Source organism: Lutra lutra, chromosome 11, assembly GCF_902655055.1.
Source record: "Lutra lutra chromosome 11, mLutLut1.2, whole genome shotgun sequence".
NCBI classification, from domain to species: Eukaryota; Metazoa; Chordata; class Mammalia; order Carnivora; family Mustelidae; genus Lutra; species Lutra lutra.
In genome coordinates, this window is record NC_062288.1 from 66,738,674 (window position 1) to 66,881,605 (window position 142,932).

At 45.9% G+C, this 142,932-nt stretch overlaps 1 protein-coding gene across 3 annotated transcripts; it reads left to right on the forward strand.

Moving 5' to 3' along the window:
• Positions 1 to 7,410: 7,410 nt before the first annotated feature.
• EEPD1 (endonuclease/exonuclease/phosphatase family domain containing 1) lies at positions 7,411 to 118,184 on the forward strand. Of its 3 annotated transcripts, none has more exons than XM_047694900.1 (8): positions 7,411 to 7,908; positions 8,317 to 9,384; positions 78,847 to 78,898; positions 104,694 to 104,804; positions 108,286 to 108,420; positions 110,729 to 110,867; positions 115,499 to 115,693; positions 117,479 to 118,184. In XM_047694900.1, the coding sequence occupies exons 2-8, from the start codon at positions 8,507 to 8,509 to the stop codon at positions 117,676 to 117,678; spliced, it is 1,710 nt and encodes a 569-aa protein (XP_047550856.1). In that variant the 5' UTR covers positions 7,411 to 7,908; positions 8,317 to 8,506; the 3' UTR covers positions 117,679 to 118,184. The 3 variants fall into 3 exon arrangements, with proteins under 3 accessions (XP_047550856.1, XP_047550858.1, XP_047550857.1); XM_047694902.1 differs by having other exon boundaries at positions 7,411 to 7,896; XM_047694901.1 differs by having other exon boundaries at positions 7,411 to 7,842.
• The last annotated feature ends 24,748 nt before the right edge of the window (positions 118,185 to 142,932 follow it).

Sequence of the window (142,932 nt, forward strand, 5' to 3'; positions counted from 1 at the left end):
GGTTTGCATGTAAAATTGATTGGAAACTGTCTCCTCCAGTGTCCATGGAGCGAACGGGAAGAAATACGTGCCTCTATTGTGTTGGCAGTCAGGGAGGTGGTGGCAAATATATCAGCAAACAGACCCATGGAACCTCAACGGGGAAACTTTTTTTCACTCTCTTTTTTAGTTTACTGTCATGGAAATGTTTGTATTAATTCTCCCTAAAAACTTCATTTTGGAAAAAAGAAAAAGAAAAAGCTTACACAGAAGTCTGAATAAGCCTCTACGCATTAAAGAAGAATCAGTATTCATTACCCGCCAAAACAAGATCACCAGCCCCCGATGGATTCATGGGTGAGTTGTACTGAATATTTAAGGAAGAAATGATATCAATTTTCTATAGTTTCTTCCAGAGGATAGAAGTGGAAAGGACACTCCTTTAACTGATTCTAAGAGAGCAGCTTTGTCCTCATACTAAAACCAGACAAAAAATTACATTGCTTTATTCAAAGGAACACTTCTGTAGAGTCTTATGATGTCAGTTAAATTGGAGCATTATTTTGAGACCAACCAATCAGAGCTTAATGATAAAAAGAATCGAGTATTTCAAGTGTTGAACTGAAAATTTTTTATGATTTTTCAAACCAGAGTGGAAAAGCCACTGAAGCATCCTACAGGTTTTAGTTCCTAATAAGGCAAATACCTATTGCTATAATCCACATAAACAAAAGCCTTTTTTTTTTTTTTTAAATGGTAAAGTGTTCTTGAGACAAAAAGTTAGAAAGCCACTGTGGAGTATCCCTGGCTGTGATAGGTCCATCTCTTGCTATGACTTCATAAGGAGTCATTGTTATGGAATTCCACGCACCTATATAAGTCCCTGGCTCAGCCTAGATTTTTGGTCCTTCTAGCTTAGGAAGCTGGCTTTTGGTCACCTGAGGGACTTTCACCAAAATTAAGTATTTTCCTTTTTGACTTTTTGTCTATTTTGCTTATTTAAATTTTTTCCTTTTTTTATCTTTCTTATTTTTTTAATCCCTCTAGTTATAATTTTGTAATTTATATTTTTTTCTGTTGCATTTCCCCCTTTCTTCTTCCTGTTTTCTTATTTTTCTTAACCTTTTACTTTTCCCAATTACCTTTATTGTCTTTTTCTCCTTTTTAAATTTCATTTTTATGAGTTTTTCTTTATTCTGTTCCATCTTTCTCATTTTAAAATTCTCTTTTCTTTTTCTAATTTTTCTTTCTATTTATTTATTTACTTATTTGACAGACAGAGATCACAAGTAGGCAGAGAGGCAGGCAGAGAGCCCGATGTGGGGCTCGATCCCAGGACCCTGGGATCATGACCTGAGCCGAAGGCAGAGGCTTTAACCCACTGAGCTACCCAGGCGCCCCTCTAACTTCTTTTCTTTATTGTGAGAATGCATATTGAGCAGAATGTACAATGTTTCCTTCTACATGTCCACAGAATGTGAAAACCTCAAGAAACTCTTTGTCCTCGGTCCCATCAAGGAAGATAGAGGTGATCATGAAGGTTCTGTGGGTGGACATGGACCACGAGAAGGAACTAATGCTTTACATAGAACCACTCTCTAACCACAAGGAGCCTGGGTGACGGAGTTGATGGTGTCCATGGGCTACATGTGGGAAAGGAACAAGGACTCACGGATGGGTCAGAAGTATGATGAAGTGATGGTAATCTCTGTGCTCAGTCCTGTAAGTGATCTGAACCAGATGGCCACCCCATCAGGCTGAAGCCCCACCCTTGAGCTGGTCTTGCCCACAGCTACCATTTATACTCATCCTGCAAGATACGGCATCATGCCCGAAGCAGTGGAATTTCAGTGAGCCTGCCATTTCCACCTCTACCTTCCAGTCTGAGAAGAGGCAGGGCAGCAAGACAAAAGAATTGTGGCTTGAGGAAGACCAGGAGTTAGGACAGAAGGCCAGCAGCTCAGCCAAAGCGTCTGCTAGTCCCCTACCTGGCGGAGAAAGGAAGACCATCCCAGCAGAGTCCCCAACATGGTCCTGTAGCCTCCCCAGCACCCACACACCAGAAGCAGTGATGAGTGCCAAATGGAACCAGCTCCCTCTCCCCTGCCATTGTATCCCCCAAAGGAAATGCCACGCCTTCCACACCAGCAATTGAGACAGGTGCCTGACCACCAGAATTTGCCTGATGGTGTGACCCCATCCTCTCCCTCTGGCCACAGCCAAGGCCTGCAGGGGGTCACTGGGAAGGGAAAGGTCCTTCACCTTCATCCACACCTGTGTTGGAGGTCAGCCAGAAAGACCTGGCATGCAGTTGAGCCTGGAGACGTCCAGACCTCAGGTAGCCAGAGCAGTGACAGAAACAAGAAGACATGCTGGGAGGGCAGGCGTGCTCCCTGCACTTCCCACGGAGCATGAAGATCATGAGCTCCATGGAGCCTGTCAAGAGAGTGTGGGAGAGAGGCCAGGTACTGGACACAGGCAGCGCCGGCAGGAACTGAGCAGGACGTAACTGATGCCATGCATTCACAGCCCGCCGCGAGAGGACTTCGCGCATCCAAAGAGAGAGGGGCCTACGTGCCCTGCCTTTGCTCACAGGGTTCAGACAAGAGGATGGCTGACACCTCCACAGCCTTCACAGGCAGTCTCCACTTTATAAGAGAATGGCCCTGAATGGTTCGAAATTCTCTTGTGATCCAGCTGAAAAAAAGCCTTCAAACCACTTTCTTTGAGGGAAATCAAAGCCTGGTGAGATCACTCTAAGAATGGGACAGATGTCAATGAATTGTAAAGGGGACTACATTCAGGACTATGACATTGGCTTTTCTTTCTGGAAAAACAAGGTGTGAGGATCACATCTATCTGATCGATATTGCTGGGAGACAACCTTTTCAATATTTATAAACCTCTAACAATGTGTTCTCTCTCATAGTCCTGTAGAGTTGGCTGGGCTCAGCTAGGTGGCTTTCTCTGCTCCTTGTGGTCTCTCCTGGGCTCGCTCCTGTGGGTTCATCCAGCTGGTGGCTGGGCTAGGCTAGAAGGTCCAAAAAAGGTCTCTTTCAGCCATGTGAGGCCTTAGCGCTGATTGTGAGCTGGGGTGCCCCTTCCCACAGCAGGAAAGCCAGAACTTCCCTCTAGCATGGCAGTTGGAATCTAAGAGGAAACATTCCACAGTGACAAGATCTAATGGGAAAGTGCTTATCAAATCCTTGCTTGCCTTATGTTAGTGTCCCACTGGTCCTAGCAAATCACATGGCCAAGCCCAGTCAACATGGGAAGGGATCACACAGGGATGAGAGTACTGGGAAACATGACTCACAGGGGACCATCAATGTCACAGTCTACCCCGTACTGCTGTATAGCAGAGCAACAGGCTCATTTAGAGAACCCAGTGAAAATGGTCCTAATGGTGAGTTTCACAGCTGAGGGTCTGCACACAGAGCAGCAGAAGAAATGTGAAGGCTGACAGTATATCCATTGTCACTGTCCATGGGGTCCATCCGTAGTCATTCTGGGCCATCAAAAGCCATGACTCCCAGGGAGGCAGGGTCTGATATAGAAAGTTCAAGTGTACTGCCAATGGCTGTGTTTCATCATTTTGGGAGCACAGAAGCTGGCTGCAGTGGAGAGTGACAAAACTACTGTTGATGTCAAACGAATATTCAGGACAGAATCTAGTGCGGTCATTGCCCAAGGGTTGGTGCCATCATAGATGTCAGTAGCCTGGCCAAACCCCTTGCTGACTGAGAAAACGGGGCCTCTCTGCAAGGACTGAGGTTTTGGGGGTTGGGGCATCTTTCCTTATCCATCTGTCAGGTGTCATTCTTGTCTCCCAAGGAAGTCCCCTACACTCAGTTATTTTTAATGTACAGCTGTATCCTCTTCCCCTTTCCTTTATTCTAACATATTCTGCTCTTGCTGATTTAATATCTGCATTCTGCTGGCCTCGCAGCCCTGGGAATAGAGAGATCATGTGTTTTCCTCATCACTGTATCTCCAGAGCCATGGATGTTGAAGCTGAACATCGGAAACCGCTTTCCCTTCTTTCCTTCCAGCACCTCTCCCTTCCCCCGAATCACTGTTTACCTCTGAAACCACCAACTAAGAAGCAGGACAGCGACCCCCACCACTCTGTCCCTCTGACCAAGGCCCCAGGCAATATCTCTGTTGGAAGGAGCAGGGGCCACAGGGTGTGGCACTCAGCGGGAATGATGGGACCCTTGCCCTCTGCCAGACTCCTGTCACACAGATGTCAGCCAGACCCTCGCTTCCTGTCCTTGGATGGTCATGTGACACCAGCTCAACCTTCCATTCCCTGTGTAGCAGGATCCCAGCCAAGCTCCCAGTCTCAGTGGGGATTCGTGAAAGTCAGACGTGTCACCAGGTGACCCTGAGACTTCTGTTCCAGTGAATTCCGGATCTCTCCCTCATCTTGCATATTTCAGCTGCCCCCGTCTCGCCATCCCATCGCTACCCAGAGAGGCTCCGCTCCTCTACCTGATTTCTCCTGAACTACACTCAGTCAAGGCCATTACCTTTCTTATTAGAGGTTCAGGGAGTGTGGGGGTTAGAGAAGAGCGCAGCAGATAAAACAGACTGTCAGTCACCATTAGTCTTAAAGCCACTGGTCTCTCCTTTCCCTTGGCCCCATCCCTCCCTCACTGGGAATGTTCGCTGGTGGTCTTTTCTGTTTCCTCCAGACTCAACTTCTTCCTGGGTCCCTTTGTTCCCCTTCACCTCCCTCCTCCTCAACCTGGCTCATCTCCTCCTCCTCCCAAAATAATCCTGCCTCCTTTTCTTCATCCTCCTCTTCCTCCTCCTCCTCCTCTTCCTCCCTCTTCTAGTTCAAAGAGCAGTCCTTTTTATCTTTTGAAGGTTTTTTCCCAACTTTATTGAGACATAATTGAAGAACACTAAACTGCACATATTTAAAGTGTACAATTCTCTGTTTTGACACACACTCTTGAAACCATGATCTCTCCCAACATTTCCATGACCTCCCCACCCAATTTCCTTGTACCCTTTTTCATCCACTCCTTCATCCATCACTACCCCAAGCAACTGCTGATCTGCTTTCTCTGCATATAGGTTAGCTTATATTTTCTAGAGTTTTGTGTAAATAGAATCAAGCAGTATGTTCTCTCTCTCTCTTTTTTTTTTTTTTGCTTGGCTTCTTTCATTCAGTATGATGATATTCTTCAATAATATGTGTATTAGAGGTTTGTCCTTATTGCTGGGTAGTAGCCGGTCCTATGGATATTGTTGTTTATCCATTCACCTACTGGTGGACTTGAGTTATTTCTGGTCTTTGGCTTTAACAAAGCTCCTAGAACATTCATGTACAAGTCTTTGGGTCTCATGCTCTCATTTCTCTATGGTAAATACCTACGAGTGGAGTGGCTGGGTCATATGGTAGAAACTGCCAGACTGCTTTCCAAAGTGGTTATACTGTCTCACACTCCTACTACCAACGTGTGAGTTTCAATTGCTCTATATCCTCACCAACATTTGGTATGGCCAGTCATTTAGAATTTCATCATGTTGTGGTATTGTTTGTTTCAATGCACAGCGGTTTTGCTACCTCTTGGCTTCATTTCTACCACATGTTTAGATTAACCAGATTATGCCTGCTGTGCAAGTGAAGTTAATAGTGTCCCTTTTACCCTGTAAAGTGTCCTGGTTTGTGTAATAACATATGTGATTTCTTTACTGCTATTTCCAACTGGTCATACCCCCAGGCTGTCTGTCCACAGCCGCAAAGGCTCATCAAGGCATTATGCTCAACAAAGACTTTCCTCCTCTACAAAGGATTTTCGTGCTTTTTCTGAACATTTGTTCTCCTATCACAACAGGATTCCAGGAGGAAAGGATTGGCATGATGTAGTTTAGTACTAGAGTTGCAGAGTGGGGTGGTGGATGGAGGGGATAGGAGGAGAGAGTCAGACCAGGTCCTGATGACATCATTTGAGCGGGATGCAGCCATGCTTGACATAGGCTTTATTCCTTAACTTTTGCACACAAGAACACAGAATCCCCACTTTTTTGTTTTGTTTTATTCTGTATAAGCTATTGTAACTTGTATTTCTGTCACTTGCGATTAAGTCCTGACTAGTATGCACAGTAGGGGACTGTGCCTCAGAAAGGCAATAGCTTTTGCCAAGCCCTGGCTGCTTCTCATTTCACATCTAAAGTGCTTTCTGCTTTCCCTAAGAGTTACTGTTTTTGCTGACCTAGCCCTGGGAATTTAAAGCAGGAGCATTGGTCACATTGGTTGGGGGAATGAAACTTCAGAGGACACTAAATGCCCAGGGTCAAAGTATTCAAAACTATCACCACATGGTTTGTTTAATCGAATACTCCAGCTCCCTGTACCCGCTGTAATTCAGCAGGCTCTTTAATCTTTAACTACAATGTCATTTAGTGGTATGATCCAAAAACTGTTCTGAATTTTGGTAAGCAATCTCCCTTTCCATCTAGCATTTTCTGTCTTCTTAATGATTAAATTTAATCCTTATAGGAACATAACCATATTTACTCAGAGCGCTATACGTTCAAACAAGCAACCCTATTAAGAGACGTCTTCGAGCACATCTCTAATCGGTGGTTCATGCCCTCTCCTAGCAGGGCAGTGAGTTACTAACGTTGTGAAGACATCTCTCTCTGAGCAGTGCAAAGGTAATTAATTCTCCAGTGGAAGAAAAGAGGAGGTCGAAAGTCTGGGGGGGTCAGAAGTTAAAAAGATCCCATTCAGTCCCCTCTGGAAAGTTCTCAGCTTGACTGCTGAACTGAACAAAGCGAGACCCCTGACACGCAGGCCTCCCTCCCCACAAGGAGTGCCCAGACCCTGCCCCATGCCCCAAAGATGATGTAAACTCAGGCTGTTGGCCTGGTAGTGTTTGCGCCCTGGGCTCTTCTTGCCGTAAAGCAGCTTGCCAGGTCTCCCCTCGGGCAAGACTAAACACCCTCCATCCCGCACATCCAGCCCTGGGTCTCTGATAAAACCACTCCCCTTAACCCCCCAAGAGCTGCAGGACCCAGGGTAACCTCGGTGTGACCGGCAGAGGCAGCCTTAGCATCGGCCCCGCCCACTCAGTCCCTAAATCCCGCCTCCGTGCCCCCGCGGCCCACCCCTCCCGCCGTGGCCCCGCCCCTGCCCTCCCGTATTCCATCTCCACCCCCACGCGCTCGGGCGGCCCCCGAGCACCAGGGCCCCGCCTCTCACACTTCCCGGCTCCGTACTCCACCCTCTCGCGTTCTGGCCCCGCCCCTCGGGAGCCGTGTCCCCGCCCCCGGGCGCCAGGGCCCCGCCCCAGCGCGCTCCGGTTCCGCTCTCCCGGGCTCGAGTCTGGCGCTCGTGCCCCGCCCCCACGTTCCCTCTGGAGTCCCGGGAGGAGTTGCCGCGCGGGAGGAGGCGTGGCCGTGGTGCCGGCGGAGGCGCGGGCGGCGCGGCCAGGACTTTGGCTTTGACACGGACGGCGAGCTGGAGCTGTGGCTTTGGTTCTGGGCACTGAGGCGGTCCTGGCGGATCCCGCGTCCGAGTCGGGAGCAGGACTTTTCGGCTTGATCAACGCAACTGCGGCGACGCCGCAAGTCCTGGTGCAGCCTCGAGACTTGGTGCAGCCACGGCGACCGGATTTCGCCGCCGCTGCCGCCTCCGCGCAGCCCTGCAGCTCTTGCCGGCTCTGGGAGAGCGACTCTGAGAGTTTCTCCTGCAGAAGGAGCCGGGACGCGCGGCTGGAAGCGGCCCAGCCACTGACCATACAAGCGCGGGCACCCGGATTGGAGGCAGGGGGCCCGCGCGGTCCTGGGCTAGGCTCAGGCTTCTGAGCCGTAGGTGGAAGGACGCCCCGGGGGAGCAGCGGAGAGGTGGGGCGCCGGGACCGGCGGCGGGTCTGGTGGAGGTCGACAAGTCCCTTCTCAGTACCTGCACTAGTAAGGACGGGATTCCCAAGTTGCAGATGGTGCTGAGTGTCAGGAGGAGGGGTGGGCGTGGGAGGTGCGCTCTCCGTTCTTCCTGGGCCCAGGTGGGGGCGACCTAAAGGGAGGATGGCCTCTTCGCTGCCAGAGGTGAGAAAGGCAGAGACCAGAGATGTGGGCTGATGAGGGTAGGTCTCTTTCCAAGAGAAGCAGCTCATAGTCTGTTTGGACCTCGATATGACAAAAATCGGACCTCTCCAGAGGAAAATCCATATGGGCCAGCATTATTGTGTGTGTTCAGGAGTTTACGGACAGCCATCAGCCTGGGACTCCTGGTTAAAACTCCTGCTCTAGATAGGGAGTGCTAATGCAAACTGATTAACTGATTCAATCGATTTGTGTGTTTATTAATTTGTTTTCCAGGTGGCCAAGTGAAAGGTACTTTTGGACACCCTGAGCATGGAGATTTAGTGTTTGTCTTTGGTAACTGTTTCATTCCCTGTATCCTGAACCTGCCCTCTTTCTGTGCCAGTAAGGTCTATTGGGCTTCCTCCCTAGCCAGAGAGTTCTTCTGCGGTGGTGAGGCCTTCCCAGACCACTGACCCTGGCCGGCATGGGGAGCACGCTGGGCTGCCACCGCTCCATACCGCGGGACCCCTCGGACCTGTCCCACAACCGCAAGTTCAGCGCGGCCTGCAACTTCAGCAACATTCTGGTGAATCAGGAGCGACTGAACATCAACACGGCCACCGAGGAGGAGCTGATGACCCTGCCTGGTGTGACCCGTGCGGTGGCCCGCAGCATCGTGGAGTACCGCGAGTACATCGGTGGCTTCAAAAAGGTGGAGGACCTGGCGCTGGTCAGCGGCGTGGGTGCCACCAAACTGGAGCAGGTCAAGTTCGAGATCTGCGTGAGCAGCAAGGGCAGCTCGGCGCAGCATTCTCCCAGCTCCCTGCGGCGGGACCTGCTCACTGAGCAGCAGCCTCACCACCTGGCCACCACCGTGCCCCTCACCCCGCGGGTCAACATCAACACGGCCACCCCGGCTCAGCTCATGAGCATACGCGGCCTCACGGAGAAGATGGCAGTCAGCATCGTGGACTACCGCCGTGAGCATGGGCCTTTCCGTAGCGTTGAGGACCTGGTGAGGATGGGCGGTATCAATGCTGCCTTCCTCGACAGGATCCGACACCAGGTGTTTGCAGAGCGGTCCAGGCCCCCGTCTACCCACACCAATGGAGGCCTGACCTTCACCGCCAAGCCTCACCCCAGTCCTACCTCGCTGAGCCTGCAGAGTGAGGACCTGGACCTGCCACCGGGGGGGCCCACCCAGATCATCTCCACGCGCCCTTCCGTGGAGGCCTTTGGAGGCACAAGGGATGGGCGGCCAGTGCTGAGGCTGGCCACTTGGAACCTGCAGGGCTGCTCAGTAGAGAAGGCCAACAACCCTGGAGTGCGAGAAGTGGTGTGCATGACCCTCCTGGAAAACAGGTGAGGGCTGGAAGCACCGGGGCATTGGGTGTTAAGGCAGTTCTCGCATGGCCTCATCTGGGCATGCAAACGAGTGGACTCTTTTGGGGATAGGGAGAGGGCAAGACTATTTAATCAGTGTTCTTGAGGCCCCAGTCAGTACTGTCACTGTGGCTGAACTCTCCTGCTCTAGAATTTTTTTGAATACAGCCATTCGGGCTTGTGGCCCATATCTTGAACGAGATATATCCAAGATCAGTTCCTAATTTGGGGGGTAAGTGGAGATTAGGTTGATGTTATTGCTTTGGAGAATGCTGTTTGACTCAGAAGACTTTGTGGGGTTTACACCAAATCAGGCACTCAGAGGCCTGGGAACCATTGCACAGTTTTGCATATGAGAAGAGAGCTAGTTGGATTTTTTTTTTTTAAAATGAGAGGGAAAGTCACATTTGTCTCACCAAATATGCCTATTTGTGTGCACAAAATCATCTGAAAAGGCAGGTATTTGCAAACACATACGCTGTGTATATTCACCGAAATGCTGTGAATGAATCACTCCTCCTTCTTTTTCCTTATTTAGCCTGAAGTTGGTGTTCAGGCCCACAATTGCGGCCCCAAATGTATGTAACCTCTCTTGTCCCCATAGCCAGGAAAGGTCAGGCTAACATGTGGTGAATATTGGCCAGATTTTCCCATTTGAACCACAGGGGAAGAGACTTGTAGGAAGGGCTCTTACCGCAGCATGTTTACATCATTCACAACACTGCTCTCTGTAGGAACTTCCGTTACTGCCCCCCCCACCCATGAAACAAAACAATATGATTGTAGCAGTTAACTCCTGCTGTTAGTAAAATAGTATAGTGTATCATGTAATCAGCTTTGGGAAGGGAAAGAAATATTTTTAATGGTCTCGTCTGGGTCAGAAATCCTCCGAGTCTGGTCTTGAGGGACCGTACCCCTGCTACCAGCCAGACGTAGGGTGGCATGTTTGTGGCCACTGGCTACTTGCCTGTGCACTGGCTTGTCAGTGAGCCTGACGGGCAACAGTTTAGTGACAAGAAGTGAGTCCTCAGCGGGCAGTCGCGGTGCGTTGTGGCAGAGCGTCAGGATAAATGAGTGAGGAGAAAACCAGGTCACACCATTTCCCTGGCACTGTCCCCATGGTACACTCTCATCACAGGACTGAGGGATCGTGCAGCAGGTCAGAGAACTGGACCGGGAGAGCTCCTGAGCGCTCCTCCTGCACAGCTGTGTCCCCTGCCTTGTGCTGTAGCTCACTCCTTTTGCAAAATCGTCTTGTACACAGTGAGAACTAGACTCAGCGCTGGGTGATATTTATCAGGAACGGCCTGATAATTGTTCTCTTTATCCATTAGCAACGTAGGTGCTTGTGGGGGAAAGGGGAGGGGAGGAAGAGGGAGGGATGGCTGTTTAATTCCTATCTTGAGTTTTCTTTTTTCTTTTTTTTTTTTTTTAAAGATTTTATTCATTTGACAGGCAGAGATCACAAGTAGGCAGAGGCAGGCAGAGAGAGAGAGCGGGAAGCAGGCTCCCCGCTGAGCAGAGAGCCCAATGAGGGCCTTGATCCCAGGACCCTGGGATCATGACCTGAGCCGAAAGCAGAGGCTTTAACCCACTGAGCCACCCAGGTGCCCCCTATCTTGAGTTTTCTTAAGGCTCCATTTGGGCGGGGGGAGAAGGGGGTTGAATCAGGATCTGAAGTCACCCCAGAGAGAATAATAGACCAGGCAGCTCTTGCCCATTTACCATGACAGTGATTTTTCAAGTGTGGTGTCTGGATCAGCATCAGCGTCAGTGACTGACTCAGAAACCCTGGTTTTCTGTGTTTTCACACACCCTCCGGGTGGTTCCAATACACACTGAAGTTTGAGCCCCATAGTGCTGTTTGTTGGGCCATCAACTGTCTCTGTGGTTTTCTCTGTAAAGCACCTTGTCAAGGTCCGTGAACCCACACAGACCTTCCAGAACTTTCCAGGTACTATATTTTCTTAGATTGTTCTGATCATCCCTGTAGTTGTTCAACTTCATGATGCTCTTTCTGGCCAGAGTTTGAGGAACTTATTCCGCCTCTAAAACAGATGAATGCGATGGGTAGGGAATGGGAGAGAGAGCAGGGGCCAGTTGGCCTCAGAGTGGTCTTTACTCCCCAGTGTAGACCTGGGTCAGCCAAGGGCACACTGAGGAGAGTACTAGCAACTCTTGTCCCGCATGGAATTTGCACTTCTCCTGGTGTTTCTTCTTTGGATTTCCTGGAGGGATGGTGGTTTGTTGAAGTCATTTAAATACTGTCCTCAGGTGAGAGGAAGAAGAACTTACCCAGACCTGGTAGGATGGAGAAGGAAACACCTGTAAGTAAGCAGGAAGGTGACCTATATCCCCATCGCGTTTCTCACACTTGGCCAGCTAGGTTGTCCTGTGGCTTGGTGGTTTCTTTGGCCTGTTCACAATGTGTTCAGAGTATTCTGGGCACTCCTAGCGTCTTATTAGTGTCCAGTCAACATACAGTAATGGGCTTAGGGCTTGGTCCCCTGTAGAGCTGGAGTGGATCCATTTGTCTGTGTGACTATCCCAGGGCACCCAAAGATGGCTGCCTATTCCAGAGGGGGTCCCATGTCCTCAGAACAGAGTGCACATTCCCCAAGAGCTGTGTGTTCGTCCTGATTCACAAAAATCTCTCGCATTCCAATTGATCCCTTTATTAGTAAGAGGACATATGTAGTTTGAGCAAGAATGAGTGCTGGTAATATTCAAGGTGGTTCTTATTTTTGTACATGTGTATATGTAATACAAGTCTTGTTCATATTTTCTGATACTTCATATTCATTTGGTTTCCCCATTAGCCTGGGAAGGGGATAATGCTTGTTTTTGTAATGATGCTCTATCTCGGGTGAGGAAACTGAAACCAAAGAAGTTAAACGACTTGCCTCCATCCCATAGCTCATTAGTGACTCAGCTGGGACTAAGACCCAGACCTTCTCACTTTAGTCCCATGTTCTTTGCAGGCACACTGTGTTTTGTAAGCACACCGCCTTTACCCTACCTCTTGTTCAGGCATCCCACCCTCTGCCTAATCAAGGCCACTTGCCAGTTTGTGTGCCAGTCACATTTAAGAAAATAAATCCATTGTAAAGGCATTTAAAAAAAAAAAAAGACACCTTGGCTCCACACTTTCTGTGTAAAATCAGTGAAATTCCTTAACTTTTCCAAGTCTCAGTTTTCCCATCTGTTAAATGTAACTAATGAAAGAAAGAAAAAAAGCCTTGAAAAAAAAAATGGAAAAAAAGAAAAAAAAAAGAAACAACTTTTTTTGTAAAGGGAATTGCTAGCTAGCTCTTCATTTTCCTTTCTGTGGATTTGCTTTCTTCCACTAAAGGGTGCCAGGGTGGGACTTCAGGGCTAGAGTCCTTTCTTGCCCTGAGAGGCTGCTCCTGGATGGACAAGCATGTGTGAGCTACAAAAAAACGAGTTTTACATGAAGATCGAGGTAGGACCGCAGAAAACTAGCTAATCATGGAGTCACCAGGAGCCTTCAAGGACATCACCCTGTGGCACAGAGCTGACGGGTTTCATCACATTCCTTTGCCAAATCTCAGTCTCAGGCAATGTTTCTCCTCGTCCAGTGTTTATGAGGCAAGACAGAAAGAGGAATGCTTCTGCTAAACATCCTGGCAAATTTTGGGGACAGCCCACATATGGAATGAAGATTAATTTTCAATTTTCACTTTTTGCTGAGTAGCTCTTCTATTCTGAAAAGTCCCTTTGGTTTTTGGAAGCATAAGCCCTGGAGGAGCAGATGTTGACAATCTCCAAAAAATAAATAAATAAATAAATAAATAAATAAATAAATAAATAAATAATAAATAGGTTTACTATTCTACTTGTGCATTTCCCCACGGCCTCCATCAGAAGGGAACCTGTTGAAGTCTTCAGCTTTATAATGCTCTAAATCTGTTTTCTTGCTACATGTCTGTCTGCAGTATCTAAGCACAAGGTGAATTGGTACGTTGTGCGAGATGGGGTTTTAGTTGATCAGACATGATTAGTAAGATCCATGTAGACGCAAGCCGTGTGGTCGTTTGATTCATTCATTGAAAACTGCGCGGAGTAGCGGCTGTGTACATGCAGATGCTAAATGCGGGAATCAGGTTGGCCTGTTATTTAACTTGAGTGAAGTAAATGGGAATCAGCTTGTGTGGCTCAGCCTCCAAAGAGTCTGAGAAACCCAGATTTTGGGTGGGTGGGTGGGTGGGGGAAGTCATGGAGTGTGATTGATTTCAGGTTGCATCTTTCCCATCCCAATAATGAGCTTATCCTGGGAGATTGAACAGTGAGTAGATGCAGCCAGACATAACATCTGAGGCAAAATGGCCAGCAGTCCTCTTAAAACAGAAATAACGAAAACTGCTTTCACTGTGGAAACTGAGGTGCAGAGCGATGAGATAGCATCTGTGTGGCCTTCAGAAATGTGGATTGCGGTCACAATTTGAAACCAGGCTGTGTGTGATTTTAGGGTGGGGAGTGGAAGTGTCTTTTCCCAAACACCGTGTCCTTTGATTGACCCTTGGCCCACCTGCTGTTTCCTCCCTGTCTTGGGCCTCGGATGGCCAGACCTCAGAGCTTCACCTAGACTTCTAGGGCTCAGTCAGGCCCCGGGAGGCCTCTGCTCCCTTCCTGTTTTTGTTCCTCTGAAGGACAGGGCTTATGGCCAGAGGTAGAACCGTCCAGAGGGCGTCAGGGCTTCTCCACCCGGCCCCTCAAATGTGAGTCTGTGACCTTGGCTGAGCTCCACGGCAGAGTTCCGCTTTTGTGAGCCAAGGAGTTCTGGGTGGTTTCCAGAGGGAGAGGTGGTCTTTAATAAGACTGCTGTAGATTAATAAGAGGAGATGGTGTGGCTGAAGGGAAGTCCTGGGGTGGGCACAGGGCAGGCTTTATTTCATCAAAGGGAGAGATGTTAGTTTGTCTTACAAGATGGGCCCATTCGGGATCTGATTTTGGAGGTTTGATAGTAGTGCTTCTCCCAGGGGCTGTTCATTCCTCTATTAATTATTTCTTCCACAGATACTTTTTGAGCTCTCACTAGGTACGAGGTTCCGCGTCAGGCCCCTCATAACAAGATATAGTCCCTGCTCTCATGTGAAGAGCTAGACAAGTCAATACATGATGGATAATGACAGATAATGGTGAATGCTGAAGAGGATGGAGGCGAGCTGAAGAGAAGCCTGCTGAGGTGGCTGGGGGGTAAAGGAAGGCCTCAGCTAAAGCTGATGGATGAGAAGGACCCAGGCATAGAAAAAGCTCAGGGGAAGAGTACTCACTAGAGGACCCAGCAAGTGCAAAGGCCCTGAGAGTGCTTGTTCTAGACAGAAAGCCAGAGTTCTGGGCATGGTGGGTGGTGGGGAGTTGAGGGGGGCTACAGAAGGAGGGGAGGCAGGCCAGATGTATAGGGCTCTTATTTTAGCAGGAGGAGGCCATAGAGGATTAGAAGCAAAGGTTGGTGACTTACCTGTTACCAGGCTCTTCTAGCTGCCAGAGTAGGGGGAGGCACTTGGAGCATGTCCTGGAGTTCGGTAGAGGGTACAGTTTGAGAAGGTTGAATTGCAGAGTCAAGGTTACAGAGGATACTGATGGGGAGAAGGGGGCGTGGGTGGTGATGAGAACATCCTTTAGCAGCAAAGACTGGAAAGCCATGCCTGTGTTCCAGATGTCGGGGGGATTAAGCACATGGATTCCTAGAAGGCAGGCTCAGAGGGGGTTAAGGAACCCCAGGCTAGCCCTTGTGACTATGCATTGCATTGACGTGATGCAACTTGCCAGCCTCACCCCTCCCCTCTCTTCTTGCCTCACACTGGACGGGTGCATAGTGCTTCTTCTGGACAGGGAGGGTCTCGGTCCATAGTAGATGGAGGAAAAGGCCTTGTGGTCTGTCCTCTGTGCAAATCAGGTATCTGATAGGGCCACCTTCTTTACAGTATCAATTACATATATAACAAGGGCATATTTGGGGGGATTGGGGGTAACTATTTCTATTAAAAGACATTTAACTGAACTTAATTCAACATCAATTAAGAAGCCCTCTTTATCCCCTCTCCCCAGTGGCTTGGGGACACAGGGAGAGCCCACCCTGTGGTTAAGGAGCTCACAGTCCAGTTGGGGGACACATCCACTGGTACTTACAGCGTGCCATAGGCTGGGCTGTGAGGGAGGAGGTGACGTTTAAGCACAGGGATCTGGTACCTGTCAGCTGGGCTCTGGAGATAGATCAAGTCCTCATACAGGGGAAGGATGTGGGGCTAGGAGCAAGTCACGTGGCTTGGAGGGAGCTAATGTGGAGAGGAGGGTGGGGTCTGGGCGTAAGCATGTGGTGGTCCTCACAGTGAAAGCCAGCAGCCCCCCAGCAGTTCCTGACACTTTGGGGGTCCAGGCTGGCTCGCTAGCCAGGTTTATAATCTGAAATACTCAGGGAGCACAGTAGGTTCCCAAGAACCGTGCCTCACAGTAGGGAATAGTATCGAGGTAGGTGTTATTTGCGTTGTGTTATTTTTATCTCAAAATTACCCTACTTTACACAATTTTTATCTCAGAATTCCTTAATAATAGTCTGTGGATAAGAAAATGATGCATTTCACCAATATTTGATGTGCTCGTCACAGACACCCTGGTCTGAGTGTAGTGATGCGCAGTTGAGTGGAAATTTCACACCAGTGACTGCTGGCACGGAAGCAGCCAGCAGATGCCACACAGAAATGTCCCGCTGCCCCTCCAGGTGTGTGATCCTCCTCAAATATTTAGGAACCCCGGAAGCTTCCTGACCTAGCTGCTTGTGACTATCTGCAGGCACGGTAGGGACAGCAGCTTTTACCGCAGTATTTTGATTGACAGCTGCCCAGTAGCTGGAGAGGAACCTTGGGGATGTGTGCTCAGAGTAGAGGTTTCATTGTAACGAGAAGTCTTGAATTCTTCTACCAAACTGCTGGATAGAGAGACCCTGGGTTTTCTTTCCTGAGCACAGCTCCCCACCTCTGTTGCTTTGGCATTTGTTTCCAATGGCCCTGTTTCCTGAGAATTCTATTTTGGTTCCGTCATTACCTGATTAAGCTGTTAAGCTGGGCCTTCAATTGTTTTATCCGGAGACCACGGTAAGCTCCCGGAACGCAGTACCGCGGCCAAGACAATATTGTTCACGTTGCCTCATTTAAGGCTGCGTGCATTTGGAGTGTGGTTTTACCGTGTTCCAAGGATCCCAATCCCGTTTGCTCACCCAAGTGGATAGGTGACGTCTGTACTTTTGTCTTTCTCAGCTTGTACTAAAAGCACCATGTCTTTCCAAGCAGGAGGTCTCGGAGGGATTGTTGTTTTTTAAACTACTGCTCCAATATCCTGTTGGAAAAAAAACAAAAACAAAAACTTCTTCAGAATGTATTTTTAATAAGCAAATTCAGTCTGACTTAAAATTTTTTGCCGTCTTCATTTTCTTAAATGGCAAAAAAGTAAACTTTTTGGCGGCCTCGAAGTACCGATGATTGGCTTTAGGCTGTGGACTCCTCTGGCCTTCCTGGCTTGGTGGGCAGTCTTTGCTGCTCAGGCCGCTGTGTTCCTCTACTGGTCAGGTCTTTAAAGAGTGGTTCTCAGTTGTTTTTAAGTTGAGGACTCATTTAAAAAAAAACAAAAAAAAACAGCAAAACACTGCATGTCCCTCCCACCACCCGGTAGTGGTGGTTGTACTTTCAGTGGCTTCGTGGACCTAGTAGTTGTACTAAGAACAGAAACAGTGGTAATTTGGATCATTCCTATGGCTGAGGTCCAGAGCCCAGCAGCTTCACAAGTGGGTATCGCCAGTAACCCTCTTATACAGATGCAGAGAGATGGCTCAGAGAAATTGCATAATTTCCCCCAAGGTCACACAGCTTTTAAGTGGTGGAGCTTGGACAATAACCAAGCAATCAGACCCCAAATTTGGATGATAAAAACCACTCTGAGCTCACTAATGCTTTCGTATGTACTTGTATTTACGTATTGCCCTCACCTGCACACCTGCATATGAGAATACATGTTCCTCTAACCAACCTGTTTTGAGTTCCCTAGGCCATGACCTTTCCTAAGTGTGTTCATCTGAGATGTTATCTGTGTGTGTAGCTTGTCCTTGTTTCTTCAGAGTGGAGCAAGGATATTTGCAAAGCAATCTGAGTGCAGGATATTGTATTTTTATGGCTTTTCAGTCTTTTACAGTGGTCTCGCCCACACCTATTATAACAAAGGTTTCTTTAAACAAGTTGCTTTTATAGAAGCTTTGCCAGCATTTGTCTTAGTTTACTTAGAAACCACTTCTTTTTCTGCTCACTATTTCATCTCTTGATGTCACATTTTAGGAGACCACAGTCACATGTCCAACTGACATAAACCTGGGGACAGATACACCTGAGTCCGGGTGAACACGTGACACACAGTTGATCTGGCCAGGAGTACTGAGCATGCCATGGCCATCCATCCCTCAGAAGGGACTGAGGATAGCCTGCTGGGTCCCCCAAGTACAGGTCAGTTAGGAGAGCATCTATGGGATATTTTGAAAAATGCTGGTATGTGGGCCCTGGGCCCACATGTACTATTTCTATAGTCTAAAGACAATATTTGCCATATATGTATATTGCAGACCTCCTGTGGTAACTGCAGGTTGGTACCGACCCACTATTATTTTCTTAGAAGACTGACTCAAATGTTGTATCTAGTTATAAGGTCGGGGACTCATTGTCCCCAAATCTTCACCCCCCCAAAAAATCTCTTGCAACTTTTAGAAATAAAAGAGGTGAGGAAGCAATGAGGGTTTTTTTGTTTTGTTTGTTTTGTTTTTGTTTTTGTTTTGACTGAAGACCTATACTAGCCAGCATCTTCTCGGTAACATGGATGCGCTGCTTATGACATTCGTGAATAACAGTAAGCTGGGAGGGATTTAAGCAAGCTCTGTGGACTAGATACAGTATCTTTTAAAGTACCTCCCCAAATATGTACCTCTGTGCTTTCTTTTTTCGCTTCTGAACTTAATTTAATTTTCAGGTTTAATTTTTGTTAATGTTAAATACACGCGCAGACATGCGGAACTGAGCAAGACACTGTTGCGTTGCTCTGCACACGTGCTGGACTCGGTGAATGGCCAGGCAAGATTGTCTGGGGTTGATTTGTAGTCTTCAGTTATGTTACTGTTCATACTTCCAACATTTCTAATAAAAATGCAAGGAGTTGTAAAATATCGCTGGAGTTTCAACTTAGAATTTGCTTCTGTCTTTTAAACTTTGGGGTAAATTCAATTGAAGAGCTTCTGAGATTATAAAATGGTTGTTTAAAATGTTACCATTTGCAGCCATTTATCAAATCTTACGAATATCAGACATTCCTTGTTACTCATCTACCAAAGCAAGGTATAGAAATAAGCTAGATGATGGGAACTCCCCTCTACTTGCTAGATAGGAAACAACAGGCTGATTGATAAAACCAAAACATCTTGGGGGGAAAAAAGGAAATAAATGGGATGGAGAGTGAGAGATGATTGCGGGATCACCCATAACCTCTGATTTCAAATGAAATGTTTACATTCATCAAATAGCTGTGCTATTTTTATTGGTGGATTGTATGGGTAAAGGTTATATTTTAGAAGTATACGTTTCTTCTAAATCACAAAAGTCTCTTCTAATCCTGAGGCTTTTTCAAGAGAGGGTAAGTGATCACTGTTTCTGCCAAATGCCCTTCAAATCTGAGAAGGAAAAGCAATTGTTCCTATGGGTAAGATGTGTATTTATTTGCTATGGCTGTCCTAAAAAGGTACCACAGACTGGGAGGCCTAAACAACAAAAATTTATTTTCTCACACTTCTGGAGGCTGTAGGGCCAAAATCAAGGTGTTGACAGGGTTTTTTTGTGTTGTTGTTGTTAGTTTTATTTGTTTTCCTGAGACTTTTCTCCTTGGCTTGTAGATGACCATCTTCTCACTGTGTCTCAAATTGTCATCCCTCTCTACCTGTGTCTGTCCAAATTTCCTGCTCCTCCTGCACTGCCACTGCTGCCACTTCTACTACTACTTCTTCTTTTTCTTCTTCTTCCACCTCCTCCTCCTCTACCTCCTCCTCTTCCTCCATTTCCTCCTCCTCTTCTTCTTCTTCTTTTTTTAAGTGGGCTCCATACCTAGGAGCCTAACATGAGGTTCAAACTCATGACCATGAGATCAAGAGTCAGACGCTTAACCGACTAAACCACGTAGGCGCCCCAACCAAATTTCCTCTTCTTATAAGGACACAAGTCCTATTGGATTGCAGCCACTCTAATGGGCTTCTTTAACCTTCATTATTTCTTTGGAGACCCTGTCCAAATGCAGTCACATATTTGGGGTTTGGACTTTAGCATATGGCTTTGGGGGACACCATTCATCCCATAACCAAATGACACAAGAAAAATTGCCCAGGGATTCTTCTTGGCTCCTTGTGAGGACTCTGCATCTTTGGGTTTTTCCTGGAGAGATGATGATTCAGGATACTTGTTTAACAGTTTAAACACTAGAGAACATTATACGAGAGTCCTGGAGTGACAGTCTGATGGACAAGAGGGATGGTTTTCTTGCCAGCCACAGTCAGCATGGACCAGCTCTTAGGGGCTGGTATCCTCAACCGTTTCTCTTTGCAGTTTGAGAAAACCTTGGTTTTCTCCTGAAATTCAGCAGTGACCTGCAACCTTTTACCCACCCTGCCAACAGTATTCCACTTTGCTGAGTTCATTGCTTGCCCTTGGCTGCAAGGGATGGTGATACTTGAGTGTGTCTGCCCTTTTGAATTTAGTGCCCTTTGGAAGTGTTGGCAAAGGTGAGATTCAGAGGGACCACCATGAAGTCCACTCAAGTTCAGCTGTCCTTGGCTTGTATGGTTAAGCACTGCAGCTGTGGGCTCCCCGGTTGGCTCATGTTCCCCTCCCAAATAGTCATTGTGTTGTAATTGCCTGTGTGTTGCCATCTGCGCTCCTAGACCATAGCACAACCTACTTTCAGCACCATAATACTCAGGGATTTGTGGAAAGAAGAAACCACCACTGACATTTATTGACTATTTACTTTACCCCAAGCACTTCAGCTAAGCCTTTTATCTTCACATCATCCCAGTGAGGTAGCTAAAGTATCCCACCGTGCACATAAGGAAACTTATCTTACAGAATTTGAGGAAACGTGCTCAAGGTCACATGGTTGGTGCATGTGGAGCAAAACTTCAAAGCCAGGAAGAATTACTCAGAGACCAAAGCCTTTTATACTCAAAGGCAAAGAATCCATAAACTTGGAGATATCCTAGCCTTTTTGTATTTGGAAAGTATGAAGAGACACGTTTAATTGGGGGGTACTCCCTAGAGTGGGTCCCAGCTGATACTGAGGAAATCATCCCATTCTATCATCCGGTGAAGTCAGGAATGTGGGGCTTTCGGGGTGCTGGATTTTGTAAAAATCGTGATATAATTTACATAGCAGACAATTCACCCTTCTAAAGTGTACAGTCCAGTGGGTTTTGGTAGATTCACAAAGTTGCGCAACCCTCACCCCTATACTTGAACATTTTCATCACCCGAAAAGGAAACTCTGTACACATTAGCAATCACTCCCCGCCCCACCGCACAGGGCAACCACCAAGCTACTTTCTTTCTCTTTGGATTTGCATAGTCTGGAAACTCCTTATAAATGGGATTGCATAATATGTGGCCTTTTATGTCTGGCTTCTTTTACATAGCATGTTTCAAGGTTAAGCTGTGTTGTGGTGTGTATGTTTCATTTTTTTAATGGCTGAATACTATTCCATGATGTGGATAAACTACATTTTCTTTATTCAGTTGTCAGTTGATGGACAGCTGTGTGGCTTCTCCTTTACGGCCATTATGAATAATGCTGCTGTGAACATTCATGTGCAAGTTTTTGTGCGGACGTATGTGTTCATTTCCCTTGGGTATATATGGAGGAGTGGAGTTGCTGAGTCACATGGCAATTCTATGTTTAACATTTTAAGGAACTGTAGACTGTTTTCCAGAATGGCTGCACCATTTTATATTCCCCTCAGTGATATACTGGGTCTCCTATTTCTCCACGTCCCTCTAACACTTGTTATTCCCTTTTTTTCTTTCTCCTTTTCCTTTTTTTTTTTTTTCCTTTTTCTCTTTTTGATTATAGCCATACTGGTGCGTGTGAAATGGTATCTCATTAGGGGTTTGAGTTGCATTTCCCTAATGACTAATGTTGATATTGAGCATCTTCTCATGTGTTTCCTGCCTTTTGTAGATCTTTGGAGAAATGTCTGTGCAGATCTGGGTGGGCTGTTTTCACAACTGTTTCCAAGCGGATAAAATACAGGATATTTTTATGCGGATTCCCTTTTTACTCCACATTCCCCCTCTTCCTTGCCCCTTAATCACGGGGTCATTATACTGGAGCCTAAACTAGAATAATCACTTTGTAATAGGAAAAAGGGCCCACCATCCTACAGGAACACCCCCCTACCCCAGCCCGTCTGGGGAGTAACTTTGAGAACACCATTTTGTGCTTCAGTACTCTGGCTGGAGTGGTCTGTCAACACTGCACTTTCAATACTGTCCTTGAGAAGTGCTTGGTGTCTTCTGATTTTTATATTTAAACTATGTGTTTTGGGTAGAACTTTAGCACTTTCTCTCTAAAGCCAAATGTAACATACGCTATGCCAGGGTTTGCAAAGAGAGGGGAGCTTTGGATCATTCATGACAATATCTGCAAATCACAGGACCCCAAGCCAGGAAAAGAACCTTGAAGGAGCACTTTCCATAAGACCCTGCCCAAGTCATCATGGCCAAATGGAAACTTATGTGTATTCTTTTGAGCCCAAAGGTAGAGATTTGAGTCCTTCCTTACACTCTGCAATGTACAGCACCATGTGTCACCCATCGATGCTAGGCCCCACTTCCGTTTGGTTTTATTTTAAAAATGTCTCTTCTTCTTCCTCCTCATCCCCCTTCACCCTCTTCCATAGATCCCCAGTGCAAAGTGTTAAATAAACGTCCTTAGACATATCTTGGAGAAATGGAGTGCCTTTAATCTGCAAACACCTTGTGTTTTTATCGTTGCCAGCTAGCTCTTTGCTGCTGATGGTTGCTTTGTCCCTGGCCATGTGCAAGGACAGGTGCCTCATATGCTTACCCATCCTCTGGTGGTGATACACAGACGGCCTGGGGCTCCCGGCTACCTGTGAGGCCAGCGTGTCCTTCATGTCATTTTCAGCCATTTGGATTTCCTCTCTGAGGAACAAATTTTCTCAACTTTTGCTCCTTTTATAAACTTTAATATTGCCTTAAAAATTTTTTATTATTATTTTAGTTGTTCGGAAGTGTTTATGCACATTCTAGATGCCAATCCCCAGAGACTGCAAAAAAGCTCTTCTCCCAGCCCATCACCCTCTGCTCGCTTTTTCTTTGGTGCCCGTCATGCAACAGAAGTTGTTCATCTTGATGTGACCGAGTCTGCCAAACCCGTCTCACCCCCAGTTCACACCTACATTTTCCTCTTCTCTTCTACATTTTATAGTTTGCTTTTGCATCTAAGTGTTTGACCTAACTGGAGAAAACCTTTGTGTAGGGATGAGGAAGGGACCCACTTTGGTTCTTTCCGACTTTCCTAATACCAACCATTAGCAAGTTATCCTCTCCCCGCTGATTTGGGATGCCACCCTTATCACATGAGTCCATCACGTCTCATGATCCATTTGTGTGTACCTGTGTCATTCCCACACTGTTAATACCATGGCATCTTGTCAGGGGGACTGTCCTTTGTTCTTCTACTTCAAGATTTCCCTAACCGCATACACTTTGGAGTCACTGCACATCTCAAACATCCCGTTGGAATTTTGACTGGAATTGCATTAACTTTACAGATGAAGTTTGAGGAGAAGTAACGTCATTGCAATGTTAACTCACCCTGTCTTTGAACATTTGTATTTTTTCCTTTATTTAAGTCTTCTTTTGGAACATTTAATGGGTCTTCACTCATTTCTCCATGGAGGTCCTGTGCATTCTTCGTTGGGTCAAATCTTAGATGCTTTGATTCCTTATTTTTAAAATCCCCAGAGCAGTAAGTTCCGTGGTTTTATTCTGTCACTCACGCTAGTGTGACAGAGCCCTCCTTACTACTACATTGCTCTTCCTCTACTTACTCTGTATCCTTCATTTATAGTTTAGGCCCTTTTTGCTGAATCCTTCCTAGTAGAAGTAAACACCGGCCAGCCAGAACCTCTGTGAGGCTCGCTCTGGACATGGGAAGGCCTCCATTCAGCTTCCTTCCACCTTATGGTCTCACTCTGAATAATGTAACTTCATTTTGCCTTTCTCCGTGGTTCACATTTTTCAAGATCAATACTCTAGACCTCAGATTGTCCTTTTTTTTTTTTTCTTAAAGTTTCCTTGTTTCTTTTACTAATCTCAACACTCAACGTGGGGCTTGAACCCACAGCCTCGAGATCCGGGTTCACATACTCTTCTGACCGAGTCAGCCAGGTGCCCCAGATTGTCCTTGTATGAGTAGATAATCCATGAGTGGATTCCGTGGAAGAACCTAAAGATATGCCACTGGCTTAACCCAAGCCTCCCCCAAAATACATATATATAGACCCTAAATTATAAATGTTTAAATTTCAAATTAATTTTATTTGTGTAGAACAACTCTAGCAGCGAGTTGCATTTTATTGTGCATCAAATTTGAGATCAGAGACCTTGGAATTATCTTTAATAGTTCAAACATCATTTATGGAGTCTCATTTTTATAAATCTTATTTCCTTCTCACGTGTTCGTGGATTCCTGTGAGTCTGACCACAGACATATGTCTGTACATGCCTCCACCCACAGAGTGTCTGGGTATGTGTGAGTTATAAATATACCCATCGTTTTAAATAGATCTTTATCTTTAGTGTTAATTGCTTCTTTCTTCTTCCACTTTCTCAGTGAGTAAGCTGAGTTGGGAGGACCTGTACGCAGCTGGCTGTGCACTCCCTTCTAACTAATTATTTGTAAGTTCTCTGTAGTTCGTTTCAACCCAGCCCAATGGTACCTGGCATCTGATTTCACCTAAAAGCAACCCAGGTGAAAATGAGAAATTTCTTTTTCTATAATCAGGCTTTCAGATGGCCTGGGGGTTAACAAAGTCAAATCAGGTGCCATGACCTAAGTCTTTTTTGTAGTTAGAGCCAAACTGTGTCGTTTCCTTTTGGTGTCCAAGTCAAGACCTTTAGTTTTGATGTGAGACATTTAAAACATACAGAAAAATGTAAATAATGCTTGACCATTTTCCCCCTCTTGTCAATGTATCTTGCTTTCTTGAGGACTCAAAGCTCTTTTATCCCACTGTCATCCTTTTGGATTCCTCCCACCCCACCCCTTCTGTGCTTGTAATATTTCCTTCCTTACAAGACTTGGTGCGCAACAGAGTCCAGCCCCCGTGGGGGCAGCTGGAAATGCAGAGGCTCACTTTCCCAGTATCCTTTGCAGGTTCGGGGGGGTCCATCCTCATCTCTGAGTGGGCAGCCAGTGGGACTGACAGCTCAGGGACACGAAGAGCTCACTCTGGCCCTGGAGATAGTTTACACAGGATCGTGTCCCTGGGACAGCAGAAAGTGGCTGCTGGTAACAGTGGGGTTCCTGGGGGGTGCTGTTGACTGCATAGGCTGCAGCATCAAGAGTTTGGAATTATGGCAGTGGGGTCCTCACACCCCAGTTCTGCGGCATGTTCGCCCCTTGTTCCATGATTGCCCAGCCCCAGCTTCTTTATATCCTTTTAATGAAGTACTTTTCTGCCTCAGTCTGCCGATGTTGGTTTCCGTTTCTTGCCATCTAGAATTGTGACTCATACACCCTGATCTAGAGGCCCTCATTGTGCTTTCAAAACACTTTGCAGCCAACAAAACCTGTTTGTAAATGAAATCTCATGGGGAAGCACAAGGTAAAGCCAGTGGAAGGGCTTCTTTGGGTGAGGGGCCTCCGCTAGGCAAAGCACAGTTGAAATCCACAGCCCTGACATTTTTTTACCTTGGATCAGTCACTGTCTCTCTGCCCACATTGCCTAAGCCCTGTTTTCTCTGCCACCCAGCCACTGGATGGGCAGAGGGTGGCGTTGGCTACTGGTTCTTCACTGGTTTGTGTTTCCAGGCCCCCAGGACTCTGGCCTTCTCTCTGATGGCTTGCACAGGTGAATGGTTATGAACGTGGCCCGCGTCCAAATCCTGTGAAACCTGGAGCAACCTGGAGCAAAGGACGTTTTTTTCCATGTCTTCCTTGGAGTCTTCTTTAAAACACACATCCATTTTTACAATAAAAAACTTCACTGTCAACTAATTAGTGAAATTCACCCTCATGTGTGGAGAAGGAGGTGCCTTACAGCGGTGTCTCTCAACCTGGGCAATTTGGACTTAAAAAGACCTTTCATTCTGAGGTTATTATAGATCCACACTCTGACACGTTGAGCCAGATAATTCTTGGTTGTGGGGGTTGGTTTGTGCATTGTGGGGTGTTTAATGACATCCCTGGCCTCTAGACGCCAGGAGAACCCTCCTTCTCTAGGTGTAGCAACCAAAAACGCCTGTAGACATTCATTGCCAAATGCCTGTCCCCTCTCAGTCCATTTGTAAAGAAGCCTCGAAGCATGCTGTGGGGAGCAGGGCTCTGCCTGGCAGATTTTCCTTGGCTTCAGTAGAAGTGCTGGGCTGTGGGGGCATGGGCTGGATAGGGAAGGAGGCAAGCCAAAGGGGCTGAAAGGTAAACCAACTGGTCTCGGTGAGGTTGAAGAAGGCAGGCGGGTGACCTCTTGCAGCTGGAGAGCTGGGGGAGGGGTAGCAGCTGGGGCATGTAGGTGTCAGCCATGGGGCTGCTGTATGTGGAGTAGAAGGCAGGATTAGGGAGGTAAGGCCCCAAAACCCCTCTGCACCCCTGACCCTTGCTGGGACTACTGAGTGAAGAAGGTACTTGGGAGCCACAAACTGATCTATCTCCCTGGTCATGAGGGTGAGTCGGGGATGCAGGAAGGGCAGGAACACTAAGCATAAGGCCCCATGGAGGAGGTTCCCTAAAGAGAATAAATCAAGACCTTCCCTAGGGAGGCTTATGTACCTGCTGGGCTGTGGAGCTCTGCCAGAGCAGCCTGGAGAAAATCCCTTCCCTCACGCAGCCCGGTGCAGTGCAGATCTCTGCAAGGATAGGGGAGGAAGGCTTCATTATCTCCCAGCCTCACTTTACAATAGCAAAGTTGGGTCTCACGGGAGCCTAGTGGATTTGGCAAGTTCTCTTATGCAATGCTCCTTGAATAAAATTACTTCTGTCCTCTGGTGCTGGGAGGTATCGTTGTAACCGTTGCGAACGTGTAGGGAAAATATTAGCAGGGTTTGAGACCCTCAAGCACTAGTGTCCGTACTTCTGTGGGGGAAATTATATTTTTCCCTTAGTAATGACCCCCACTTAAACATGAAACCCTTGTTGATACAAAGTATTATTTTGTGTGTGTGCAGAGAAACATCTCAAAGAGATAATTGTATTTGACTCTAGATCGTGCTAATTTGATGTGTGCTTGACTGTATCATAAATATAATCCTAAATAAACCGCTAATGCCGAAAAGCAGACTAAATCATTTTCAGTAAGGAAAAAGACGTGGGAGGGAAATAGCATATGGTATAAAGTTGTACAGCCTAAAAATAAAGCTGCCTGGTTCTCCTCAAGTAGCTCTGAGGCCCTCTGAGTGTCTTCAGTGGAAAGAAAAATAATGAATCAAAAAATGATAAGGTATATTTTTACTTAAAATGTGAACACTTTGATTTTTAGGGACAGAAAATGGATCGGTGGTTGGGGCCGTGTTGACTGCAGATGAGCCCAAGGAAACTTTTGGGGAGGATGGAAGGGTTCCAAAACTGGCTTGTGGTGATGATCACACTACTATAAATTTCCTGAAAATCACTGGATTGTACATTTGCAATGGGTGGAGTTGACGGGATGTAAATGTTCCTTCGCTAACGTGATCCGAGAGTTCTTGCTCTATGCTAGAGGTAATATCTTAACTTGACTTCTCAGCAGTTTTTCTGTGTGTGTGTTTCCTGACCACTTTTAACAGGTGTCTCACTTAAGGTAGGTCTTAAACTCTCTGTGCCTCGTGCCGTTTTCCTGGAAATGGGGGTGATCATGTACTTCCCCAGAGGTTGGCGGGACCTGCAGCTGCATTAGTAAGTGTGAAGCCCTTACAGCAGCCCCTCTTCCCAATGTTCTTGTCACCACCACTGGCATCAGCATCAGTATTCAGGCCTGTTGTCATTTCCTTCTCTATCCTGGCCCAGGCCTGCCTCTGAGCCTCCAGTATCTTCCTTTCCATAGTCAGACTGCAGCTTCCGAAAGGAAAACCTAATTTTTCTGAAAACAGTGCTGTAGGTGGTTTCCCATAGCTCTTTGGGTAGGGGCCAAACCCCCTGTACTAAAACAGGGACCCCCACGCTCTCTGTGACCCCTTCTTCATCTCCAGCCTCACCTCCAGCTCTCCAGCCATCTCTCAGCCCTCGGCGTTCCTGTCAGTTGAGAATTCTTCCACTCCCACATCCGCTCTTCCTGGAAGGATCTCCCCACCATTTCTCTTTCTGTAGGTGCTGGCATCCCTGTGGCTTGTGGGGAAATCATCCTGGAGCCTGTGCCAGGCCCTTCCCAGCCCTTCAAGCCATTGCTCCTGTCATCCCTTACCTACCTACCGGGAGCTCCACAAGGTAGGGCATGCCCATCTCCTCCGTGTTGGGCGCAGTGTCCAACACAGGGCCTGGCGCTTGGTCACTGACCCTTGAAGAACAGCTGTGTTTCTCAAGTGCTAAATTGCCTTGCTGCTTGAGTTGCCCCAGCAAAACAGGCTCCTCCAAGTATGGATTCTGTTCATTGTAGGAAGCCGCAGGTCTGGAACTCTTTCTCTCTTTGGGTCTTTGTTCAAGAGAAAGCTCATCTGGTCTTCCACAGGTTTGACTTAAACTGGAAAAGAGATGTGGCCTTGGCTTTTCACAGGATGGTGCTTTTCGAAGGCAAAGATCCTGTCTCTGTCTGATCTCCTGGGATCTTAAAGCCCTAAATTAGAAATGCTTTCTTTGCATGGAATAAAAGAGCTTACCCATTAACCATCTGCTCACCTGCAAACCAACTTTTTCCTGTGGAGATCTCCTTTATTTTTCTACACGTGTGTATAAAAAATACATTTAAATAAAACAAGGTTTCCGTTTTAATCTGAGCGATTCAGTGGTTTAGCTTCCTCCCTGATAATCAGCCTTTCTCTCTCCTGCTACGGCTGGGCCAGTGGGGGACTGGCAATTCCCTGAAGTTTTATTTATGTGAATTTTATTATGTGAATTTTATCTCATCCTTTTAATATTTCTATTTTAGGTGTATTTGATAACGTGTACAATATTACTTTAGTGCTTCTACATAATTAATCAGTAAGTTTTATGTGTGTGTATATATATATACATATATGTATATATATATAACACACACACACACACACACACACAAAATACCAAGAATACTGGTGATGCTGTAAGGATGGTTGAGGCAGTGATGTGTTATTTTAAAAATTAGAACAGAAATTAGAAACAGGATTACAGTGACACAAAAACTTATCTAGATGCAGTGGATTGCAGACTTTAAAAAAAAGCAGAAGCTTTTCGTACAAGAAAATTGTAGGTAGAACTCCAGAACGTATACAACACGCACCCCACACCTAAGCACAAACCACTGGGGCCCGGAGTCTTGCCCATGTGACTTCCCATCACAGCAGTGCTCAGCCTGGTTTTGTGCTTCTCAACCACCTGAGGAGCTTGGAGGATGTTCCCACGCCCATTTCTGCCCCAAGATGCCCCTGTGCTGCCCAGGGTGGGGCCGGGCATGGGAGTTTTCCTCGGGGTTCCCTCCTGGTGCTGGGAGCAGCCCGTTGAGAACCGCTCCTCCCAGCCCAGTGAGCAATGGCTCTAAGCTCCCTCCAAAGGTGCTCAAATACTGGAACTGTGGAGCAGTAGGAAAAGATCTATGCAGACTCTGACACCAAGAAGAGATTCACAGATAAAGGAATTGGGTAACTGGCAGGGCCTAAGAGGCTTAGGATAATTGTGCAACCACGGGAGGAAGTGACAAGGGGTAACGCCCTACCCATGCAGCAGGTGCCAACAGTTTCCTATCTGATTTGCCATTTGTCTGGTTATTATCTGATGTCATATTTCATTGTTGCCCTTTCCCACTTGGCCCGACCAGGGCTGGCAGAGGAGGGCAGAGGTGATGCGACTGTAGCTGTTTCCTTCCTTCTCTCCTTCTGGCCCTGTCCACTTCCATTTCCCTTTCTGGGGATAGTGGAGGAGAAGTGTCCAGAGCGGCTGTAGATCTCCCCCGATAGCCCTTCCCAGAAACCAGGGCCATGGAGCCTCTTTCTGGCTCTGCTTATGGAATGTTGGGGTTTGTGTGGCTGTACTCATAGCTATGGGTTGTCACAGAAAATAGCAGGAGGCAGGAGATGACATACTCAGGACACAGGCAAGGTGGCTGGCACAGGAGCTCTGGGAGGGTGGGCAGGTACCCCCGCCCCACAGCAGGGCTTCTCTCTTCTGTGCCTGCTGGGACAGTGGGCATCGATCATAGGCCTGGTCTGCAAACCCACACCCCCAGCCCATCAGCGTGCATGTGGCCTCATGCCCTTACTCATCTCGGGGCCTCCTGCCCCTTCTCACTTTGCCAGCTCCACGGTGCCCTGGACTGATTAGGCCTGCTTATCCTGCCTGTCACTCCACACCTCCCTTGCCTTCAGCAGTGTTTCCTAGAGTCAGGTTGGACAATCTGCAGCATTACCCAGAGTGCTTTCTTGGTGCGGATTCCTCAAGCCCCCCAGGACCCACAAGATCTGACCTCTATGGGTGGGGCCTGGGAAACGTGCGTTTGACAAGCTTCCCGGTGATTCTGGTGCAGGCTGGAGTTTGGGGACCAGTGAGCCCAGTCCCCCAGGTGCTCAACAGCAACCTGTCCACAGGCCCTCTTTATCTTGCATCCTTCCCCCTTCCCCACCCCACTGTCGCCACATCCCACTTCCCTCAGCCTCCTTGCCACCTCCGTTCCCTCCCACACTTGGAGGGCTTTGCAGTCAGTGTGTCACAAATGAGGGCCGGGGACCCCCCTCCCCCCCGCCATGGCCCCCTCCTCCTGTCCTGTGTTCCTCTCTCTGTTTTGGCCACTACTGAATTGAACTGCCGCCCACCCCAGGAATGACTTTTCTGTAAGCTTCTCAAGAGGAGAGGTCCTATTTCTGCATGACTGGCAGCTCACATAGTCCGACATGAGAGGCAGAAACAGACGTTTTGAGCTGAATGCAAGTCGAGGGTGCCCAGGGTATGAAGGCCCTTGAGTTGCCTGTATCTTGCACATTTTCCCTGTTCTTAGCCCCCAACCACCCTCCTCATTTTATTTTTATTTATTTATTTATTTTAAGATTTTAATTTTTTATTTGACAGGCAGAGATCATAAGGCAGGCAGAGAGAGAGAGAGAGAGAGAGAGGAAGAAGCAGGCTCCCTGCCAAGCAGAGAGCCTGATGTGGGGCTGGATCCCAGGACCCTGGGATCATGACTGGAGCTGAAGGCAGAGGCTTAACCCACTGAGCCACCCAGGCACCCCTCACCCTCCTCATTTTAGAAGGAAAAAATGTGGGTACATTTGGGAATACTTTGGTGTAGGAGATAAATAATTATGGCGACAGAGTTAGAAAACATCCATGTTTCTCTTGGTGCCCCTGAGACCTGAACCCCAAGACAGGCTGGCAAATGGAGCTCACAGTTTCCCCTTTCATAGACGTGTTTAGTGCATTTGTTTTCATATCCCTTAAGTGCAATTGTTGTTTCCCCAACTCTTTGTGGGTGTTAACAAGAAGGAGGAGGAAGAGAAGGGGCAGGGCATCAGGACAGCCTTGCCACGGAATGTTATCCCTTCCCTAACATTGCCAACAAAAACAAGGATTCCTAGCACTCTCAACCCCAATTCCTATCTCTTATGTTTCTCACCATTGACTAATTGACTAAAGCCATTGATGAAAATAAAGATGATTTACAAAAGAGTAGCATCAGAGAGGTGGGGTTAAAATCTGTGATAGGCTTCTGGGAATTTATCCTGCAAACAAACCAAAACACACAAGTGAGTAAAGTCTGCATTAGGCTGCGCATTGTTTGTGACAACAAAACCTGCAAATAGTCTGTGTGTCTACTGTTAACAGACTGGGCACAGCCCCACCAGAGGACTCCGCAGCTGTAACAGAAGAAAGAGAAGGTCCACACAGAAAGATAGCCGTTCTATCTTATTAAGGGAAGAAAGTAAGGTAGAGACAACATATATACCTTTGTGTAAGAAAAGGAGAGAAAAATAAGACAATATATTTGTGTTTACTTGTAAATGTGTTGAGAGATGCTGGGTAGACACCAAAGATCCAATAAAATGGTAATCTATGATGGGGCATGCCTGGGGGACAGGGACGGGGATGGAAGCCAGATTTCTCAGTGTGTCTCTCCATAGTATCTTGATTTTTTTACATCTATGAATATATTTCCTTTTAAAAAATTATATACAAATGAAAATACTTCTAATATGTTTTTAAATGTAATGGTACGCCAATAGACTATTATTTTGTAATTTAAATGAAATGTTCACATTCCTTCTATTCTGTCTTTTCGAGGAGGTCATGAGCTTTCCTAGGGGCATGTGGTCGGAAATGGGCAGGCAGGCTGGGAACGCCTGGTCCCCAACCCAGGGCTCAGTCTGTACCATCCTGCAGCAGAAGCAGAGAGCTTTCTTCCCTTCAGCAGATGGCCACAGGCATTAAAACGGCTTCCTGGAAGTGAGATCCAGCATCTTGGGTCTTCCTACCCTTTCAAAGTTTTGCTTCACTGCTGTAGGTATTCTTTAGGGTGTCCATGTGCAGGTACGCTCTACTGCTTATATGACAATGACCTTAGACCCCTGGCCTCTTCCTTCCTCTGAGGACAGCGGGGGCCACGGCACCTCCAAGTTCTGGTGTTGGTGAGTCTTCTTGGTTGGATGGGTCCTCAGGGAGGAGGGCCCAGAGGGGTGCCAGTCCTTGTGTGTAAGCCCCGGCCTCTAAGCCAGTGCACAGTCCGGTTTGCTAGAACTGTTCTTGTCAGATTCGAGCAGCTGAGTTTGGGCTGCCCCTGAGTGTCTGAGGATGTGCGGATGGCACGCACACACCATCGTGTTCTCCACAGGGACTGAAATCTGGTTGGCTTGGCACGGGTTCTGTACTTGGCTAATCCACAGTCTAGTTGTGTTCCGAGGAGAAGATGGCGAAGAACCAGGAAGGCTGAGCATGGTCTCTGTTTAAAAGAATCTGGTCATATCTACTTCGTAGACCATCCTGACAGAGCGCTCCACGGAATTGTGCACTTGGCTTCTGTCACAGGAAGCTCTCGATGTGGGGATATTGTCAGGACACCACCAGTCAGCGTGGCAGCATCACCCCTGACGGGAGAGCAGCTTTGCTCCAAGTAACTTATGTTTTTGTTCATTTTCCTCAGACTGTGTAAGTTTTTCCACAGTACTGTGACTGCTCAAAACACAGATTGGTATTCCAGTCATGATAACTGTGTAGGCCTCATAACCTGGATGGCCTATCTCTCTGGGCCGGTCTCCCCATTCTAGCCAGATGACTCCTGGCCCTCATATTTAAAATTTATATTCTAGTTTATTATATAGTGTCACAGAAGCCATAAATTCTTTATGAAATGAGCCTGAATATAAGCAAAGAAGAACATTTTGGGATGATACTTCTCCTGAACAAACTTTGGGGTTTATACATAGCATACGTCTGTAGCAGGTTTTAAAAATCATGATAAACAGCCTTTTGACTTTAAAAAAAAAAGAAGAAGAAGAAGAAGCACATTTTGTGTCTCAGGTTCTTTTCTGTTTGCCCTGAGGTTTTTTTTTTTTTTTTTAACTTTTCTCTAGGATAAGGTTGTCACATTTTTTTCTGTGAAGGGTCAGATAGTAAATATTTTAGGCTTTTGGGGCCATTACCATTGTTTTTTAAAGATTTTATTTATTTATTTGACAGAGATCACAAGTAGGCAGAGAGAGAGAGGAGGAAGCAGGCTCCCCACAGAGCAGAGAGCCCGATGTGGGGCTTGACCCCAGGACCCTGGGATCATGACTCTAGCCGAAAAGCAGAGGCTTTAACCCACTGAGCCACCCAGGCGCCCCCGGGCCATTTCCATTTTTGTTGCAATTACTCTGTTTGCTGTTTGTTGTAGAGGGAAAGCAGCCACGTCGACACACAGATGATGTGGTTGTGTTCCAGTAAAATGCTATAGACACTAACATTTGAATTTTATGTAATTTTCTCATGTTAAAGACCATTCTTCTTCTGATATTTTTCAACCATAAAAAAATGACGAAACCATTCTTCATTTATAAGCTGTACAGAAACCAGTGGCAGACTGGATAGGGCCCGTGGGTCTGCAGTTTGCCAAGGCCGGCTCTAAGCCACCAGTGGGTTTTGAGTACTTCTAAGCAAAAGGAGCTCACGGTATGTAATCTGGAACCTGTCTTATCCAAGTGACAATCACAGAGTCAAGAATCAAGTGTACCCTGGCAATATCAGATCTGGGACCACGTGAGGGCAGAAGATGCCTCTGGAAGGACAAATCCATGTTTCTTCCTTCTCCTGAAAAATTCCAGTCCCTTCAGTTTGAAGCTAGAATGACTCTGTATTTCTCTCTCATAACCAGAGAGTAGCTGTTGACTCCCTTTGCCTTTTATTTATTTATTTTTAAGATTTTATTTATTTTTTTGTCAGAGAGAAAGAAAGAGAGGCACACAGCAGGGGGAGGGGCAGAGGGAGAAGTAGACTCCCTGTTGAGCAGGGAGCCTGATGCAGGTCTCCATCCCAGGACCCTGGGATCCTGCCCTGAGCTGAAGGCAGCCATTTAACTGCCTGAGCCACCCAGGCACCCCTCCCTTTGCTTTTTAAAATAGCATTTTTATAAAACCACAAAAACTTTCATGAAATATCTATAAGAGGTAAAGAATTAGAGAGGTGGTATACACCCATTTGCTACCACCCAACTTAAGAAAGAGAACATGGTTCTCTTAAAATTCCCTTTGTGTCTTCCCGGCACAGAGATGAAGACTTGGGGAAATTTGTGTTCATCATTTCATTGCTTTTCTGGAGAGTTTGACCACTTGTATTTGTGTCCATCAACAGATGCATTGTCGAGCTGCATAGACTGGAGTAAAGTGCCCCGTGTTTCTCTGCAGCTCTATCTTGGTCACACTCAGCCTCACGCTCCTGAGGTCTGTCCACGCTTGTGCGCAGAGCCATCCCTCATTCAGCTCGGCCGCTGTGCTGTTCCACTCTGTGGGGGCACCACGGTTGACTGTCCATTCTACTGCTGATGGACATTTAGATTGTTTCCAGGTTTTCGTTACCGCAGGCAGAACCATATAAGACATTCTTATATATTTCATGGCGTATGTGGGTGAGAATTTCTCATGGGAAGAGATGAGAAGGAGACTGGCCAGTTTTTGGTGTCTGATTAATTTTTATTTTATTGATCACACTAGCATCAACTATCCCTTTGCCAGACGTGATTTAACAGTGATTGCTGAGCACGTCGATTCCCAGTTCTAACTCCTGTGAGCTTAGCCCACCCCATTGCTACTCTAGCAAGATGTTGCCCTTTCCCACTGATGAAGGGTGCTGGTAGTTAGGAGCATCCTGAGTTGAGGTTAGCTCCTGTAAAAAAAGGAGAATTGTGGGGCGCCTGGGTGGCGCAGTGGGTTGAAGCCTCTGCCTTTGGCTCAGGTCATGATCCCAGGGTCCTGCGATCGAGCCCCGCATCGGGCTCTCTGCTCAGTGGGGAGCCTGCTTCCACCTCTCTCTCTCTGCCTGCCTCTCAACCTACTTGTGATCTCTGTCTGTCAAATAAATAAATAAAATCTTAAAAAAAAAAAAAAAGAAAAGGAGAATCGTGCTCTCCATCTGTTCATGGTTCCTAAACAGCTTTGATGTTTTGCTTGGTGCCCTTTGTGTTGGTGGCAGTGTGTTTGTTTGGCGTGTTGTTAGGCTTTGCAGGGATCAAATGTTCTCTATCAAGTTTCTTTTAAGCTCCATAGAAGGTCTTCACCTTGGCATAAAAGCGTACAGCACAAATCAGAATATCCTTCTACCCACTGGCAAAAGGGACCATTTAACATGGGAGCAAATGTAACTGGCTGTTCTGTTATAACTACAGATAGTTGAAGTGCCTTTACTCACTTTTTCCTTTCTAGAGCATATATTTATTTTGCCTGGTGGGTTACTTTTTTCCCCTGGCATTTGTAGAAACCAGCAACATGTGATCGTATCTTTGCCTTCCCCAGGGATCCAGAGCCCAGATGGCCAAAACTTTGTTCGCACCCAGACCCGACTGCAGCACCTCTCGGGGCCCTCCCCTCCCCTGAGTACTGGCACACCTATTTCTCCTGCCGTTTTCCTTCCCTCTGTCTTTTACCCTCCTCTTCCTCAAAAATCTACTGTGTCGTCTTTAGTTTGCTCAGGATTCACAATGAAGGGTGACAGTGAAGGCAGGTGGGGAAAGGGCTTTAGGGAAGGCTGGCTCTTCTTCTGACCCTGGAAGCTTTGTCCCAGGTGGCATCATCCTAAATTTCTGAGTATGATTCCAGAGAGAAAAGCAGGGTGCATTCCTCTGGCTCCAATGCCAGACCTTCAATGAGAGTCTTAGAGGCTTCTGTCAGCCTCATTTAAAGACACAAAAAAACACATCACCATATCCTCCTTTTGGATTGTGAAAATACATTAACAGCCTACTGGAAGGACTCAATAATTGTCTGTTTTTTCCTTTAGGAGTTCATAAATCAGAATGTCTGCATTGATCTAAGGGAAATAGAATGATTCAAGGCAAGTAATTAAAAGCAATTCAAAATAAATGTACAGTTAGGATGCCTAATTGTATACTTGTGTGGGTGGAGGTAAGGCAGGATCATTGCTGTGGCCGGGGCATATGCAAAATTTGGGCTGATCAGAATTTGGCAAGCTAGCCAATCTTTCAGCAGCATTAGGAGCTATTATTGGAAATGTTAGATACTGAAACGTTTGTCCATATCACGTGTTTCTATGATGTAGGTTAGCTCATACACTATTATAATCATAAATATGGCAATGATGTCAGTATAATGTGGAAGTCAACTATTCCTAGCATATAAATATTTTGTAGCAGTGCACAAATCCAGCAGAACTCTGCAAGCCAAGGAGGAACCCATTCACCTTGTTCTTCTTGGTTCGTTTTGGCTGTGCACTCTCTTCCGAAAGTGACTTTGTGCGGGTCTGTCTGAGCTTTGTGCATTTCACCCTTGTCATTAGAACCTGACACCCCCAATCCCCTCATCCCTCCTCTTCAATCAAGCCACCTTTACCTTTAGAATTTTAAGTGAAGTCTTCTTTTTTAAAATTTTAGGGGCACCTGGGTGGCTCAGTCGGTTAAGCATCAGCCTTTGGCTCAGATCATCATACCAGGGTCCCTGCATCTGGCTCTCTGCTCAGCGGGGAGTCTGCCTCTCTCTCTCCCTCTTCCTGCTGCTTTGCTCGCTGGTTCTCTCTGTCTCTGTCAAATAAATAAGTCTTAAAATTATTGTGTAAGACAGATATAACATAAAATTTGCAATTTTAACCATTTTTAAGTATATAATTCATTGGCATTAAGAACATTTGTTTTTATGGAAACATCATCACCAGGCATCTCTAGAACTTGTTTTTATCTTGCCAGACCAAAATTTTGTGCCTGTTACACACTAATTCCCCATGCCCCTTTCTTCCTCTGGTCCCAGGCAACAACCATTCTAGTTTCTGTCTCTGGGCATTTGACTATTCTTAAGTGCCTCATGTAATGGAATTATATGGTATTTGTCCTTTTGTGACTGGCTTATTTCACTTAGCTTAATGTCTTCAAGTTTCATCTATGTTGTCGCACATGTCCAAATTTTTTTTCCTTTCTCCAGCTTAAGAATATTCTATTCTTAAAATTAATATGTATATAACACATTTGGTTTATCCACTCATCTGTCTGTAGACCCTTCGGTTGTTTCTACCCTTTGGCTACTGTGAATAATCTTGCAAGTCCTGTTCCTCTACTTCTTGGTGATGTAACTTAACTGTGCTGATAATTTTTTAAATCGGGATGGCTAGTTTCTTTAGTTCTCTGGGTACAAATTTGCATCAGTTTTGAATTGTATCACTCTCTTTTTTCCAGTAAGCACCATTATTTTTACCAGAGGATTTTTAGAACATGTGCTTTTTTTTTTTTTTTTTTTTGGATAGTCAATATAGCAGTAATGATTGTGTGTGAGGAAGAGGCCAGACATGAGTAGGAAGAGGCACTTCCTATTCTACTAACATCAGTTATATTGATGTAACTTTATCAGTCATTCCGTGTGTCTGGCACCTGCCGGCATAGAGCTGGGAGCCGTCTGGATGGTGTGGTCATGGTCTTCGATCTCCACAGCATTAGGATGCTGCAGCTAGCTAGCAGTGTGGGGACTGAAACTAAGACAGGTGGGCCAGATGGTTGTCATCTGGGTCCTGCAAGAACCCAATGGCTAGCGATCAATAATCAGCTTCAATGAAAAGCGAGATCTCCAGTAAATAGATGATGAGGGTTAATTCTACGTCCTTTTTCTCTTGTCCTGATTCTTAGTCATCTGTTGAATTGAGTGGTTTGTGTTAGTGGAATAAACAGGCGGGTGGTTGCCAGAGAGGTGGGGGGAGGTGACATGGGTGAAGGGACCAAGAAGTACAGACTCGCAGGTGGAAAATGAAGAAGTCATGCTGATGTAGTGTATGGCATGGGGAATATAGGCGGTAGTGTTACACTTACTGTCTATGGTGACACGTGGTAACTAGACTTACTGTGGGGATCGTTTCACAGTGTCCACAAGTGTTGAATCACTGTGTTGTACACCGGAAGGGAATACATTGTATGTTACTTTTACCTCAATGAAAAGAAATGCCAACTTTAAAAAAACTGAGCACTGAAATATGAAGTTGGCTGATTATGAATACTTTTAAATACATTTGGGAAATGAGTAGATGAATTCTTATGGAGCTCATTGGTTACTATACAATGGAAAATGCCACATGTTACAAGGATTTATATAATTTCATATTTGGAAATGCTTGGTAGCAATTTATCAGCAAATGTTAATTTCTGCATGTAAAAATATCTGTTTAAAGCATGACAGATTGTGTGTCCTTTAGTGGATTCAATTGGACAGATACTGTGGAAATACGAATAGTAACCGATCCCATGGAGACATTCCTGTCCTTCACCCTGACCTCTGTGAGTAGGTGGCAGACCCTTTCCTCCATGCCGGCCCCCCTGGGACCAGGGATGCAGTGAAGACAGCCATTGGGGAAACTCCAAGGCACCCAGCCCAACACGTGGCACAGTGCGGTCCTCAAAAATGTATTTGCTGATTGGTTAACCCAATTTATAAAAGTTTCAGGATGAGTTCTAATCTGATGTCCAAGGATGGAATATTTGTCACGTTGAAAATAGGGATTTTTTTTCTTTTTTTAGTATTTAATCTTGAAATATTATTACTGATGTAATTATTAAGTGTTCGATAACAATGGTATAACATATTCAACTTCTTTATGTTACCTTATGTTTAATTTTCCTAAATCTCTTTGAAGTTCTTTGCTTCTGTTATCTTCTTTTTAAAAAATTTTGTTTATTTATTAGAGAGAGAGAGAACATGAACATGAACATGAACATGAACATGCAGGGTGGGCAGAGAGGGAGAAGCAGACTCCCTGCTGAGCAGGGAGCCTGATATGGGGCTCGATCCCAGGACTCTGAGATCATGACCTGAACTGAAGGCAGACACTTAATGACTGAGCCACCCGGGTGCCCCCTGCTTCTGTTATCTTCTTGAGGTAGATTTTTGTCGAATGTAAGGATCTGGAATTCCAGTCAGTACCTGCCATGGGTAGAAGGCTCCGGTTGGTGTAGGCTTTCGGGGTCAGAAAAAAAGTGTGTACCCCACCCGCCCCCAAGATGACTGAGAAGGAAGGCTTCCCAGAAATTAGTTCTTCTAGCTCCCTTGCTGAGGTTATTTAATGCTGTGGTTAAGAGTGGAGATCTGCAAATAGTTCAGATCCTGTGCCTGATGCTTGCTGTGTCTGACATGTTAGACATGTTAGACAAGGCACCTTCAGTGCCTCAGTTTCCCCACCTATAAGATAAAAATAAACATGGGCCTCGTTGGTTTTGATGACATGTGGATGAGAAATGCATCTAAGTCTCTGTTGGCCTGGGGCCCCGGTCAGTGCCATCGTTTTTAGCCTGGGGACCTCAATTTGGCTCTTCTGTCAATCTCCCACTCTTAATTCAGTGCGTAGTCAGACAAACAGATCAATGTAATCGTGACCAAGAAGTGATTCTTGTTTGATTTTTCAAAGCCTGCATGTGTCGTCTTTAGGCACAGGCCCCTCTTGAAGGTGAAACGGGGCACGGCAGCAGCACACAGGTTGGCCTTCGTGGACTCGCGGAAAGAAAAACATCTGGCACCTTCCATCGGCTTCCTTTGTTCCTTTAGGTTTATTTTCGTTCTCTGAGTCTGATACCTAATGGAAGCCTGACACACAAAAATAACACTAATCCGAGTACAGATATAAAGCAGCCCGCTCTTTGAAGGTGGGGGAGTGGGGAATGAAAGCCTGGAGCTTGATTATCCCTGGGTTATTTTTAGAGAGGAGAAACCCACCGTCAAGTGATTGCATATCCTTCCTGGCCTCTGCTTTCTGGGGTTGTGTGGGAGCTGCTGAGGCCGGGGCCAGGAGCGTGACTCGTACCCACCACACCCAGAATGTTCGGGCTTCCTCATTCTGGTCTCTTGCCAGCCGTCTCCTCTGAAGTCATTACCGGTCATTGACCTCTTCCCCAGGAAAATGCTTAAGAGGTTTCTGAGCTTGAAAAGATTTCTACACTCGCTTTGACTCAGGGAACGCTGTAGTTTCCTCATTTGGGCCAGGTGGTGTAACAGCAGCACTTGGAAGTGACCACAGTGGTATCGAGTTAGGAAGTGTCCATGGAATGTGTCAAGGAGACATGCTTCTGAGAAGAGTTGGTTTGTGCCAGATCCCATGACCTTGGACACCCTAGCTACTGGTCCTAAAATTAAGCCTGGGCTTGGCCTGCCCCAAGCGAGTTCATGAGACTAGGAGATGGGCTCCTGAACATTGCGGCAGCAATCCGCAATGGCTTTTGCCTAAAATCTAAAATTGGTGTTTCAGCCCTGATCCCTTGCTGAGGGCGAAAACTCTGTGGCATGGCTGTATAGGTAAGCACGGAAGAAGGTGTTTGCTGCACACCCAGCAGATGGGGAGAGGGAAGCCGGAGGAGCCTGGAAACAGCTTTGTCCTCCCCATTATGGCCGAAGCCAGAGGTGGCCCTGACCAGGGCTGACTAGCATTTGCTTTGCCCGGTAAGATGTCCAGCCCACCCTGAGTAAGAGAGAGGAGCGCTTGGATCAGGAATGGCTAGTGACCCGTTCAGCTGCCTGGTCAAGTGTGAGCCATCTCAGGTGACATACAGGTGGGGCACTTCTTATTAAAATCAGACACGTGCTCATGTCCTGTCTGTCCCAGATGGCAGTGCTGGGTCTCCAACCAGCTGCCCTTCCTGGTGTAGCTCCGGGGCTCCAAGGACCATATCCAGGTGAGTTTGTGGCCAGAGACCACGGCTTTTCTGGAGTCTGGGATCCTGAGGCCAGTTGTGATCCCTGCCACGTGCCTGTGAGTAGAATGGGCAGGTTTGGGGGCCCACGCTTCGGGGCACTGAGGCTCTCTCAAGTTGTTGGAACCGCAGGTTAAAACACCTCATCAGTACAATCTAGAAGGCTCCGGGCACCCAAGTCTTTCACCCTTTTCTAAAAGTAGAGAGTGTGAGCTTTGCATTGCAGATGCGATTTTTATTTTTAAACGCCAAGAGTGATGGTGTATGAACAGTGACGCATCCCCAGCCAGCTAATCTGTATTGTGTAAAAACACACAAACCACAAATTATTTTTAAAAGGGAAGAAGGCAAAAGAACAGATGCAGAGAAGTCCTCGCGTCACGTGAATCAAGGGAAGAATGCTGCTAGAGGCTTTTCTGAGCAGCGGCAGAGGGAAAACTAGCTCAATGGGAACGGATGGGCAGGAAATTGTCTGCTTGCCTTCTCGGGGGTACTGACACCTGTCTTTGTCTCTAATTTCCTGGGCCTTGATGACAGCCATCGTTAGGTAGATGTGTTCCTTCTTTCTCTTAAAATGAATTTGAATACCTTCTGTGTTATGTGCTGAAAAGTACAGAAATTGGAAGTACAGAAATTATAGTATTGTCACAAAGTGAACGGATGTGGGGGCTCTAGCAAGAGACCCTCACCAGTCAAAGGCCTGCATCTCAACACTGGGTAATACTGGGCAGACCTGGTTTACTAAACGCAGGCTAACAGGTCACCCAGCGACTCTTGTATCACAAAATATAAATAATAAATAAATAAATAACCAAACAAACAAAGTAAATTTTAAAAATTTGATATTAAAACCTGAGAAGAGAAATGATACTTTTTGGATCAATAACTAAATCGTGTTTCCACAAATGAAATGAGAATCCTTCAGGACTGAGTGGGAGGAATTCCTTCTTCCCTGTCCCTCGTTAAAGGGACTGGTTGCTCGGCACGTTCTCCCTGGGGAGGAGTGATGCCCAGATGTTCCTGGGCTGGAGTAGACGGGCTGTGGCCCAGGGTTCCTTCTGGGCCTCAGTCTCTTGTATGGGCTCAGGTCATTGTGGAGCCTGGGGAGGGACAGCCTGGCCTAGACCCTTTCTTTCTGCTCTCCAGATAGTCTCAGCCTGGCCCTGCTGGGCCCTGGTCTCTGTCTAGACTGCAGCAACTCCCGGTCCATTGGAGGAAGCAGGCAGGGCACAGAGTGGGACCTTCACAGCATAGAAACTAACTGAATCTTGGGGTGAGCGGGGCATTGGGAAAGGCCCCCAGAAGAACTGATGATGAATGCTAAGCTCTGAAGTGCTTAGGGAACAAAGTTCCAGAGAGAGAGTGCAGAGGCCCAGAGCCAGGAGACGAGGGAATGCTTGGAGAGTAATGAAGGCAAAGTATGGTGAGTGTACAGAAAGAACCATGTGGGGGAAATGAGGGAGAGATGAGGCTGCACAGGAAGGGAGGGACCCCCTCATACAGACCGTGGAAGGCCATTTGGAAATGCGGAGTTCCCCCAAGGGCAGAGGGAAATCGTGGAAAGAGCAAAGGATGGCACAGGAAGACCCATGAAGTTCTGAAATTATCATTATTATGTGTTAATGGAGTTGTGTCCTGAGGTGACCAGATACCATCTCCTAGTGGAGATGGAAGTCTAGAAAACCTCCAGGGACCACAGCTTCTAGAAGGCCCTGCCTTGGTACACTGTCAGCTATTGTTCTGTGTTCTGTGAGGGGCAATCTTAAGGACATGTGCCTAGAACTGTGTTTTCTGAGACATTCAGGAATCGAAGCCATCGTAGGTGACAAGTCAGTGATGAGTAGCAGACCAGCTAACACAGTTACTAAGGCTTTTTCCAGAATAATTATCACCTCCCTGTCATGGCCTTTGGGGCCATATTGCCATGCTGTGGCAGAGCTGGCAGTCAACTTAGGCCTTGGACAGGATGTGAGGGGCTCGGAGGGCTTTGCCTAGAGCCGCTCATCTTGACTTGAGTCCTCACAACCAGGCTGCTCCCCAACAATCCGAAGATGGGCCAGTCCTGGGTTTGTGTGGCCTTTGAACTCCATGTTTGGAATCTTCTTCATTCCAGAAGAATGATGCTACTTCCGTCGTGAGGGGAAAATAAGATCTGAGTTTATACGTGAGGGACCTTTTGGATTTCTCATTCCACATGAGAAAAGGAGCCTACTGTCCAAAGTAGTGGATTTATTTGGCCCCCTACAGTGGATGTCCTCTCATCTAGCATGTCTTCCTGGCCTTGGGGACCTCTGTTGGAACAGCTGAAACATATGTGGAGCCAAATTCATGCTTTAGGTTCAGACCCATATCCAGACTTGTTGAGTACATGTCGGTAGAAGAAATCCTGAAGTGAATGAATGAATGAATGAATGAATGAATTCTAGTTCCAACCTGGGAGAATTTTCAAGTTGGTGATTTTTACCCCAGACATCATCCTGCCCTGTCCATTCCTTCGTGCCCGCCTCCATGGCGAGTATCCCTGAGGGCTTGGGGGGAACCTCACAGAACTTCCCATGTCCTGGGCCCTCCTGCTGCCACTGTCTTTCTGAGGCTTGCTTCCCCCTATTCCCTTTGCATCATGATTTAAGTGTAGTGAATTGAATCTTTCAGGGCCTGTTCATCCTCATCCCAGGTCTTAGTCTCAGAGGAAAAGCCCTCACATGGCTTTCTGGGGGTGCTGTACTAGTGCAGGGACGCCAAATGGGATGGACTGTATGTGATTGTTCTTATTAGAGAGTGGTCCTCAAATGTCCCCCTACTGAAAGCTCACCTGGGCCTCATTGTAGAGAAGCAGATTCCCTGGCCCCAGTCCCAGCCAGTCTGACTCGGTAAGCATGGGATGCAAGCCAGCAGTCATCATCTCTAACGGAACCTCAGGTACTTGTGAGGTAGGTAACAGTGGGGGTGAACGGTGCACTTAGGGCGCTGCGTGGAGGCGCCCGGGGCTAGGCGTGGGCTGGCCCAGGAAGAATGGTGGAATTGATTGGGAGTCTGCCATGAGAGAAGTAGATGGGAGAGGCAGTCTTGGGTCCTCAATCAGCCCTTCTCATCCCAGGTTGCCAACCTCGTTGGTCTGGAAGTGCCCATTTTTGAAATGTGCGGCAGTTTATTGGAAATGTGCGTGTCCCTCTATGTGCTAAGATTTGTTACTTGGCTCCAGGTCTGATTTGGATGTGACTTTACCTGGTCTCCAAATACGGGACGCTAAAACTCATGTCCTTGGCGACTACTAAATCTTTAGTTTTCAAACGAATTCTAATGCCCCAGGTAGAGCTTTTGACTTGCAGTCTGTCTCTCGTTTCTTCGTTTGTTCCTTTCTGTATTCCCTTGGTGATCAGGTGTTCCTGAGTGCATTCGCTGTAGGGACCTGTCCCAACCCTGGTCATATAGGGAGAAGCCGGAGGCAGGGCCCCCTCCCGAGTGCCGCAGGCAGGTGCCCTTTCAGCGTGAAACATGGGGCTGAGAGAGCTGACAGGGCTAGGGACCTGACAGACTTTGTGGTAGGAGGAGATGAGGGGAAGCATGTCTGATGTGTTCCCGGGAGAAATGAGGGGACTCAGAGCGGCCAGGCCCCCACAGCCAGCTTCCTGGCTGCAATGCTCTTGGCAGTGATTCCATCCAGGACCTGCTCCAACCCAGGAAGTCAAGGGTGGGTCTGAAAAATAGTTCCCTTCCTAATGATTCCTAAAATTAGCCAAGAAACCCGTCAAGAACGACTTGAGGTCCTTCTGCACTGAGATCGTAGTGACTTCCCCAGTTCTCGATTAAGGCTCTGACAAAGTGTGCAAAGGTAAGCAGGTACCCTTTGGGTCTGTGTGCAACTTGAAGAGTACGTCACTGCTGGAAAGTTGAGGCCCTTCTTCCCTGAAGATAACAGAGAGAGCTTAAAAAGATGAGACATTCTGTCTTCCTTGGTTTGTGGGAACAGGACGAGTGCTATCTTAAATCAAGGCACAGTTTGAGATTGAAGGGTACTTCGGTCATGATTGTCCCATCCGCAGAGGCCCCAGCCAGCACCGTGTCCCCAAGCATATGTTCATGGTCACAGGGGTGGAGGTTGCCTCCGCCCAGCCTTCCCTGTCTTTAGGGATCTGACTTACAGCATGCCTTGTGGCCTGAGCAGTAAGCCTGGTAGAATGAGGGTATTCTGCTGAATGTGCCCGAAGTTCTCACAGTGAGGGGAAGACCCCAGGGAGGCCTAGGGGGAGTCTCCTAGCTGTCCCTCTGAGGTAGCACACTGCAGGGGTCTCAGGATTGTCTACCCACCCAGCCAGCCCCAGCAGGACGCAAGCTTTGCATAATGCCTTCCACTGAAACCCTGGCCCAGAGATGCAGGTTTGTCCTTGGGGGAGAGGAGACAGGAGTTTTTTTTTTCTGTCTGAGGAATCTGAAGAAAGTTCTCGGAGAGTTGCGGTCCCTGCCAATGCTGAGTACATGCTGCCTCAGACCCATGTGTTTAGGGTGCTGCCCTCCCTAGCTGTCTCTCCTTGAGGTCTCAGGAGATGCCTCCGTTCTCCAGGGACTGTCTAGATAATAAGAATTTTCTAGGAAGAGGGACTTATCGTTATTAGCATACCATCATTATTAGTATCATTAGTAGTAGAAGCATTAAAATTTCTTTATCCCCTCCCTTAAGAATTTTAAGTTTCTAATTATTGGCAGGGCCCTCAGAAGAGGGGGAGACAGTGGCTTGCTAAGAGATGGCAAAACATTATGTTTATAGGAAATGAGACCTCATGCCTGGGCTTAATAATAATATTATAATAATGTCTGGGATTATGAATCCATAACTTCTGAAACTTCCAGAACTCCTAGGACCAGCTTTGCAGAGCCTTAGGAGAAATGAGTGCTGTTGGATACGCCTGGGTTCAGACCACTATTTACTGCCCGGGCGATGGCTTCCTTGCTGACTCTCTGCTCCTTCTTCCCTAAAATGGGAATCATAGGCCCTCTCCAGGAGTTGCAGTGCCCCCAACATCTGGGGTGGGAGGAAGGCTTCCCCTGGGTGTGGGGAGCTGCGAGTAAATCTTAACTTCTTCCCACTCCTTTCAAAGATTTCTGGGTATTTTCTTCCACACCATCCCATGGCTTTAAGCCTGCCCAGTTTTGCTTCAGATGAAAGCCCAGCTCTACAAGGAAGAACTTACTTTAAAGGAATCATTACCTGCACCTTCCAATTTTTTAGCACAGATTCTCTGCTGTGCTAGATCTGCCCTTTGGAACGTTCTTCTTGGGAAGATGACATCAAGGGACTTGTCTGTGTTTTTGTTCTTCCTGTCACTGAGATTACCAGATTTCCCAGGCCAGATCCATGCCCCGGGCTGTTGTTGCCAAGCACTCATTGGAATCTTCTGCACGTCATCTGTTGTGCAAACTGGCCATCAGCAACCACATACCCAGGTTTCCAGAGTCCTGTAGCCCTACCCCTGTGACAATGGGCACGTGCTCCAGAATCAGCTGTCCGGACATTTGGGTAGCCTTCACGTCTCCCCACACCATCCTTATTCATTACCAAGGAAAAAGCCAAAACGTTCCCCCTGAGATACCTGCAGACATCACCACACCAAGACATCACATGCTCGGGCATCTCCTGCTACAAGGCCCTAACGAGAGCACAGGCTCTCCTCTGGGCTATTTTTGCCCAAGTGCATAACCTAAATTTAATCATGAGGAGACAACAAACAAATACACATTGAGAGATAATCTCCAAATGTCTGGCCAGTACTTTTCAAATACGTCTGACTCCCAAAAGAGAAAGAAAAGCTATGGACCTGCTCTGTGCCAGGTTGCAGGGGACCGAGGAGACACGGTGACTCCGTGTGGTGTGGGGTCTGGATCGATCCTGGGGCAGGAAAGAACCCCAGTGGACCACTGGTGAGACATGCATGTAGCCTGTAGGGTAGTCGATCAGAGTATTGTGTCACTGTGACTTTGCTGATGTTGATAATTGCACTGTTTTGAAAGATTTAACCTTTTAAGGAAGCTGGGTGAAGGGTTCGGCATCTTTCCTACACCAGGGTGTGGAGAAAAGCACTCAGGTTTTGGAGCCAGAAAAGCCTGGTCTGGGTTCACGTCCTGCCTTTGATAATGATCAGCTAAGTGAGGCTGGCTAGGTAGCATTATCCGTCAGAGCTGCGGTCCCCTTCTCGGCCAGTCCCCTGGCGTTACTGGGAGCATAGAGGCACCTGTCTGCACCCCACTGAGGTTAATGTTCCCTTCCCCAGTGGTAAACCAGGGATCTGTCTTTTTCCCCACCTCCTAGCCCTTCCCTGCCCCGTCCCTTATCTCTACCGACCTCCACCGTGCACTCTCTCATGCAGAATTTTCAAAAAACCTGCACGTGCATTTATGCCCAAGGTCTGGGAAGCTGGTTCTGTGGGTGAGAAACCCTCTCTGTGGTTCTTGCCAGAAGAAGTCTGAGGTAGGAGTGAGGCCTGGCCCATCCTGCCCTTTTGCCAGCTCTGGTTTCTTTTAGGATTCTCCTTCAGAGGCTTCATGCCCCTGAAGCAGACCAGCAGCCTCAGATTCATCCAAGAGCATGTTAGAAATGCAGAGTCTCAGGCCCACAGGCTGTGACTCTGCATTTTACCAGGTGCTTCGTGATTCAAGCTTGAGAAGTCCTCTGCTTGACCTGTGAGCAGTCTGCCTTCTCGCGTGTGTCTCTGCCATAAAGAGGCTGGACGAGGGTTGATGAGAGAGCTGAGAAATGTGAACACAGGTTAGAAGAGACTTCAGGAGGCATCGTTCTAGACCAGGCCCTTGTGTGGAATTCTCTCCTGTGAAGACTTCAGAGATCTGAGATCCTGCCAACTGCCCGGAATTTTGGCCGGGGTGTCTGCATGGGGGTGCCTGGCCAGGGAATCGCTGGGGAAGGGCTGTTTATTTTCTGTGAAGACTTGGATTTCTCACCCTGTTTATTAGCCTTTGTCAAGCATGCCTGGTCCCTGCCCCCAACAGGGCTGACAGCATCCAGCGGCCCCAGGGATGTCCACAGGAAAAGGATAACGGCACAGGTTGCTTTGAGACGATTGGCTTATGGCAAGACTTGATACTGCGCAGCATGACAGGTACCGCATAGCTGTCATTGAAACTAAGCTCACATTTCTTGGATGATCTGGCGTTCCCAGGAACTGAGCTATGCACTTTATCTGCCTTGTGTTTAGCTCCCCCCCCCCCAATAAGGTAGGACCACCATCAGCCCCATTTTATAGTTCTGGACACCAGGACTCAGAAGGGCCGATAGGGGCTCAAGGTCATGTAGCTTGTAAGTGGAACTGGGATTTGAACCCAGAACCCACTTTTTGAACCCTATATTGTACACACTTGGGTGCCCTTCTGCTGTCTAAAGCAAGACAGCCACACCAGGCCTTCCAGCAGGCTCCTTCCTGGGATTCTGTACTTGCCCCGAAACCATGTGCCAGGACCCAGTGCCCCAGGTCCATGATGAGGCAGGGTATATTGGGTGCGAGGGTTGGGTTCTGGGTTTGGCTGAGAAGGGAGAGTTGCAGGCCGGGAGACCAGGCAGAACATATGGGTCAGGGATGCTTGTCCTGGTGCCAATCCTGGAGGCCAGACCTGAGCTGGCATCCAGGCTTCTTCCCACAGTTGTTGTGAGGCGTGACCACTTCAGTTGGGTCTGGAACAGTCACAGAGTGGGCTGAGCCGGACAGGAAGTAGCTCAGGAAGGCACCGCAGGTCATGCCTCACACCGCCCACGCTCGTTCCTGTTCTGTGGGCATTTTCCTTCCTTATCCTTCCCTGTCTAACAGATGAGCAGAAGAAAGCAGAAAACCACCAGAGACTAAATGAATGCCCCGCCAGTTCGCTTTAGCCCCGGGACTCTGGTGCAGGAGAGGCTGGTGTATTTGAAATGGGTTTTCCTTTAGAATCAACTGAAAGGCTCAGAGGTAATTAGCTGTTACAGAAAGACTATATCATCATTTTCAAAAACTGCCCGGTGGGAGTAATCATTATTTGTGATAGGGTGGGAACATGGCAGTAAAAATAGACCCTGGACCTCATTTGTAGGAGCTAATGGAAAACTGGCCAATTGGCTTAATGAAAATTAGGCAGTGGGACAAAAGTTGTCACTCTCTCTCTTTTAAATGTAAAGAAAAAATGTCATGAAAAGAATGCATTTTACTGGGGCGCCTGGGTGGCTCAGTGGGTTAAGCCGCTGCCTTCGGTTCAGGTCATGATTTCAGGGTCCTGGGATCGAGCCCCGCATCGGGCTCTCTGCTCAGCAGGGAGCCTGCTTCCTCCTCTCTCTCTACCTGCCTCTCTGCCTGCTTGTGATCTCTCTTTGTCAAATAAATAAATAAAATCTTTTTAAAAAAAAAAAAGAATGCATTTTACTGTGAAAATTTAGAGGAGTCAGAAAAGCACAAGAATAAGGTAAAATTATCCTTAATACTACCATTGGGAAGAATTTTTCCTAGTTCTGCATTTCCTGTGCTCGCAGATAAAGGTTTTATGCACAAAATTGGGATCATACTGATGCATTGTCTTATAAAGTACTTCTTCCACGAAATAATATTTCAGTTTTCCCCCACGTCATTAAATGTTCTTTGCAGTAGTCAAATGACTGCATTAGATAAAGGCACCATAATTTATCTAAGAACACCAGTGACAACAGCGATGACAAGGAGTACACGGTTTTGTATGGAACGCGCTCTGTGCCAGGCACGACTCTGAGCTAAACGTATGAATCTACTTTATCCTCACACAATCTGTGGATAAGGGTTGTTGTGCTTCCCACTTAATCTTTGTTGTTTGACATTTCAACTTTCTCTTTAAAACAAAAGGTATTTTAAACAACTTTGTAATAAACCGTCTTTTTTTTTTAAGATTTTATTTATTTATTTGACAGAGAGATAGAGAGCACAAAAGTAGGCAGAGCAACAGGCAGAGGGAGAGGGAGAAGAAGCAGAAGAAGCTCCCTCCACTGAGCAGGGAGCCTGATGAGGGGCTCAATCCCAAGACCCTGGGATCATGACCTGAGCTGAAGGCAGCCGCTTAACCACCTGAGCCACCCAGGCACCCCTAAACACACGTCTGGAAACACACCCTGTTTTCCCACAGGTTGCTGCTGGGTCAGAGGGTGTGCACATTTTAAAGCTTTGATGCACTTCCCCTTTGTCCTAGAGAGTGGGTCTCCACTCCTGTCTCTGTTCTTCTTCCCTTTTTTTTGGTCTGGAGGTGGCCTCGTGGTGGCCTGCAAGGTCAGGGAGGGTGACCATCTGCCCTCTGCTGAACACTGCAGCTTGTGACTGAGGGGTCTGGAGGGAGAGCATGTCTTTAGTCCTGGTTCTTTAGGTCCCATTGCCCTGATCACTCTCTTGGCCCTTTATTGCCCCGTGTTAACTCCAGTCTCTTATGTGCTGTCTCCCAATTAGACTGAAAATTCCTTGAAGGCAGAACTGTTTCTCTTGTGTTTTCTCAAAGCTCAGTGTCCTACACAGGCTGCTTGCTCTATAAACATTTGCTGATTGAGCAGAGAGGAGGAGACTAGTGTCAGTAAATATGGGTGGAGTTTACTAGTGGCTGAAATAGATTTAGGAGGGGGTGAAATCTGATCACTGCCCCAGGCCAAATCCCCAGCCAGTAGGCTTGCTTTGGAAAGTCCATTGGGTTACATGGTGTGGGGTCATTTGCTCACCTGAGTAGAGCACCGACCTTGACTCATAGACCACCCCCACCATGCTCTTCAGGGCTCTCTGGTCCTCTGGGGTTCACAGGTGCCCCAGAACAGACTGGGAGTGAAGTCTGAGGGTCTGAAGCCTGACCGGCAGATGGGGCCACATGGGCTGCGGAGGCTGGGGCTGCCACCGCTCTCCGGGTGCGTCTCCCTGCTGCCCAAGTGTGGAGAGCCTACATGGAGCTCTGAAGTGATCAGAAATGACTCTCCGGCGGTGGTTTAGAAAGTTGCGTGTGCTCTAGGACAGTATAGGAAATACTGGTTGATTCCTTCCTGGGTATCAGCTATATCCAGTGCTGACCCTGGGGGCATAGAGATGAATAAATCATGGCTCTTCTCCTCTAGGAACTGGGGAAGACCATCCCGTAAGGGTTCTAAGACAGCGTGGAGCTTAGCTGTCTGTGAAGCTGGGAGCAGCTTCTGTTCGCATCAGTGGCCTGTCACACGTAGGTCCTCCCCGGCTCTCCTCCACAGTGATTCCCCACGGGGAGAGGGTTACGGGTGCCTGGAGCCCTGGCCCTCAAGGCAGGCCAGATGGGCAGGGGGAGGCAGGGCCCACAACCAAACGGGCCAAGCAGACATCAGGTTGCCTCAGAATCAAAAGTTGAGAACAGGCCCCGGACGTGGCCGCAGGGTGGGCTTTCCCCTTCACTCGCTTCGGTGTTTCAGGGATTATTTTTACCATGAGGATGCAGCCATGTGTTATTGGTATAACCAGAGTAATTTAGAAAGGTAAACCATAGAAAAGAAAATTAATCTTTGACTCCAGACTCTCCAGAGATGCCTCTCCTTTCAAAAACTGGATGGTGTCTAAGTCACAGCCGCTCGATTGTTTGGTGATGAGGAGGACAGGCCCCACAGTTTACGTGGGGGAGGAGGGAGCAGCCTGCAAAGTATTTCTGGCCTCTGGTGAGCTTTGAAAAGGGTTTCAAGTTTCACTGCCCAAGCAGCCCGGATTCCTTCTTGGCTCCAGCCCTGCGAGGGGCCAGGCCGGGGAAAGCGTTTGTCTCTCTCAAGCGTGGTTTAGAAAATTAAGCTGCAGGTGAAAAGCAGGGATTGTGATTCTTTCCCCCCAGGTGAAGTGGCATTAGATTTGGAATGATATTTTTAAGTTTTGAAAAGAGTGACGAATCCCCAAAGGGCGTGGGCCGTTAGATCAGGAGGGGTTATAAGCGAGGAGCACGTGGAAATCAGAGCTCTGGCTCTTTCTAAAGTAAGAGTTTTAGTGCCTCTGCAATGTGGTATTTTCTGCAAAGAGGGGACAAGGGTAGCGAAGAGTGGCATAGACAAAACCCCATAGAAGCTCTGCCTGCGACTCTAGGGTAATGGGGCCACTGAGCTAAATGAGGGCAGGAGCCCGCTGAGTACAATGAGCTCAGGCTGCCAGGATGGGCTGAATTGAGGCCGCCGTATCCTCCCATCGCACGGCAGCCCCTGTGCACTCAAGCCCCAGACGACCTGTGGGGCTGCCTTCCTGGGCCACCGGCCGCCCCAGCACCACCCGCACGAGGTTTCCAGGCTCCGGGAGCCTGGCTGAAGGCTGGGTGATAGCAGTGCGAAAATCCCTGGACAGAGGTGCTAAGGAATACGAGTTTTCTCAGGAGAACCCTGAGAAGCGAAAGGACTGTGTTATAGCCCAGGGCTGGGTTAGAGACACGCAGTTCTCGGTGGACCGTCTACAGCAGTGCTGTCCCGCTGAAACACAGTGTGAGCCACGTACACAGTTTTTAATTTTCTGACAGTGTAAAAAGGTAAGACAAAACAGGTGACATGAATTTTAACATTTTTATTTAATTCAGTTATTTCCAAAATGTTTGCGTTCAGCATTTATGCACATAATCAATATCAAAAGTACTAATGAAATGTTTTACATTCTTTTTGTGTGCTCTTGGTTGCTGTACTGGAGAGTGGATGTCTAGGAACCATATCACTCAGCATCTTACAGAGTGAGGGGTGCAAAACTGCCAGAATGCCCTCTGGGCCATAGGATCACTGTGGCATTTGATGTACAGTTCTCAGAGCGTTCTTTCACCGTTAAAAAACAAACAAACAAACAAACAAACAAAACTTAAGGGGTGCCTGGGTGGCTCAGTTGGTTAAGTGTCTGCCTTTGGCTCAGGTCATGATCTCAGGGTCCTGGGATTGAGTTCTGCATTGGGCTCTCTGCTCAGTGGGGAGCCTGATTCGGGAGCCTGCTGCTCCCCCTGCTTGTGTTCTCTCTCTCTCTCTCTCTGACAAGTAAAAATAAAATCTTAAAAAACAAACAAACAAAAAAACCCTTTAAACTCTAATAACAAGTTATAAATAATAATTCTTTACATTTTCATAGGCCTTTCCATTATAGGATACTTTAGTATTTTCTCTCTTGCTCCTTAAACTCTAGGAGGGAAGCAGGCAGGGGCAATTCATTTGACAAAAGTCTATCAAGGTTTTACTGGGTGATAGGCCCTGATTTCACATACAACTCCTGCTTGGAGTTCAGATTCCAGTGGAGGAGAAAAACTACTCATTGTGTCAGTATGGTTGGAACTGTAGTGGGAATGTGAGCAGGGACAATAGGAGACACAGAAGAAACACCTTCATTTCTGCCCAAGATGTCGGGGAAGCTCTTCAGATGTGGGATATTTGAGTAGAAAGTTGCAGAATGAGGAGGCTTTTGCTAGGCAGAGGTGGTGAAGGGGAGAGGCATTCTGAACATGATCCACTGGGGTTAGAAGCTCCAAGCCTAGTAGGTCCATGGTACAGGGTAGACAGAGTAGGCCACTTGCTTGATGTCCTGCTGGGTATACATAGGAGGGGTTTCTGGAGCCCAGGAGGTCAGGGTAGCCACGCCTAGGGGGCGATTTATTTGGAAAAAGTGGTTTCTGAGCAGGTTCCTTAGAGAGTTGGTGGTGGGAGAGGCCCTTTCCAGGGCCTTTCCTGCCTGTAGCCACCAGATCTTGTTTTGAGATCTGAAATAAGAATGGCCTGCATGTAATCCTGTATTGTCATTACGTTCAAGTTCAGTAAGGACGTGCGCTTTAAGTACCATTTGCTGTGGTTCTGTTGGAGTTACTGGGGAGTCTTGGGAGAAAAATCACTATTTCTGGATGATTCCAACCCCAGGTGATCTGACTGCCCATCTGGAATCTTAGTTCACGGGTTTAAACCCAGACAGGGATGTGGGCTCTTGCCTTTTGTCCACAAAAGTCCCTTGGTCCCCGTGAGGACAGGACAGAGACGGCACCCACATGCCGGCCGAGGCCCTGCTGCCCTCCAGGAACGGCGAGCCTCCGCTGGGCTCAGCAGTTTTTATTTTTATCTCATCAGCGTGTTCCTCCTTTTAAAGTGTGAATCCTAGTGACCCGAATGAGCTGTCTGCCTGGGCCTGGGCCAGAGGGACCAGGTTACTCCAGTTCAGAGGCGGCCCTGGGCTGGGATTGCAGAGAAGGGGGTTTCCTGTGTGGCTGGCTGCAGTGGGGCAGGGCGGGCTCCCCCCTGGCCAGGAGCAGAAGTGACCTACCAGGCTGACAAGTTCTCACGCTGGGCAAACATGATGCTAAATGTAACCTGGGGCCTGTGTTCCCCCTCCTGCATCCCCTTTATAGCAGTCCTTTAAAAAGAACCAGCAGAGTTTGCAAAATTCAGATTAATGTTTAGAAACACAAAGTCAAAGGTGGGTACCTCTCAGAGCTTGGCTGTGGATAAAATTCAGGCCCATTGGCTTTGGTGCTCATGCATGTGAGGCTTGGCTGAGATTTTATCCGTGCTGAGGCACCAGAGCAACACGGTTTCATATTCAGAGGCTGGACATTGGGGTTGTGCTCTTTCCCTGGAAATGAGCATTCAGGGGCAGCTGCCCCAGCCTCTTAGGGGAAGGTATGGTAGAATTTCAGACACAGGAAAGCAGAGACCTGCCCTGCCCCTCTCTTGGCTGATGCTTGAAACCCACCTGAATCAGAAGTAAGAAAAATAATATTTCTGGTCCCCTGAGGCTGTACTAGGACCTGTGTTAAGTGCTCTGTCTATGTAGGCTCATGAGTTCCATGCAACTGTTCTGTGAGTTTATCATTGTTAGCGGGAGTTTTCCTTCCATCGGGCAGTAGTTCTCCAGGTGTGGTCCCTGGACCAGGGGCATCAGCCTTACCTGGGAACCTGTTAGAAATGCATATTCTTAGGGGATGCCCATGACCTCCAGAAATGAGGACTCTGGGGAGGGGCCCAGTTTATCTGTGTTTTTGCAAGTCCTCCAGGTAATCTGGAGGCACTCTAAAGCTTGGGAACCCCACCCGAAAGGTAAAGAGCACAGTCCTGGGGCTAATCTGGGCTCAGGTCTCAGATGTGTGGCTTTGGGTGAGTTGGGCAACCACTCTGTGCCTCCATGTCCTCGTCTGTAGGATGGGGGGTGGGTATTAATAGTGGAGTACACTGACGTGTGGATTCCATTAAATAATTTGTATTAAAACTAGGAATGGTGCTAGGCATATGCTCAGCACCCCCTAAGTGTTTGCTCTAACTATCTCAGATTCGGCTTTGATCCCAGGTCTGATTGAACTCAAGGCCATTTACTAATTTATTGTACTGGCTGTTTCGTAGAAACCTAATTCGTTTAGCATCTCATTCTGCAAAAATGTCAGATGCTCTGTAGGTTCAGGCTAGCAGGGATGTCCCTGTCTCATTGTCAACTCTGGTACCTTAGTAGGAGCTGCTGGAAGCCTGAGAGAAGGATTTTTTTTTTTAATTTTTTATTTTTTCAGCATAACAGTATTCATTATTTTTGCACCACACCCAGTGCTCCATGCAATCCGTGCCCTCTACAATACCCACCACCTGGTGCCCCCAACCTCCCACCCCCCACCCCTTCAAAATTCTCAGATCGTTTTTCAGAGTCCATAGTCTCTCATGGTTCACCTCCCCTTCCAATTTCCCTCAACTCCTTTCTCCTCTCCATCTCCCCTTGTCCTCCATGCTATTTGTTATGCTCCACAAATAAGTGAAACCATATGATAATTGACTCTCTCTGCTTGACTTATTTCACTCAGCATAATCCTGAGAGAAGGATTTTAAGACCACACCTGATCTTAGCATATGTGTGTTGTTATTGATTAGTGATGGCTGTTCTGGGTCCCCACAGAAGGGTTCTTCTTTCCTGCTGTTGGCGGTTGACAAGCAACCTAGAGTAAATTTCTTTTGCTTTTTTTTTTTTTTTTAAGATTTATTTATTTGAGGCGACTGGGTGGCTCAGTGGGTTGAGCCTCTCCCTTCGGCTCAGGTCATGATCTCAGGGTCCTGGGATCGAGCCCCGAATTGGGCTGGCTCTCTGCTCGGCAGGGAGCCTGCTTCTCCTTCTCTCTCTGCCTGCCTCTCTGCTTACTTGTGATCTCTCTCTCTCTGCCAAATAAATAAAATCTTAAAAAAAAAAATTATTTATTTATTTAAGAGGCAGCAAGCAGAGGGAGGGGAAGAGAGAGCGAGAATCTGGAAGCAGACTCCCTGCTGAGCGTGGCACCTGAATCGGGGCTTGATCCCAGGACTGGCAGGTCATGACCTAAGCTGAAATCAAGAGTCGGTCGCTTAACTGACTGAGCCACCCAGGTGCTGGTAAATTTCTTTTCTTTTCCTTTTTTAAAGATTTTTATTTATCTGAGAGAGAGAGATACCGAAAGGGAGCACAAGTGGGGGGTGGGGGTGGTGGCCAGAAGCAGGCCCCCTGCTAAGCAGGGAGCCCTATCCAGGGATCATGACCCTGGGGTCATGACCTAAGCCGAAGGCAGATGCTTAACCAACACTGAGGCACCCAGGCACCCCCGCCTCAGTAAATTTCTGATCCTTTTCTGTTATTGGGTTTTAATGGGAGGCTGTTAAGAGTCACCACTAAGTGCTGCAGGCCAGAAGAATTATTGTGGGATACATGTGTTCAGGGTGGGTTAGCGGGAGTCTGCATGTGGTTTGCGGGTCATGTCTGGCCTAATGTACCCCTTGGCCTGGTGCTGTCCCTTTTGGGACTTGTGAGTGACCGTGGCCCCAGAAAGGGACCAGTTGAGGATCTGAATGTTCTGAATCTTGGCCAGATACCTGTGTATTTTATCATGATTAATAGGAGCTTTTAGGTCCATTTTGCAGATATGGAAAGGGCTCTTACAGCGGAGACCACAGACTGGGTGGCTTAAACAATAGAAATTTCTTTTCTCACAGTTCCAGGGGCTAAAAGACTGAGATCAAGTTGTCACCAGGGTTGGTTTCTTCTGAGGTCTCTCTTCTTGGCTTATAGGTGACTGTCATCTCCCTGTATCTCAACATGGTCCTCTCTCTGTAGCTATCTGTATCCAAACTTCCTCTTCCTAAGGACACCTGCCATATTGGATTAGGGCTACCCTATGGCCTCATTTTGACTTATCCCCCTCATTCAGCACTCTATCTCTAATTACAGTCACATTCTAAGGTACTGGGGGATTAAGACTTCCACATATAGATTTGGGAGGGTCAATTCAACCCATAATACCTGGCCTCAGATTATCCATGTGGGTCTTTCACAAAAGGGAATCTTGCCTGGGCAGGTTGGCCTTGAGGTGACTGAGTTCACTGAGTGCAGAGATGAGGAGAGAGGAGAAGCTAGCTTAGAGGGGGTGGCGGAGCACTCTGGGGAACATGACATTTTGGACATCCTGTAAACATGACTGTTTATAAAGCAGAGAGATAAACCGAGGTAGAGAAGTAGGCAGGGGTGTGGAAGGAAAGGAGGGACCCTGGTTTGAGGAGGTGGTTAGTTGTAATAGCTAAGGCAAGAGATAACGTTGTTGTCATGACTTGCTCAACATCCATTTCCCCCACTAGAAAGGGAAGCAAATAGAGAAGCACTCTGCCTGGTTCCCTGCTGTGTCTTCAGCCCAGAACCATGCAGGGCACAAAATACCAGCTTGGTAAATATTTGTTGAGTGAATACAGGAAAGCATGATGGTAAAACATAATACAAATGCACTGTAATTAAAGTAATGCTAGTGTATGTGTGGAGACAGAGATAAAAGGAACAGAATAATATCTTAGAAGCTAACCCTAGTATTTATGAGCTTTTAATATATGATGATTGAGTATCACCAATCAGTGGGGAGAGGGGATGAATAATTATTCAATGACTGATGCAAAATAATTATATCCTTTCCTCACAACATGTATCAAAATGAATTCCAATTAGACATATCAAATTACCATGAAAAATCCAAGTAAGTATGTGGGACCATAGTGAAGAATTGGCTTTCTAAGCACAAAGCACTGGGGGAAAATTCAGAATAAAGAGTTGCAGATTAGACTACTTTTAAGAATTAAGCGTATAACTTGGGGCGCCTGGGTGGCTCAGTGGGTTAAGCCGCTACCTTCGGCTCAGGTCATGATCTCAGGGTCCTGGGATCGAGTCCCGAATCGGGCTCTCTGCTCAGCAGAAAGCCTGCTTCCCTCTCTCTCTCTCTCTGCCTGCCTCTCCGTCTACTTGTGATCTCTCTCTGTCAAATAAATAAAATCTTTAAAAAAAAAAAAAAGAATTAAGCGTATAACTTAAGGCCTGTATCACGTGGCTTAGAAACGAAATTTATCATCGATGTAGAAATATTGAAACGTGACAGAAAAACATGTTTGAAGCCTTTAATATGTAAAGTATTACTTATTTAAGTCTATGGGAAAAAACTCATTAATATCTCAATAGAAAAATTAGCTAAAGGGAAGATATAGATAATGCGTAGAAGAAATATAAGCAATGATAATATAGGGGAAGATGTTTAACTTAACTGCTATCAAAAAATTGCAAAGTAAAATGAGATATAATTTTTCTCCAGTCAGGTAACCCAGGAGAGGTTGGGTTGCAGAGGGTACTTTGCTGAAGTACTGGTGGGAGTTTAGCTGGAGAAAGGTTTTTTGGCATAACATTTTAAAGAGGCTTAACTCTATACATGTCTTTTGCCCTACTAATGCCAACTCTAAAATCTAACCCAAGGAAATAATCAGAAGTACATGCAAAGATATTATTAGAAATATAAGCTATGTGGGGGAAAATCTGCATGTCCAGCAATAAAGGAAGTAGCAATTCGGTTATGGTACATTCACACAGGAAATATCACATAGCCTTTAAAAATAATTTTTTAGGGGCGCCTGGGTGGCTCTGTCGTTGGGCATCTGACTTTGGCTTGGATTGAGATCCGAGGGTCTTGGGATGGAGCCCACATCGGGCTCTCTGCTCAGCAAGAAGCCTTCTTCTCCCTCTCCCACTTCCCCTGCTTGTGTTCCCTCTCTCACTGTCTCTCTCTCTGTCAAATAAATAAAATCTTTAAAAATAATAATAATAACTTTTTTAAAAGACTTAATTATTTATCTTAGGGAGACAGTGTGTATGTGTGTGTGTGCATGAGTAAGCAAGTGGGGGGAGGGGCAGAAGGAGAGAATCTTCAAGCAGACTCCCTGCTGAGCATGGAGCCTGACTCAGGGCTCGATCCCACAACCCATAAAATCATTGCCTGAGCCAAAATGAAGAGTGGGATGAGTAACCGACTGAGCCACTCAGGTTCCCCCCAAATAGTTTTTTAAGATTATTTCATGTAGAAAATTTTAACTAAGGGCCTTTATTTGTATCATGCTCACTAATGTCCCATTGGCTAAAGCAAGTCATGTGACCAAGCCCTGACTCATAAGCAGTGAGGAGTGAGGGCCACCTGCTTGTCAGATACGTTGGTTATGATTGCATTTTCTAAACACCAGACACACAAAAACACACACACCTATGCAAATAGGACAATGTTATCAATGGTTATTTTCTAATTTCTATGTATTTTCAAAATTTTCTATAATGAGCATATATTTTATCACAAGCAAAAGATATACATTGAATTAGGAGAGTATGGCTATGGCTTCGGAGAACTTAATATATGATAAAGGTTAGATTCAGAAGATGGTTGGGTAGATAGAATTAACCTGTGTCAGTGGCTTTTCAGGTGATGGGATATGGCAGGGAGTAGGGGGTTCAAGAATAATGGCGCTCGGACCTTGGTTGGGTGATGTCTAAGGTGGGGAAGTGGGTATAGACCAGCTTTGCTGGGAGAGCTCTCATTTAATGTGTTGAGTTTGAGGTCCCTCTGAGGCCTTGTAGTTAGAGTCCAGCAGATATTGGAAATACAGAGGTGGAGTTCAGCAGGGAAGTGGGTACTGGAGAGAGAAATATATATTTTTTTTAATCACTGCTGGTCATTGTGACAGAGAAAATAGGATTGGGTCTTTTAAAAATATGATTGGACCCAACATTCAAGGCACTTACAAGACAAGGGTCAGGCCGGTTCCCATTCCAGACCCTGCCTTAGTGTGGCTTCCTTCAGAAGGCCCTGGCTCCAGCCCCAGACTAGGTTAGTCACCCCCCCACCTCACATCCCCTCATATGCCCTCCGAGGACCTTGTGCTTCTCTTTTGGAGCACTTGACACGTTTCTAATGAAATGACCAGTCATGTAGTATGCCCCCGTACCAGGGGGAGTAGGTCATCAGCTGCACGCGAGCAGGGCGAGCCCTGTCTGTCCACTGTTGTTCATCACTGCGGTCTGGCATGGGTTTTCAGGGAGAATGAATGAGCAGAAACATGAGGCAAGCAAGCCAACTAATAAAAGTGTAAGAAGGATTCAGAGAAGCTGCTGGGGGTCTGGGAACATATCCAGGAGGGATCAGGGGCCAGTGCCAGGCAGTGGTGAGAGGTGGAGAGAGATGGTTCTAGGAAGAGTGGGAATAGGTCCGGCAGAGGAGAACGTGATCAGTCTTTCAGGAGCACAGGTGGGTGCGTTGGTCTTGGGCAAGGGGAGTAGAAGCTCTTCTGAGTGGCCAGGATAGTAAAGGGGTTGGAACAGGCACATAGGAAAGAGGCGGCCATGGGTAATTCAGATGTCATGGTTTGAGGCCAGCGGAGTTGAGTACTCTGTGACATCTGATTTTTCAAACCGAGTGTCCACAGGAAATAGGTGCCCTGTTTGAGAAACAAAAGTTGTAGTCCTATCTGGCAGCCAAGCCACCAAGAGTCTCCCCAGAGAGCCCGCCTCACCAAGGCTGGTGTCTTGTAAAGTTGTGCCTTGTAAAGTTGTCTTTGTTGAAATTGTCATGAAAGTGGCATTCTGAGTGAGAGCAGATTCTAATTCAGCGATTCTTCAAGTATGGTTCCCAATCTGGCAACCCTTGCCTCTCCTGGGAACTTGACAGAAATGCAAATTCTCAGGCTTCCTCTCAGACCTACTTAAATGGAAAACTCTAGGGAGGGGGCCGGTGGTCTGTTTTAACTCTACAGCTCGAGGACCGCTGTTGAGCTACAGAATGCAAGCCAGCGCCTCTTGGAAACCGGCTTGCTCCACTGACGCTCAAGCAGCATCCTCCAAGAGCAGGGATGTCTGCTTTCTTTCTGCCTGCTTCCTGGAAGAAGAAGTTGTCAACTTAAAACCCACTTTGGAACTCGAGGCCCCTGTCTTGCAGAGGCCCCTTCCGTGTTTCATATGGGACCAGCAGTTTCTGCCAGGATCCCAGGCAGCTTTCTGGGCCTGACTCTGCAACAGGAGGTTCTGAGCCAGCTGGTGAGGGGAGGAGAGATGGGAGGCCGGCTTCTGGGTCTCCCTGAATTCAGTATTTTAAATTAAAGACAGTGAAGAACTGGAGAGGCCTGAGTTAGAGGCTGGAGGATAAGGTTTCACGCTTAGCAGCTGGAATTCATAGCAGCCCTGTCTGGGACGATTGCTTTGAAGACCCCATGAGAGGCTGTCGTTTGACAAAAACAGGTCCCAGCCCCCCAGCCGCTGTCCTCCTGGTGACTTGGCACCCCGCGGGGACAGACACCAAGCCCCTCTCGCATCTTGGGTTCCCTGGAGATGAAAGCTTGGCAGTGATGGCTGCTGCTGTGACTTTTAAGGGACTTCACTTCTTAGCTGCAGCTTGCAGTATGGACACCCGGCCGCAAATGTTAATTGCTAGATTGAGGGAGTCTTCTCCTTTCATAATTTGGAGGGACAGATATCTGGGACAGACATCCAGAGACTGGCCAGATCCCCACACATGTGGAGCTGACTCTAAAAACCAGGGGCTGGAGTTTTACAGGTAACCAAGGCTCCCGGCAAAGCGTAGGTGGCCATTTGTCCCACAGTGACATGCTCACTCTCCCTCCGAGAGCCTGGGGATGTGCTGTTGGAATCCTTGCTGCCCGGGGTTTGTGTTCCAGTCTGTTCTGTACTGTTGAGTGCAGTGTTGTGGTTAGATCCTGAGGACCCGTGGCTGGCACTGGCCCCTGACGTTGGGGTTGTTCCCAGGTGGGAAGGCCTGCGGGCCAGTGCCTGTGCTTTCACTTGGGGGCTCCCTCTTCCCTTCTGGAAAACCTCTGGGCCTCCCTGTAGACTGCAGACTTATGTCCAGTCTGACTAAATTCTTTTGCATTGTGTACAAATGCATCGCTACTTCTTTTGCTCCCAAACCGTAGGGAAGGTGGGAGTCCTCAGTTCTGGTTGTAGTGTACCCAGATGACTTCGAGCCAACAAGGAGATCTTTCAAAATACTCTTTTTTTTTTTTTAACTCTCTCTGAAGTAAGTAGGCTTCAATCATACTTCTTCTGGCTGGTGGGGCCCTAGACAAAATTGCTTTGGCAAAATATTGATAGTAGTTGTTTTCAAGAATTTGGGGGAATTTAAAAGCCTTGTACATACTGTTCTGGTGTCTCCAGAGAAATATATCCAATTAAGAAAGGCGAGGGAGGAGACAAATGGTTTGAGAACTTCCACTGAGGTACAGAGGTCTGATTGTTCACTGATTACCCTACACAGGGCTGCTGAGCTTTGCCACCCCCCACACCCCACTACATCCCCACTCCAGGATTTCCAGTGTGACTCCTAGGTGCTGCAGAATATTCCCTGGGACTGCTCCCCTCCCTTGCCATCACACACTAGCTCTGATGAAAGAATAATTAAAACCTTCAGTTTCTCTGGTGGACAAATACATGTAAATTTAAACAGCTTAATTACGCCTTTTCCACCTATTGGATTAGGGAGTTTTTACATAAATTATACAGGCCAGGGAAGTGGGTCATACAACGGGTAGCAGAAGTCTAAGTCTGCAGAGCAGTTTTGCAAAAATTATTTAAAATCTTAAAAATACTCATAGTCCTTGACCTCCTGGAAATTTATTGTTGGAAACAAAGTTATACAGAAAGTAGTATGTTCAGAATTATTCACCAAAGTGATCATTAGAACACTGAAACATTGGAAACACCTGCTGGGGTGGAAAAATGTTTGTTCTACCCTTCTAGGTTCTTTGGCTGATCTGACAATTAAATTGACGTAAGATAGATTAATAGGAGAAAAATAAATTTTTAATTTCATACCTCTGAGAACCTCATAAAAATACAAGACCCAAAGGCAAGTCAGGCAGTTGAGGCTTATGTGCCATCTTGAGTTAAGGGATGGGCAAGGGGCCTGGGGCTTCAAAGGGGGGGAAGGTGATTCATAAAGCAGTAGATGCAAGATGTGAGCAGATGTTCGATAATGAGCTGTTTGCTCTGCCATATAGATGGGTCGTTCACATAGAAAGTTATCCCTGGTAATAGCTCTCTTTCTGGGCCAGGCTCCATATCTAAATTGTTTATGGTAGTTAAGGGAGAGGTAAAAGTTTTTCTTGAATCTGCTGAGTCTTGATTGCCTTTAGCTAAAACAATCCACACGCCAAAGTGGCACATGGTGGGGCAACCTATTCTGCTCCCTGTCGCAGATGAGATGTCCAACAAAGATTGTTAAATATAGCTTATATCTGTATTTATATCTCTTTAGCTCTATTAAAATTATATCAAATAATACTTAATGACATCGAATCATGCCAATTAATAATGACAATAATTTATAACATAATGATAACTTAAAAATAATAGAACAGCATGTACAATATAATTTCAATTTTCCAAAATGCATATATTCATCTTTTTTAAGTCTAAAAGCGTAGAAATGAAGTTATTAATGATAATTCCTGAGTGGCAGAATTATGGTCAATGTTTTTTTTTTTTCCTGTCTCTTTTTGTATTTTCTACATTTTCTCATATAAATATGTGCTTTGCAAATGACTTCTTTAAAAGAAAAAATGAAAGATTGCTGTGAAATATGCCCTCATAATTGCTGCTTTAAACAACTCCCTGACCAGAGAATCTTACTAGCTCATTTGCAATATAAGGAGGAATGAATGTTTTTAAGCTGATTAATGAGGCCATTGCTTCTGACAAAACCCAGGGGTGGATTTTGTCTGGCCTAAAAGGAAGAGAAGCCTAGCTAAGAGGTGAAAGGTCAACCTTGAAGCCAGATGAAAAATTTTGGCTGGAACATTAAGTTGGAATCACAGACCCTGCATTGTGTTAGATAACTTTGTAATTTCTAGTATGTTCTTGAAAGTGGAAGTTTTTTTTTCTCTTACACATTCAGTTCATCACTCTTACTCTTTCCCAGTAACTAAGTTCTTAAGAAGGTGCCAGTGTATAGCTGAAACCAGTAGCAATAAGCCTCCTTGGGCAGCCATGGCACTGGGGTCACTGAGACGTGGGCAGCGGACTGAAAGGGTCACAAGACAAGCCGGTCTTACTTGGTTTTGAAGGGCGCCTAGAGAAATCATACTGAGTACTATGTGAAAATAACACTCATTTCTTGGCTGAAAATATGTGATCAAACATAAAGTGGAGCTTTAGAAATATTCATTTCATGGTGGCTTGATGGAAACATTAAAAGGTGGAGGAGTTGAGCTGGAGGGGAAGAATGGCCATTTAGTCCAGGTTAAGGGAGGCTTTGGTTAATGAAAGCTTCCGGGACAGCCTTGAGAAAGGCCTGGAGGACAAACATTCATGCTGGTGGACCTTCAGTAGAGCTCCAGGGTGGGCTCCCACACTGGAGTCTAGGAGTCTGCAGGGAGTGGTTCAGTTGAGAATGAGAGGAATTACTTTGAAGCCAGCCTTTGTGTGAAATACGAGACAAATCACTGGGCTCCAGCTTACTTTGAAATGCATTTTAAAAAAAGAAGAAAAGAAAAAAAAAAGATGGGTAGATGGGTGGTTGGGACAGATGTGTGATAAAGCAAATAGTGTGAAATGCTAATGATGATAGAAAGTGGGTGGTAAGTATGTAAGTGTTTACTGTAGAGTTCTCTGAATTTTCCCAAAGGTTTGAAAATTTTTGTAATGAAAATATCGGGAGCAAAAAGAGCAACTAGTTGGCAAAACCTAAACTTGCGGACATTTACAGAAAAACTAGGTAACAAGGAATCCCCCATGAATCCCAAAATACAAAAAGGGTGGGGACAAAAAAAAAAAAAAGCCAAAACTCATAATTATTGCTATGATAGCTGGCCAGCCACATAGTACTCAGTACTCATTTCAAAAAGCAAAGGCGTGTGTGTGTGTGTGTGTGTGTGTGTGTTGCTTACTTCCATTCTCAGGATTTGATGCACATAAGGAAATACATATAATGCAAAAGATTAAAATGTTGGAAGGAAGCTTTGTGAATGGAAAGGGAAGACAGGAAGAGACAGGATCACTCCTCAAAGTACGTCTCATGTAGTTGTGAAGGAACTGCTAGGGAAGACCATAGGAAAGTAGAAATGTAATGGGGAGAAAGGTCAAGCTATACCCCTTTCCAGGTAAGGTCATGCAGGATGGGGATACTGTCCCCACAGTACATACAAAAACTTTTTTTTTTTTTTTTTTTTTTTACAAAAACTTATTTGATCTGGTTATTTTTTTTACCTCCCCCAACAAAAGTCAAGGAGCAACCAAAGAGGATATAGGAAAAGCCACCTGGAGAGGAGTGTGGTGAAAAATATTTCTTCCTCAAGGAAAAATTATCTTCAGATGATATCTGCAGCATTTTCTGACTTGTGTTGGGCAGGTAGCCCTTCTTGGGTGAAAGTATGTTGAAAAAAATTACAGAAAAAGGTATGAGTTCCAAGAAGTCCCCAGTTTACTTGGATTAGAGAAGGAACAGTACCAGTGTAAGAGCCCCCTCGGTTTAGGGACATCTGGGCCTGCATTTTGTCATAACCACTTGGAGTAAGAATGACCAACAAGAACCTCATCCAAGTTCTGAGGCTCTGTCATTAACCAGTTGGATGCGACAGCAGGTGGGAATTTGAAGTGAAACCAAGAGGTGCCAGTCAGGGCCCTGAGCCCTGGGTTTGAATGATGGCTTTGCTCTTGCCATGTGGCATAGCCCCACTGTAGTCCTCTCTGAAGCAGAGCTAAGGAGGCCAGACTCTCTGTGATGGGCAGACAAAATGGGGATGCTTGCGGGGCATCTGGCCCTTAGCATTGCAGATGGCAGGCTGAGAAGAAGATTTTTCATTCTCCTTTAATTCTCTGTCTTCATAATGAACCTCTAGCTATAGCTCAATTCTTAAAGAAATAGTAAAAGTAGTTGAGCATTTTTCTCTGTTCAATTGGAGAGTTTCACCCTTCAATGTAAAATAACTCGATACTTAATTTCTTTTCAACATTTCATGCAGTTTTATCTTTGAGGGGGTTCTCATCTTTACCGTTTTGTTCAGAGACTTGCATTCTGTATGAATGGCACAGCTCTGAATGAGTGTAAGAACCAATGCTGTGGTGGAGGCTTTACTTATTTATCTGCGTATCTTTTTGTTTTCAGTTTAGAGGAGGAAGGAGAGCAAAACTATGGGGTCTACTCATCCAGAAGAGTTACAGCCTTCTTTGTACCTCTTTGAGGGAGGGTGGTGTAGATTGATCTAGAATTAAGGAGCTAACTATTAAAGAATTTAATTGAATTATTCAATAATAATAATGGGGACACTGCAAGTTCTAACATCAGTGTTAAAAGGCTTGGCATTAAGAACTTAGCGACTCCATGTGTATAGCAACATTTCGAGGTTGTTGGTCAGTCATTTAGAACTCATTTAAGTGGCTAAAATACCAGCTTGATTTTTAGGAATGAAAACTTTGTATTCTTATCAGTTCTAAGGAAGATGAGAATTGTGTACCAGGCCATCTCTGTATCAGTTCAAATAAATATTAATAGCCCATCATTAATTGAGTACCTACTATATACTAGAAGGGATTATTTTACAGTAAGTGCCATTTCACCCAATCCTTATGATGACCCCTTTAAATAGAATCATTATCCTGATTCTACAGATGGGAAAATCCAGTCTCTGACCCGATGTCATCTCGTGGGATAAGTGTTCCTGACTTCCTCATAGCACCCTTACTACTCCTTTACCCTGCTTAGTTTCTACAAATTCATCACCACTGGGCACATTACCTAGTTGTATAATTTATTATATATTCAATTTGTAATTAATAGAAAATTGGTTTGTCACAGATCCCTGCTCATGGTGGTATGCTGGAGCTGGTGGGAAGTGGCGTGTCTCTTCCCATCTCTGTGTTTAGTCACGTCAAGCTGGTGGCTTGAAATGGGCCATCATAGGAGTATTTCCACCAGGGAAATCAGCAAATGCTGCAGCTCTCCCGTCCCTGCTTCCCTAAGGCCGATGGTTAAACAGAAGCCAGCAGACCACTACTCCCCACCCCTCGGCAGAATAAAAGCTTCACGAGAGTCAAGATTTTGTTTTGTCCATTGCTCTATCTCTAGTGCCATATGCCTACCACACAGTGGGTGCTCAGGGAACATTTGTTGCTTGAGTAAAAAGTGTCAAGGGCTTTCAATCATCCAGACCTGGGTGCCATTCCCTGCCCTTGTGTGGATTTTTCACAAGACACTTGATTTCTCTGAAGCTAAAAAGTAGGAGTTGAAATCCTTGCCTCTTCAGCAGAGAGTAAGCTATCCCACAGCCAGGAGGAAGAAAAAATGATATTGTGGCATGCAAATAATCCATTCAGTCCCCAAATGCTCTTTCGCTTTGGAATCTGTGGTTTGTTAGAACTATGTCCACGAGGAGAAACCTCGAGGTGTAAGTAAAATAATGTCATAAAGGCTTAATGCAGTACCTGACATCTGGAAGTCTCTCTGTTAATAGGATCCTCTTTCTCCTCTTCATTGATTCTGTCTACATTTCCGTCTGTTCCTGTGTCTTTTCTTCCAAACTCCCTATGAATAAAATTGCCCAGTTGACTAGAGCTTTATCTCCTGCAGTTAAAGCAGGCTGTTAACTTTCTAATGGGCTTTCCATTGGGGCCCCAGACCTTAGATTAGGTTAAATGTTTCCACCTTTTAGGAAAGTGGCATGAAGTAGGCAGTTTGCTGCTGAGGAAAAAAGGTGGTGCAGGTGTGGAAAAGTGATTCCTGGTCTCCATTTGCGAGCCAACCTCACTTTCACTGTTAGCTTGTCCAGTCTTGGATCTGATCATCTTCTGCTGTTTTCAGTTAAAGTCAGGCTTCCTCACTGCAGGCCATGCCCCTGGTTTGTGCTTGAAGAGATTTCCAGAAGGTCCCATCCTGATTCTACCCTGTGGACACCCTACTAGGTGTTCAACAGCCTTGAGACCTGAAGCCCTGGGAGCTCTGAAGGGCCAGATCGAATGCGGGGAAACGGTTTCTCTTTTGGATACTTTTCCCCACATGGAGGACGAAAAGCCCTGAAGTTTGAGGGAGCCAGTCTTTCCATTTACTGAGCAGGCCAATTGCTAAAAACAAGAGACCGGACATTATCCTGCCCTTCAGAGACCCTATCTCTGGAAGGTTTGGCTCAGATACCCATGATGACACAGAAAAATAACAAAACCTCACAGGCCAGCAAGAACTGAGAGGAATGACAAATGGCGGAAACGTGGAGGTGTCAGCTGGTGACAGTGATGAGACAGACAGCACCAGGCTGGGGGAGCCTACCCAGGGTATTGCTCGTGACACAAAGGGCCACCAGGAGAAGATCCCACCTCACCACCACCCCCTTCAGCCTTTGCCTGAAAAACAGTGAGAAAGTAATTTACACGTTTTTCTTCATTTGTTCCTGACTCACACACTTAAAGCAAATTCCAGCTGGTTAGTCTTTCCTTTCTATCCTCCGCTACTAGCCTCAGATGTGGGCCCTTCCTCACAGTGCCATCTCTTTGGGATTTTTCTCCATTGCCAAGTAGAGAAAAAAGAAACATCAGACTATAACCAGATGGGAGATAGGGGGAAACTGGCATGATTTCAGTGCACTCTAGTAAATCTACTCCCCAAAAGCAAAGTGCTACAAGTGGGGTGTCCTGGCAGATGCACGTGTTGGGAGACATGATGCTTTCTATCTTGAACTGACTGAGAGTCTCCAAGGAGGAGGCGAACCGAGTTGGCCAGGAGCTGTGCCCTCAGCCAGTCCCCTCCCATAGCAGTTCTGGAAAGGAGATCCATCCTTTATGCAGGTGAGCAGAAAACAGCCATCATCAGTCTGCTCATAATGTCTGTTGAAAATCAACCATTGATCAGGACAAACCTTTCTTTACTTAAGGATGAATAAGACAAAAAAAGACTTTATGGAAAATTCCTGCAGAACAAAGTAAAGGCAGAAGCTTCTGGAGACCCAGAAAGTCATCTATAGCAGGTTACAAAAGAGAATCTGGGGGAAATGTGTGGCATCCTCCACATACTACGGCAAGACATGGCCACTCTGGAACAGGGACAGAAAAACATAAGGAAAGAATGGGCTAGTAGGAAAAGGCAACAGAAATAAAATTTTAAAAAGAGATGCAGTGAATTAGGGAAGGTTTTGAGGAAACAAAATTCCACAACAGAACTAAAACCCAAATTAGAAGGAGTATAAAGAGTATTAATGTGTGGTAGGCTGAAAAATGGCCCTGAAAAGATATCCATAGCCTAATCCCTAGAACTTGTAAATATTATGACCTTATAGAGCAAAAAAGATGTCACAGATATGATTAAGCTAAGGATCTGGAAAGATGGGGAGACTATCCTGAATTGTCCTAAGTGCAATCCCCGGTGTCCTTATGAGACAAGAAGGGGAAGCTTTGCCGGAAGAGAAGGCGCTATGATCCAAGAGACAGAGACCCATCGCCGGATACTGGCAGCCACTGGTAGCTAGAAGAGACAAAGAACTCATTCTGCCCTAAAGCCTCCAGAGGGAGTGTGGTAGACCCGATACCCTGATTTCTGCTCAGTAATACTGATTGGAGATTTCTGGTCTCCAGAACAGTGAGAGAATATATATGTGTTGGGCTAAGTCACCAACTTTTTGATAATTTGTAAGAGCAGCCCCAGAAAACTAACACAAATGCTATGGGAAATCAGTGATGTGAATGGAGGGAAGAAAAAAAACCAACCTTGAGAAATGGTTCTGGAAAATACAAGAAAGAAAGAGAAAAATAAGAGACAAGGTTATCAATGTGGAAGACAGAACTGACAGCCCCTATTCAGATTGGTGTTGGTGATTACTGGGACCAGTGACCCGGACTTAGCTACCTCCCTGAGTGGCAGAGAGATTGGGTCTGGGTATAAGGTACTTGCTCACCACGTTCTGAACAGCTGTTGGAGAAAAGAGGCCCAGATCTGGGTATAGCCTGGGAAACAGAGAGAATAACAAGGACAAAAGGGAGAGAAATTCATGGGAATCCAAGCAGAGAAAAGAATAACAAAAATCAGGTTGGCTTTAGGCTTATTCTCTGCCACAGAGAGTCTATATCTATGGAAGATGTTGGAAGACTAGAACACCTGGGAGTGTTGTGTTGTCTTGTCTTTAATTCAGATATGTTCCCAGGCCCTGTATCACTCCTCCCTAGGTGGGGTCTGGAAATCTGACACATTAAAAGTTCTTCTGATTGTCAAGTAAGTTGGCAAACCAACTCTGAAGTTTTGGGGGTTATGTTGTAACCCAGCAACTTCACATCACACTCAGCTGAGTTGTCTTTCATTTACGAAGCCAATCAGAAAGACATTCTTGGGCATGCAAGGGCTTGGGAAAACATAGGAACATACTCCTTAATTTAAAGCTTACTTTGGGGCGCATGGATGGCTCAGTGGGTTAAAGCCTCTGCCTTCAGCTCAGGTCATGATCGCAGGGTCCTGGAATTGATCCCCGCACATCAGGCTCTCTGCTAGTCAGGGAGCCTGCTTCCTCCCCTCTCTCTCTCTCTCTGCCTGCCTCTCTGCCTACTTGTGATTTCTGTCTGTCAAATAAATAAATAAACTCTCTAAAGCTTACTTTAAAGATACGTTGTAGAAGTTTAAGAGATAAGACAAAATATTGCTCAAGATGAAGTAACACAGGGGCGCCTGGGTGGCTCAGTCGGTTAAGTGTCTGACTCTTGGTTTCAGTTGGGGTCATGAGATCGATCCCCATGTTGGGCTCAGTGCTCACTGGGGAGTCTGCTGGAGATTCTCTCCCTCCCTCCTTTCACTCTATTAAAAAAAAAAAAAAGAAGAAGAAGAAGAGGTAGCACAAGCCCTGGAATCAGTAGAACTAGCAATTTTTTATTTTAAGTTTGGTAAAGAAGCAAATAAGAGTGTCAGATATTGTTCTTAAGGGGCGCCTGGGTGGCTCAGTGGGTTAAGCCTCTGCCTTCAGCTCAGGTCATGATCCCAGGGTCCTGGGATCGAGTCCCGCATCAGGTTCTCCGCTCCGCGGGGAGCCTGCTTCCTCCTCTCTCTCTCTGCCTGCCTCTCTGCCTACTTGTGACCTCTGTCTGTCAGATAAATAAATAAAATCTTTAAAAAAAAAAAAAGAAAAGAAATTGTTCTTAAGAGCAGCCACAGGATGCAGCAGTAGCAGTGGGACTATACTCTGGATCTGTTAATGGGTGTTAATGGAAACCAAAAAGCAAATGGGAGATAGAGAGGTTTGTTGTGCTGCTTGTCTGGAAATAGGTTGGTAGCACAAAAAGTTGTTGCTTTCTTTATTCTGATTTTTAGAGAAGTGTTAATAGCTTAAAAAATAAATAAATAAAAAATAAAAGCCGGGGCGCCTGGGTGGCTCAGTGGGTTAAGCCGCTGCCTTCGGCTCAGGTCATGATCCCAGGTCCTGGGTTCGAGCCCCACATCGGGCTTTCTGCTCAGCAGGGAGCCTGCTTCCTCCTCTCTCTCTGCCTGCTTCTCTGCCTACTTGTGATTTCTCTCTGTCAGATAAATAAATAAAATCTTAAAAAAAAAAAAAGCCCTCAATAATATTCATACCAGTATCCACCATTGACAGTGGTTTACCCTGAGCTAAGCAATGTGATAAGTACTTCCCCTGTGTCATCTATGTTCAAGGTCATAGGGGTGAATGCCAGATCCCTTCCCTGCCTCCTACCTGCTATTCTTAAAGTTCTTAAGATCCTGCAATGAGTAGGTGATACAGCTTGAACCCAGGCAGACTGACTGCAGAGCCCTTCCCTAATCCCCCTAAAGTAATATGAAAGCTTAAAGGTACACACTGGGAGATTGAAAAAAAAGTTCTAGAACTACTCAAACCCTGGGAAATAGAGAAAAGCATCATAAAATAGACCAAAAAAGAAATACAATCCAAAGAACTATCGACTCCAATAAGAGACCAAAATAGCAGCTTCAGACTTGGTGGTAGACGGCTACATAATGAAATTGGAAACAAGGATGAATATTTACATAGAGAATGAATTTTTATTCATGGCCTTATATATAATAAAGAGATCTGAATCATGAATACCTGACTGAAGAAGGTAAATAGAGAAACTGAAGAAAACAATGGAAACTTGGTGAAAGGAATTAGTGAAGGTAAATGTTGACCTGCTTAATTAGGAAAAAAAATGGTAGACTTGATAAGTTCAGGACCTATTTTTTTCAGAGGACCAACAAAATAGACTGATCTCTTATAGATCTACTTTTTTAGATGAGAAAAAGTATCTATACACGTTAAAGAACGAGGAAGGGGACATCATCACAGAAGCAGAGGTTTTTTAAGTTAAAGTGACCACTGGTACCATTCTGTGCTCAAACTTTGAAAATCTGAATGGATTGGGCAATTTTCTAAGAAATTTCTAAGAAATGGAAATTACTGTAATTGATTCAAGCAGTCGAAAACCTGAATAAAACAAAAACTATGAGATTGTCATCAGAGAAGTTTCCTGCCCACTGTTTCGCAGCTAGTTTTCTCTAACCTGCCGAGAACAGCCACCCAAGCTAAATTCCATGCTGATTGTTCTGATGGTGTTGTTGTGGTTCAGCCCTTGGCTTTGGGAAGGAAGGATGAGATGGTGAGTGTGTGTTTGGCAGCAATGGATGAGATGCTGAAGAGGGCGTCTTCCCTGGGGGCCTGCCTTCTCTCTGAGGTGTGCACGCTCACTAATATCCGGAGGCTAATATCCGCTGTGTTCTCCCAGCCCTGAGTCAATGGTGGAAGAAAATCTAGCCTTAGGGAAAACAAGTCTGCATTTAACATCCGTGGCATCGTCTAAAATTTGATGATCAAAAGAGAACTCTTCCTTCCTTTGTTCAGGAGAAGTTAATGGGGAGCCTTCCTTCAGAGAGAAAGGAGAAGCAGTCCAACGACTGGGTTGACCTAGTTTCTGAATTTGACTTTCGTGAAGTCTTAAGTGGCCCCCATGTCCTGCATGTGGATATATGGATAGAGAATCATCATTGCCTGTGGCTGCTGGCTGTGATTCCATCTTCTCTCCAAATTCTGCTCTTGGGCCCCCTGTCCCTTCCTGGGAGTCTGTCCGGAGTGTCCCCTCTCTAGAGATTCACATCTGTTCTGCTGAGGATACAGGTGGTAACCACGGCCCCGCACTTGCCTGGTTTCCAGTCCGGGAGACAGTTTGGGCTGGCATGCTGGGTGCAGAGCTCGGATCTCACTTACTCCATTCTTGTCCCCCACTCCCACTCTGCCCCAAGCCCTTCACACCAGAGCCACTTTATACCTTTATCGGGCATCTTCTGCCCCTTGGGGTCTCGATGGCACCACTGCCCTAACTCATCATTAGCTACTCCTTGCCTCAAGTTCAAACTCCTTAATATGGCTTAACCAACCCTCTAAGCAGGCCTGGCCCCAGTTGTTTCTGCAGAATAATTCTTCGGCACCTATCCCACCCTCCAGACATCCCTGTGGTCCCTGGTGGGCATTCAGTCTCTAGGTGGGGTGGGGGGATATGTTCACTCTACCTCCTGGTTCCTTTGCTCATGCTTTTCCTCCCACTCGATCTCTCTGCCTTGCAAGCCCATGGGCATCAGCCTAGAACAGTCACCTCCCAGGGAGCCTGCCAGCTTTGCACTGCCCTTCCAAAGAGCCCATTGGCACCCCGTGTTTGCCCCTTGAGGGTGCATCTCTGGCTGATGTAGGTACCTAGTTCCTCCATCAGACTGAGAAGTTTGAAGGCAGAGGCTGTGTTTGCCCATCACTGCATCCCCGGTGCCCCACAGTGCCTAGCGCATAATGTATAACCTTAAATATTTTATCCATGTTATATGAACATCCGTAACGCATTACCAAATGCTGCTATGTCTCACGCACTATACTGTGTCCCTCATAAATGCAGGGGAAGCTCGGTGCCAGAGTCCTCCAAGAGAGGGAGCTGGAGGGAATCCTTGACTCTGGTGCCGCCCAAAGTTTCTGCATAGTCGCAAGTTTGGCCTTTAAGTGATTTTGTGGCACCCATAGAGCCATCTGCCTCTTATCTTATCTGGCTCTTTGCTGCCTTTTCAGGGGCCATTAAGGTTCAGTCTGCAGCTCCAAGCCACCCCAGACTGCAGTGGGGCAGGGGGAGCCCTCCAGCTTCTGTCTCTTCAACGTTGTTGCTTTGCTTCCCTGCTTTCAGTGTCTGGTCCGTTCTCTGGTCCTTTCCCCATCGCTACCTCTACTTCCTCGATAGACCTCGCTGGACCAGGCTCTGTGCCGCGGAATAAGGCCTCGGCCCTCAACTAGCTCATCTCCTTGTGGCTTAGTTAAGCAAAGGTTAATAGCATGCATTCCTGGTCTACCCAAGTGTTGTCCACTTTGACTTCAGAACTTGTCCTTAAAGTCATTTTTCTAAGTAAAGCACTGCTCTTGGCTGCTTTTGTGTAACCATTTGCCTCCGTTCTCAGCTGGGTGCTGAAAAAGAAATTGCTTGTCACTGAGACTTCTGATGGGAGCGCTGCTGTTTTCAGAGGATGGTGACCAAGCCCCAGGCCACCATAAAGATATGCCCTCTTTAGTCCAGCCACCAGCCTATAGAACCCAGGAAAGGGGGACACACTTCCTCGGGCACGTGCCCAAACAGGATCCTAGCCTCTGGGAGGGCAGGGATAGTGTGGGTTCATCTCGGTCACCCTGATGCCTGGCAGTTTCTGAAATGTAGGAGGTATTCAATACACATTCATGGACTTAGCAAAAGTACAGAAGGAGGACGAGAAGGAGGGAGAGGACGAGGGAGGGAGTGAGGGAAAGACGAGCAAAGCTGACACAGAGATGAGGGGAGAAATGAGAGGTGTTAACTGGAGGATTCGGAAAAGGGCTTCATAGGAGTGACATTTTGTCCCAGGGACTCTCAGTATCAGATTAGAGGAATCTGATACCACACATACTGAAAGAAATACTCCAAACTTGGAGCGTTTCCAATAAGGGAGAACTAACATTAGGGTAGTTATGTAACAGGAAACATCTCATATACTCTTAAAGACTACAGCTCTGAGGAGGGAAAAAACCCACAGCTCCCTGAAGAAATCCAACGTTATAAGCAGCTGGGGCAGTAATTTCTTATTACCATGTGTTGTTTCCATTTTTGAAAGATTCAAGTGTCTTTTCCTCTTCCCGTCTTTTCTCCCCCTGCCCCTAAAGCAATCTCATCTCACACTGATGCTTTTGAGTAGTGTGGGAATGCCTCTCTTTTTCTCTGACCCCCTCCATGGGGTAATACTCTTTGGCTTTGGTTGTAGAGCAGGTGTTAAATCAGTTTAATCTGACGTGCCCACTCGAGTAGGTTGGTTGGGTCTCACTGGAGTGTGAGGATTCTGAAGCTGCGTCTAAAGTACACGGGAGCAAAGTTCATGGGAAGAGGTGGAGAGGGTTGGAGAGTGGCCCTAGGCATCCCACGTATTTGCCACATGCCCATTCAAGAGGAAAGTCAGAGCAGGAAGCAGCATCCTTCAGGCGCTGACTTAAATGAGAGTCAACTGATGTTGTCTTTATGTCATTTTCCCTTAGAGCCTGAAACTGTTGGTTTTCAGCTCACGTTCTACAATGGCTTGTGTGTAATATCTTTGCAAGCAGGGAGAGAAGGAGAGTTGACTATCTCAACAGTGTTTAAACCTTTCCTCTCATCGGTGGATGTCTGATATCCGATCCTGAATCGGACTTCAAGACCATGGACTAGGGCAGAAATGAGAGACTGCTGAAAAATTTCCCCTGGTAGAATTATTTTCCAGTGGTTATTTCAGAAGCAATTTAAGCTTCTGAAACTTGAGCTCCAGCTGGAAACCCCTCACTGAGCATGTAAGTTGCCATCCAAATCGATGGCCTGGAATTTAGATTCGTGGGGAATCAGAATGTGCCGAGGAGTAGCCAGGAGCGCTGACCAGCCACTGGATACGCCCCATTCATAGCGGGCGTGCGTATACATGCCCGCAGTGCGTGTCACCGAGGGAAAACACACAGTCATCTCGTTGGAGGCATTTTTTCACAGAGAGAGAAACTGAGGCCCGGCCAGTGAGCCAAGCTGGGCTGCATCAGCTATAATATTGACTGGGCCCTGCTAGTCGGTTAGTAAGTGTTCCTTGAATCCTTTCCATGCCCCAGTTACAGAGCCTGCAAACAGAATGTCGAGAAGACCCTTGAGCTCCCAGCTGTAAGGAGCTTCCTTACTGTTTGGGAAGGGACAGACCACAGCACCCCAAGAAATCAATGCTTTAATGGACTAGGAAGTGGGCCAGAGAAAATGAAATGTGACGATCAGAGACGCTGCTTGACCTCAGTGTCCAGAGAAGGCTGCTTGGAGGACATGGAGTTCACATTTGGCCTGGAATGACACAGTGTCAGAGTCAGGGTTGTAAAGATGTTGGGCAGGACCCAAGCCGGATGAACAACAAAACCAGTGTCCGAGAGATGGAGAGTCAGCGTGGCTGGAGAAGAGGGAATGCCCCGAGTCCTGTCTTTTCGCTCTGAGAGTTGCCGAACTGTTAGTCATGCTGGTAGTGTCTTGTAAACTTTAAAACCATTATAGTACTTCCCTGAGTTGCTCTTGTGTAAGCCATTGCATTTGGCTGGATGGGTTTGCCTAGTTGCATGGAGAGAGTATGAAGAATTCTGTAAATTAAGGTGAAACTTATCGTGAGCAATAACCCCTTTGGAGGGAGGCTCGTCAGGTGGGGAGTGGGGACATTTCTGCTCCAGAGAATCCAGGCAGGTTGGTCGGAGGTAGAGAACGCAGTGGCCAATGACCACAAATAGATTGGCTCCGCGGAGAGGGAGTGTCATGCGCCACCCACAGTTGACCTGCTCCCTAAACAATCTCAGCGAGCGCTCGTGCTTCCTCCCATGTGCGCTGAGTCTGGCCTTCTGGCCACAAACACATCAAGGTCAGCGTGTCATGATGGGGAGGATGCCTCCTTGTAAAGCCTGCATCCACTAACGAATTCTCGTCTCAGTTGCTGGCTACGGTCTGGGCTCGGGTCCCTAAACCTGAAACTGGTGGGTTCATACGCTCCACACCTCTCCACTCCCTCAGTGCCTTTGCCTCTGCTGCCCCTCTGTGGGTCACCTTTCTCCCCAGTCAAGGCTAGCCCAGACCCTCCCCCAGGAAGCCTTCCTTGTCCTCTGCCAGGACCGGGCTTCTCTTTGCATCTTGGCCCGTCGACGTGGCACCCTGCCTCGTGTTCTGACTGTGCTCTGACTGTGGCCTCCGAGAGGCTGTGAGCTCCTGAACAGGGAGCGTGTCCTGGTCATTGAGCACCCTTGCCCACCTGCACACAGTAGGGCTTGGTTACTGTGCGGTCAGCAGCTGAGCAGGCCGTCTTCGTAAGCAGAGATTTTAGCTGTTGGCTTGTTGGCATCAAAAGGACATGAAGGAAAGATTAATACTGAACTTGGGCAACTGTTTACTTCTTTATATTCCTCTGAATGTGTTCAGATCCATTGCACGAAGCAGCTGTCATTATATTTAGAATTTTTTTTTTTTAAGATTTTATTTATTTGTTTGAGACAGAGAGAGCACAAGCAGGGGGAGTAGCAGGCAGAGGGAGAAGCAGGCTCCCTGCTCAGCAGGGACCCTGATGTGGGACTTGATCCCAGGACCCTGGGATCATGATCTAAACCAAAGGCAGACGCTTAACCAACTGAGCCACCCAGGTGCCCTATTTTTGGAATTTTTTTAGGTGAAATGTACATAACATAATATCTGCTATTTTAACCATTTATGAGCATGAGAATATGCGAGTACATTCACAGCACCATCCATCTTCAGAACTTTTTGGTCATCCCAAACTGAAGCCCTGTACCCACTAAACAACAGGTCCCCCATCTTCCCTCCCCCCGCCCCAGGCAACCGCCCTTCTGCTTCCTGTCTCTTTGGATGTGACCGTGCTAGCTATCTGATAAAAGTGGAATGAGACAGCATTTGTCCTTTTGTGTCTGGCTTGTTTTACTTAGCATCATGTCTTCGTGCTTCCTCTATGTTGTAGCACGGGCTAGAATTTCCTTCTTTTTCAGGCTGAATACAATTCCGTCATAGGTCTCCGCCATATCTTTTTTATCCCCAGCATTGTCCATTAATGGGCATTTTAGTTGTGTCCCCCTTTTGGCTGCTGTGAGCATGGATGTGCAAATGTCTGCTGCAGGTCCTACCTTCAACCCCTCTGGGTGTAGGCCCAGACATAAAATTTCTGGATCCTATGATGCCATCAATTGTACAATTTAGAAACATTTTTGATCATTCTGAAGCGGTCATTTCAATTCAAAGCAAAGTTCCTTTAGATGGGACTCAGCAGAAATGCAGGCTGACAGGTCAAAATTTGTTCTCATGACGTGGCTGATGCTTGGTGATGTGAAATGATTTGTTTTCAAGCCCAGTTTCATTTTTTTTTTTTTTTTCTTACAGCATCAAGCTTCTAGCTGTGCAGGAACTACTTGACAGAGAGGCTCTGGAAAAGGTAAATCTTTTGTTCTTACCCCACCACTGTCACAAACGTAGAGCAGAGGGCCACACACGGGAAAAACTCAACTCCCTGTGGCCAGAGATAGCACTTACTGCAAAGTGCGTCTGTTACTTTGTGTTTTTAGCAGTCAGTGAAGCGTGCAGCATTTTCAACCACGTTTCCCACATTGCTCACATCCTGTTACAAACCCAGCACTGTTCGGCCGCTTCAGGGTCCTGTTGAACGCAGAGGCAACCTTTCTTTTCCTTTTAACAGCAGGCACTGGACCAGACTCCATGCTGGCCCCTTCACTCCCCTTCTGCGTGTGGGTTAGTTCCTGTCTAGGCTTGTCAATGATAAAACAGAGGCCCAGTAAACTTAAGTCACATGCCCAAGGAAAATTAAGCGGCAGAGTAAAGATTTGAACCCCAAGGTTCCATTTCCCAAACCAGTGCTTTTTCTGTTTAATGGGCGAGTTCATGAGTTTGATCCCCCTTTTAGGCTCTCTGTGAGGATTAGGAAACTCCCTCCCCAACTCAAACTAATGTTTCACTATGCCCTGGAAGAGATACCCAGTGTTTCAGCTCTCCATGATCAAGTCAAGCAGGCAGCTGAGGATCCTTTCCAGGTCATGAGTTCAAGTTCTGTGTGCAAGGTTGGCTAGGCTCTGGAAAACAGATCGGGCAAGACCAAGACCCACCTCTTGGGCCTCTCAACTCATACCAAGCTGCTCTCCTGGGAGTGACTTTGTCTCTTCCTGAGTATGTAGCTATGGGTACTAATTAGAATCTATAACGTTAGTGTAAAAGGAAATGGTTAGAGATATAAACATAAATAAAAAATACTCAAGCAGTATTATTTTATTAATAGAATTTTACATGTTTGGATTAGTGGTCAGTCTGCTGGTTGCCCCTGATGCAGTCTTGAAGCACCAAGTGGTCATGTGTGGAGAGGGGGCTGCTGAACGCTGGCTCTGAATTTAACATTACTTCAGGCTCATTTTGGCCCCGGGTAAAACAGAGATGATGCTGCTTGCCTGACCTCAGAGAGGCAACATGAGAACCAAATGAGCGAGTGCAGCGGAAGGGCTCTCTAAAATGCCAAAGCACTCGACACTTGTTAATTCTTAATGATGTGTATCAATTCTTAATACACATCCAGCCGTTAAAATGCAGGAGGTCTGGCTCACAAAGATATCCTTGGGCCAAATGACAATGTTGGATGTGGATCGTGGATTAGATTAGAAAGTATTATATCAATGTGAACTTTCCCTGAAGTCGATAACTGGCACATGTCAGAGAATGGACTTGTTCCTAGGAATTATGCACTGATGTGTTTAGGAATAAAGGGGCATGCTGTTTGTGCCCTCTTCTCAAATGATTCAGAGAAAACTGTGTGTACACACACACACACACACACACACACACACACGTGTTGCGGGGGAAGAGGTTGCATAGATGATAAAGCAAATGGGGCTGAGTAGGACTGGGTAGAGGAGTGTATGAAGATTCTTTGTTCCAGAAACCTTTAAAAAGTTACCTCTCCACAAACAGTGTTCTCCTCAATATTCTCTATGGTTCTTTTGTTTTACTACTTAATTTCAAAGAAACCCAGAGCCCTTCAGATAAACTCATAAACCCGTGGCGTATCTGTATAATAAGAACTTAGGCACCGAGACCATCGATTAGGTCTTGCAGCTGTGTTAATACTCGATTTGGAGAAGCTGCCCCAGGCAAGCCAGTTTGGTGGTACTGACTGGGGGGGGGGGGGGGTCAGGGCTCACTGTGGGTGGCAGGTGAGCCGCTGTGCTGCCCTGAGGTGGAAGTGGTGAGCCTGCCACGGAGTGGGGTGGGGAGTGTGGGGCTCAGGCAGCCTGGGCCGGAACCTGCTTCCTCCTTCGTAACTGGGGCATCCCAGGTCACTGACCCTCTCTGTGCTTCAGTTCCCCAGTCTGTAAAGTGCAAATCTTTATCATCCCCAATTCACAGAGGGCTTGAGAAGATGGAGTAGACAGTCAATGTAAAGGACTTGACTCTGTCTGATGCTCAGTGATCCCCAGAAGTTAGTGGCTGCACCTCCCCCCTCCTCTCCCCTCCCTCCTTCCTTTTTCTCCCCAAGTCTGACGGTGATTTTATATTATTCCCCGATCTCCGCACGTGGTAAGTAGAAAGATTTATGAGATAGTCTAAATATGCACAGAGGCTAGCTGGGGGCCAAGTTCACTTAGTGTCCTTCTTCCTGCCGCCTTCTGTTCATTCATTCATTCATCCATCCATCCATTCATTCATTCTTTCTTTCCTCTCAAGGCCTCTGTTGAGCTTTCTATGTGCCAGGGAAATAGCAAACATTCTTCGGAAAGTCCAGAAGCAACCAGCTGATGCAAGCTGGGTCGTCAGTGGCATTTTGAGGGACACATGGTCTGTTACCTGGCATCGTATTACTTTCTTTGCAGCAAGACTGACCTGGTTCCTTTGCTGGAATGAGATAGGCTCCCAAGATGCTTCATGACGTGTGGATTCTCATTCACCTGGACAAGTTCAAGACCTACCTAGGAAGGTGCTTAGTAAACTTCAGAGTTTGCTGTTCAGAGTGTGGTCTTTGGGCCAGCAGCATCGTAAGCTGGTTAGAAAGGCAGATTCTCAGGCTCCATCCAGACCCCTAGAATCAATCTTCCTCCTAAGAAGACCCGTTGAGTTGTGTGTGCTAAGGTCCAGGAAGCTGTCCTGAGGATATCAATTCTGATCACCGTCCCTGCTGTTGATGCACCCATCTCAGTAGAGAACCTCTGAGGTGTCAGGCATTTGGTTTGGGGGCCAGTTAAGCTCTTTTTCTTCCTTTCTTTCTTTCTTTTTTTTTTTTTTTTTTTTTTTTGCACCAGAAAAGCAGCAAACATCATCATTCTATTTGTCAGAACCCAGTTTTTATCTTTAGTTTTCCTGTTTTTTCCTTTCATTTATTTTATATATTTTTTAACACAAGGATGATAGTTCAGATTTTTCTTTTTTTTTTTTTAGATTTTATTTATTTGAGAGAGAGAGACAGCGAGAGGGGAACACAAGCAGGGGGAGGAGCAGTGGGAGAGGGAGAAGCATGCTTACCGCTGAGCAGGGAGCCCAATGTGAGACTCGATCCCAGGACCCCTGGGATCATGACCTGAGCTGAAGACAGATGCTTAATGACTGAGCCACCCAGACATCCCTTCTTTTCTTTTAGAAAATAATCTTAATTTAATAGTTAGAGCCAGAAAGGCGTCAGCTAGACACACATCCTGCAAACCTCAAACCTCTTTGACTGCCTTTGGAGCTGGGCTTCCAACAGCAGTCTGCTTTTGCGGTTTGCAAGACTGAACTCCTGAGACCCTGCCACAGTGGAACTGGTCCCCCTCCAGACTCAGGCCCAAGAGTGGCGACCTGTTGCCCACGTGCCTTTCTCTTATACTGTGGAAGCTATTTGGGCATTATCTCCCTCCCAGGTACTTGCAGGTTGAATCCTACCAGTAAACAGTCAGACTATGTAAAACATACTGGAAAAGGCTGAAGAGAAGCAGTGTTTTGGAATCATCTAGATACTACGATTTCTATTGCTTTTTCTCCCTCATATTAGGCATTATTATGGTCTTAGTATTTCAGCTTCAAACTACCAGCCACGTGCCTGACTCCTCCTGTCCCAGGTTTTAGGAGAGCCTCTCTGCTGTAATAGTGGCGAGGTTTTCCTGGCTTCCGCAGGGCCTTGGGGTCAGCTCTGGGGAGGCTCTGTTGTTGTAGAGCCAAGGTCCCCTCCCAGTCTCACCCCTATTTGGCTACTGGACCTAGCAAGGGACCTTCCTTGGAGGCCCCAGCCCCTTTCTTCATGCATAAAACTGATCTCTCTGGTGCCCACCCACCCTAAAATGCTTGGGTTTTACTTTCTTAGTACATCTCTGATCACATCATGAAGAGGAGGAAATTGTTTTTTTCATACTCTGTTTTCTTGTATTTTCTCTGCTTCCCTGCCCCAGTGGTCCTTACTGGGCTTCAGGGCCTCTATGGCTAACATCTGCCCTACTCACCATTAGAACACCCTTCCTGAGGAGATGTGAACAGTGAGCACACTCACACACTCAGTAGGGTTCCAGTTTTCGCCTCTCCTAACACTGCTCATCTTAAATCAGGTGCAGTAGATTGGGTTGGAGCTTAGGGACCCCTGGGGGGATTAGGTTTCTGAATTTCTCTTCTCTACAAATGCTGCAAAAAGTCATTTCCTAGATGAGTGTCAATTATTTGTCTTTTATTTAAAAAAAAATAAGCTATAAACCATACAATTAATGAACTAAGTTTCTCTACCAATTTCTTGTCTTAAAAAACTGTTGGAACCACAAGAAGATTACTTAATATGCATACATGTCAGGACATGTGACATACCCCTGACAAGAAGTTTTGGATTTTGCTGGGCTTTATCGTCAAGCATCTATCAGGAGCGGAGAGTGAGGACCGGCTTCGAGAAGGGTATATGCCATCCTGTTCTCTCCGTTCTCTCTGGTTTAAGAGTGGGACGCTTTTGTTTTTCTGAACTTAAGGCACACAGACTAGTTTCCCAGGCCTTATAAACAGGCCCATCCAATGCCTTTAAACGTGGCATTGCATGAAAGGAAATAAAAATATTAGTACAGCTTGATTTAGTAAGATCATTTTTCAATGACCCTTTCAAACAGCTTCCTGCAAAGCTGCAAACAATAGTTTGGCCGTTCACTCCAGCTGAAGGTCACCCTGTTGCTGGATGAGCCAGAGGGCAGAGCACCGGCTGACCCAACTCCAGATCCAAGGCGGCCTGAAAAGCTGCCTGTGTGAGGTTCAGGCCACCCAGCACACAGCCATTGGCCATCTCGTGCTACCCCCACCCTGGCCTCCACAGGCCATGACTCAACCGTTAATCACAAGCTGTCTGAGCCCACGCTCTGTCCCCGGGACTCTAGCTCCGAGGGTGAACAGACTGGGGTTGAATCCAGCTCTGATATTTACCAGCTGGGGGTTCTCGTGGGCAAGTTATTGATCAGACTTTGTTTCTTTTTAACATGAAGGGACTAATACCTACCTCCTTGGATGTTTTACGAGAATTAAAGACAATAACATGTGAGATAAAAGAAATTATGTCTAGAGTGAGCACCAGAGTGATGGTGGCTGGTGCTGTCCCTGCTTACTGAGATTATCCGTGTTGTCACCATCACCATCATCATCATCATTGGTATCTCTTTTTTCTCCTTTCTTGAGAAGCCCAACTTGAGATTGAGCTGATGCCTTAGAGGACGTTGAAAAAGGAGTTACCACCCTGCCCTCCCCTTATTTGGGAAGTTGTCCAGGACAGAAGGCCTGCCAGTCTTCGTGTGTGCTCTTGGACATTTTCCCTAGAATTTCAGCACTGAACCCAGACTCTGAGTCTAGTTTTCCTACAAGGGGAGCAGATGATCCCTCAGACCTCTTCTAGCACTTCATGTGGGAGATGAAGTGAATATGTTTCACCCACGAGCCTGACACTAGAAAAAATGAACTTGGGGACGCCTGGGTGGCTCAGTTGGTTGGACGACTGCCTTCGGCTCAGGTCATGATCCCAGAGTACCAGGATCGAGTCCCGCATAGGGCTCCCAGCTCCACGGGGAGTCTGGTTCTCTGTCTGACCTTCTCCTCGCTCACGCTCTCTCTCACTACCGCTGTCTCAAATAAATAAATAAAATCTTTTAAAAAAAGAAAAGAAAAATTGAACTTGGTGCTTGTATGTGGTGCTGGTCAGGAACTTTTGCAGCTGGACCCCGGTGGTGGGCAACGCTGGAATTCAAAGTTAGTAGCTTCCTGGGAACTTTCAGAAGGAAATAGGGGGTATATAAGAGTCACATCGATGGGTATGACTGAGCTATGGATGCTAAGTGCTTGTGTCTCTAACTGGTGACCAGCTTTCCTGAACATATGCGCAGGTGCACATAAGCTTTAGCTCTGACATTACCTGCTGGAGTGTTTTTCGCTCTGATTTGGACTTCCAGTTAATTTAGTTTGTGCAGCAATCAGGTACTTAACATTGTGCCTAAGTTGTACTATATACCAAGGGAGATTAAGTTATGTAAATACATTTGAATGGCGTGTGTAGAAACTCAGAATGCCAGAGCTGAGGGAAACTGTTCAAACCCTGGGTTCTCACCCTGTCATCTTATAGACAAGACACAGAGGTCAAAGGAGCTGAAGTGTCCCCTTGACCCAGGGCCAGTTGTTTTGGAACCAGGAGTGCTCCAGTGGAAGGCGCTTCAGTCCAGAACTCCCTTCAAGAGAGCGACTGCCTGACTCCCATGATCTCATTTAATCTGGACACGAGCTTTCCCGCAGGCTTTGTGGAAGCTTCTATCTCTGCATCTTCCAAGAGTGACCCAGAGGGTTAGTCCTAGGCCAGGTGATGAAGAGGTGAGACTCAGGGCTTTTAACAGAATGACTTGTAGTGAAACAGACACAGGCATATAGTGTTGGTCTCCCTGACCCGCCTTGGGTCCAGGAGGGGAAATAGAGAATATGGGCTGGGGGTTGGAGGGCTCCAGATATGGACAGGCCCAGGGGAGCATCTGAGAGTGGTGTGAGGGCTGCGGGGGTCTGGGGGCCTGCAAAGGGGCAACACAGAACGTGCAGCAGACACGCCCTCCACGTAGGCTCAGCGTCAACATGAATAGCTTCAAAAACCTCAACATGAAGTCTACTTAAAAATACCTTCAAAAAATAGCACTCTGTCTTCATTTAAAAATATCAGAATGAGATTCTTCAGCTCCCTTGGTTTATTTTTTTCTCCCGTGCCCCGGTCCTTCGTGTACTCCGAGCCTAATTCAAATGCCATCTTGAATGGTCAGTAGTCATGTGCCTGTTACTTTTTTTCTTTTTTTAAGTGGGTTGAGCCAGATCAGTGTCTAAGCATGATTAAACTCATTGTAACCATGTTTCTGGCCAAATCCCTTCCAGCAGGCAGCTTGTTACCTTCCAGAAGGGTCCAGGAAGCAGAAATGGAGACCCCTATTGTCAGACTCCCCCTGTTGGCTCTGTGGAGTCTGGCTCAGGCCCACCACTGGGCGGCCACAACCACCCCCTCACCAGTTCTGCTTTACAAACTACGCACTTCGACCCCACCCCCGTTCTGGAAAGGGCTCTTGGCTGGGGTCCCCCCCAAACCTCCGCCCCAGCCCCTCAGCTGCCAGAAAATGGAACACCTTGGTGAATTATGGGCCAGGCCTCACAGTTCATTTAAAAAAAAAAATGTATTTTCTCTTTATTCTTTAAGAATCACCAAGAGACCAGGTAATTTTAGGGTCTCCCACCACCTTTCTTTCTTTATGAAAAGCTTTTATTTGAAGTGAGCAAAAAGTAGAATTCCAAAAGGCCTCTTAAATCCCCTTTAGCGTCCTTAGCTATCAAAGAGACATAAATTAAGCAAAAAACACTTTTAAATTTATTACATTAGCAAAATTTTCTAAGGAACGTTATAGAATGTTCATGTGGGGATCCCCATTCATTGCTGGGTGGGGCTGGTGATGAGGTGCTGTCTTCCCATAAGCTCCTGGGCAACATGTTTTATCAGCCTTCAAGATGCCCCTATGCTTTGGCCAGCGATCCCATTCCTGGACGCACATCTTAAGGAAATGATCCATAAAAGCAGAAAATAATAAGCCTGTCATGTCATGCTTTATAATTATAATAATGAATGGCAGTTCAGTGCTCTGTGGGAAGGGAGGGGTTAAACGGTCTGTGGTAGCAGTCCCCAAACCTGAAATGTGTGGCTACTTGTCCTACTTTCCTCTTTGGTCCTGTCCTATTTCTCTTCTTTCTTGCACTTGGAGTTTTCTGTACCCTACACGGTCAGCCTTCATCCCTCCTCAGCGATCCTGAACCCTTTGGAGCCTGACCCCTGCCAGTTCATCTACTACATCATGGATTACCCTAGCCAGCTTCCAACCCAGAACATTTTTATTTAGGCTTTTTTTTTTTTAATTAAAAAACTGTGAACTGATTTTAAATAGAACTTTAAAATTTTATAAGCAGTTATACATTTTTTATAATTTCTGTGTAACTTTGTTTTTGTAATGGATACATAATGATTTTATGTCAACAAATATTTTGTAACAGTTTGAAGCCATTTAGATACAATGCTAGGAATCTGGGAGTGGGAAAAGAAATCATATCTGAGGCTTGTCTTGTCTAGGTGAGTCTGAACCCCCTGCCGCATTGTACCTGTGATGGGTTGTCTCTGGGGATGTTCTTGGTGATGGTTCCCTTACTTTGCCTTCATTCCCTAAATTCATTATTTCTTCATCTCCTAATTGATTCTGTATGTATAGAGGAAAAAAGGAGAAATCTCATATCCACGTGAATTGCAGGTTCAGGCAGAGGCCCACCCAAGGCCTATTCCAAGAGCAGAAAGATAATTTGATTCAGGACTTCAAAGTGGAGGAGTCCTTGAAAAATCACTGCTCTCTGTTTTGCTAAGAATTGTATTATTATCAACTAGAGAGAGAGTGACTGGCTTCTCCTAGTGGCTTATAAATGATGGTCCGGTCTTGTGCACTTGTCTAGTCCATGATTTAAACATACTGTGTCCATGTTAATATTTTTCCTGTGCTGAGTCTTGGCTTGAGATGCCTTCTTTCCTCTTCAAGAGGGCATCTGGGGGCCCCAGTTCTAGAAATGGCAATGTAGCTTGTATCAGTATAGCCTTCCCTCAAACAACAATGATCAACTCTGCGTAAAATGAAAAAAGCATTTTAAAACTTCAAATTTCAAAAATTTCAGTAAAAATTTTTTCAAAAAAATAAAAATATTTAAATTTCAAAAAAATTTCAATAAAATTTCAAAAATTTGAAAGCACCAAGAGCTACCCAAAGCAGGCAGACAGGGGAGAGCCATCAACCCTGGAAAGAAGGAACCAGCCCTGAGTGAGATCCACATCTGTTTGGCTTTCCCCCGATCACCTTGCCTGGCCTGTGTGCTCAGCTAGAGTTCAGGCAGGAGATCTTTGGGGGGGATATCATGAGTCTTCTTTTTCTTTTTTCTTGGTCAGTCTAGCTAAAGGTTTCTCTTTTTTTGTTGGATTTTTCAAAGACCTTTTGAGTTTATTGATTTTTCTCTGTTATTTTTAATCTTCGATTCCACTCACTTCTGCTCTGATCTGTGTATCTTTCATTCTCTTTGCTTTGGGTTTAGTTTACTCTTTTTTCCCCACCGGTGTCTTCAAGTGGAAGTTTGGGCTATTGATTTGAGATCTTTCTTCTTTACTAAGATAAGCATCTACAGCTTTACGTTTTCTTCTAAGCACTGCTTAGATGACCCCCATAAGTTTTGGCATGTTGTATCTTCATTTTTATTTATCTCAAAACGTTTTTAGTTTCTCTTGAGATTTCTTCTTCTTTCTTCCCATTGGGAATTCACAAATGTGTCGTTTAATTTCCACTTAATTCTGGATTTCCCAAAATCCTTTCTGTTATGGACTTCTAATTTTTTTCCATTCCACAGTAATCAGAGAACATGCTTTACTTAACTTCAGTCCTTTTAAATGTATCATAGCTTGTTTTATGACCTGGAATATGATCGATTCTGGGGAATATTCCATGTACACTTGAGAAGAAAGTGTATTCTTCTGTCGTTTGGCTGAGTGTTCTATTAATGTTTATAGGTCTGTTTGGTTCATATTGTTGCTTAAGTCTTTTATTTTCTGTTAATTATTCATCTAATTGCTTAACCATTATTGAGAGTGGGGTATTGAAGTCCCTAACTATTGTTCCTTCCTTCAGTTCTGTCCGATTTTTTTTTAAAGATTTTATTTATTCATTTGACAGACAGAGATCACAAGTAGGCAGAGAGGCAGGCAGAGAGAGAGGAGGAAGCAGGCTCCCCGCTGAGCAGAGAGCCCGATGCAGGGCTCGATCCCAGGACCCTGAGATCATGACCTGAGCCGAAGGCAGAGGCTTAACCCACTGAGCCACACAGGTGCCCCTCTGTCCAATTTTTTTCTCATGTATTTTGGGACTCTTGTTATTTGGTGCATATAAATTTATAATAGTTATGTCTTTCTGATAGAACCCTTTTATTATTATAAAATGCCCTTCTTTATCTCTAGTAACAGCTTTAATTTTAAAGTCTACTTTTCTAATATTAGTTTAGCCATTCCAGCTTCCTTATGGTTACTGTTTGCATGATGTGTCCTTTTTATCTTTTTACTTTCAACCTACTTGTATCATTTAATCTTAAGTGCTATCTCCTGTACCCAGCATATAGTTGGATATTGTTTTTTATCTAATTTGACAGTCTCTGCCTTTTGATGGGGTTATTTAATCCATTCATGTTTAATGATATTATTGATATGGTTGAGTTTACAGCTCCCATTTTACTTTTTGCTTTCTGTATCTTACATCTTCTTTTGTTCATTTTTTCCTCTTTCACTGCTTTCTTTTGCGTTGAGTATTTTCCAAGATAGCATTTTAATTTCCATAATGATTTTCTTTCACTCTGCTTTTTGAGTTATTGTCTTCATAGTTGCTGTTGAGTTTACCATATAAATCTTAATGTATCAGATTTATACTAACTTCTTTCAGATCTGTACTAACTTAATTCCAATGAGAGATAAACACATTGCTCCTGTATAGCTGTATTTCCTTTTCCCCTTTTTGAGGTGTTGTTACACATGTTACACCTAACTACTATGCTGCAGACCCAGCTATATATTATTATACTCATTACTTTATATACTTGTATGTCTTTTGCAGAAGATGAGGAGAGAAGAAAGGAGAACAAGTAGCTATTTATACCATTAGCTACATTAACCTTCTTATTTACCATTTCCATTTCACTTCATTTGTTCCTGTGGATTCACATTACCATTTGGCATCATTTTCTTATTGGCATCCGTTATCTTATATGTATGTACAAATGGATGGACGGATGAGTGGGTAGGTGGTTGGATGAATGGATAGATGGATGGATACATGGAAACATACATACTACATACATACATACACAGCTGGCAGGCAGACAAATAGAATATACTAGATTGCCATATAAAAATATATTTACCGCTATGAGTCATGGTCACAAATGTTTGAAAACTGCTGTCCTGCACTATTGGTTGGCTTGGGGGAGAGGAAGAGGCTTGCTCTGGCATTTTTTTTTTTTTTTCAGTACTCAAAAGGCTTGACCTTGGGTATATCCTGAGCACTTTCTCCTCTGACCTTGCTTGTCTCTTGACTCTATGTTGCTTCTTGACTGAGAGAAAAGGTGCTCAACTCACCACATTCCCTTCAAAACTGTAATGTAGCCACCGCCTTGTACAAACACTCACATCACCATGGTGACTGGAGTTACACGCAACTTCCTGTCCTATTTGGTCCACCCTCAAATGCCTCTGTTATCAGGAAATGCTAACAATGAGTTAGTGCTGAGAGAACTTTCAATTCACTTTTTTAGAGAATTCTGAGACTTTTCACGAATGATTCATTCATTCATTTCTTGAGAGCATGACTTTGTACTTAGCAAGTGTGGGTTTCTTTGTCATTTTAAATAAAACAGAAGGGCAGGTAGGTAAAACTGTTTTGCTTAGTTGCTAAAAACATTTATGCTGGGTGTTCTCAGTGGGTAAAATTATCCTGATTGAGCTGGTCACTAGGGCTTGCTTTGTCAGAATTAATTCAGCGGAGAAATCTATCAAATTATTAACTACCCATTTAGAATGAGCAATTCCTACAGCTGATAAAATATTTTTTATTAACCTTCAGGAGGCATTGAAAAGGTGAGCTTGGGCCTTAACAAGATTCCACACTTCTGGGAAAGCATTCAACCTGCTTTCAGAGATTTTGATCTATCTTGGTAGAATTTCAGAAAAGTGTACTGACATCCCTTATGAACACAGTCCAAGACTCCTTTCTAGATCCTAGACTTGGTTTCTCTTCCACATTCTGACTGTGCTGCCCGGCACTCCTTGCCTCACCTCCAGAATTCCCACCTAACTCTCATCCATGAGATGTGGTCCCATTTTCACAGGCAGAATTAATTAGGTTGGAAGAAGACAGCCAGAGAAAACAAAGCAGCTCCCCATATATGAATTATTCTAAAATTACCTGCCCTCCTAGTTATCTGTCAGTGACTTCCTATACCAGTAGCCAGTCCAGAGATTTATTTAAGTGGCTCTGTAGACTCATTACTGAGACAAAGATCACCTTCCTGATGTGTCCAGCCCTCGGTAGCCACAGGAATCAGAAGTGCCCAGGGCTAAAGCAGGATCCCCAACATCTATAAGCCAAAGAGCTGAACTTGGAAGGGAAAGTGACAAGCTATGGTTTTTGGCCTGAATTTGCATTTACCCCAGCTCCAGAGATGGGGGTAGGAGCAGTGGATATGGATTAAAGCCTTTTCGGCCTTGATTACAAAATTATGAGACTGTCGTTTTGTATTACTGTGAATCTTTGCTGTCCGGCAAGACTTGTCTTCCCGTCGTCTCTCCACCTGGCTGAAACTTCTAGTTGAAGAAGAAGTTGCTACATATCAGTTGTTCATTTTATTTCTAAATTACCCAGACATCCCTGTATATGTGCTTCATCAGTGGGGCTTTATTTGTGAATAAAAGGGGAAGAAGTACAAGTATTTTTAGGCTTCATTTCAAGATGTGGCAGGGACTTTTTTAATGTTTTTGGTGTTTATTTAGCAACAGCAATTAATTTGCTTTTATTTACGAAGAAAATACAACATGTGTGTGTACACAGACTGGCACGTCTTCTTCCTGCACAAAGTTCAAGCCATTTGATCAGTATTTATGCAATGGCTAGAAAAGTGAGATTTCTAGAAAACTTGAAAGCAGAGAGAAAAATTAAAGCATAGACAAGGATTATTTGGTCTCCGTAGTTGAATTTTGTTTCCGTCCTTCATTTATAGTGTTACCAGATAACCCTTCTAAGATGCAGGAGGGATCATGCAACACCTCTCTTCATTCATGCATCAGCAGGAAGCTGAAGGGCATAGTGGGGTCACATAGACGGGGATTTGGGTCCTGGCTTAGCCCCTTGCCCTCTGGGCTATCTTATCCCCTCCAGGCCACACTCTTCATTGTTCCAGCCACGGTGTGAGTCTCATCAAGCCACGTGTGCAAGGAGCCAGCCATCATGTTTGGCTTGCAGTGAGTTGCTTTGGTTACAGCTCATTAATGTGGACGTCTTTTGGTGCCCTGCAGGACACTGTTCTAGCATCCCGGGCTTGGCCCTTGCCTGGTAGGCCACTGGATTTGTGTACCACTTCTCTCCGCCCTGTTTGCTTTTACTCCACCCACTCCCAGGAGTTTGAAAAGAGCTGTAGAGCCTATCAAGCTAACCTCAGGCAGCTAGGCTCTTCTAAGTGCCTCTGGCCAAAAGTGTAACCGGAGGGGAGGTTGACTAAAAGATAGTTCCGCGACTTGGCTTTCCATTTCTCCCATTAGCACAGAAAACTGAGAAGTGATGAGCCTCAGGACATTCTCCAAAATGAGGATGCTATTTCACGAACCGCAGCCTAGAGTTCTTGCTGCCAGAAATGGCCTGGGGTGTGACAAATCGCCCGTCTTTCCATCCCTTGCTGCCCACGCAGAAAAGAACAATCAAATATATGGGGTTTGCCCTGAAATAATTTAGGAAATATGAAGGCTTGAAAGTGTAGGATTTGGCATAATGCAAATCAAAATAAAGTAAGTCATGAATCAGTAATACTTTCACCCACAGCTTCGAAGTCTTTATTTTTATGATTATCGCTGCTGAGGACGGCAGCCTGCATAAACGCTGTTTAGAATAGCTGAAGGCTGGCATTTTATAAGAAAAATGGCTACCTGAGCAATTTCCCTGAGGGTCCATAAGAACTAATTTTGTTTAATGTGACGGTTCCTAAATAACTCTGGCTTCTTCACAGGAACACATGGGGAAGGTCTGGGAGCTTTGCAGCCGAGACTGAGTCTAGGAGTGAACGAGTTGTCAGTCTTTAGGGACTGAGAAAAATCTATCTCTGGGGCTAAAAGGATGTAGGTGTTCTCGTAGGAGGACAGGGATGAGGAACTAATGTAAACCGTGGCTTTGTTCTGCTGCTTTTTGGATTATTTTCTTTGGATTTAAATACCTAAATAATGGTCTCCTACTCTCTTGTCTTGGCTTTTTCTCTCCTCCCATCTTCCCTTTCCTTGTCCTTACCCTTTCTGTTGCCATATCTGAAACCTCAGAAGTAAAAATACTCTTATTAATAAATTGTACTGTAGGATGGTTTTGGGGGGTCTAGAGACACTCTTTTCCTGATCTATACCCATCTTACCTAATCTTTGAACCTGTTCCCCTGAAAATATCAGAAAGGGAAGGAGATTCTAGAAAGGAAGAGCCATCATTGGCTACACCAGCATGGCTTGTCTTAGGAAATGTGATTGTTACCTTACAAGCTTGGGGCAGATGCCTTTTGCTTATAAGTAAAATGTTGTAACATGAATGGATCACATTTGCTATCGAAATTTTGGTTCAGCATTTCATGAGGAAGGGCCGAATGAAACTCTGTGCTGTCAGCCTTGTCACTGGCATGTTTCTCAGGTGATGTGAAAATATTAGGATCTGTAAAATGGCATCCTCAGAGCAAACCATGGTGTGACCATCCCAGTGTCTCTGCTCCAACGTGGGGTGCTTCACTCTGCCCATAAGCTTTCCTACACTCTCCTAAAATAGCCACAAAATCCTCCAAAACTCATTGCTATTTTCAGACCTGCTTCCACTTGGAATAATTAGCTTCAATCATTACTCACATGTTTAATGCCTAATTTGGGACAAAGTATTTATTTTATTTGCCCTAAAAGTGTCTTTTTTGAGCTTTGGAGAGCCTCTATTCCATGAATTACTGGGTGCTATGATCCTCTTCTAGGTGCTCTGTAATGTGCCGAGAACCCTGGAGTCATCCCCATTGCAAGGTGGCCTCCCTGGGGCTGGCACTGAGCCCTGTTCCCTTCCGGGCAAAGGGCTCTGGGACAGCCCTCGCCCTGGTTCGCGTCTGGTCTTTGTGGTTGAACAGAGTGGTTCCTCTGCTTTACCTCCAACACCCAATCCACTGTCCAAGGCACTGTCATTATTATCTATGTAAAATTCACATCCCATAAAATTAACTAGTGCAGAGCTCACTAGGAAGCATGTCATCTGGTGGCATTTAGCATGTCCACAGTGTCGGGCAGCCATCAACTCTGTCTTGTTCCAAGACATTTTGATCATCAAAAAAGAAACCCAGTACCCCATAATGAGTCACTCCTCCCTCTCCCTTCCCCTGGCCCCTGGCAATTGCCAGTATGCTTTCTGTCTCTGTGGATTTGCCTGTTCTGGGCATTGCATATAAATGGAATCATACAACATGAGGACCTTTGTGTCTGGCCTTTTCACTCAGTATAATATTTTTGAGGTTCATCCATGGCAGACAGGGATTAATAGGTCATGCCTTGTTGGGGGTCACTACCATTGCATTCTATGGATGTAGTACACTTGGTGTATCATTTATTGTTTGATGGGCATGTGGGTGCTTTTTATCTTTGGGCTGTTGTGAAGGGCGCTGCTGTGAACATTCCCATCCTAGTACTGGTTTGAGTACCTGTTTTCATTTCTTGGGAGCCAAGTTATGCTTGTTTCATGATTATCTCCCAAACTTGTCCACTGCTCTCCCTTTAGTTAACCACCCTCATATCTTACTGTGCTGCCTAACTGATCTGGCCCTTCTCCAGCCTGCATTCTACACTGCAGCTCAAAGGCCTTTTAAAAATGCAGATCTGTCATTCATGCCCTTCATCAATTTTAGGATTGCTCTTAAGGAACAGAGTCCTTGCAGGTCAGGCAGGGGTCTGCAAGCCAGGCCTCGGACATTCCTTTAAGCTCATTTCGCCATTCTGCAGCTCACCGTGCTGTAGCCACAGTGACCTTTCTGTCCTACAAATCCTCCATGTGTAACCCACCTCAGGCCCTTTGCATATGCTGTTCCACTGCCTGGGTTGCTCTCCTCTCCTCTTTGCCCAGTTAACTCTGTCTCATCCTTAAACATGACCACACTTAACATTACGGCTTTGTTTAAGGCACCAGAGTGGGGTAGACATTCCATTGCACTGTGGCCTGGCAGGACACCTGAGGGTCCTTACAGATAGATGGACAGCAGGACAAATTCTCTAAAGAGACATTTTATTAAAAAACAAAGCTAGGGGCACCTGGGTGGCTCAGTGGGTTAAAGCCTCTGCCTTCGGCTCGGGTCATGATCTCAGGGTCTTGGGATCGAACCTCGCATTGGGCTCTCTGCTCTGTGGGGAGCCTGCTTCACTCTGCCTCTCTGCCTACTTGTGCTCTCTCTCTGTCAAATAAATAAATAGAATCTTAAGAAGAAAAAAAAAGCTAGAGGGAAAAAAATAAAGGTGAAATTTATTTATCTGTAGGTGAAAGAAACTGAACTATTTTTGAAGATTCCTATCTCTTATATCAGGGAGTTAAAAAAAGGAAGTGTCACTTCCTCTCTGATTGTACATTCCTGGGGCTTAAGCTTAATGTCTGTGGTCATTCACACTCTAGGCCCTGTGCTGCCGTCTATTTATCACCGGTATGTATATTTAAATAAGCAAAGACCTCCTGATTTATTTTCAGAGCTGAAGATGTTATCATTGTAAACACTAACTTACTGAGGATTTTTATTTAAACTTGTGGATGAAATCACTTTGAGCAGGTGAGGGTAGAACTGGTCTTACGGCTACCTTGTTAGGTGGTTTTAGGATGTTTATAGTGAAACAAAATGAGCCTCAAAAAAGCAGAAATTTCTTCCAACCAAAGAAACCTCCAGCACCGTAGGATGGCATGCCACATCACATGTATAATAGCATGTGAGGCATCCCATGGAGTGGATCTAGAAAGGTTTCTAATAGCATGGCACAGTATATAGCTTCCCACAGTAAGTGGGAAGAGCAGAACACAGAGCCGCATGTGTCTGTAGGAATAGACAGACGTATTGACGAAATCCATAGGAAACAGCCTGCAAGGAAATCCACAAAAGGTTAGCGGTGCTCACTGTCGCATGGTGGCCTTCTGTGGTTCTCTGCTTTACAAGTTCTCCTATAATGAGCTTGTGTTCCTTTATATCCTGACATAAGCCTCGATTTAGAGAAGAGAAAAAAAAACCCACCACAAAACTATCACAGTCTTCACATCCAAAGACCTTTGGAGAAGAAAAAAAAAACCTTTGGAAGCAGCCCTGGAGGGCAGCAGTGATCGCTGATGAGGACAGTGGGGAGGGCAGTGTGAGTGCGGGTCCCTCCCTTCCCAACCCAACTTCCACCTCCAGGAATCCTCCCCCCTACCCTGTTCTCCATCTTACCATTCCTCCTGTAGAAAAATGTCTCAACTGCCCTTGAAAAGCGTCCCCCCTCCCCCGACTTCTGCATTTTAACCATCTTGTTCAGGAAACATGTGATAAGTAACTTTTGGGAGCACAGAGGAGAGGCTACCAGAACCCGCAGCCTTCTGTTGACAGGAGTGCATGTGGGCGTCCCTTCGCCTGACTTTGTAAAAGCAGCTAATGATTAGCTGGTTGTGGAGGCTGAGGAAACGTCTCTTTGTTTGCTCTTTATCCTCCTCGGCATGATAAGAACGTTTAAACAAGGATGAACAGTCACCCAGAATTCCGCTCGGGTCCCCACGGAAAGCGCCTGTTCTTGGAGCTGATGTGGAAGCGCCCCTCCCCCGCCGCACCGCCCCCGGGGGATGAAGGGGCTGTAAGGCCATGGTCGCCCTCCACCGGTAATGGAGGATGGGGTCCGAGCTTTAGAGCAGGGGCTGCCTTACGAAGCCCTGAGTGCTTGAGGTAAGTTACCGGTTAGTCGTGCCAGGCCCTGGTGCCCACCGGCAGGAAGGCTGTGGTCTGACACGCGGAGCTCTCCAGAACTGCTGTGTCCCCACGTCCCCGGGGCAGTGACGATGAGCTCCAGCAGCACTGTGGAGACTGCACAGGGTCTAGTTCCAGAGAAGCCAGATCCTGGGGTGCAGGGGACACACCACACCCCCCAACCCCTCCGCCCACAGGTTTGGGTTTTCTCAGCTTTTCCTCGTCTGTGCATTTCGGCCTTCGAGCTGCCCATGCCTGGGTTCTCGCCCCGCCGGCCCGCTTGCTGGCAGTGAGTGACCTTGCCGTGTTTCTTTTCCGAGCGCAGCTTTCCTCGTGGGTCCCATGAGAGTATTATTACCTGCCTCCCGGGGTTATCATTAGGATTAAATGTGATAATCTGTGAAAAGTACCTGCCAAATAATTGGCACTTAATAAATGTTGGTTCTCTGCCCTCCCCATTCCGTTGTCCGTCTGGGTCTGTTTTTCATACAGGGTTCAGAAGGTGACCTGCTTGTAGATTACTGGCCACCTGTGTTTCCTACTGTTGTTGGATGTAGGCAAACCTAACCTATTAGAATTACTATCTATTAAAACTATGCTCTTATTCGGGGCAGTTGAGTGAGGGGTCTTTGAGTGGGGTTTAGGGGATGTGAAAATGGCCGATGCCATTTTGGGAAGAGGGGAATCCACTCTCCCTGTTCTGGGGGGAAAGCCTATGGAAAGTTCACCCAATGTCCTGTCAATGTAGGCAGCTTCTTCGCAGAGTTCATGCAGGGATTATCCCAGAGAAAGAGGGAGAAAGTTCTAGTCTTTGTGAGAACCTTGTATTCCCTCTCCCATCTTTACACTGCCCTCACACGTTCCCCCCTCCACCTTTCCCTCTTCTCTCACCTTCCTCCCAGAGTTCTAGAATCATACAGTTTTGGAGCCCGAAATGTCTTTGGGCTGGGTCATCTCCTCTCATCCCTGTACTTTATAGGTGGGGAGACCAAGACCCAGGGTCCCAGAGCTCCTCTTCTTCTTCCAGCCCAGGAAGGTGGCCCTGAGGAAAAAGCTAGGAGGAAACAAGCCCAGTTCTTTCTTTCAATAATGGAAAACTGTAGTTGCTCAGTGAGCCCCCAGGAGCAGAGAGAATGACCTGCTTCTCTCCCTCCGCGGACTCGTGGCCTTCTAGGAAAGGACATGATAGGCAGTGCTGTAGCTGTATTTAGAGAGGAGCTCTGTGCCCTGGAGTCCCCCCACCCCACCAACATCGCTCTCTGTCCCGCATTGCACCCGGATATGTACCTGTGTTTGCACTGACCTAAGACAGGGCTTCTTTCTTCTATAATGGTCCTGGCTCTGTGGAATAAACCGATGAGCAAACTCTTTTCTTCTGGGCAGATTGAGACAGAAAGAGGGTTTAAAGACTTTTTGCTTTTGCTTTATGTCCTGTTGCATGCTGTGTGTGAGCCCCTGCTCTGCAGAGAGGCATGCCAGGGGCCGGTCAGATCTCGAAGAACCATGAAGGCACTTAGCTCCTTGTTCAACCAAGCGGTGGAACTGAGGACACTGCTGCCCCATAGGCCTTTAAAACACCAACATCTTAAAGTCTAAGTATCCCAGGAAAACTTTGTAATAGACTTGTTATACTTAGAAGGCCCAACAGAGTTTAACAGTTGACATTCATATGTAATTTGCTTTTGCATTGGTGTTTTCACTTAGAGTAGGCTGACATTTTTTAATGACCTTAACCAATCCTTGGTTTCACTTTAAATGTGATCCTTCACCAATACCGGTAGATGTACTGGCTTCTATTATTGTCCCTAATATTTCCACCCTTGAAGATCCTGGCAAATAATAAGCCCTTGTTTGCTATTAACATTACAAAAATGTCTGTGTCATTTGCTCCAGTTTCTATAGTATTCAAATGAAAGTTCAGTCTCTTGACCTCACACCGTCTAAAACAGGGACATTTGTATTTGATGATGGCAATTTATCTCTTTAAAGGAGAGCTTACCTGTGCTGTTTTATCCATCATATGCTGCGTTTTCAATGGCCCACTGCTGAGTGCAGGGAAAATGGGAAAATCCTGTCAAGGAGAAGTGACCTCCACACTCTGAAAAGCAAACAAAACAAGGAACTCAAGGCAAAGCAAGTTTATCTGGAAATTTGACCCAGAGGGTTCTGAGTGAAAACACCCTTTCCCCACCATGCGGGAAGCAGGACCAGGGTGGCCGTTTAGAGCTGGCCTTTGAAATGCCTGCCAGCACTCCTGATATTCCATCTTGGGCTAACTGGGTGGTCACAACCTCAACACATCTTTATGCCTACCTCACAGAACCCCAGGTTTCATTCTGACATCACCGGACAGGGACAATGGAGGGATCCCTGAGCGTGGCGGTGGCTGGGCCACCGAGTGACACTGGAATGCCTTTCCTATTTATGTTTCTCACTCAGGACCAGTAAGTGAGGATGGGGAGGGAATAGAAGGAAAGAAAAAAAGAAGTCTGGAGGTCCACAAACAAAACAGAGTTCGTCTCAAGGCTCAGAACCCTTCTGTCACTGTGGAGATGAGCAGAGTGAGGTGATCCAGGACAGACCCAAGCTGCGGCACATCTAAAACAGGGCTGAAGGACTCTTTTCTTTTAGGACTTGACATGCCTAAATGCCAGTGCCTCGGGCGTCTTGTAGATTGGAGTTATCTGTCTGACTTTGAGGTCCCCAGTTGCCGAGCCAGAGGACAGGGTGGGTGTGGAGTTGATGATCAAGTGCACTGCCGTCTGGACCTGCTGGTTATGGGGCGGGGGCTACAGAATGGTGATATCACCCCATCTGGTCTGCAGCTAGAAAACAAGTCCAGCCCAGGGTCATTCTTGTGACTTATCCTGGGAGAGAGAAGCCGTCCCCGGGATGCTCGGGAGATAGCCCTTTGATTCATTCATTCTTTGGGCCGGTATCTACTGCTTGCCTTGCTGCACCTTGCCACGGGTGGGCTCCCTTCATGTTATCTCCCAGGATCATGTGACAAGAGCCACACAATCAGAGGCTTTCACAGTGTGTGGGGACAGCCAACATGCTATGTTTGTTTTGAAGAGTCAAAACCGTCTTTCTAGACCACAGGTATGAAAAATATGAAGGCTGAGTTCAAAATCAGCAATTGTTGAGCCTTGTCTGAGCTTCTGAAACTTTTTATTTATTTATTTATTTGACAGAGACAGCAAGAGAGGGAACACAAGCAGGGGAAGTGGGAGAGGGAGAAACAGGCTTCCTGCTGAGCTGAGCAGGGAGCCCGATGTGAAGGTCGATCCCAGGACCCTGGGATCATGACCTGAGCCAAAGGCAGACGCTTAAGGACTGAGCCATCCAGGTGCCCCTGAGCTTCTCGAGCTTTAAAGTTGCTCAGGGGAGCTCATGAGAACTGCCCAGATTGGCCCTAACCTCAGTGATTCCGAGTTGGCAAAGAATGAGGTTCACAAACCTGTGGTTTTAAAAACAGGAACCGGTGTGATTTTGATGGAGGCAAGGGATAGGCTGAACCCCAGAATTTTAGAAACACGTTTGAGAGGGCTTGTTTTGGGTTATGCAGGTCAGTTACCTGGGAGAATTCTTCCCCATCATACACATCTCCCCATTTCCACCCTTTCTGGCCTGGTGAGCCTCTTTTACTTAGGAGAATATTATCTCTGCCTTCTGTTCTGTGGGCAAAGCAGAAAATTTGAGAACCAACTGTTCTACATAAAACAGTTTCAGGCAGAGTTCAGATAGAGGGCTCTCAGAGGATGCTTTTGTTTTCCTGGGACATTTTTAGGAGAAAGGATGTAAGGCTTCGGTAAGGCGACCGGCCTCCACGCCCCTCCACCCCCGGCCCCCACTATTTCACCTGTCCAGCCGGGAGGTAGGGCAGCAGGAGGCAGACCTCAGTTCACACCGTCCCCTCACACTTACCCACTGTGTAATCTCGAATATAAACTCACATTTCGGTTTAGCGTTTCTTGCAGCCCTTCACTTGGGAGTCACCGGTAGGCTGTCGGCCTCAGGGGGGCCGGTGGTGGGGGCTAATAGGGCTGAGGTATACAAAACAAGAAGGCTCTGAGCAGGCTTCTCACATTTGCTGAACTTGTAAATCATTCTGGGATCCCGTGAAAAGGCCTATTTCGGTGCAGGAGGTCTGAGGTGAGCCTGAGACTTGGCATTTCTTTTCTTTTTGGGGGGGGGGGGGCATTTCTTTTCTTTTTTTTTTTTTAAAGATTTTATTTATTTATTTGACAGATAGAGATCACAAGTAGGGCAGAGAAGCAGGCAGAGAGAGAGAGGAGGAGGCTGGTTCCCTGCTGAGCAGAGAGCCCGATGCGGGGCTCGATCCCAGGACCCTGAGATCATGACCTGAGCTGAAGGCAGAGGCTTAACCCACTGAGCCACCCAGGCGCCCCAAGACTTGGCATTTCTAACAGACTCCCAGCTGAGGTCAATGCTGCCTGTCCATGGACCACGCTTCAAGTCGAAGCAATCTTTTTTTTTTTTTTTTAATCTTTTTCTCCTCTGAGTAGCAAGAATCTCTAAGGTGCTCCTCAGTTTTGCTGCAAACCAGGAGTGCCGTCGACAAAGTTAACAAACTGGCAACTGTTTTCTTAGCCCTAGGAATAGAGGACAGTCCTCCAGCTCACCTAGCACTGATCATGCAGATGGGCAGAGAAGGCTTCCAGCCATCAACAACTTTTTCCCGGTTCCTTCAACTATGAAGTGTGTCTGATAACATAAGAACTACTGAAGAAGGGGACGGGGGGGGGGGGGGGCATCTGACTGTGTGGGAGGAGAGAGGTTATTAAGATCAAGGCTTCAGATGTACGAAGGAGAGGTGGCCCTTAAGGTTCAGGAATTACGGTTCCTTAAATCTCTTAGGAGTTTAACTGCTAAAGAAAGGCTTTTAGGTAGAAAACGAAAGGAGAATGTCTTTCCAACAACAGTAGCTTTAAATTGTGTCAGAGTCCCCTGCAGGGTCTGTTAAAATGCAGATCACCTGGCCCCAGCCCAGAGTTTCTAATTCAGCCGGTTGGGGCGGGGCCTGAGAATTTGCCTGTTTAATGAGTTCCCAGCCGAACCTGAGGATCCCACTTTGATTAGCAGACTCGAGGCCCCAAAGGCCATCATCTCGAAGAGTGGGAAGCACCGAGCACAGTGCCAGCCCGTGCCACGTCTTCACATTCTAACCCTTCCGATCAGAGGGGCGTTGCCAGGAGGGCGAAATGTTTATGCAGAGCTGGTGGCTGGCGTTTGCAGTGTGAACTGGAGCTCTGAGTGTCTTGAGGTGTCGGAAGGTCCTGTGAGGGTTAGGAAACGTGAGATGTGTAGCACCTACATATAGCTCTTTCCAGCGTGATGGGGTCCCCCAAGGACTGGGGCTCTCTAATCTGGCTGGTTGGCTAATCATCTGATGGGGCTTTTGAAAAATAGAGCCCCATCCCCCAACTGCTTCCTGGGAGATCGGGGAGCAGCCAGGTGCGGGACTCCCCAAGTGGAGTGGGGGAGCAGCCAGGTGCGCGGGACTCCCGCGTGGGGAGGGGCGAAGCACCAGCCGGGCATTAGGAGCTGCTCTCCTTTTTAATGATTCTCGGATTCGGCTCTGGTGATCACTCAGCAAGCAAATGATTCCCCAGCAGGAAATCAGACCCTTCATGGAGTGCATTTCCTCGCTGGATCCCTGAAGTCATCGTCGATACATTCCGGCTGCATTTTCCAAAGGGCTTCATTTCCCATCCGAGGATGGCTTCCAGCCAGGACCATCTGGCCAAGGGGACCCATCTTTGATGAAGGCCCCATTAAGAACAGCGCCGGCCACAGCCACTCAGCCCCGATGACCAAACCCCAAAGAGAATACCTCTCAGGCAAACTCAGGGTCAGGTTCAAATTGAGGCAATTCTTTAGATAAGGAGCTGCAAGGAGAAGTGTTTGTCATACCCGGATTTGAGGCGTGCCGGCCTCCCTGGGGTTCCCTGGTTCACCAGCAGATGCTCAGAGAGGGTCCCTGGGCACCATGCTCGGTGCCAGGTGAGCTTGATAAAGGGGGCTTGGGAACAGTCCCTGCTCTTATGTTACCTGTGGTCAGGAAAAGACAGACACTTAATTGCCTACTTGTCAGCACAGAACCCCGAGAACAGCGTGTATCTAGAGTAGACCTCCTGTCACGCATCCTCCCTTGCCCGGCGAGGGGTGCCCCCTCTTCCCCCCTGAGGCATAAGCCAGGTGAGGGCCCTCCCAGGAAGGGCCAGGAACGCAGCGCTGTGCAGTGGAACTGTTTCTGCGGGACCGATGGCTGACAGCTGTTTGCCCCCGCCTCTGCACTGCGTGCGGGGCCGGGGGGTGTGTGGGGGGGATGCCTCTGAGGTTGGGGCAGCCGCAGTGGCTCTCCCACCTTGGCGGGCATCAGAATCACCTGGAGGGCTTGTTAAAAACAGGTCGGTGGGCCTCACTTGCCGTTCTGATCCTGGAGGTCTAGGATGGGGCCAGAGGATTTCTAACAAGTTCCCAGGTAAGGCTGAAGCTCGTGGGCCCCAGACCACACTTGAAGAACCAGAAGGCTAGCATGTGAGCATGGCCATCACAGCTTCCCCAGGGACAGATGGAGGGAGGCAGGAGCACTTCACAGCTATGCTGCTGACCCAGGCGAGAAAAGATGGGACTCTGAAACGGGCCATAGCCGTGGGACTAGAGAACAGAGAGAAGGGAGCTCAGGACATGTGTGACAGTAGAATAGGTGGGCCAGGCCCAGTGAGGAGGGGACCCGGGAGGGGAGGGAAGAGTCTGAGTAGCTGCAAGGATGGAAATGACAGGACCGGAGATGGGAATGGGACCAGGAGAAGGGAGAGGGGCTTGTCTCTTTGTGACCTGCTGGGTTTGTGGTTCGTGGAGACCTTCAGGTGGAAACGTGAAAAGGGTTGTTAAACTACCGTTCAAACCTCAGGAGAGAAATCCGAGCTGCAGGCCCAGATGTGGGGGACAGAGGTTTAAGCTAAAGCTGAGGAGTTAAGTAAGACTAGTTAAGGGCAGCTCCTAGAGGAGAGAGTGGTGAGGGCTGGGCAGAGAGAGGAAGAGGGGCTGGCATTGCTCCAAGGTACAAGAAGCAAAGGGACAGACAGACGGTGTCACCAGAAAGGGGCAGAGCCAGATGTTGGAGCACCTCAAAAACTGACACATTGTGGGGACCCCTCAAAAGAACAATCCTCCCGAGTGTGGGTTGCGTTTGAGGTGAGAGTTGGAGGAACTGATCCACATATTTTGAAATAGCTTCTTAACTCCTCATTGTTTCTTAACTCCCCATTGACTTGGCCTGGGCAGTTTTCTTCGGCCTTGGTGACCCAGTGGCTTCACGGGTCCGCCATTTTGGTGGAACACGCATAAGCAAAAAGAAGCAGACCCTGCGAACACAGGTGGGGTGCAGCAGCCATGGTAGTAGGCTTCCTTCTCCGAAGAGCGTCAAAGTGAACAGTATGGTAATTTGGGGTGAAGCTGGGGGCCCATTTTTCCACCTCTAAGCTAGCCTCCGGGAAGAAAAGACCCTGAATTCCTCTTCCTTCCTCCCTCCCCATTTGATACCAATCTGGACCCCCTCTCACATCCCCCTCCCCGCCAGGACCTTGAAGCCACTGGTTTTACAAGGTTAAAAAGGATTCTGACTGCTTGTTTTGTGCAATTTGTACGAGAATGCTACAGAAAGAATTGATTTCTATGAACTAACTAAGCCCGCCAGGTGATAATTGTATATTTTATAGTTTGCTTTTTTAAATTGCGAGGCTTTTGAGTCCTCTGGGTCTTCACAATCCCTAAGAACACAGAGAAAGTCCGAAAATCTCTAAATAAGGCCGATGAGTCCGGGTTAGGCACTTTCTGGCCCCTCCGGTTGCCACCAGCTATTAGGAGCTTTGGGCAAGAACACACACCGACTTGTTGCTCTGTCTTTGCAGTTCTGTGCGGAGTTAAACCAGCCTATCCTGCCCAACATCCGCAAGTGGAAGGGGCCCCGGGGATGCTGGAAGGCCGTTGTTGCTGAGATACCCTCCACTCAGCTCCAGAAGGTACCCTCCCTCTGCAAAACCTGGATTTTGTCTGCATCTTACTGAAACCTCCTTTTTCCCTAATCACAGGCATTTGCAAATTTCCTTTGCCAGCATCCTTGATGCAATTCTGTGTTTCTGCACATTTCTTAGCTCTTTGCCATTCATTTCAAAATGCCCTGGTTCCTGTTTCACGTTTAGATCAGGAATGGACCGCTGCCCAGACGGAAATGGGAGTTTAGGGTGTTGGGAGGAGAGGAGAAATCCTGTCTGGAAGCCAAGGCTGCAAAAGGGGTATTTCTGTCCTTTGTCCTCTTAATCCCGTCTCCACAGTTCCATCCTCTGCCAAGTTTGTGGAGAGCCCATTGTTCATTGAGTGAAAACTTCAGATTTGCTCAATTCATACACAAAGCATTTGCTTTCAGTGGTAGAAATTGTGCGCGTGGAAATGTTCTGTGGACATTTTGAGCAGATTCTCATTTTGAATGTTCTTTGCTGGCATTTCCCCTGTGGCTGTGGGTAAATTGTGGAAAGGGTACCTGTCACTCGTACAGGTAGATTCACGGCCGGTTTTCACTCACTTGGAATGTCTGATATTAATGGGGTTTTGATCTTAAAATGGACTTCCAATAGTTCATCATGAGTCAGAAATTGTCAGTACATAGTTTTTCTATAAATGTGCATGTCGTATTTTTTTTCTCTCTAGTATACCTCACATGTTTATAAATACACAGGAATAGCATTTATGTGAGCGATACTGAGACATGGGGCTTTTAAATTATACATACTGGGTTAGAACTATTTTATGGACATTAAGCTCTCATTTATGGACAATAAACTCTCTTTTTAAAGCTACTACTTAAAAATGTGATGTAAATCTGATTTCTCTGGGTTTTATGTTTAGGACTATAAATGGTTCCTATAGCTGGCAGCCAGTGTCTGTTTCCCCATAGGCTGGAAACTAAGTCAAACTGGGAGTTATCTAGTCTTTACCTCTGTAGCCCATGGCTGTCCTTTCTCAGTCCATATAGAAATAATTCCACCTTGCCTTTTTTTAAGGAAAAAATAGCATGTTATACGTACGTAGGGTCACAAGGCTCTCCTAGTCCCTCTATTTATCCGCTGAGAAATTGTTAGAAATGTTCCCACGTGCCAGGCACTGTGCCACATGCCAGATACACATCAGTGAAAAACACAGACCCAGGGACCCAGGCCTGCCTGTTTGTAGTCCTTGCAAGTCCAGGGGGAGAATCCATGCTGAGCTGATGGGGCCCCTCCCTCAGGAGCTCACAGCCGGCTGGAGGCACAAGGTGGGAAACCCTACTCCAGGTCAGGGTGGCAAGGCTGTTGGAGGGTGGTGTGCAATTGGAGGGAGACCCATGTTCAAGCCACTGCAACTTCTCAGCCTCAATGCCTTCATCTCTAAAACGGGAGCAGTTTTTACTTCCTTCAGCCAGTCACTGGGTGGTATAGGATTTATTGAAATGCCCCATTAACTGAACACAGGCCAGGCCTGGCGGGGCCGGCAGGAGGTGGCAGGCTGGCCGGGCTGTGCCAGCTAGAAGTCCATGCACCTGTCTCGGGGAGCGGCTGGCTCATCAGGGCCTTGCTGCCATGGAGGCTGGAGGGCCTCGTGGGGACAAATCTCCCGGTCTCTCAAAAGATGCAGATATCTAGATTTTAATGTAAATTTTCCAGACTTTTAAATATGGACAGATAAGTGAAAATGTTTTTAAATGCTGTTGAACAAATTGAATCTGCGAGTCGCACACGTTCCACCTCTACCTGGACTACCGTGGGCAAGTGGCCATGGCAAACATCGTTTCCCGAATGCCTAAAATGGCATCAGGCACCTCTGTTCGGGTCTCCAGTCCTCGCCCTACAGCCAGAGGGGCGTCTCTGTAGATGAGAAAATGGAGCTCTGTAAGACTGAATGATTTGCCCCAAGGTCCTCCAGTGGCCACATGCTGGGGTCAGGCTGGCACCCAGCTGTCGCTGTGGTTCTAACGGGATCTCCGGCTGCCCTGGAAGGGGGTGGGCCAGTTCTTCCCGAGCCAGGGGCTGCCTGGGTCCAGGGGATCGGGAGAGGCTCCCAGAAATGCCCGGTGCTCACACAGGTGAGCAGGTGTGAAGGGTGGACAGAACAGGCAGGTGCCTGGCTGGCGGGTTCCTCGGGCAGGGGCTAGGGCGCACCGGGAGCCACGGGAGGGTCTGAAGCGGGGCTGAGCACCTGTGTCCTACCTTGTTTGGGGATCGGTAGATGGGAAGACGACCCTCCACAGCAGAAGGGGCAAATCCTATTTCTGTCACTATATACCCAAGGAGACAAGTTTAGAAAAACAGAGGGCTCTGTGCCCCCACGGTGGAGTGACACAGGTGGCCCTGAGATCCGGGTCATCCAGTTCTTAAACTAGGGCTCTCTCCGGGGGGCAGGCAGGCCTGCGGTTCTAAATCTCAACATGCACAGTTTGCAAAACATGGTTGCCTGTTGATTCTTTCCCTCCTCACCTCGAGTTGGGCTAGTGGAGGTGCAGAGCCCAGCAAAGCATGGCGCTGGGACCGTGCGGTGCCGGGGCCTCAGCAGAGGCCACTTATGCTGTTCAGGGTTGCTGCCTCTCCTTCAGCAGTAAGTGTTGCTGGCCCCTCCAGCGATGCCACAGATCCTACTGCCCATCTCTGATCTCCTCCAGCTGCTGGGGTGGAGTGGGGAGAGGAAGCTTTTCCCTCTTTCCAGAAGGGACAGCAGCGAGAAGCAGACAGACTGACAATGGCCCATCTGTAGCGAGAGAGGGTGGCAGCTAGCACCAGGCCCCAGGACATTCCTGCCCCCCCTTCGCTGACACTCAGAGACCTCCATCTCGGGGCTGCAGGCTCCTGTGTGGGCCCCGTCCACCCGCAGAATGCCCTTGACCGGTTCTGAATCGTGGGGACTGCTAGCGCTGACCTGCATCCACCTAGCAGGTATTTATGGAGGATCCACCAGGGTGCCAGGTACTGGTGATGGGAAGCTGCAGCTCATCAGTAAGCAAAGCCTGGCCTTTGGAGTCTTCTGCTTCATTCTCAACATTGCTGTTTACCAGCTGTGGGATTTTAGGGAAGTTACTGAACCTCTCTGAGCAGCTGAGTCCCTGCCTGGTGGAGAGGGGTATGAGTGTCCATCTCATGGGTTGTGATGATTAGGAAGATGACTCTCTGCTTAGTCTGGGCTTCCTCTCCCTTCACTCCCCAAAAGATAAGAGCCCTTCCCCCCTCCCGCCTCGGCTACACCTAAAACAAATTGTAGCATGGGAAATCTGGGGCAGCAGGCAGGGCAGAACATGCTGTGGCTTTTGGCGTATGCTTGTGTTTCAGAAACAGTCCCTGCGCATATGATCTCAGGACCCAGTGCAGAGTCCCCCTGCCTCCTCCCTGCTTCTCCTGCCTCTTCCCCCAGGTTGGGGCTGAGCCCTTCCACGAAGGAGACTGGTCTCCAAACTAAGTGATGCCTTCTCTTCTCCTGCAGGGGGCTGGGTTCTCTGGATTCCTGTGGGATGCCACGGCCGGTGTGGAGCTGAGAGACGCCAGCTCGCAGGAAAATTCGCCTGGTAATGGGCACGGGAAGCCGCTGGGGCCCAGCCCGTACCTTGCACGGTTCAAGGTACCATTTGTGTTGCTGTGAAGGTCTACTTCTAAAATGGGGTTGGGGGGGGTGGTCCCGTTCTAAACTGTGATCCAGAGCTGCCTCATCTACTCTGTCCCACGGTCAGGTCAGCACATACTCTTGGGGTTCCCTTTGCTGATGAACCTGTCCAGGGCAGGAATGAAGAGGATTCTGGGGGACTCTGACAACTCTGGCGTCTGGGCAAGAAGGAGAGCAGGCAGCTGGTTCCCAAACCCAACACATATCAGAGTCACCTGGGGAGATTTTCTTAAAATCAGGGATTCCTGGAGCACCTGGGGGGCTCAGTCAGTTAAGCAGCTGCCTTTGGCTCAGGTCATAATCCCAGGGTCCTGGGATTGAGCCCCACGTCACGCTCCCTGCTCAGTAGAGAGCCTGCCTTTCCCTCTCCCTCTGTCTGCTGCTCTGCCTACTTGTGCTCTCTCTCCATCCCTCTGTCAAATGAATAAAATCCTTTAAAAATTCAGGGGTTCCTGGACCCCACCCCAAACACACGGAATTTCTGGGATAGGGCCTGGGATGGCCCATTTTTCAAAGACACCTTTAGGGCTTCTTCATCCCTCTGACATTTGGAAATCACTGGATTAGAGGACAGCAGCCCTTGTCTGGGGACCCCTTCTCCTGACTGTGGGGAAGGGGCTCACCTTCAAGGGGTCACTGGGTTCAGAGGGGATTCTAAAGGAGATTCTGGGCTGTGGGGTCAGGGAGAACAGGGGGAACAGCAGGGAGACTGATCTGAGGGCTCTCTCTGATACCCCCCACCCCCATCCTGGGGGAGTGTACCTGAACAGCAAACACTCAGGAGGGAGAAGAGGCCAGCAGCCGGCAGGTCACCCAGTCGGCACTCAGCTGACCTGAGACCCCGGGCACTTCCCGGTGAAATCACAGGGCAGGGTGGGAGTGGGCCTCCGGCACAGAGCCTAGCAAGCCACTGCTGGGTGTTTGAGCCCCCCACCCGCTTCTGTGTGCTCCAGAGGGGCTCTGGAGCCTGAGCGTTCCCTCCAGCCACAGCGTGGTCTCTGGCAGCCCCTAACTGGGGCAGCCCATGTTTGGGGCACTGCGTTGGCTCTGGTGGGGGTCTAGCCCTAGCTCCTGCCCCTCACTGCAAGGCTGTTGGGGTTCTGTGTGCACCCACACACCTGGGGCATCTGCAGGTTGTGCTTAGGAGACTGAGGTGGAAAATCAGCCACTTACCATCTTTAGGTCCCCCTCACACCACACTGGGTTTCTCATTTATGTAAAGTGGTGATGCTTGCTCTGACCTGACGAGGCCACAGCCGGACCAACCAGTGTCTGTCACAGGCTGGCTGCTTCTAGTGGCCAATGAGAAAATGCTACCGTGTCCTCATTTGCTGGCCCAGATCCTTCAAAGTGCGTAGACAGGCCTTCAGCCCCCCCGCCAGGCTGGATTTCCCAGCCTGTGGCCTCATGGTGATTCCTCTGTGGTCAGAGCCACTGCTGTTGAGAGCCGTCCAGGCTGGGGGAGATGGGGGGCGTGGGCAAACCAGGGTCACATGTGTAAGCTGAAACTGGCAGCCTCCACTTCCCAGGGGCTCCCCCTACACCCCCTTCCTCCCTAGCAGTGTTTAGTGTTTGTTGCCACGACAAACGTAAGCGCGGGATTGCCAAACCCTGAGCCGCTGAGCAATGCTACCATACTCAGGAGACCAGCTCTGACTGCGTGTTCCTGTAACTGCCCGCCGCGGCACGCACCCTGGGGGTGCAGACTGGACATAGCCTGTGCTACCGAGATTCAGCCACCTTCCCCATTTGACACATCTGAAATCCGGTGAAAGCGAGCATCAGGGCAGAGCAGTCTCTGGAGGGAAAAGAAGGCAGAGGGGTGGGTGGGCTGGGGAAGGAAGTGGGTCCCAGAAGAGGGTCCTGGCAGAGGGACGTCAGCCTGCCCTAGAGGGTAAGAACCCAGTCTTGGTTAACAACCAGCTGCTAGAACTGCCGCCGCCGCCTCCGTCGTGGCTTAGAAGGAAAAAAACAAAAACCCAAACCGGACATTTCCAGATGTGCCTGGTTTTCCAGACCCCCAGCTGGAGTAGGGGATGTGATATGGGGCTGGGGGTGGACTGACAAGACAAGATCGGTTTCGGTCCTCCGGGTGCCTCAGGAAAAAAATCCAACCCTGAACCACCTTAATGGGGGTGTAAGCCAGCCTGGTCTGCGTTCGCCACTGTCGGCATGAGCAAGAAGCTGTTGGTAAGTGAGGAGTCACGACCACGGGAAACAGGGACGTCTAAGCCTGTGCCTGTTGCTTTGTCTCCTCTCGCCTCAGGTGGGAAGTAACGACTTGACCCTTGTGAACCTTCACCTGGCACCCTTGATCCTGCCGGGAAGTGAGAATCCGAGCAGGAATCACAGCGACAGCCACCGCCTGGCCAGCTTTGTGCAGACCTTGCAGGAAACCCTGAAAGGTAGGAAATGCTCTTTCTCCGTGACTGGGCCCACAGCTCCCACTTCTGAAGGGCAGGCACGGAATGGCCTCTTCCAAGCATCTCTTCCATCCCTTAGGCTGACCCGGCTGACGGCAGTAGTGTATCTTGAGGGCACAGAAGACCACCATCCCTGGGCATGGTGGCATCTGTCTCGGCGGGTCTACCACACATGTCCTGTGGTATCGGCTTTGGGGCCCTTCTAGCCTCCCTTTGATGGAAAGATTGTGGGGGGAGGAAGGGAGGATACCTTCCCTCGTGACCAGTCCTCCTGGTTCAGCTGCCCCCATGGGGGTACCACCTGCAGATTCACACGTGCTCGTCTTGTGAGAGAGAGACCATGGGTGACAGGACTGGGGAAGTCCTGAAGAGCACATGTACGCTTTTTCTTCCTGGTGGGATGCAGGTGACCCTGAAGGAGCCCTGGTGCTCTCAGGAAATCTGGTTGTTCATCTTTGCTTCTTCATAGTGGTAGGACCTGGACGAGCCCCCCCACACCACTTGAAGCCTGTCTGGTCGGGGGATGGCCGGTGCTCACCTCCCAGGGGTGCCCGGTGGGCATGGTGACTGTCTGTGGATGAACCAGGCACATAGTAGGGGCTCAGCAGGCAGGAACTGACTCAGAAAATACCAGAACACTGAGAAGAGCAGAGCTTCGGGAGGGAGTCGGTTCTCTGGGTCCAAGCTCTGGCCCAGCCTTACAGAAAGTTCTTGTGTGCAGGGTTTACCAGGAAGGAAACGTTGACGCTGCTGTGAAGCCTGGGCTATTGTCAGCTTGGTGGGGTTCTTCAGAGCCCTGCCCTTCTCTAGGTGAGGGTTTCTGACTGGAGTTCTGGAATTCTCTTCCATGCTCACCGATATTCTCTAGTTTTCTAAGCCTACTGCATGCTAGATCAGTCCCTCACATGGGTGATTCATGAGCATCCGGCTATAAAAATAATTAGGTCACATTATAAATTTGCATCTTAAAAAGGTGTCTTGGTTGTAGTAAAGTATATCCGACATGACACTGACCGTCTTCACCATTTTTAAGTGTACGGTTCCGTGGTGTTAAATTCGTTTATACAGTCTTATAACCACGCCCTCCATCCGTCTGCAGAACATTTTCTTCTTTCCAAACTGAAACTCTGTGCCCATTCAGCATGAACTCCCTGCTGCCCCCATCTTCAGTCCCTGGCGACTGCCCTTCTCCTTCCTGGCTCTGAATTCGGCTACACCAGGTACCTCTGCTAAGTTGGAATTGGGCAGTGTTTGTCCTTTTCTAGCTGGCTTAGCTTACATTAGGTCTTTATGGTTCATCCATCGTGTAGTCTGTGTCAGAGTTTCCTTCCTTTTTCAGGCCCGATACTATTTATTCTGTTGTCTGTCTCTCCTGAATTTCCACTCGTTTATCCACTCGCTGGCTGATGGATCCCTGGGCAGCTTCAATCTTGTGGCTGTTGGGAGGAATGCTGCTCTGAACATTGATAGACAACTTACATTTGAACCAGGATGTGCTGTGGCCAACATTCTACTTAGGAGTTTGGCGGGCTAAAAAAAAAAGTTTAAGCCAAGATACCCCATCCAAGAAGCATCCCTGTGGGAAATTGTTCACACACAGCTGGTTTCTAACCTATTAAAAAGGATGACCTGATGGCTTTTAAAATCTGTGGACGTTTCTATCATTCTCCACCTCAAGCCCTTCTTTGCCTGTATGTTAGAAGCAGAAAGCGGGAATTCCGGTTCATAACTTCTCTGGTAACATCTCACTGCTTCTTCCTGACACTTAGAGAGTAAGCAGGTCATTGTACCAAGTTGCCAAGGGGACTGTTGACCTACAGCCTGGCTCACCTTGGCTTGTCCAGGTATGGATGGTGACTCCTGTTCCCTGCGTCCTTGTGTTTCTGATATCCAGTGAACGGGTGACACAGCAGACCCAGGGGTTCTGGAAGCCCTCCAGCCTGCCCCAGGTGCAGGGGCAAATCCATTATTTGCAGAGATGGCGGAGCTAAAACAAAGACAAAGCTTTTTATTCTATAGCCTTGCATCAGAGCAAACAGAAGCGATTTGATTAGCAAACTCTGGGCCTTTCTGCCTTTGTCTGGAATGTGTGTCTGGGTTGACATGAGCATGTGTGCCAGGCCTCTGTCAGAGTGTTCTTCTTTCAGACCCCCTGAGGCTCACTCTGTGAACTCTGTTAGACTGAAACACGGTGTGCGGTAATGCCTGGCGTCTGGGTTGGACCATCCCTCAGTGGGGACCAGCTCCTGCTGTTGCCCCTGGCATTCTGCAAATCTGTCACTATCTGAGGAAATCAGCCCCAGGCATACTCCCCTCACTCCTGAGAACCAAGGAGCCCATCCCTGGGAATCCCAGGCGGACGGTGTTCTCGGAGGGTTCAGGCCTCCTCTTCTCAGAGGCAAGGACCATGTTGATGTCCTCAGTGCCACCAATTTAACGGAAAGCAGAGAAGTCGTGGGGGACCCAGATATGCCCATTCAGAAAAGGAGTTGTTATTTTCATTCTTGAAGTTACACAGAGCTGGGTTTTTTGACCTTTGACACCAGCGTCTCGCCTGGTTTCAGAATTGCCTTTTTGGCCCAGACTTCTTCAGGTGTGCATCCCAGTGAACTCTTCCCATTGTGAGTAATGTTCTGCCTCCGTTCTCTTAACCTTCAGTTTTTCTTGTCATTTAATAAATATAGCATCGTTCTTTCCTTTCAAAGAGTCCATCTGCATTCTGGGGTTTTCCTTACGCCTCATTCATGAGTTCACTGCATACGTGTTTATCAACTGTCTGCCAGGCAGCAGGCCCTGTTCCAGGCATGGGGGATTTTGTGACGAGCAACCACCCATGTCCCTGTGGCTCTGCTGTTTCTAGCGTTTTGTGAAGAGCCAGGGACTTGAGGGCTGGTCTGATGCATTGGAGCGAGCCATTCAGCCTCTCAGAGACTTAGCTCCTTACCTATGGAGAGGGGCCCGCACCAGGTGAGGCCTCTTGGATGGGCATTAGACCAGTCGGGTAGGAGTTTTGAGGTCTGCTTTCCTGTTGAGGTTGGCACTGATTTCTCAAGACAGCAAGAGCTTGCCCTGCCCTGGGCACCAAGGTTGTTGAGATGTGGCGTGGAGGTACCATCACACAGTGGGGCCGCGGGAGAGTCTTCCTTCCCCTTGGCCTCCAGCAGTGGGGGTGACCACTGCAGTGCCTGAGTGCCCTCTGCTGGTGGCTTGTGTTATTTCACTTCAGATTTCTTTGCCTCTAGCCATTATTGCTACAACATATTCGCGTTCAAGAAAAAAATTTGTTGAGTGTCTCAGATACCTTTGGCTCTCATTCATGAACTGCTTTCCTCAAAGCCTCCCTTGCTAGTTAGGATGGAAACCCTGCTTCCCACAATAATGTGGCTTCCCTGAGGGAACCTGGAGACAGGAAGTGATGGTTAGGCAAAGATAATGGGAATCCAGTGGGGTCCAGTGTCTTCTTGGAATGTCTGCTCCATCTGGGAAGTACTTTGTGATGATTCCACTTACTCTAGTGTACATCAAACAATGGTAGAAATACTCAAAGTACTCTAAAGAGAAAACATTTCCATTCTGGCCCTGTATTAGTCGGTTAGGGCCACCATAACAAAATACAGCAGTCTGGGTGGCTTAGACAATAGAAATGTATTTCCTCATAGTCCCGGAGGCTGGAAGTCTGAGAACAAGGTGTGGGCAGGGGTGGTTTCTCCTGAGGCCTCTCTCCTTGACATGTAGATGGCCACCATCTTGTATCTTTGCATGGTTTTCTCCACTGCGCCCAATGAACGTTTGTCAAGCTCTTATGAAATATCCAGTCAAGACCCTTAGGCTTTTTCTTTTCTTTTTTTTTTTTTTTTTTTAAAGATTTTTTTATTTTTATTTATTTGACAGAGAGATCACAAGCAGGCAGAGAGGCAGGCAGAGAGAGAGGAGGAAGCAGGCTCCCCGCTGAGCAGAGAGCCCGATGCGGGGCTCGATCCCAGGACTCTGAGATCATGACCTGAGCCGAAGGCAGCAGCTTAACCCACTGAGCCACCCAGGCGCCCCGAGACCCTTAGGCTTTTTCTGCCACGAGATTTGGATCACATGAGCTAGAACAGGGATGATCTCTGCATCCTCTAGCTCCCCTTTTCCAGATGTGTTACTCATCTGCTCTTAAAGTCTTGTGAGCATGTTGGAGTTTTTGTTGTTGTTGTTTTGTTTTGTTTTTTGGGGGTTTTCTTTGTTTGTTGTTGCACAAGGTATTTAGAAAAATTGGAAGAATGAGGGCGCCTGGGTGGCTCAGTGGGTTAAGCTGCTGCCTTCGGTTCAGGTCATGATCTCAGGGTCCTGGGATCGAGTCCCACATTGGGCTCTCTGCTCGGCAGGGAGCCTGCTTCCCTCTCTCTCTCTCTCTGCCTGCCTCTCTGTCTACTTGTGATCTCTCTCTGTCAAATAAATAAAATCTTTAAAAAAAAAAAGAAAAATTGGAAGAATGAGAACCAGATAGATGCACTCCTGACCCCATGGAGTCCAATCAGAGAATCGAGATCCCACTTTGTGGGCTGCGATCAGTTTTGTTTTGACCTCCCAGCACCTCTTAAATGCCTGCTTCTCCTTCTTTCCACCTGCAGGAGAAAAAGACATGATTGTTTTAGGGGACTTCGGCCAGGGTCCTGAGAGCAGTGACTGTGATATCTTGAGGAAAGAAAAATTCTTCCACCTGGTCCCTGCACACACCTTCACCAACATCAGCACCAAGAATCCCCAAGGCTCGAAGTCTCTAGACAACATCTGGATCAGTAAAAGCTTAAAGAAGGTCTTCACAGGTAAAGCAGAAGTCCCTCGGTCTTTCTCCTGCTCAGAAATGTTGTAAGAGAGACTTGTCCAAACTGATCGTCCCAGATCCTTTGGTTTGATGACTCTGGTTGGGAGTTCTCCTATGTCCTGTGTGGGTGATTTACAGGATTATATATGGTTTAGGCTCCTCTGTAACCATCATTCAAACAGCCACTCTGAGGAGTGAAGGGGGCCATGAAAAATGGTGAAAAGGCATTCACTGATCTTCAGTAGGGGCAAACCTGGTTATAGGCCGGCAGAGTACCAGTTCTGAGAGGAGCCCATACCTTACTCTAATTTTAAGGACACTTGGTCATTTAGCAAGCATTCCTCAAGCCTCCTCATATTCAGGCGCTATGTTGTGGCCTGTGGTTTCCTGAAGCGCTGTCGGTGCCCCAACGAGCCGCCATTGAGGACGAGCGGACACGTCTCAGAGCATCGTGGTAGGATGGAGACATGCTTTACCTGGACCTCATGAGGACCAGGGTGTGGTGGGTAATCTCAGCGCAGCAAAGCAGCCCCAGGAGCCCCCAAACCAGTAGCCTGCTGAGCTGACTGTGGGCCAGGAAATATTAGTCAGAAACAGGGCAATGATAGGCAGTGTCTTTTGATGAACAACAGAAACTGTGGTTCTCCATCCTGCCTGGCCGCTTTGCTAAGTCCCAGCATGTTATCCATATTCTACTTCAGTGAGACATTTCTGTGAAAGCACCCATTTTGGAATTGGCCTGGGAGCACCTCCTGGGCAGCCAGCACTGAACTCCTCAGCAGAATTTCCAGTCCAGCGGCGCCTGGGTGGCTCAGTGGGTTAAAGCCTCTGCCTTTGGCTCAGGTCATGATCCCAGGGTCCTGGGATCGAGCCCCGCATTGGGCTCTCTGCTCAGCGGGGAGCCTGCTTCCTCCTTTCTCTCTCTCTCTGCCTGCCTCTCTGCCTACTTGTGATCTCTGTCAAATGAATTAAAAAAAAAAATCTTAAAAAATAAAAATAAAAATAAAAAAATAAAGAATTTCCAGTCCAGGCTGCGTCACCAGCTTCTTACTCCTCTCTCTGGGTGTTGGTTTCCCGTTGGACTGTGTTGGGGGCGGGTCTGCAGGTAAAGGAATGGGTCTCAGGAGGAGTGGCAATCATCCAACTCAGTGAGACACGGTTTGTGGAAAGGCGCTGCTCGCCAGAGGCTGGCCCCAGGCTGCCTAGGCTGCCCAGGGTGCCAGGAGGGCATGCTGTCATCAAAAGAGAACACAGGGCCAGAAGGAAGTTAGAAATGATTTCATCGGTCTCCTTGCTGCGAAATTCTAGAAACTCAGGTGTGGGGAGGAGTGAACTGAATAGGCAATTTATAGGACTTCTTTGGAAAAAATGTCACTGTGTACATGAGAAGACACTCAAACATCACTCATCGTCAGGGAAATGCAAATCAAAACCGCAATGAGATATCACGTCTTTGAGAGACATTTGACCCTGCGTCAGAAATTTATTCTTGTTGCTCAGATTAGAAGAGGTGTATGGTGAGGAGGAGGTCAACCATAGGCCGATGGGTATGGCAGTGAGTGGGAGGCCCAGCCTCCAGGGGACTTCGGTGCCTACACAGTAAGCCCTCGCTTGTCCAGAAGATCACATTGGCGGAAACCTGTTGTTTGCGCCGGCAAGCTGGGTGTCTGAGGGGTATTGACCCGGCATCCTGGCTCCCCGCTGCAGCAGAGGTCTCGACCCACCGGTCCATGGCCCCAGCCAGCCCCAGGCCTGATCCCAGGGTCTCTTTTCCCTCTCCCTCCAGGTCACTGGGCCGTAGTGAGAGAAGGCCTCACGAACCCTTGGATTCCCGATAACTGGTCCTGGGGCGGAGTGGCTTCTGAGCACTGCCCTGTGCTCGCTGAGTTTTATGCTGAAAAGGATTGGAACAAGAAGGAAGGCCCTCGGAACGGCAACGGGGTCACCTTGGAGCGAAGTGAAGCCAACGTTAAGCACGAGCGATGACGGCACCCAGAGGTCTCTCCACCTCTGAGTCTGGAGGGCCCCAGGCAGGGGAATCCACCCTTCCAGGTGAAGACGCGGAGCCAGAACTGCATCATGGTCTTGGGCCTGACAACACTAGCCCCTGGGCCTCGACCTGCCTGCCTTCTCTGTGGACGTTCTTGGACCTCTCATGGGGGAGGTCCCATCAGAAGCACAGTGGGGGACCGAGATGTCTTGTAATCTGGGGATACCATCCACCCCCGGAGATGCAGGCTGGCCGGCCGCTGCCCCTGGGTGGCGGCATGCACAGAACCGTGACAGGGCTGATGGGGCCGGAGAGGGTGGTCTTAGGCTGCTAGGCCGGGTCTGAGCCGTGCCAGAAGCACTCGTCTCTGACCACTGGTCCATGACGCTCTGGCTGCAGATTGCATAAAGGTTTTAACTGTGACTGAGCTGAGCACTCTTCTCAGATATTTTGAGTGGTGATTTTTAGTTTTGTTTTGAAAAAATAAACAGAGATGAACGTGCCTGGTTTCAGTGAACGTCCCGGGGGTGGGCCCCCTGCCTACGGGTGTTTTGTGCCCAGTTCCGGCACCTCTGTGAGGCTGTTGTCCAGGCAACTGCTCGATTACACCCCCTACTTTGCAGAGATGCCTCCCACACCCCTGTCGACCCCCTGAGTTTACTATAAAATCTTCCTATGACCTTCTCCCTCCCAGCCTGTTTTCTGTCTTCTGACCCCTGAGCGTCATTTGTGTCTCTGGCCATTCAGTGTCGGTTCCCTGCGCTGGGCAAGAATTCCAGAATGATCTTCTGTCCTCCCTCCCTCCCCACCCACTTCAATTTTCAGTCTGGTTCCTAGCCCAGAGCCGCCCTACGGTGATTCTGAGGACTGTTGATTCTAGATCCACAGGAAGCTAAGCCTGTGTGTATTGAGGGAGGCTTCATTTTTGTGGGGGTTGGGGGCGGGGGCAGGGAGATGAACCCATGTTAACAGCCACAAGGTATCCCTTCCTTTGCTGGCATGGTTCTCCCTTAGGTCTCCTGTGAGACCAGATTATAACACCCATTTCCAAAGAAACCGAGGCTTAGAACACTTAACCTCCTGCAGGTCGCATAACCGGTAAGTAGATGGGATTCAAACCCAGCCCGAGAGCCCGTGCCCACATGTCCAGTCTGTGCTTGCCAGCACCAATGCCCCGAAGGCAACAACCCTGATAGCGAATGTGTGAGTCCTGAGCCTGAATGATAAGTTGTTCCAGGTCACCAAAGAAGCCAAGGGTTTATTCCTCCCTCCACGCTGAAAACCCAGTGTGGACCAGTACCCAGAAACTGCTGTCACCACACAGTGTGAACCCAGTGGCTGGGGCTGGGGCCAGATGCAGTGACAGACGCCTGTTTCCACCAATGACCGTCTTTTGGACCAGCCAGCTGCAAGGAGCGTCACTGATCGTGGGCCCAGGAAGGAGGTCCTCCAGGTACTCTGAGGGTGCCTGGGCTTTGGCCGGGCCTCTCCGAGGGACCAACTCCAGTGGGGGAGGTGGGGTGAGCAGTGCCTCTCTCTTGGGCTTAGGCTGTGCCACTGGAGATATGAATGAGCCTGGACCAAAAGCACTCAAGTTAGAAGGAAAGGTCATGGCAGGGAGGAAAGGATGCTTCCCAGCAAAGCAGACCATTTTTTGTTGCCTCATCTAAAGAGCAGACTTCACCAGGATTCACCAGCCAGCTGCCCCAAATCCTTTTGGCCAGATTGGCTTTTGCACCAAAACTATGGAAAGACAAGTCTTACGTGAAAGTAAAGGAAAAGAAATCCAATTAAATGACCTCACTGAAGGTCACTCCATTTGAGGCAGGGAGGGAGGGGGCGTGGAGTGGAAGGCAGCAGCCACATCTCAGACACAGAGTAGGTCCTGGCTTTGGCTCCTCACATTCAAGCAGTTGCTTGGAAGGGCTGTCTGCAGGGAGGGGGCACTGCCCACAGCGGGGCAGGCCTGTCTGCAGAGGGAGCTGCTGTTCTAGCCACAGCCTTCTTTGTTTTTGCTTTAGGGGGGATGGTTTTGACTTGGGTTTTATTTTGCTTTGCTTTTTTTCTTTTTCTTTTTTTTTTTTTTTGCCATCTTTAATTAATAGATGTTATTTTTAGGAGTGGTTTTAGGTTGGTAAGGAACCAGAGCAGAAAGCACAGAGTTCCCACACTCGCGGTGTGGTAGTTTTCCCTGTTGTTAGCATTAGTGTGGTGTACTCGCTACCATTAAGGAACCAGGACTGATACGTTATTATTAACTGAAGTCCATAGTTGAAGGTTCACTCTTTGTACATTCCATGGGTTTCAACAAACATATAAAGACATATATCCACTTTTCTCTGATCTAAAAATCCTCTGTGCTCTGCCTGTTCATCACCTCCCCCGCCCCCGCCCCGCCCCAGCAACCGCTGGTCCTTCTACTGTCTCCCTGGTTTTGCCTTTTCTAGAAGGCCCTATAGTTGCAATCAGTCTATAGCCTTTTCCGGTTGGCTTGTCTTAGCAACCTGCATTTACAGTTCCTCTGTGTCTCTACGTGGCCTGATAGCTCTTTTCTTGTTATTGCTGAACCACAGTCCATTGGATAGACTTTATCTGCTCCCCACCCCTTGGACTCTTTCTAAATCCCCACTTTCTCCAGACTTCCCTCCCACCCCATCCCCAGCTCCGTCCTCAGATGGGACATTTCTCTCCCATTCTTCCTTTCCTTCCCTCTCCATTCTTGTCTTCCTTCCCCTGCTTTCCAGGATTGTTCGAGAAGGGCCCTACGGCAAACCCACTTTGTTGGAAAAGCCCAGTTGGAAAAGCCCTGATGCACAACGGTTTCTGGCAGGTGGGTTTGGGCAGGAGATGTGAAGGAATTACGTGCTAGGGACCCGCAAAGTCCCAGGGGACAAGTGGAAGCTCTGCCATCCTCCCTGGGTCCCTCTATCCTGGAGCACCACAGGCAACCACAGCCCTTCCCCTCCTGCCCCAGTGGAACCTTCCTCTCATGACCATTGTCCCACAGAGGTGCTGTGATCAGAGAGCTCCCCTCCTCTCTCTGCGCAGGAGCCAGTCAGCAGGGCCCTGGGGACCATCTCTCCATTCTGCTGCACCAGCCCCATCCCTTACTGTCCCCAGACTTAGCGGCAGGAGGTGGGGGCAGACAGAAGCCCTTCTGTGCTACAAATAATTGGCTCCAGGCTAGGACTCCCTCACTACTGCTTGGAAGATGTCAAAGGAAGCAAAATAGGCATGGCCCTCAAGAGCGGGCTGTATTCTTCCAGAGCCAGAGGGATGTCCTTTACTTCTTTGTGTTTCTTTAGATCTAAGAGTTGAGTTCTCCCCGAATGCTCCCGTGCAGACAGGAGTGAGTGAGAACCCCGCCTGGCAGGAGTCTCCGCCGTCTGTGGGATTGGGAGGTGAGTGCCCGTGGCGTGAGAGTGCCACGGGGTCTGCTTGCAAAGGAAAGGAATTCATGGCTTCAGCAGCACTCAGTAATCTTAAACTGGCTCTTGCTTGTAAATAATCCCTGTCCACACTTACTGGCTCCTTACTGTCCCAAGCACTTGACACTTGTAACTGCTTTATTTCTCAGAAGGGTTCAGTGAGGTTGGTTCTACTGTCCGTGTTCCTCCTGCAGATGAAGGAGCTGAGGGACTGAGAAGGGAAGACAGGAGGGGCTCTGGTTTCCCTGGGATAAGGAGGACGTTTGGTCTGGGACATGTCGAGCAGACACAGAGGGCTGTGGAAAATAAGTGGCCTTGACAGAGCCAGGTGAGACTAACGCCAAAGGGACAGGCCAGGGAGATTTTGCCGGGTCTTCCAGCTTTCTGGAAACCACCTTGGAGGCTGAGTAGCCAAGGATGACCTAGGCAATGGTGTTACCCCAGCAGCACACAGACTGAGGAAAGCAGGCGGGAGAGCCCCAGGGGTGGCCAGGTCCCCTCACCACTGCAGGCCAAGGGTGCAGGTGCAGGACAAGCTTTGAAGGCCGTGGGGTGGTCTGGGGCATCCTAGGACCTCTGACTCTTGCCTCTTAGGGTGTCTCCAGCTCCTCCCTTTTTCTCTGGTGGGTGCCTGTGGCCTGTTTGGGTTTGGTAACATGGACAGTTCAGGTCCATTAGAGCAATGAAGTTCAAATGTCTGTGAAAGAGAGCATCGGGAAGAAGGGCTTTGTCTCCACAGCACCATGTCCTTGGGTGGCAGTCGTTCCCAGTGGCCGGGGAAGGAGGGACAAGAGGGAAAGAGACAAAGCCTCTGAAGACCTTCCGGTCTGCTAGTGCCTTCCCGAGTCTGAGGTCAAACCACATGAGGCAGGTTTCCCTTGGTGCTTGTGGGATGTTTAACAGTTCTCATCTCACAGATTTGCCTATTTCAACACAATGAAATGTTATTGAAGATCTCTCTCAAGACTGTATATAGTATTTAATATACTTTAGCATATAATACACTTCCTGTGTTTATACACAGAGTATGTATATTGGTTTTTAGCCTAACTCAAGGAATTTTTATGTCAAACTCGTTAATGAGATTAAAATTGAACACAAGAGGACACCTGATTTTGGAATGGGACTGCGGACTTCAGTAAGTCCTTCTCCTGAGCTCTTGAAAGGGTTATACATATCTTTCCTAGAAGAATTATGATGGCTTAAAGTCAAAGTGTAGTTCTGTGTTTAACTGTAAGGATTAACCAGCAAGATTAGTCTAATCTAGACCTCCAGCCTGAAATAAAATAGGGAAAGGGAAGAGCCAGAAGAGAAGGGGAAAGAAGAGCTCGTGGTCCCTCTAGTGGGTAATTGTGGAGTGGCACTCAAATTCCCTCAAGCTCAAATAACTCACTCTAGAGTTAGGTCTTCCTAGATCCAGGAAGGCCCATTGACCTGTAAGATCCAAGATAATTTCCTGGGAGAAACACAGTGATTAACCAGGGGAGTACAGTAAATATGATAGAGGTTATTTTTAAAGGGCAAAAGAAACAAATAATCTGATTTATCTAAATTGAGATATATACACCTGAGGTAATCATGTATTTGCAGCTCATGAGAACTTTGACATAAATGGTATTTGGGACTTTTTCAGGTTTATCTAATTCCCATATTGGAAAAAATAATCTCCAGCATTCCACAATCTCTTGAAATTATCATCCACTGAAATGCCACTTATTTTTTAAAAGAACAAACCCTCATAACTTTATTTAGAGAGTTCATATCTTAGAATAATCGGATATATATTAAACGGAAAAATCAAAATACAGAAAAATATGTGTAGTAACCTGTACTAAAAAGAAAGAGTAGTTTTGCATATTTGATTGTAAATGCATAAAAGATGTCTGGGACCCAGCACACACACAAATAGTGAAGTTGGTTTTCTTGTTTTTCCGAGCTTCATTGAGCTATGATTCACAGAGAACATTATGGAGTATAATGTGATGACTTTCTCTTAAAGACTTAATTTATTTATTTAATTTATCTATCTATCTATTTATTTATTTATTTATTATTTAACATGGAGAGACTCAGTGAGAGAGGGAACACACACAGAGGGAGTGGGAGAGAGAGAGAGGGAGAAGCAGGCTTCCCGCCAAGCGGGGAGCCCGATGTGGGGCTCAATCTCAGGACCCTGGGATCATGACCTGAGCCTAAGGCAGATGCTTAACTGACTGAGCCACACAGGCGCCCTTAATGGGACAACTTAATATGTTTATATACTATGAAATGATTACTATAGTAGTATTAGTTAACACCTCTAGTTAACACCTCTACAACCTCACATAATTACCATTTCTTTTCTGTGGTGAGAACATTTAAGATCTACTCTCTTGACACCTTTCAGGTATATAATACAATATTGATAACTGTAGTCACTGTGCTGTACATTAAATCTCTCAGAATCATCTGGAAGTTTGTATACTTTGACTAACATCTCCCCAGCAACATCCCCTGGTAACCATTATTCTACTCTGTTTCCATGAGTTTAGCTTTTTTATATCCCACATATAAGTGATAATCATACAGTAATCATCTTTCTCTGATATATTTCACTTAGCATAATGCCTTCAAGCCCATCCGTGTTGTTGCAAATGGTAGGATTTTCTTCTTTCTTGTGGCTGATTAATATTCCAGTGTGTGTCCACACGCATGCGCACATCTTCTTTCTACATTCACCTTTGCACAGACACTTAGATTATTTCCCTATCTTGGCTATTGTGAATAATGCTGCAGGGAACATTGGAATGCAGATATCTATTCAATACCCTATTTTTATTTCCTTTGATTATATATCCAGAAGTGGGATTACTGGCTCCTATAATAGTTCTAATTTTAATTTTTTTTGAGGAACCTCCCTTCTGTTTTCCATACTTGTTTTACTGATTTATATTTTCACCAACAGTGTACAAGTCCCTTTTCTCCATATCTCTGCCAATATCCCTTGTCTTTTTGATGATAACTGTTCTAACAGGTGTGAGGTGATACCTCACTGTGGTTTTGATTTGCATTTCCCTGATGATTAGTGTTGTTGAATGTCTTTTCACATACACGTTGGCAATTTGTATGTATTCTTTGGAAAAAATGTTCAGTTCTTTTGCTCATTTTAAAATCAGATTGTATTTTTTGCTTTTGAGTTGCATGAGTTCCTTGTATATTTTGGATATTAACTCCTTATCAGATATACGATTTGCAAATATTTTCTGTCATTCCAAAACTTGTCTTTTCATTCTGTTGTTCCTTTTGTTGTGCAGGAGCTTTTCAGTTTGATGTAGCCCCACTTATTTATTTTGCTCTTGTTACTTCTACTTTTGATTTCACATCTTTAAAAAAAAATGTTGCCAAGGCCAGTGTCAAAGAGCATTTCCCCTATGATCTCTTTTAGGATTTTTATGGTTTCATGTCTTGTGTTGAAGTGTTTAATCCATTTTGAGTTAATCTTTGTGAATGATCTAAGACATCCAATTTCATTCTTCTGCATATGGATATCCAGTTTTCCCAACACTATTTCTTGAAGAGACTGTCCTTCTCCCATTGAGTATTATGGGCCTTCCATTCTGTTCTGTTGGTCTGTGTGTCTATTTTTATGCCTGTAGGATACTGTTTTGATTACTATTGCTTTATAGTATAGTTTGAAATCAGGAAGTGTGATGCCTATGGGGTTTTTTTCTTTCTCAAGATTGCTTTGCTGATTATTCAGGGTCTTTTGTTGTTCTATATCAATTTTAATATTTTTTTCTATTTTTGTGGGAAAAAAATTTCACTGTGTCCTGGGCTTTTCACACTGGAATTTTGATAGGGATTGCATTGCATCTACACATGGCTTTGGGTAGTATGGACGTTTTGAAAATATAAATTGTTCTGATCCATAAACATGAGTTATCGTTCCATTTATTTGTGTCTTCTTCCCTTTCTTTCATGAAGGTCTTATAGTTTTAAATATATAGAACTCCTTGATTAATCTATTAAGTATTTTATCATTTTTGATATTGTGAATGGGATTTTCTTTTTCAGATATTTCATTGTTTAGAGACACAACTGATTTCTGTATTTAGATTTTGTATCTTGTAACTTTATTGAATATGTTAATTAGTCTATGTTGATGGAGAAAATCTTTAGGATTCTCAATGTATGAGATCATATCTGGAAATGTAGAAAATTTTACTTCTTTATTTCCAGTTTGGATGCCTTTATTTATGTGCTCTTGCCTGATTGCTGTGGCTAGGACTTCTAGTAACATGTTGAATGGGAGTCGTGAGACTGGGCATCCTTGTCTTGTTCCTGATCTGATAGGGTAAGTTTTTAACCTTTTACCATTGAGTATGATGTTGGCCTTGGGCTTGTCATGTGTGGTCTTTATAATGTTGAGGTTCATTCCTTCTATACCCAGTACTTTTATTTTATTTTCAGCATAACAGAATTCATTGTTTATGCACCACACCCAGTGCTCCATGCAATACGTGCCCTCCATGATACCCACCACCTGGCTCCCCCAACCTCCCACCCCTTCAAAACCCTCAGATTGTTTTCCAGAGTCCATAGTTTCTCATGGTTCATCTCCTCTTCCAATTTCCTTCAACTCCCTTCTCTCCATCTCCCTATGTCCTCCATGTTATTTGTTATGCTCCACAAATAAGTGAAACCATATGATAATTTACTCTCTCTGCTTGACTTATTTCACTCAGCATAATCTCTTCCGGTCTATGTTGATACAAAAGTTACCCAATACTTTTAGAGTTTTTAATCATGAAGTGATGTTGAAATTTGTCAAATGCTTTTTCTGCATTTATTGAGATGATCAGATTATTTTTATCTTGTATTTTGTTAATGTGGTTTATTACATTTTTGATTTGTGTATGTTGAACCATCCTTGTTTCCCAGGAATACATCCCACTTTATCATGATGTCTGATCCTTTTAATGTCCTGTTGAATTTGGTTTGCTGTTTGAATTTTGTTGAGAATTTTTGCATCTGTATTCATCAGGGAGATTGGCCTGTAGTTTTGTTCTTCAAGTATCCTTACCTGGTTTTGATAGCAGAGTAATTCTCACAGAATGAGTTTAGGAGTGTTCTTTTCAATTTATTGGAAAAGTCTGAGAAGGAATGGCATTAATTCTTCTCTAAAGTTTTGGTAGAATTCACCAGGAAAATGATGTGACCCTGAATTTTTCTTTTTTAGATTTTTGATTACTCATTCAGTGTCCTTACTTATTACTGGTCTATGTTCAGATTTTCCATTTCTTCCTTATTCAGTCTTGGTAAGGTTGTATCTGTATCTTTCTAAGAATATATCCATTTCTTCTGAATTATCCAATCTGATGGTATATTAATTATTCATAGTAGTCTCCTATAATCCTTTGTGTTTCTGTGGTATCAATCGCAATGCCTTTCATATCTGATTTCATTTGACTCTTTTGTTCTTAGTGTAGCTAAAAGTTAGCCTATTTGTTTACCTTTTCAAAAAAACAACTCTCAGTTTTGAATTTTTTTTTCTATTGTTTTTCTGGTCTTCATTTTTCCTCTGATCTTTGTTATTTCTTTCCTTCTGTTAACTTTGGGCTTATTCTCTTGTTTTTCTAGTCTCTTGAGGTGTAAAGTTACGTTGTTCAAGATTTTTTCAAATTAGTGTTAGTGTTTATCATTATATGCATCTCTCCTGGAACTGCTTTTGCTGGATCCCATAAGTTTTGATACATTGTATTCCCATTTTCGTTTTTTTCAAAGATTTTTTTTTTTTTAATTTTCCTTTGATTTCTTCTTTGACCCATTGGTCGTTCAGGAGCATGTTGTTTAATTTCCATATGTTTGTGAATTTTCCAGTTTTCTTTCTGTTACTAATTTCTAGTTTCATACCATTTCGGTCAGGAAAGATACTTGGTATGATTTCAGTCTTCTTAACTTTGCTAAGACCTGTTTTGTCACTGATTAAATGATCCATCCTGAGGAATGTTCTGTGTGCACTTGAGAAGAATGTGCATTCTGTTGCTGTTGGGTGGAGTGTTCTGTATTTATCTGTTGGACCATTTCTGTCTAAAGTGTAGTTCAAGTACAGCATTTCCTTATTGGAAATAATACATTATGTTAATAAAATTTTTTAAAATTAAAAAAAAAGATACAAGAAAAGTGGAATATTGAAGGTCCCCTACTGTTACTGTATTGTTGTCTATTTCTCTATTCATGTGTATTTACCTAATATGTTTAGGTTCTTCAGTGTTGGATACTTGTGTTATGACTGTTATATTCTTTTGAACTGACCCCTTTATAATTGTATGATGATCTTCTTTGTCTCATTACCCTTTTAGGCTTAAAGTCTATTTTGTCTGATACCAGTTACCCCTGCTCTCTTTTGGTTTATACTTGCATTGGGTATCTTTTTCCTTACCTTCACTTTGGGCCTCTGCCTGTCCTTAAAGCTGAGTGAATCTCTTGTAGGCAGCCTATAGTTAGATCTTGTGGTTTAAGTCTATCCTGGCATCTGTGCCTTTTGTTTGGTATAATTGTTGGTAGGTAAGAATTTATTGATGCTATCTTAATGTTTTCTAGCTATTTTGTATTTTCCTTGTTTCTTATTTCCTCTCTTGCTTCCTTCATTTGTAAATTCATGATTTTTCATTATGGGTATGCATTGATTCATTTCTCTATCCTTTGTAAATCTTCTGTAGGCTTTTACTTTGTGGTTACCATAAAATTTACATAAAAATAGATACAACAGTCTGTTTATGCTGGTAACCACTTAACTTTAATTACATACAAGAACTTGATCCTTTTACTCCTCCCATTTTTGCATTTTTGGTGGCCTAATTACCTCTTTTTATATTATGTATTCATTAACAAGTTATTGTAGTTACAAGTATATTAACAAGTTATTGTAGTTATCATTACTTTTAATACTTTTATAGTTACTTTTAATACTCTTGTCCTTTAACCTTTATACTAGCCTTATGTGATTAATATACAACCATATCACAATAGGGGTATTCTGAATGTGATTATATATTACTTTTACTAGTGTGCTACTAATTTTATTTCAACTCAAACTCCTTTCAATTTACAGATTTAAAAAAAAAAAATTTTAGGTCTTCAAGTAGACTATAATTTTAATTCATTAAGCAAGACTGACAAAAACAACTGCATAGCAGGATGCCTGGGTGGGTCAGTTAATTGTCTGCCTTCCAACTCAGGTCATGATCCCAGAGTCCTGGGATTAGTCCCACTGAGAACGAAGCCTGCTTCTCCCTCTGCCTGCCTCTCTCTGATAAATAAATAAAATCTTTTTTAAAAAGAGAGAAAAACAACTGCATAACAAAGTGCCAGGGATATCCTTTACAAGGGAATAAAAGCATTTTAGAGAAGGAGGTGTCAGGCGGGGATAATTAGAAGATGTGGCATGGTAAGAGTGCTGTAGAAGAGGGGTGAGGTGCCATAAGGATGGATGGAAACCTGATTTAGAAACGAACAAAGGCAGAAACATGAAATACAAAATGCTGCTGTTTACAATTCATCTAAATTTGTGATACAACAGGATTCCAGTGATTTGGGAGTAGACTTTAAAGCATCCAGTCAGAATCACAGAATATACCTTAGTGGTGTAAAATCATGACAGACTCAGTCTGTGACTATTGTGGAACTACACTGTCAACACCAAACAACTACCCAATGAAAATGTAAGTTGACATCAACTCTGCTACTGAAATTTTATTGAGTGAGACTTTTCAAAATCAGTTTCTTGAATCTACCAGAATAAGTAAGTTTCTTATGACAGGAATCGTTGCCTAAGTTGCACAACTGTACCAAGTAGGATACTTGGTATAAACAGATGACTAAGTCCCACTGGGTTCAAAGGAAATATCTCAGTTCGATTTCTAAATTAGTTTTCTTGAAGCATAGCTTTCATTTTCTCATTACTTGGTTCAAAAAAACAAGGGATCCCTCTTAAATCTAAGATAAGCTTGTTGAACTTGACCTTCGAAAGTCCATTCCCACTTTTTAAAAATTTAATTTCAGTATACTTAACATATCACGGTATATTAGTTTTTGGTGCACAATATAGTGATTCAACAATTCTATCTATTACTCAGTGCTCTTGTGATAAGTGTACTCTTAATCCCCTTCATATTTCCCTCATCCCCCTGCTCCCAACTCTCCTCTGGTAACCATCAGCTTGTTCTCCATATTTTTTTGGTTTGTCTCGTTTTTTCTTTGTTTTGTTTCTTAAATTCTACATATGAGTGAAATCCTACTGCATTTGTCTCTCTGACTGATTTCAGTTAGCATTTTACTCTTTAGATTCTTCCATGTTGCTGCAAATGGCAAGATTGCATTTTTTTTAAAAGATTTTATTTATTTGACAGAGAGAGACACAATGAGAGAGGGAACAGAAGCAGAGGGAGTGGGAGGGGGAGGAGCAGGTCTCCCACTGAGCAGGGAGCCCGATGAGGGGCTGGATTCCAGGACCCCTGTTTATGAGAACCTGGCGTTTAAGGGGTGTCGTGTGTGACCTACTGCTGAGCCACATTTGCCTTCAGGCTAGTCATCTGCACTATTTGCCTGGTTGTGGGCAGGGTTTGGTTACTGTGTTGTTAGTAAGCCAATCCGGGGACTCCTTGAGCTTGAATTGGGTCAGAACAGATGTTTGCTAGAGCCCAGGTAGCAATGAACTGCAGGGTGCTTTCCCTGTGTTGTCTGAGAAGCTTTTGTTGGTGGGCAGGGCCTGGAGTCAGACCAGTTATCTGGCCCGTCCATGGCTGGGTTTGCAATGTGACTGGTGTGTGTGATTATCTTCCCCTCCCTCACCAGGTCAGGAGTCACGTTAGGGTGGTGCTGGCCACTGCTGGGGTTGCTTGCACCCTGCCAGGGTTTTGACACTGCTTCAATTTCTCGCTTGCCCAAGGTGCATTGGGTGGGGTGGATCTGCAGGAGAATGCAGAGGCAGGTCGTGTGGTGCCAGGAAGTTCTGCACTGGTCCGCTGTGAAATGCGTTGTTAGCAAGCTAGATGAGACTGTTCATGCTATACTGGTTCCCACAAGTGTCTGTGGGTACAGGGGTGGAAGAAATGGCACCCACCAGCTCTTTTGTTCTTGATGAAGTCTCCCAAAGATCCCTGCCCCACCAGCACACACACACTGAGATTAGGCAGTAAATCTTGCTGTATCCCCAAAGCACATTTCAAACTGCTGCTCCTATGCTGTATCCCTGCAGGGCTGTTTGTTGTGCTGTCACTTTAAGGGAGAGGACTCAGCTTCCTATTGCCCTCTGAGCCCACTGATTTTTAAAATTTCAGGTGTTGTCTCATTATATAAACAAAATTGGACCCCTCTGGTTTTCAAAGCCAAATGTTACTGGAATTTGTCTTCCCAGTGGGTCCTTTGTGTCTGGGGTACCTGGTGTGGGATCTGCTCCTCTCCCCTTTCCATGCCCAGGGTGTCCCTCTCACCAGTGCAATACCATAGGTCAGTTTGGCTCCTGGCCATGTCTCTGCCCTCCCTCTTTGATGTGGTCCCTTCTCTACTTAGCTGTGGAGAGTTAGTTTTGCCAGTCCTCAGGTCATTTTCTGGTTTATTTACTTTGATATGGGAGTTAGTTGGTATTATAACCATAGGAAGAGGTTAGCTTGGGATCCTCCTACTCTGCCACCTTCTCTGGAAGTCAGCATTTTTTTTTTAATTATTGAATTTTAAGAGTTCTTAGGTATATGTTCCTTATCATATACATGATTTGCAAAAAAGTTCTCCCATTCTGTGGGTTGTCTTTTCACTTTCTTGATGGCTTTGAAGCACAATAGTATTTTATTTTTAGCATTATGTCCAGTCTATTTTTCTTTTTTTTCTGTTGTGGGTTATAATTTTGGTTCTAAGTAAAAATAGCCATGTGTACAGAGTTGTTTATATAATAACTGTCTCTGTAAGAAAGGATGAGGGACAAGAAGAATATATGTGTTTATTTGCTTATATATGCATAAACAGTATAAGCTGAAAATAGCACTTATCTACTATTAGGGGAGAACTTCAGGGATGGGTGCCATGGGTAGAGAAAGGAGACTTTGCTGTATACCTTTTTTATAAACTATTCATTATGTAAAACAATTAAAAATAGTGCTTGAGTAAACCTAGGATTCTAGTATTATCCTGAAGATATTATGTGCATATGGTAGAAAAAATCCAAACAGGAGTATGCAGTAAAAATGAATCTTTTTACCTGTGATCCCCAATCCTTCAGATGTCACCATTCTTACCAGTGTCTTGTGGAGCCTACTTGAGATAGTATGTGACTATAAAAGTGTATATATTCCTGTACAAATACATACCACTCCTGTATATAAAAAGTGTATATATTCCTGTACAAATACATACCACTCCTCTCCCTTCCCATTAAAAAAAAAATAGAAACAGACTATAAACACTTCCTGCAAACATGCTCTTTACAGAAAAAACAGACTTTGTACATTTGTTCTACAGTGATGTAAAATCTGCCTCAATACTTATTTTTTAAATAGGCTCAATTTAATTTTTAAGTAGGCTATATAATTTTAGTGTATGTCATTTAACTATAAGTTCCTTGATAATGAATTTTATCTACTCTCTTGTTACTACAGTGTTGCAGTGAATATCCTTATACATATTGCTATGTATATGTGATGGATAAGTGTATGTGATAGTATATATATTAGATAAATTCCTGTTGTTGAACTGTTGGGCCAAGAGTATATGCTTTTGGAGCACCTGGGTGGCTCAGCAGGTTAAGCATTTGCCTTCAGCTCAGTTCATGATCCTGGAGTTCAGGGATTGAGCCCCATGTCAGGCTCCCTGCTCAGCGGAGAGTCTGCTTCTGACCCTCCCGCCTCTTGTATTCTCTCTCACTCTCTCAAATAAAATCTTTTTTAAAAAAAGTATGTGCTTTGGTCGGTTTAGAAGATGGCTGAAAAGTAGGCTGAGACTACTTCAGGTAGCGGGAGATCAGCTAGATAGCTTATCTAAAGATTGCAAACACCTACAAATCCAATGGGAGATTGAAGAGAAGAAGAACAGCAATTCTAGAAACAGAAAATCAACCACTTTCTGAAAGGTAGGACTGGCGGAGAAGTGAATCCAAAGCGATGGGAAGATAGACCGCGGGGGGAGGGGCCGGCTCCCGGCAAGTGGCGGAGCAACGGAGCACAAAATCAGGACTTTTAAAAGTCTGTTCCGCTGAGGGACATCGCTCCAGAAGCTTAACTGGGGTGAAGTCCAGGCGGGGTCAGCGCGGCCTCAGGTCCCACAGGGTCACAGAAGGATCAGGGGTGGCTGAGTGTCGCAGAGCTTACAGGTATTAGAACGGGGAAGCCGGCTACAGAGACAGAGCCGAGGAGTGACTCTCAGCTCAGGGTTACCTTGAACCGGTCGCAGGCTCGGTCAGCTCAGAGCGCGGCCGGAGGCCAGGGTGACGGGAGTCATTGGGCGCTGTTCTCTGAGGGCGCACTGAGGAGTGGGGCCCCGGGCTCTCGGCTCCTCCGGGCCGAGACCGGGAGGCCGCCATCTTCATTCCCGCCCTCCGGAACTCTACGGAAAGCGCTCAGGGAACAAAAGCTCCCGAAAGCGAACCAGAGCAGATTACTCAGACTGGCCCGGGTAAGGGCGGTGCAACTCCGCCTGGGGCAAAGACGCTTGAGAATCACTACAACAGGCCCCTCCCCCAGAAGATCAACAGGAAACCCAGCCAGGACCAAGTTCACCTACCAAGGAGTGCAGTTTCAATACCAAGGAAAGCAGCGGAATTCCAGAGGAGGAGAAAGCAAAACACGGAACTCATGGCTTTCTCCCCATGATTCTTTAGCCTTGCAGTTAATTTTTTTTTCTTTTTCAATTTTTTTTTCTCTTCTTCTGCTAAATGTTTTTAACTTTTACCCTTTTCTTTTTTAACTAGTTTATCTAATATATATATATATATATATATATATATATATATATTTTCCTTTTTATATTTTTTCTTTATTGGTTTTCTTTTTTTCTTTCTTTTTTTTTTTTTTTTTTTTTTTTTTTCATTTCTGAACCTCTTTTTATCCCCTTTCTCCCCCTTCACGATTTGGGATCTCTTCTGATTTGGCTAAAGCATATTTTCCTGGGGTTGTTGCCACCCTTTTAGTATTTTACTTGCTCCTTCATATACTCTTATCTGGACAAAATGACAAGGCGGAAAAATTCACCACAAAAAAAAGAACAAGAGGCAGTATCAAAGGCTAGGGACCTAATCAATACAGACATTGGTAACATGTCAGATATAGAGTTCAGAATGACGATTCTCAAGGTTCTAGCCGGGCTCGAAAAAGGCATGGAAGATATTAGAGAAACCCTCTCGGGAGATATAAAAGCCCTTTAAGAGAAATAAAAGAACTAAAATCTAACCAACTTGAAATCAAAAAAGCTATTAATGAGGTGCAATCAAAAATGGAGGCTCTCACTGCTAGGATAAATGAGGCAGAAGAAAGAATTAGCGATATAGAAGACAAAATGACAGAGAATAAAGAAGCTGAGCAAAAGAGGGACAAACAGCTACTGGACCATGAGGGGAGAATTCAAGAGATAAGTGACACGATAAGATGAAACAACATTAGAATAATTGGGATTCCAGAAGAAGAGGAAACAAAGAGGGGAGCAGAAGGTATATTGGAGAGAATTATTGGAGAGAATTTCCCCAATATGGCAAAGGGAACAAGCATCAAAATCCAGGAGGTTCAGAGAACCCCCCTCAAAATCAATAAGAATAGGTCCACACCCCGTCACCTAATAGTAAAATTTACAAGTCTTAGTGACAAAGAGAAGATCCTGAAAGCAGCCCGGGAAAAGAAGTCTGTAACATACAATGGTAAAAATATTAGATTGGCAGCAGACTTATCCACAGAGACCTGGCAGACCAGAAAGAGCTGGCATGATATATTCAGAGCACTAAACAAGAAAAACATGCAGCCAAGAATACTATATCCAGCTAGGCTATCATTGAAAATACAAGGAGAGATTAAAAGCTTCCAGGACAAACAAAAACTGAATTTGCAAACACCAAACCAGCTCTACAGGAAATATTGAAAGGGGTCCTCTAAGCAAAGAGAGACCCTAAAAGTAGTAGATCAGAAAGAAACAGAGATAATATACAATAACAGTCACCTTACAGGCAATACAATGGCACTTCTCAATACTTACCCTGAATGTTAATGGGCTAAATGCCCCAATCAAAAGACACAGGGTATCAGAATGGATAAAAAAACAAAACCCATCTATATGTTGCCTACAAGAAACTCATCTTAAACCTGAAGACACCTCTAGATTTAAAGTGAGGGGGTGGAAAAGAATTTACCATGCTAATGGACATCAGAAGAAAGCAGGAGTGGCAATCCTTATATCAGATCAATTAGATTTTAAGCCAAAGACTATAATAAGAGATGAGGAAGGACACTATATCATACTCAAAGGAACTGTCCAACAAGAAGATCTAACAATTTTAAATATCTATGCCCCTAACGTAGGAGCAGCCAACTATATAAACCAATTAATAACAAAATCAAAGAAACACTTCAAGAATAATACAATAATAGTAGGGGACTTTAACACTCCCCTCACTGAAATGGACAGATCATCCAAGCAAAAGATAAACAAGGAAATAAAGGCCTTAAATGACACACTGGACCAGATGGACATCACAGATATATTCAGAACATTTCATCCCAAAGCAACAGAATACATATTCTTCTCTAGTGCACATGGAACATTCTCCAGAATAGATCACATTCTCGGTCCTAAATCAGGTCTCAACTGTTATCAAAAGATTGGAATCATTCCCTGCATATTTTCAGACCACAATGCTCTGAAGCTAGAACTCAATCACAAGAGGAAATTTGGAAAGAACCCAAATACATGGAGACTAAACAGCATCCTTCTAAAGAATGAATGGGTCAACCAGGAAATTAAAGAAGAATTGAAAAAATTCATGGAAACAAATGATAATGAAAACACAACGGTTCAAAATCTGTGGGACACAACAAAGGCAGTCCTGAGAGGAAAATATATAGCGGTACAAGCCTTTCTCAAGAAACAAGAACGGTCTCAGGTACACAACCTAACCCTACATCTAAAGGAGCTGGAGAAAGAACAAGAAAGAAACCCTAAACCCAGCAGGAGAAGAGAAATCATAAAGATCAGAGCAGAAATCAATGAAATAGAAACCAAAAAAACAATAGAACAAATCAATGAAACTAGGACCTGGTTCTTTGAAAGAATTAATAAGATTGATAAACCCCTGGCCAGACTTATCAAAAAGAAAAGAGAAAGGACCCAAATAAATAAAATCATGAGTGAAAGAGGAGAGATCACAACTAACACCAAAGAAATACAGACAATTATAAGAACATACTAGGAGCAACTCTACGCCAACAAATTTGACAATCTGGAAGAAAGGGATGCATTACTAGAGACATATAAACTACCACAACTGAACCAGGAAGAAATAGAAAGCCTCAACAGACCCATAACCAGTAAGGAGATTGAAATAGTCATCAAAAACCTCCAAACAAACAAAAGCCCAGGGCCAGACGGCTTCCCAGGGGAATTCTACCAAACATTTAAAGAAGAACTAATTCCTATTCTCCTGAAACTGTTCCAAAAAATAGAAATGGAAGGAAAACTTCCAAACTCATTTTATGAGGCCAGCATCACCTTGATCCCCAAACCAGACAAGGATCCCATCAAAAAAGAGAACTACAGACCAATATCCTTGATGAACACAGATGCAAAAATTCTCACCAAAATACTAGCCAATAGGATTCAACAGTACATTAAATGGATTATTCACCACGACCAAGTGGGATTTATTCCAGGACTGCAAGTTTGGTTCAACACCCGCAAATCAATCAATGTGATACAACACATTAATAAAAGAAAGAGCAAGAACCATATGATACTCTCCATAGATGCTGAAAAAGCATTTGACAAAGGACAGCATCCCTTCCTGATCAAAACTCTTCAAAGTGTAGGGATAGAGGGCACATACCTCAATATTATCAAAGCCATCTATGAAAAACCCACCACAAATATCATTCTCAATGGAGAAAAACTGAAAGCTTTTCCGCTAAGGTCAGGAACACGGTAGGGATGTCCGTTATCACCACTGCTATTCAACATAGTACTAGAAGTCCTAGCCTCAGCAATCAGACAACAAAAGGAAATTAAAGGCATCCAAATCGGCAAAGAAGTCAAACTATCACTCTTCGCAGATGATATGATACTATATGTGGAAAACCCAAAAGACTCCACTCCAAAACTGCTAGAACTTGTACAGGAATTCAGTAAAGTGTCAGGATATAAAATCAATGCACAGAAATCAGTTGCATTTCTATACACCAACAACAAGACAGAAGAAAGAGAAATTAAGGAGTCAATCCCATTTACAATTGTACCCAAAACTATAAGATGCCTAGGAATAAACCTAACCAAAGAGGCTAAGAATCTATACACAGAAAACTATTAAGTACTCATGAAAGAAATTGAGGAAGACACAAAGAAATGGAAAAATGTTCCATGCTCCTGGATTGGAAGAATAAATATTGTGAAAATGTCTATGCTACCTAAAGCAATCTACACATTTAATGCAATTCCTATCAAAGTACCATCCATATTTTTCAAAGAAATGGAACAAATAATCCTAAAATTTATATGGAACCAGAAAAGACCTCGAATAGCCAAAGCAATATTGAAAAAGAAAGCCAAAGTTGGTGGCATCACAATTCCGGACTTCAAGCTCTATTACAAAGCTGTCATCATCAAGACAGCATGGTACTGGCACAAAAACAGACACATAGATCAATGGAACAGAATAGAGAGCCCAGAAATAGACCCTCAACTCTATGGTCAACTCATCTTCGACAAAGCAGGAAAGAATGTCCAATGGAAAAAAGACCGCCTCTTCAATAAATGGTGTTGGGAAAATTGGACAGCCACATGCAGAAAAATGAAACTGAACAATTTCCTTACACCACACACGAAAATAGACTCAAAATGGATGAAGGACCTCAATGTGAGAAAGGAATCCATCAAAATCCTTGAGGAGAACACAGGCAGCAACCTCTTTGACCTCAGCCGCAGCAACATCTTCCTAGGAACATCGCCAAAGGCAAGGGAAGCAAGGGCAAAAATGAACTATTGGGATTTCATCAAGATCAAAAGCTTTTGCACAGCAAAGGAAACCGTTAACAAAACCAAAAGACAACTGACAGAATGGGAGAAGATATTTGCAAATGACATATCAGATAAAGGGCTAGTGTCCAAAATCTATAAAGAACTTAGCAAACTGAACACCCAAAGAACAAATAATCCAATCAAGAAATGGGCAGAATACATGAACAGACATTTCTGCAGAGAAGACATCCAGATGGCCAACAGACACATGAAAAAGTGCTCCATATCACTCGGCATCAGGGAAATACAAATCAAAACCACCATGAGATATCACCTCACACCAGTCAGAATGGCTAAAATTAACAAGTCAGGAAATGACAGATGCTGGCGAGGATGCGATGAAAGGGAAACACTCCTACACTGTTGGTGGGAATGCAAGCTCGTGCAACCACTCTGGAAAACAGCATGGAGGTTCCTCAAAATGTTGAAAATAGAACTACCCTATGACCCAGCAATTGCACTGCTGGGTATTTACCCTAAAGATACAAACGTAGTGATCTGAAGGGGCACGTGCACCCGAATGTTTATAGCAGCAATGTCTACAATAGCCAAACTATGGAAAGAACCTAGATGTCCATCAACAGATGAATGGATAAAGAAGATGTGGTATATATACACAATGGAATACTATGCAGCCATCAAAAGAAATGAAATCTTGCCATTTGCGACGACGTGGATGGAACTAGAGGGTATCATGCTTAGCGAAATAAGTCAATCGGAGAAAGACAACTATCATATGATCTCCCTGATATGAGGGAGAGGAGATACAACATGGGGGGTTGAGGGGGTAGGAGAAGAGTAAATGAAACAAGATGGGATTGGGAGGGAGACAAACCATAAGTGACTCTTAATCTCACAAAACAAACTGAGGGTTGATGGGGGGAGGGGGGTTGGGAGAAGGGGGGTGGGGTTATGGACATTGGGGAGGGTATGTGCTATGGTGAGTGCTGTGAAGTGTGTAAACCTGGTGATTCACAGACCTGTATCCCTGGGGATAAAAATATATGTTTATAAAAAATAAAATTTAAAAAAAAAAGACACATAAAAAAAAGTATGTGCTTTTAATATTTTCATGTATTTTCTAACAGTTCTAGAATCAAATTATCAAAAATATCATCTTGGGATTGTGACTGGAAGCATTTCTCGTAAGGCAGGTTTAGTGGTGATGAACTCCCTAAGCTTTTGTCTGGGAAAGTCTTTATCACCCTTTCATAGCTAAAGAACAAGTTTTCCAGATAGAATTCTTGGTTGGCAGGTTTTTCTTTCTTCTTTTAAAAATCTCTTTTTTAGAATAAATGAAACAAGATGGGATCGGGAGGGAGACAAACCATAAGAGACTCTTAATCTCACAAAAAAAAAACCTGAGGGTTGCTGGGGGGAGGGGAGTAGGGAAAGGGTGGTGGGGTTATGGACATTGGGGAGGGTGTGTGCTATGGTGAGTGTTGTGAAGTGTGTAAACCTGGCGATTCACAGACCTGTACCCCTGGGGCTAATAATACATTTTATGTTTATTAAAAAAAAAAAAACTATAAATTTTTTTTTTTTTTTTTTTTTTTTTTTTTTAGGGGGTGTCTGGGTGGCTCACTAGGTCATGAGATCCAACCCTGCACTGGGTTCTATGCTCAGGGGTCTGCTTGAGATTCTCTCTCTCTTCTGCCCCACCCTCCCAGCTTCTTGCTAAAATAAATACATCTTTAAAAAAAATTTTTTTTTAAATTATATGTGTACTCTTTCATCTCCATTCCCTATTCCCCCTATGCCCCCACCTATCTCCCCTCTGGTAACCATCAGATTGTCCTTTATAGATAAAAGTCTGTTTCTTGGTTTGTCTTTTTTTTACCCTTTGCTTATTTGTATTGTTAAATTCTGCATGTGAGTGAGATCATATGGTATTTGCCTTTCTCTGACTTATTTTGCTTAGGAGCATACTTTCCAGCTCCATTGATGTGTTGCCAATGGCAAGATTTCATCCTTTTTATGGTGAATAATATAATCTTTTTTATTCAATTGCCTAGCAATGGACACTTGGATTGCTTCCATAGTTTGGCTATTGCAAATAATGCTGCAATAAACACGGGATGCATATATCCCTTTGAATTAGTTTTTGTTTTTTTTTAATTTTCTGGGTAAATACCCACTAGTGCATAGGGTAGTTCTATTTTTAATTTTTTGAGGAGCCTCCATACTCTTTTCCGTAGTGGTGGTACAATTTGCATTCCTACCAACAGTGCACCAGGGTTCCTTTTTCTTCACACTTCATCAACACTGTTTCTTGTGCTTTCTATTTTAGCCACTCAGACAATGAGGTGATATCTCATTGTACTTTTGATTTGTATTTCCCTGATAATGAGTGATGTTGAGCATGTGTCTGTTGGCCATCTATGTGTTTTCTTTGGAGAAATGTCTGTTCATGTCTTCTGCCCACTTTAATTGGATTATTAGGTTTTGGAGCATTGAGTTATGTCAGTTTTTTATATATTTTGGATACCAATCCTCTATGGATATGTCATTTGCAAATATCTCCAATTCCGTAGGTTGCCTTTAAGTTTTGTTGATTGTTTCCTTCACTGTGCATAAACTTTTTATTTTGATATAGTCTCTATCATTTATTTTTATTTCTCTTTATTTCTCTTGTCGCAGGAGATATAGCTAAGAAAATGTTGCAATGGCTTGATGTCAGAGAGCTTACTGCCCATGCTCTCTTCAGGGATTTTTATGGTTTCAGCTTTCACATTTAGGTCTTTCATCCATTTTGAGTTTATTTTTGTGTATGATGAGATTAAGTGGTCCAGTTTCATTCTTCTGCATGTAGCTGTCCAGTTTTCCCAACACCATTTGTCTTTTTCCCATTGTATATTCTTGCCGTCTTTGTTGAAAAATAATTGACCATATAATTGTGGGTTTATTTCTGGGCTTTCTGTTCTGCTACACTGATCCATGTGTCTATTTTTATGCCAGTACTGTAGTAGTATTGTTGTTTTAAAGTTTGTTTGGTATTTGTTTTTTATTATTTTTTGTTTGTAATCCCTACACCCAACAGGCTCAAACTCATGACTCCAAGATCATGAGTCACATGCTCTTCCAACTCAGCCAGCCAGGCACCCCACCATAGTGTTTTAATTACTGCTGCTTTGTAATATAACTTGAAATCTGGAATTGTGATATCTCCAGTTTTGTTTATCTTTTTCAAGATTGCTTCAGCTGGGTCTTTTGTGGTTCTGTACAAATTTTATGATTATTTGTTCTAGTTCAGTGAAAAATGCTATTGGTACTTTGATACAAACTGCATTAAATCTGTAGGTTGCTTTCAGTAGACACTGAAACAGTGTTACTTCTTCCAATTCAAGACCATGGAATGTCTTTCCATTTCTTTCTGTTTTCAATTTTTTTTCATCTGTGTTTTACAGTTTTAAGAGTACAGGTCTTTCATAGGTTAAGTTTATTCCTATTTAATTATTTTTGGTGTAATTGTAAATGGGATTTTTTTCTTAACTTCACTTTCTGCTGTTGCATTATTTTTGTACAGGAATACAACAGATCTCTGTACATTGATTTTGGGTCCTGTGACTGTATTGAATTCATTTATCATAGCTTTCTTGCTGGAGTCTTTAGGATTTTCTATATACAGTATGATGTCATATGCAAATAATGAAGTTTTACTTCTTCCTTACCAATATGGATGCCCTTTATTTCTTTTTCTTGTCTGATTGCATGGCTAGGTCTTCCAGTACTCTCTTGAATAAAAGTGGTGAATGGTCATCCTTGTCTTGTTCCTGACCTTAGGGGAAAAGCTGTCAGTTTTTGCCCATTGAGGATGATGTTAGCTGAGGGTTTTTCATATAAGGCCTTTATAATGTTGAGGTATGTTTCCTCTAGACCTACCTTGTTGAGGGATTTTTATCATCAATGGGTGTTGTACTTTGTCAGATGCTTTTTTTGCATCTATCAAAATGATCATATGGTTTTTCATCTTTCTCTTATTGATGTGATGTATCACGTTGATTGTTTTGGGAATACTGGAACTCCCCTTACATCTTGGGAATAAATCTGACTTGATAATGTGTGTGATTTTTTAAAATGTATTATTGAGATCAGTTTGCTAATTTTTTGTTTTTTTGCATCTATATTCATGGAAGATATTGGACTGTAGTATTCTTTTTTCTTTTCCTTTTTTTTTTTTTTCTTTTTTGGTGTATTTGGTTTTGGTATCAGGGTAATATTGGCCTCATAGAAAGTTTTGCTTCCTCTTGTATTTTTTGGAATAGATTGAGGGGAAAAAATGGGTTAACTCTTCTTTAAATATTTAGTTGAATTTTTCTGTGAAACTATCTGGTCCTAGACTTCATTTTTTGTGGGGGAATTTTTTGATTACTGATTCAAGTTCATTGCAGATACTTGGTCTGTTCAAATTTTCTATTTCCTCCTGCTTTAGTTTTGGCAGGTTATATATTTTTTAGGAATTTATCCCTTTCTTCTAAGTTGTCCAATTTGTTGGTGTATAGGTTTTTCATAATATTCTGTTACAATTATTTGTATTTCTGTGATGTTATTTCTCATCTTACATTAGTAATTTTATTTGGACCCTCTTTCTTTTTCATGATCTTGCTAGAGGTTTATCAATGTTGTTGATCTTTTCAAAGCAGCAGCTCCTGGTTTCATCAATCTGTTCTGTTTTCTTTTTCTAGTTTCTATATCATTTATTTCTTCTTTGATATTATTTCCTACCTTTTGCTGGGTTTGGGTTTTGTTTCTTCTTCTAGCTCCTTCAGATGTAAAACTAGGTTGAGATTTTTCTTCCTTTTGAGCTAGGCCTGCATTTCTATAAACTTTCCTCTTAGAACCATTTTTGCTGCATCCCAAAGATTTTGGACTGTTGTTTTCATTTTCATTTGTTTTCATGTAGTTTTTTATTTCTTCTTTGATCACTGGTTGACCCATTCATTAGTTAATAGGATGTTACTTAACCTCCAAGTATTTGTGCTCTTTCCCCATTTTCTTTTTGTTTGTTTGTTTAATTTCTGGTTGATTTCTAGTTTCATACCATTGTGGCCAGAAAAGATGCATGGTATGACTTTGATCTTTTTGCATTTGTTGAGACTTGTGTTGTGGCCTAATATGTGGTCTATTCTAGAGAATGTTCCATGTGTTCTGCTGTTTTAGGATGGAATGCTCTGAATATGTCTGTTAAATCCATTTAGTCCAGTATGTCATTCAAAGCCACTGTTTTCTTGCTGATTTTCTATTTGGTTGATCCGTCCATTGATGTAAATGGGGTGTTAAAAGTCCCCTACTATTTTTTCTTTTATGTTTGTTTTTAACTATTTTATATATTTGGATCCTCCCATGTTAGGTGCATAAGTATTTACAATTGTTACATCTTCTTCTTGGATTGTCCACTTTCTCATTATATAATGTCCTTCTTTGTCTCTTACAGTCTTTGTTTAATGTCTGTTTTGCCCAATGTTAAGTATTGCTACCCCAGCTTTCTTTTGGCATCCATGTGCATGATAAATATTTCTCCATTCCCTCGTTTTCAATCTGCAAGTGTCTTTAGATCTGAATTGAGTCTCTTGTAGGCAACATATA

Excerpts from the sequence above, each read along its gene's own strand:
- EEPD1 (XM_047694900.1), top strand. The coding sequence starts at position 8,507 with ATGGGGAGCACGCTGGGCTGCCACCGCTCCATACCGCGGGACCCCTCG. Across the intron at positions 104,805-108,285 it reads CCTCCACTCAGCTCCAGAAG|GGGGCTGGGTTCTCTGGATT; the intron begins GTACCCTCCCTC and ends CTTCTCCTGCAG. Across the intron at positions 115,694-117,478 it reads CTTAAAGAAGGTCTTCACAG|GTCACTGGGCCGTAGTGAGA; the intron begins GTAAAGCAGAAG and ends CTCTCCCTCCAG.